This window comes from Salmo salar, chromosome ssa04 (assembly GCF_905237065.1).
Source record: "Salmo salar chromosome ssa04, Ssal_v3.1, whole genome shotgun sequence".
Classification (NCBI taxonomy): Eukaryota; Metazoa; Chordata; class Actinopteri; order Salmoniformes; family Salmonidae; genus Salmo; species Salmo salar.
This window is the reverse complement of record NC_059445.1, coordinates 81,014,388-81,158,566: the sequence shown is the minus strand read 5'-3', so window position 1 is coordinate 81,158,566 and position 144,179 is coordinate 81,014,388. Positions and strand designations below refer to the sequence as shown.

The window sequence follows — 144,179 nt, the reverse complement described above, 5'->3', positions numbered from 1 at the left end:
TCTTCTTTTATTAAACGGACAAAGAAGGTCAACCAAAATAAATACGTACACAAAAAACACAACGACAAATAACAGGCCGGTAAGGCACAGCACAATCTCCCACAAAACACTAAAACAAACACATACCTATATATAGGACCCTCAATCAGAGGCAACTAGAAAACACCTGCCTCCAATTGAGAGTCCAATCCCCAATTAACTAAACATAGAAATACAAAGAACTAGACTAAACATAGAAATACTTTAACATAGACCAGTGCCCAAAACCCAGAATAATAAATCAAACACCCTACTAAACACACAACCACCCCGAACCACATAAAACAAATACCCCTGCCACGTCCTGACCAAACTACAATAACAAATAACCCCTTCTACTGGTCAGGACGTGACACCTTCGTTCTTATAGATGTTGACAATGTTTGCATCCCGCCACTGTTGGGGGACGATCTCCTGGTCTCAAACCTCTGTGATGTGCTGGTGGAGTGTTCTGGTACAGAAGTAACCTCCCTTCTTATGTAGCTTTGCCGGGATGCTGTCAGCGCCAGGAGTCTTTGTTGTTCTTGAGGGAACTGATAACACCTCTTGGAAGGTTGGAGAATGGTTGAGGTCTTGGAATGGGTGGACGGACAGGCAGTTCTTCCAGGATGGAGTGGTCTCTAGGAGAATGCTGATTGAGTAGTGTTTCAAAGTGGAGAGCCCACCTCATAAGGATCTGGTTTAGGACATTCAAAAGAGTTAGACCATCATAAGTTTTCAAATTGTACATGTCAATTTCCTGTGCCTTATTCGTCCACCATTCATTCTGCAGAGCACACAAGGTTGTTTGCACTTCCTTGTTCGATGCACGCCATTGCTGACGTAGGGTAGCAGATGTGCGGCTGTTGAGAGTAGCCCTGTGCGCTTTGTGCATATTGTCCAGTAAGGTTGTGAATGTGTAAGAGTTCTCATCGAACCAGTCGTGATGTTTCCTACCTCTGTAGCCAATGGAGTGGGCAGCTGCCTGATAGAGCACTGAGCTAATAGATGTCCACTTCTGGTCCATGAGGTCCTCTGCGCTCAGAAGAGGCTCAGGCTCCCTCAGCCTTTCAGCTCAGAAGAGGCTCAGTCTCCCTCAGCCTTTCAGCTCAGAAGAGGCTCAGTCTCCCTCAGCCTTTCAGCTCAGAAGAGGCTCAGTCTCCCTCAGCCTTTCAGCTCAGAAGAGGCTCAGTCTCCCTCAGTCTTTCAGCTCAGAAGAGGCTCAGACTCTCTCAGCCTTTCAGCTCAGAAGAAGCTCAGTCTCCCTCAGCCTTTCAGCTCAGAAGAAGCTCAGTCGCCTTCAGCCTTTCAGCGAGAGAGCGACGGAACTCGTCCCTTACTGCAGCCTTCCCAAGCCGGGTACAGTGCAGACGTCTCTTGAGTAAAGGGTTTTGCAGTAACAGTTATGTTTGAGTAGGCTTTTATCCTGAGCTTGGGAGAGGATGACAGACTTTTTTACTTATGTGCTGCTGAGTCGTTTATGCAAGTAGTGGTGGAGAAACCAATGTCCAATATATGAGATCTAAATCTGGATGAGAACTGATCTGGCCGTGATATTATACTAAACACTTAAACGTTTGTTTTGATTGAACACAAAAAGAGATCTCAAACTACATGTGGGACATTTTGAGGTGGAGAAATACAAAATTCAGAAACACTGCAAAGCCAATCCCAGTCTCAGATCAGATTACAGTACACCAGGTTCTTTGTTAGCAGAGAGAACAGGGCTGAGGGCTGAGGTGGTGCAACTAGTCATTGAGTTGTAGGAGGTCTCTGTTGTCACCTCTATAAGGGTTGTGCGGTGAGGCTGTGAATCCCAAAGGACTGCAGCCCACGGTAGAACCTTTAAATAAAGCACTGGCCTGATTACAGACACACACACACACACACCAACACACACACACAGGAACACACACACACACACACACACACACACACACACACACACACACACACACACACACACACACAGACACACACACAGGAACACACAGGAACACACAGACACACACACACACACACACACACACACACACACACACACACACACACACACACACACACACACACAGGAACACACACACAGGAACACACACACAGGAACACACACACACACACACACACACACACACACACACACACACACACACACACACACAGGAACACATGCGCGACAGACAGGCTGGCCTGAATCCACTACAGCCCAGCAAACCACAGGTGCTGTAGCTAGCACAACGAGGAGCGGGAGACAGGGGGAAGAGGCTAATGGAGAGGAGAGTGGTGAGGTTATGGAGGTGGTAATGGTTGTTCATCGGGGGTTGGGGGTTGTAGTGGGAGAAGGGTATGTAGTATTGTTATAAACATGTTATAATCAGGATAAGAAGCATCACCTCATTGAAATGACACTCTATATCAACAGGTGACCTTCCTATCACCTTGCTTGGAGGTGGTAGTTAAAAACAACAACACCGCTCCCCATTGGCTCTTGACTCCCATCACCTGGACAACCAACCTATGAGAATGAGCGCAAAGGGTGAATCATCATTCTAGAGCAGATTGATTGACTGACTGACTGACTGACTGACTTACTGACTGGGTCCCAGGGGATGAGGGGAAGGTTGACTGGTTAGATTGACGCATAATATTTGCCTGGCAAAAAAAGTCAGACTGAGAGGGCCATGCAAAAGTCAGACTGAGAGGGCCATGCAAAAGTCAGACTGAGAGGGCCATTCAAAAGTCAGACTGAGAGGGCCATGCAAAAGTCACACTGAGAGGGCCATGCAAAAGTCAGACTGAGAGGGCCATGCAAAAGTCAGACTGAGAGGGCCATGCAAAAGTCAGACTGAGAGGGCCATGCAAAAGTCAGACTGAGAGGGCCATGCAAAAGTCAGACTGAGAGGGCCATGCAAAAGTCAGACTGAGAGGGCATTTTTGTTGTCTCAATACAGAAAAGAACAAGTCTCATTGAGAGTAAGATTATATGACTTCCTGGAGAGCAATGACCAATTCTTACTGAGTGGACTATCCTAGTTGAATAAACACAATGAAAAGGCTATCTGTCTTGTACTCAAGAGAATGGCCAAGTTTATGTACTAATTGCTCTGATTATGTGACTAGCACTCAATTTAAGGTAGAGGTATTGATGTTTGGCTTCTTACTATTGTCCGTCCAAGAGATCTTCTTGGCAACATTCTTCTTGGCAACAAACCACTAAGTTTAGAGCAGGTACTTTTATCTTAGCTCTCTCTATAGAGTCCATGTTAGGAATTCTGTTGGTGCAGGGAGGGAAAGGATTCAGAGCTCTGTGTGTGTGTGTGTGTGTATGTATGTATGTATGTATGTATGTATGTATGTATGTATGTATGTATGTATGTATGTATGTATGTGTGTGTGTGTGTGTGTGTGTGTGTGTGTGTGTGTGTGTGTGTGTGTGTGTGTGTGTGTGTGTGTGTGTGTGTGTGTGTGTGTGTGTGTGTGTGTGTGTGTGTGTGTGTGTGTGTGTGCAGGTGCGTGGGACAGCAGACCCTTGAGCAGAAGAACACACCAGCTGCCTGGGACAGAGAGCAGAAGGACAGAGCAGCTGCCTGGGACAGAGAGCAGAGGGACAGACCAGCTGCCTGGGACAGAGAGCAGAGGGACAGACCAGCTGCCTGGGACAGAGAGCAGAGGGTAGGAAGCCCCTTCCCCTCGACTGGACTCGTCTTGTTTGGTGTTCTTTACACACACACACACACACACACACACACACACACACACACACACACACACACACACACACACACACACACACACACGTCGGTAGAGAGTACACGCTCAAGTTAACACAATTATAGACAGGGTCATTAAGTATTAGCCAGCTGCTGCTTTGTCTCCCAGAGGCATTCCCTAATGAACGAAAGCAGCAGTGTCTGTGGTGTCTGGAACTACAGAACAGACATAGACCCACAGGTTGACATCTGATAGAGTTACACTATGTGTCTAAAATTGCACCATATTCACTATATAGTGCACTAGTTTTGACCATGGCCAATACACCATATTCACTATATAGTGCACTAGTTTTGACCAGGGCCTATACACCCTATTCCCTATAATGGACTACAGGGCACAATAGGTCTCTGGTCAAAAGTAGTATACCAGTGGAAGCTCCTCAGAGGTGGAAGGGGATGACCATCCTCCTCGGTGAATTTCATAAAAATAAAAATAGATAAAACTATAATCAATATATATTTATATGTCACCAAATAATTGATTTAAATACACTGTTTTGCAATGAAGGTCTACAGTAGCCTCAACAGCACTCTGTAGGGTAGTACCATGGTGTAGCCGTAGGACAGCTAGCTTCCGTCCTCCTCTGGTTGCATTGACTTCAATACAAAACCTAGGAGACTCGTAGGCCTCACCTCCTTCCATAGACATACATGGTAATTATGACCACTTCCGGAAAACGTCCTCCAACCAATCAAAGCGTTTGCAGTATGAACTGACATGTTGTCCATTCAATAATAGAATTAGGATCAGAGAATGAACCTAGTGAGTTAAATTGGGATGGTGCCTCAGAGCAATTATGGGGGTTCTACGTATGTGTTGAGAGGCTTGTTGACATTGTTGGATAGAGATTATGAGTGAAGAGTGATAGTTGAGCATTTTTGGGACATTGTTCAATTCAAATTCGTTTTTTTTTTTCAAGTTGCAGGAGATGGAGGAGGTATATTATATATGTTTTCTTGCTTCTAGAACTTTGTTTTTGTGTCCAATTAGTGCAATTTATAAAAAATGGCCTTACTAACTTCAGTAGCTAGCTACGTAGCTACCAGCACCAGTGTGCAGTTTTCTCTGCCAGAATGGTAGAATGGCCAACGCTGCCAAAAATGTTGAGGTCTTCTTGTTGAAGAACCCCCTTTCATTCTCTGGGGTACATGGAAAAGGTGTCGAATTAAAAGCAAGGGTCGACCTCTGCCTGAGATCAGTTTCATGAAGAAGGATGAAAAGGTGAGGCCGCTCAATAATAATTGGTATCAAAAGTATAGCTGGTTAACAGGGAGCCTTTCATCAAGCCGCCTGTACAGTATTGCTGGCCTTGCCTGCTTTTAGGAAAGTCTGAGCCTTGGTTGAAAGGTGGGTACAGTGACCTGAAGAACATCGATCGTTAAGCTAAACGAATAAACAAAAGCAGGGCATGAGAGAATGTGCTTTTAGTGGACACGACGAGAGGGAAAGTTCCTCCAACAAGGGCAACTGCAAGCAGCTTCCAGAGGTAATTGCACGTTACGATGCTTTTCTGGGATGTGGAAAACAATTCTGAATGATTTGATAGCTTCCATCGCATCATCCATTAAATGTTAGATTAAAGAGAGAGGTTGACGCAGCGCATTTTTTTTCGTGTGCGCTCAGGTCGGCTTTCCACTTTCCTCCAGTATTTATTTAGCAAAGACGATAACACAATCACTCCGGACAGACACAAGCAAAAATGAATTACATAAATGTTGCAACAACCTAGGCTACACCTAAACATTAGAAATCTGACATGTTGTATCGGATGAAAACGAGACAATTTTTCAGTCTGATCAACTGTTAAAAATGTCTCTATCGCTCTGGGATCACCACCAGTCTGCTTGCAGTTGCCAGTTATCGTCAGGAATGTGGATGATCAGGGCTTTATTCAGGAACGTTTCTTGGGATACTTTGATGTGACAAGATGGCGCCGGAGGGTAGGTCTGTCGTCTTATTGGCTATTAACCAACCATGCTATTTTGTTATTTTTTTGTTGTTGCGTTGTTTGTAACTTGTTTTGTACATAATGTTGCTGCTACCGTCTCTTATGACCGAAAAGAGCTTCTGGATATCAGAACTGGGATTAACTCACCTGAAATTGGACGAGGAGTTCTTCTTCAATGAGTCGGACATGAGGGAAATACTACAGACACCCGACCAGGCCCAGATCCCTGTGATTCGCTGGTAAAGGAAACGTAGGTTTCGCGGAAAGAGATCAGGATGTCTTTTGATGATCAGGCGACGAGTGGCTAATCTGCCCTTGCCTTCCGTTCTGCTAGCTAACGTTCAATCACTGGAAAATAAATGGGATGAACTGAAAGCACTTATATCCTACCAACGGGACATTGAAAACTGTAATATCTTATGTTTCACTGAGTCGTGTCTGAATGACGACATTAAGAACATATACCTGGCGGGTTTTACACTCTACAGGCAGGACAGAACAGCAGCCTCTGGTAAGAGACGGGGTGGGAGCCTGGTGCATGATATCTCTGGAAGTCTCAGGGTTTTGCTCACCTGAGCTAGAGTATCTCATGATAAGCTGTAGACCACACTATCTACCTAGAGAGTTTTTCGTAGCTGTCTACATACCACCACAGACCCAGGCTGGCACTACAACCGCACTTTGTGAGCTGTATTCCGCCGTAAGCAAACAGGAAAATGCTCATCCAGAGGCGGCACTTCTAGTGGCCAGGGACTTTAATGCAGGGAAACTTCAATCAGTTTTACCTAATTTCTATCAGCATGTTAAATGTGCAACCAGAGGGGAATAATTCTAGACCACCTTTACACCACACACAGAAACGCGTACAAAGCTCTCCCACGCTCTCCATTTGGCAAATCTGACCATAACTCTATCCTCCTGATTCCTGCTTACAAGCAAAAACTAAAGCAGGAAGCACCAGTGACTCGGTCTATAAAAAAGTGGTCAGATGAAGCAGATGCTAAACTACAGGACTGTTTTGATAGCACAGACTGGAATATGTTCCGGGATTCTTCCGATGGCATTGAAGAGTACATCACATCAGTCACTGGCTTTATCAATAAGTGCATCGAGGACGTCACCCCACAGTGACTGTACGTACATACCCCAACCAGAAGCCATGGATTACAGGCAACATCTGCACTGAGCTAAAGGCTAGAGCTGTCGCTTTCAAGGAGTGGGACTCTAACCTTGAAGCTTATAAGAAATCCAGCTATGCCCTCCGACCAACCATCAAACAGGCAAAGCTTCAATACAGGACTAAGATTGAATCGTACAACACCGGCTCCGATGCTTGTCGGATGTGGCAGGGCTTGCTAACTATTACAGGCTACAAAGGGAAGCACAGCCGACAGCTGCCCAGTGACACGAGCCTACCAGACGAGCTAAATAACTTCTATGCTCGCTTCGAGGCAAGTAACACTGAAACATGCATGAGAGCATCAGCTGTTCCGGACAACTGTGTAATCATGCACTCCGCAGCCCATGTGAGTAAGACCTTTAAACAGGGCAACATTCACAAGGCCGCAGGGCCAGACTGATTACCAGGATGTGTACTCTGAGCATACGCGGACCAACTGGCAAGTGTCTTCACTGACATTTTCAACCTCTCCCTGTCTGAGTCTATAATACCAACATGTTTCAAGCAGACCACCATAGTCCCTGTGCCCAAGACCAACCTGCTTAAATGACTGTCGCCCCGTAGCACTCACATCTGTAGCCAGGAAATGCTTTGAAAGGCTGGTCATGGCCCACATCAACACCATTATCCCAGAAACCCTAGACCCACTCCAATTTGCATACCGCACCAAAAGATCCACAGATGATGTAATCTCTGTGCCCGATCTCACACTGCCCTTTCCCACCTGGACAAAAGGAACACCTATGTGAGAAGGCTGTTCATTGACTACAGCTCAGCATTCATCACCATAGTGCCCTCAAAGCTCATCACTAAGCTAAGGACCCTGGGACTAAACACTGCAACTGGATCCTGGACTTCCGCATGGGTAGGTAACAACACATCCGCCATGCTGATCCTCAACACGGGGGCCCCTCAGGGGTTCGTGGTTAGTCCCCTCCTGTACTTCCTGTTCACCCACAACTGCGTGGCCAAGCACGACTCCAACACCATCATTAAGTTTGTCGATGACACAACAGCCTGATCACTGACAACAATGAGACAGCCTATAGGGAGGAGGTCAGAGACCTGGCAGTGTGGTGCCAGAATAACAACCTCTCCCTCAATGTGAGCAAGACAAAGGAGCTGATTGTGGACTACAGTGGAGCAGGTTGAGAGTTTCAAGTTCCTTGGTGTCCACATTACCAACTAACTATCCAAACACACCAAGACTGTTGTGAAGAGGGCACGACAACACCTTTTCCCCCTCAGTAGACTGAAAATAAATTGGATTTGATTTTAGATTTGTGTCAAGTGGGCGAGATTAACTTTGAGATGTCTGAGTTTAAGTTCATAGAGAAACTCGTTGTCCAAACCTGCGGTGGCGTAGCTGTAATGGAATGTATCTGCTATTTGTATGTACAGCTAAGTCCCCTCCTGTTCCCTGATTAAGAGGTGATGACCACTCCACTACCATGTGCCCTCTCATCCACTGGCACATTGAATGTTTCCCCTCCAAGCACTTATCAATTTTCTCTCATTACTGTATGTAGAGTCAATCACAAACACAAACACATCATTTCACATCAATGATGTTACTATTTACTTTGGACTAACTCATTCTTAGCTCCTTTGTCTACTGTGTAGTGTGTTGTCTTATAGTTTTTGTTGTCTTCCCAGTCAAATCCTGTCCTGCACTGAAGTCAAGCCTCTGAACACATCAGCTCATGCCTCCTACCCTCATTCAATCACTGCTGTGATCCCTTTCCAACACGGTGTAAGTAGCCCTCTCATTCCCATTGCCCATAATTTTGTACTATAAATGTCTATATTAAATGCTTTCGGTTAAAATAATTCGTCTTTGACGATTTTTTAAACAAACTTGTCGTCTGTGGGGTATCCATCCTCCTCATTTTTTCAAGTCACCAGCCTCCACTGTAGTGCGCACTATATATGGAGTAGGGTGCCATGTGATGGTGTCACACAGTGTCTCATGATGACGCGGCCAATAACTAGCTACGTACCTCCATGATAAAGTAATGTACACCAACGCTGCTCTGCAGCACGTTTCTGTTCTGCTCAGCCAAGTGTGACCTAAATCCAGGGAGGGTATGTAGAACAAGTGGGAAGGGAGATTAGAAAGTAAGGGGAGGAGAAAAAAAAACCCTTTCAGCAGTTTGGGCTTTGTAGTCACGTTTTCTGGAATGACGATTGCAACACTTTTGTTAATATATTTGGTTGAGGTTTATTTTCTTTTATGACAAAACAGTATTTTCTATCGAGATAATAACACTGCGATATGGACGTCTATCTGTATACCTGAAGGGGAAAAACAAAAAGTTGTTATTTTATCAAGGCAGATTCCTAGAAGGAGTCTGTCAGTACAGTCACAATGCTGATATCAGATGGGAGGAAACTTCAATAATGTGCCCTTAAATGGAGTAAAGTGGAGTCAGTAACAGCAGTCGTTTGTCAGCTTCAAATGGTGATTCCCCTTCAGTACAGCTCTTGGCTGTATTCCTCGTCACACAGACCGCACACACACACACACACACACACACACACACACACACACACACACACACACACACACACACACACACACACACACACACACACACATACACCACACAGTCTGTGGAATGCATGACGACAGCACAGAGCCGAGACACAGCCAAGGTCAGGGCTGCCACCACGCACAAACAATTACCCTAATCAGATTCATGACTATGAGCTACACATCCTAATATACCAGGAAATAATTACAACTTTCTCAAAAGAAAAAGGTTAATAAAATGTTGCATCTTTCTCTCTGCCTGTCTGTCCGTTCTCCCACCTTTGTCCCTCTCTTTGTCCCTCTCTACTCCCGCTCTCCCCCTACTCCCTTTCTTCCACTACTCCCTCTTCCCCCTACTCCCTCTCTCCCCCTACTCCCTCTCTCCCCCTACTCCCCCTCTTCCCCTACTCCCCCTCTTCCCCTACTCCCTCTCTTCCTCTACTCCCTCTCTCCCCCTACTCCCTCTCTCCCCTACTCCCTCTTCCCCCTACTCCCTCTCTCCCCCCTACTCCCTCTTCCCCCTACTCCCTCTTCCCCCTACTCCCTCTCTCCCCCTACTCCCTCTCTCCCCCTACTCCCTTTCTTCCCTACTCCCTCTTCCCCCTACTCCCTCTCTCCCCTACTCCCGCTCTCCCCCTACTCCCTTTCTTCCACTACTCCCTCTCTCCCCCTACTCCCTCTCCCCCTCTTCCCCTACTCCCCCTCTTCCCCTACTCCCTCTCTTCCTCTACTCCCTCTCTCCCCCTACTCCCTCTCTCCCCTACTCCCTCGATCCTTCTCTCCCCCTACTCCCCTACTCCCTCTCTTCCCCTACTCCCTCTCTTCCTCTACTCCCTCTCTCCCCCTACTCCTTCTGTCCTTCTCTCCCCCTACTCCCCTACTCCCTCTCTCCCCCTACTCCCTCTCTCCTTCTCTAACCCCTACTCCCTACTCCCTCTCTTCCTCTACTCCCTCTCTCCCCCTACTCCTTCTCTCCTTCTCTCCCCCTACTCCCCTACTCCCTCTCTCCCCCTACTCCTTCTCTCCTTCTCTCCCCCTACTCCCCTACTCCCTCTCTCCCCCTACTCCCTCTCTCCTTCTCTCCCCCTACTCCCTACTCCCTCTCTCCCTCTACTCCCTCTCTCCCTCTACTCCCTCTCTCCCCCTCTCCCCCTACTCCCTCTCTCCCTCTCTCCTCCTACTCCCTCTCTCCTCCTACTCCCTCTTCCCCCTACTCCCTCTCTCCCCCTACTCCCTCTCTCCCCCTACTCCCCCTCTTCCCCCTCTCTCCCTCTACTCCCTCTCTCCCCCTACTCCCTCTCTCCCCCTCTCCCCCTACTCCCTCTCTCCCTCTCTCCTCCTACTCCCTCTCTCCTCCTACTCCCTCTTCCCCCTACTCCCTCTCTCCCCCTACTCCCTCTCTCCCCTACTCCCCCTCTTCCCCTACTCCCTCTCTTCCTCTACTCCCTCTCTCCCTCTACTCCCTCTCTCCCCCTACTCCCTCTCTCCCCCTCTCCCCTACTCCCTCTCTCCCTCTCTCCTCCTACTCCCTCTCTCCTCCTACTCCCTCTCTGCCCCTCTCCCCTACTCTACTCCCTCTCCCCTACTCTCCTACTCCTCTCTCCCTCTCTCCTCCTACTCCCTCTCCTCCTACTCCCTCTCCCCCTCTCCCCTACTCTCCTACTCCCTCTCTCCCCCTACTCCCTCTCTTCCCCTACTCCCCCTCTCCCCTACTCCCTCTCCCTCTCTCCCCCTCTCCCCTACTCCCCTACTCCCCCTCTTCCTCTACTCCCCCTCTCCCCCTACTCCCTCTTCCCCTACTCCCCCTCTCCCCCTACTCCCTCTCCCTCTCGCCCCCTCTCCCCTACTCCCCTACTCCCTCTCTTCCTCTACTCCCCCTCTCCCCCTACTCCCTCTCCCCCTACTCCCTCTTCCCCTACTCCCCTACTCCCTCTCTTCCCTTACTCCCTCACTCCCTCTCTCTCCCTACTCCCTCTCCCTGAACTACCTCTCTTCCCCTACTCCCTCTACTCCCTCTCTTTCTCTACTCCCTCTCTCCTCCTACTCCCTCTTCTCCTACTCCCTCTCTTCCTCTACTCCCTCTCTCCCCCTACTCCCCCTCTCCCCCTACTCCCCCTCTCCCCCCTACTCCCTCTTCCCCTACTCCCCTACTCCCTCTCTTCCCTTACTCCCTCACTCCCTCTCTCTCCCTACTCCCTCTCCCTGAACTACCTCTCTTCCCCTACTCCCTCTACTCCCTCTCGTTCTCTACTCCCTCTCTCCTCCTACTCCCTCTTCTCCTACTCCCTCTCTTCCTCTACTCCCTCTCTCCTCCTACTCCCTCTCTTCCTCTACTCCCTCTCTCCCCCTACTCCCCCTCTCCCCCTACTCCCGCGAATTGTGCAGAGCAACAGACAGTTAGATAGTTAGTTAGTCAACTGACAGTCCAACAACTGACAGTCCAACACAACATTGTTGCCCAAAGACCCATAAAAGAATGTACAACTCATCGTACCTTGACATGAATGAGGTACGGCAGCTGACGACCTTACAGAGTTACACTTCTTTCAGTAAAAACACTGCCTGCTCTGATTAATCCTGATGCCTGCTGTTTCACGCTGATGGGAGGACTAGGGTATGGAGAAAACCACGAGTACCTGTATCCATCATGCCGTGTGTCAACATTGCAGGCTGGTGGTGCTGGTGTGATGGTGTGGGCTGGTGGTGGTGTGATGGTGTGGGCTGGTGGTGGTGGTGTGATGGTGTGGGCTGGTGGTGGTGGTGGGATGGTGTGGGCTGGTGGTGGTGGTGTGATGGTGTGGGCTGGGTGATGGTGTGGGCTGGTGGTGGTGTGATGGTGTGGGCTGGTGGTGGTGTGATGGTGTGGGCTGGTGCTGGTGGTGTGATGGTGTGGGCTGGTGGTGGTGGTGTGTTGGTGTGGGCTGGTGGTGGTGGTGTGATGGTGTGGGCTGGTGGTGGTGGTGTGATGTGTGGGCTGGTGGTGGTGGTGTGATGGTGTGGGCTGGTGGTGGTGGGATGGTGTGGGCTGGTGGTGGTGGTAGTGTGATGGTGTGGGCTGGTGGTGGTAGTGTGATGGTGTGGGCTGTGTTTTCATGCCACACATTGGGCCTCTTGATAAAAGTGGAGCAAAGTTTGAATGCTACAGGATATCTGAACATAATTGCCAATCCGGTGCATCCCTTCATGGCAGCTCTGTATCCATCAACAATTTTTTATTTTTTTGCAGGATAATGCCACATGCCACAAAAAGCTTATTTATCTCAAATGGTGAGCACACATTTGTTTACATCCCTCCTGTTAGTGAGCATTTCTCCTTTGCCAAGATAATCCATCCACCTGACAGGTGTGGCATATCAATAAGCTGATTAAACAGCATGATCATTACACAGGTGCACCTTGTGCTGGGGACAATAAAAGGTCACTAAAATGTGCAGTTTTGTCACAGAACACAATGCCACAAGTTTTGAGGGAGCATGCATATGGCATGCTGACTGCAGAAATGTCCACCAGACAGAGAATGTGATGTTAATTTCTCTACCATAACAATGTCGTTTTAGAGAATTTGGCATTACGTCCAAATGGCCTCACATCCACAGACCACGTGTAACCACACCAGCCCAGGACCTCCACATCCGGCTTATTCACCTGCAGGATCAGCTGAGGCCAGCCACCCGGACAGCTGATGAAACCGAGGAGTATTTCTGTCTGTAATAAATCCCTTTTGTGGGGACAAACACATTCTGATTGGCTGGGCCTGGCTCCTAAGTGGGTGGGCCTATGCCCTCCCAGGCCCACTCATATGGCTGCCCCTGCCCAGTCACGTGACATCCACAGATTAGGACCAAACAAATTTATTTAAAATGACTAATTTCCTTATGAAGTTTAACTCAGTAAAATCTTTGAAATTGCTGCATGTTGAGTTCATATTTTGGTTAGGTAAGTTAGGGGGTTACTGCCATTGAGAGCTTTAAAGTTGTGATTTTTTAAGTAATAGGAAGATGGTTCCTTTCCCTGCAAGTAACCTTGAGCCAGGAGAAACAAATCCATGTTAGGGATTTTTTTTATGGGAGAAAATGCAGTGAAAGATGAACTAAAATCACCTCCAATCAACAGAGACTTGGTTTAACATTATCTGGAATGACACTTCTAATTTGTGGTTTAAATACATCTGAAGCATGGATTCTAGTTTCTTCTGGCCAGTAGACTCAGCCAGGTCACCCCATGATACAAATCAGTATTCTACGTCCATCCTTGTCTGAGGACGTCAGGATATGATGTGGAAAAAGGCCACTAGCGGCAACACAAGTGCTGTTACCTTCAAGTAGGTTTCAGGTTTGCTGGGTGTTGGGGATGGCAGATGGGAGTTGGGGATGGCAGATGGGCGTTGGGGATGGCAGATGGGCGTTGGGGATGGCAGATGGGCGTTGGGGATGGCAGATGGGTGTTGGGGATGGGCGTTGGGGATGGCAGATGGGAGTTGGGGATGGCAGATGGGTGTTGGGGATGGGCGTTGGGGATGGCAGATGGGTGTTGGGGATGGCAGATGGGTGTTGGGGATGGCAGATGGGCGTTGGGGATGGCAGATGGGTGTTGGGGATGGCAGATGGGCGTTGGGGATGGCAGATGGGTGTTGGGGATGGCAGATGGGCGTTGGGGATGGCAGATGGGTGTTGGGGATGGGCGTTGGGGATGGCAGATGGGAGTTGGGGATGGCAGATGGGTGTTGGGGATGGCAGATGGGCGTTGGGGATGGCAGATGGGCGTTGGGGATGGCAGATGGGTGTTGGGGATGGCAGATGGGTGTTGGGGATGGCAGATGGGTGTTGGGGATGGCAGATGGGTGTTGGGGATGGCAGATGGGTGTTGGGGATGGGCGTTGGGGATGGCAGATGGGTGTTGGGGATGGGCGTTGGGGATGGCAGATGGGCGTTGGGGATGGCAGATGGGCGTTGGGGATGGCAGATGGGTGTTGGGGATGGCAGATGGGAGTTGGGGATGGCAGATGGGCGTTGGGGATGGCAGATGGGCGTTGGGGATGGCAGATGGGTGTTGGGGATGGCAGATGGGCGTTGGGGATGGCAGATGGGAGTTGGGGATGGCAGATGGGCGTTGGGGATGGCAGATGGGCGTAATCATCTGCCTATAATTCCAAAGGTTGCAAATTCAAATGCAGAAATGTAAAGTTGTTTTTTGTTTAAGCCTATCCCAAACCTTAACCCTTACCTTAACCATTCGGAGTTAATGCCTGACCTTAAGACTACCTTTTTTGCCATTTCTGAAAGTGTTATTCAATGCTACACTATGCATACTGTGCTATGTGGTATACCATGGGCTATTGTAGTAAAGGCCGAATTCTATATTTTATCAAATATTATTTTATTTTTTTTGGGGGGGGGGGGAATACCTAAAGGGGTCATAAAATTCGAAATCAACGGCTTAGACATTTAAGAATTATTCTCAACCAGGTCCTGTTTATTCTATCGGGCCAGTCAGGTGTTGTCAGTGCATTCTGAAGTGACAGAGAGAGACCGAAAGAAAGAGAAGAGAGAGAGAGACCGAGAGAGAGAGAAGAGAGAGAGACCGAGAGAGAGAGAGAGAGAGAGAGAGAGAGAGACCGAAAGAAAGAGAAGAGAGAGAGAGACCGAGAGAGAGAGAAGAGAGAGAGACGAGAGAGAGAGAGAGAGAGAGAGAGAGAGAGAGAGAGAGAGAGAGAACCAGGTGCTGTCAGTGCCCAGTGCTGCCTGACCTCCACGTCTGCCTGGTCAAGACACAAACACCCAAAACACCCAGGGTCATATTTCAACAGCCAACGGGGCAAGCCCTGGCAGCCTCAACTCTGCTCAACCCCACTGCCATCAGAGAGACAGGCAAGACATAAACATGGCAGACCATAGAGACCCATAGTCACCCCTTTGTCACTCAGAGCCCTGAGTAGCTACCCATCATCACTATGCCTCCCCCCGTTCTCATGTTGCCACACCCACACAAGTCTCATCACTTGGCTGTGTGGAGGAAGCCTGGAATCGAGGCTAGCCTCCCCTGATACCACAGGTGGGTCCTGCTGGGCTGGCAGAAAAGTCTCTAGCCTAGAATGAAATGAGAGAAGGGAATTTACATCAAAAACATTGCCTGTTTCTCTCCCCATGCAATCAGAGACAATAGCTGGTGCGGTGTGATGTGAAGTAGCAGCTAAATATGGGTGGAGGGATATCTCTATGGGTTGAGTTCAATCAGTGTGTCTTCTTCCTGCCGGGTTATTTAAACTACTCAATTACCCAGGATCCTCGTGGGATGTGACCCACCACTGCCCTTCCTGTCTCCAGTTGGCACCAAGAAGTAGGTCTCATTATAACGAGCAATCAGGCTGCCTGGGAACAGATGGAGAGGTAGTGGAGACAAAGACATCGGGCTTGACCATGTGCTGGTTATACACTACCGGTTAACAAAAGTTTTACAACACCTACTAATTCAAGGGTTTCTCTTTATTTTTACTATTTTCTACATTGTAGAATAATAGTGAAGACATCAAAACTATGAAGTAACACACATGGAATCATGTAGTAACCAAAACAAAAAGTGTTAAACAAATCTAAATATATTTTATTTGAGATTCTTTAAGTAGTCACCCTGTGTCGTACATAAGAACAGCCCTTAGCCGTGGTATATTGGCCATATACCACACCCCCTCGGACCTTGTTTAAATATCACTCTGCATAGTTTGAGAATAGCAAGAGAGAAGGAGATGAATGCAGCTTTGATGATGCCAATTTACTGGCCTTTAGAAATTGAGTCAGTTTTATCTAATAGAGAGCCAGACTAAAAAAACACGGCATGTGACACAAAGAATGTTGTGATGGGGGTTTGAGGAGACAGGGACATGGGTGGGAGTGTGACAGTGGCGTACTTCCAGTGACGTCACTGAAGGAGCATCCAATCTTCAGCATAATAACAGTTTGGACAGGATTGCTCATAACTCTGACTTCTGTGTATTTAATACGATGCTATTAGCTGTCCTGTGAGCAGAAGCTAAAGAGAGGCATAGAGAGAGACGATTGTCGTAAGGAGTAGACCAAGGTGCAGCGTGCTCATGATAAATATTTATTTTTAACTCGAGTCACTATACAAAACAATAAACAAAGAAACACGACCGTCACATTCTGCATGCTTCACTGAGCAATACAAAAACAAGATCCCACAACACCAGGTGGAAAACCCCCTACTTAAGTATGATCTCCAATTAGAGACAACGAGGACCAGCTGCCTCTAATTGGAGATCATCCCAAACAAGACCAACATAGAAATACAAAACTAGAACATGAACATAGAAATACAAAACATAAGAAAACACCCCCTGTCACGCCCTGACCTACTCTACCATAGAAAATAACATCTTACTATGGTCAGGACGTGACAGAGAGAGAGAGAGAGAGAGAGAGAGGAAGATGGAAGTACTGAACTAGGTAATTACCTTTTCCCTTCACGTCACAGGCTAAGAAATGGGTTGAATTAATGTTGGACAGCTGCATGTCCTGCCAAGACACAAAGCAAAAGAAAGAACAGCAGATTGATAGAAATGGATTGGCAAGATGGGGCTCCAGATTCCAGAAACAATGGAGGGGTAGGAATGAAGGTAATACAATTCAATAGGAAGGTTTATTTGGATTCATAAATAATAACTTGGTGGGCACATCAACCGGTTTTTCGGCTTGTGGCCTAGTGGATTCAAACTTGCAATCTGCCGCCCATATGTTGTTTGAGTACCCTGGTCCCAGATCGTTTGTGCTGTACGGTATATGCCAAATTGCTTGACAATGACCCTAGGAGTTGGCTAGACAGCACAGACAGATCTGGGACAAGGCTTGTGCTTGAACAGTAGGTTTCCACGGTGACCCTGGTCCTTGGGGTAAAGCCATAGTGTTCACCACTTTTCACAGTCTAAAGGTGCAAAACAACACAATATTACTGTTACATACTCAAGTAAACTCAAAACACTTTTTTTCCTCTTTACTGTACAACGAGGTGGGGGTTGAGCAAGAAAAGCACCAGTATTACGCAGTAGCCCGATGCAGCATCCAACCTGACGGACCCTGGTTTGAACTGCCTCCATCACATCTTACCCCAAAATACTATTCATCCCAATGTATCAGTCAGTATTCAACTGTTAAGCACATATTATTATATTTTATTAGTCCTTATTGTTGTTGCATTGGCGAGAAGGAACCTGCAAGTGAGCATTTCATTGGACGATGTATACTATGTGTATCCCGTACATACAACTAATACAACTTGAAACTTGTTAAGCACATTTTGGGTGACTACTTTTTTTTAATGTTTTAATAAAGCTTTTCTCTTATCTACTTTTTATCTTGAATGTTTTATATTGAATATTTGTAGTAGGCCTATATCCTAGCCTACTAATATATCTTGTTGTATGACATATTTGGGTTCCCGAGTGGCCCAGCGGTCTAAGGCACTGCATCTCATCTACAGGCTATATCACAACCGGCCATGATTGGGAGTCCCATAGGGCGGCGCACGATTGGCTGGGGTAGGCCGTCATTGTAAATAAGAATTTGTTCTTCATAAGTATCCGTCCCATTTTCTTTCAATTTTTGCCTAAAATGACAAACCCAAATCTAACTGCCTGTAGCTCAGGACCTGAAGCAAGGATATGCATATTCTTGATACCATTTGAAAGGAAACACTTTGAAGAATATAACACATTATATCTGGTAAAAGATAATACAAAGAAAAAAACGTGTATTTAAAAAAGAAATTGTACCATCATCTTTGAAATGCAATAGAAAGGCCATAATGTATTATGATTTTGGCCACTAGATGGCAGCAGTGTATGTGCAAAGTTTTAGACTGATCCAATGAACCATTGCATTTATGTTAAAAAAAATTGTATCAAGTTTGCCCAAATGTGCCTAATTGGTTTATTAATACATTTTCAAGTTCATAACTATGCACTTTCCTCAAACAATAGCGTGGTATTCTTTCACTGTAATAGCTACTGTAAATTGGATTGTGCAGTTAGATTAACAATAATTTAAGCATTCTGCCCATATCAGATATGTCTATGTCCTGGGAAATGTTCTTGTTACTTACAACCTCATGCTAATCACATTATCCTATGTTAGCTCAACCGTCCCGCGGGGGACCCACCGATTCTGTAGAGGTTTTTTTAACTGACTTGCCTAGTTATGTAAATGTGATGTTTCATTTGTTTTTAATATACATTTGTAAAAATGTCTAAAAACCTGTTTTTGCTTTGTAATTATGGGGTATCGTGTGTAGATTGATGAGGGGAAAAAACGATTTCATCAATTTCAGGGAAACACCGCTCCCTCTTTCATTGGGTCTAGCTTTTGAACTTGGGTCTAGCTTTTGAACTTGGGTCTAGCTTTTGAACTTGGGTCTAGCTTTTGAACCATTTTGAGAAAACGCACAGAATAATTGATGTTTTGAATTAAAAAAAGTGATTGTCAATTATTCTTTATGCAAGCAGTCCCCAGAGGAAGAAGGCCATGTCCTGGCACAAACAAAGTTTGAGAAACAATGTTATAGAGGACACACAGTACCATGATTGCAAGTGAAATATAGACAACCACTATTTTAAAGTTTTGTCATTTTGTCCCACAAAAATGGAATGCATTTTAAGTTCCATTGACACAAAGGCTGCGATAATTTAATGGCTGTGGAGCCTGACTTGTTTTTGAAAATATTTCAAAGTTTGGTTTCACAATAAAGTCCCTAATGAGCAGGCCCATCTAAAAGACAGAAGAAAGAAAGACAACAAAGAGACAAACGCATCAAAAGTGTGTTTTAATTCAAAACAATCCAACCCAAGCAGTGTCTGGTCTACAGATGCCAATGCAATATATTACAATTCTTCTTTGTAATGGGCTTTCCTCTTTTACATATTTATATATTTATTTATTTATATTTATATCACACAACTTTGTACATTCAAACCTAACCCAAATCTAAGCCAGCTAACCATCTCCAACCTGTCCTCAATAACAGTACAGGACCTCCCAAATAAAAATGACATTTGATAGTTTAACTTCCTTTCCCCTATTTCCACAGAGTATAGCTCTTGTTGGAAGAGATACAGTGTCATGTCAGACACATTTCATATCTTGACAAAGAGAGTATTCTTTGACATGCATAATTAGAGCAGTAAAAATAAATGCTTTGTCATACCCGTGGTATACAGTCTGATATACCACGGCTGTCAGCCAATCAGCATTCAGGGCTCGAACCACAAAGTTTATAATAAACTGATATGGGTGTGTGTGTGTGTGTGTGTGTGTGTGTGTGTGTGTGTGTGTGTGTGTGTGCTGTACAATAACCTTAACCCCAACATTTCTCCAACATCATTTATTTATTTAATGCGATTAATGATTCATTTATGTCTGTCCCTCATTTTAAGGTCAACCCTGTTACGTGAACTTAAATCTCATTTTAATATGGTAAAAGTATTTATTTTTCTATATTTTTTCCAAAAGAAACATTAAACATAGTGTAAAAGCAGGTGAGTTGGTTTTACTCTTTTTGGCCATTTTCTGGCGTTTTGTGGTGGATAACTGAGTGGGTCGAGCATAACAAGTCAACCCTATTACACATGTTTTTTGTGAAGCTTGCATTCAAATGCCACTACCTGTTGCACACAACAAGCTTCCATTCCCCCTGTCACAAGGGGATTTATGGCTGATTTAAGATCAGAAGTGTCAACCCTGTTACTTTATTTGGCACTTAATAGCACTTACTATGGTATTTTTTATACCGTTGAACATGTGCTCTTTATGACAGAATTTTAAAATGGGTTTAAATCCCCCCCCCCCCAATTTTTTTTACCAAGTTACAATCTGAATATACTGAAATCCAATACCTAGATCACAACTTCTCCCATACTGTTGTCGAGTGAATATGAAACTAGGAGTTATGACAACATGAGAGTGTTTCCAGGGTAACACTCTAAGTGAGGGCTCTACTGTAATACAGACAGACTACACTGGGGACAAAAACAGGGTTCCTCCATGTTCCCAAAAAGGAGGACGCTGCGGAGAAAATTCAGCTGAGATGTTAGGTCTCTCTCTCTTGCTCTCCAAATGAGAGGCTCCAAAGAAATGTTCTGTCCTGTTCAGGGCTGTATTTTTAGTTCTGCTCTAGATTGTTCAGAGACAAACAGGGATTTGGGGAACTAGGCAAGGTGACCTGCTTTCAACATGATCGATCGATTGTCTAAAACCAAGGTGAATAAAGAAGTCTCCACAGAAAAGTGGCAAGTTTGTAACACTTGATTCTGCTTTAGTGCAGGGACTGCTGCAGCATCTTCAAGTAAAACAGACAAAAGGACAACAGGGGATAGTGAGAGGATAACAGGGGAATAGACAGAGGACAACAGGGGATAGTGAGAGGATAACAGGGGGATATAGAGAGGATAACAGGGGGATAGAGAGAGGATAACAGGGGGATAGAGAGAGGATAACAGGGGGATAGAGAGAGGATAACAGGGCGATAGAGAGACATTTACTTTATTTACTTTTTATTCATTGACATTTACTGACACTGGTCATATTCAACGGGTGTTGTGCGTTTGCAAATTCATCAGTTATTCTGCGCTCTGGCACACTTAGACGAGAGTGCTCTGAAATCGGAGTAGATGACTAGAGTGAATTTACAAACGCACCCTTATTAAAACTCTCGTATTAGATTAAAAAATAATAATAATCCAATTTGAACCCAGGCTGGTGTTACTGTTATTTAACCGTGGAGAAGCAGGAGAGTTCTAGAACATCGAGACTTAAGAGTCTAAATGAGCCGTGACTTCACTATGACTGGCCAAATGAAGCTTTTATGGTGTAGCTAGCAGGAGAGGGAGACACAATCCAGACCCTCGCACCTCCATCGCTCAGTCTCTCAGGCTGCGTACCAAATGGCACCCTATTCCCTATTTAGTGCATTACTTTTGACCAGGGCCCTTAAGGGTCCCCTGTGGCTAAGTTGGGAACCCGGACCCAAATCTCCCATGATGTACGCTCGCCAGCTTTGTGGCGAGAGAAAGAGTACATCAAACAGCCCTTTCATGGGAGAAAGACTACATGAAACAGCTCTCGTTCACGGGAGAGAGAGACTATATGAAACAGCTCTCGTTCACGGGAGAGAGAGACCATATGAAACAGCTCTCGTTCATGGGAGAGAGAGACCATATGAAACAGCTCTCGTTCACGGGAGAGAGAGACTATATGAAACAGCTCTCGTTCATGGGAGAGAGAGAACATATGAAACAGCTCTCGTTCACGGGAGAGAGAGACCATATGAAACAGCTCTCGTTCACGGGAGAGAGAGACCATATGAAACAGCTCTCGTTCACGGGAGAGAGAGACCATATGAAACAGCTCTCGTTCACGGGAGAGAGAGACCATATGAAACAGCTCTCGTTCACGGGAGAGAGAGACCATATGAAAAAGCTCTCGTTCACGGGGAGAGAGACCATATGAAACAGCTCTCGTTCACGGGAGAGAGAGACCATATGAAACAGCTCTCGTTCACGGGAGAGAGAGACTATATGAAACAGCTCTCGTTCACGGGAGAGAGAGACTATATGAAACAGCTCTCGTTCACGGGAGAGAGAGACTATATGAAACAGCTCTCGTTCACGGGAGAGAGAGACTATATGAAACAGCTCTCGTTCACGGGAGAGAGAGACCATATGAAACAGCTCTCGTTCACGGGAGAGAGAGACTATATGAAACAGCTCTCGTTCACGGGAGAGAGAGACCATATGAAACAGCTCTCGTTCACGGGAGAGAGAGACCATATGAAACAGCCTCGTTCACGGGAGAGAGAGACCATATGAAACAGCTCTCGTTCACGGGAGAGAGAGACCATATGAAACAGCTCTCGTTCACGGGAGAGAGAGACTATATGAAACAGCTCTCGTTCACGGGAGAGAGAGACCATATGAAACAGCTCTCGTTCACGGGAGAGAGAGACTATATGAAACAGCTCTCGTTCACGGGAGAGAGAGACCATATGAAACAGCTCTGTCACGAGAGATAGAGACAACAGTGAGGCCTTGGCACTGAGAGAGAGCGAGAGAGAGAGAGAGAGAGAGAGAGAGAGAGAGAGAGAGAAAGAGAGAGTACATAAAACAGTGTTTGGGAATCAGCAAAGTGACTGTAGATTAACCAGTGAGGCCTTGGCAGCTCCTACAGTATGTCTACTGGTGCTGTGTGATGGAGTCCTGCACCAGATAGAGACAGGCTACAGCTGACAACTAGCCTGCCAGCTTGCTTTATCTGGCACAATAACAGACACTAGCGGGCGGTAAATCATTGGATATTAATCATTTGATCCAATGCAATTCCCTCCTGCAAATCAAAAATGTGTTTATTTGTTCAGATTTTTGGTCTCTGGATATACCAATATTCTCTACTCCGGAATATATATATATTTTTTAATCAGTGGGATCATGGCACTTGCAAGTTCTGATGTTGTGAAAGGCCTACCCTGAACCCATTTTATCCATATATAGGCCTATTAAAAACAGTATAGGTGTAGCCGTGGGAAGGCCTGTGGAAGATGTTTAGTTGGGGGTGCTGGGGGTAGTTGACAGCCTTCTCTTTTCAGCAGCAGTATGTTTTCCCCGCGATTGTATTTTAAAATATTGCGAAAGGCCAGGAAAAAGTTAAATAAAGGTTCAATTAAAAACGTAAAAAGGCCAGGCAACTCAACACTCAGCTATAATGGCACAAAAATAAAGATGAGCCCTCTATCTATCTCTGTGGTTGGGCCACACTAAGGCTAAAATAACTACTGTTGTTGGCTGCTTTGTCTGAGGTGCTGGAGAGGCAACCTGTGCCAGCCATGTTGTGGTTCTGGCAAGGCCAAGACAGCCTGACATCACAGTCCAGCAGAGCAAGCGTTCCTTTAGCTCTTTCAAAGCATACCGTAACATAACATAAGCTACATCCCAAATTGTACCCTAATAGTGCTTTGGTCAGAAGTGATACTCTACATAGGGAAAGGTATGCCATTTTAGGATGGTGAGATATATGTGAGACAAGACTCCTCTGGTGTGCCCCTCCTCCTCTGTTCATTCCCAGAACACTTCACTTCACTGCCCACCATTTCAGAGATGGATGGTGAGTCAGCATTAGATAGGCTGGGTTGAAAACAAACACGTAGGTGTTTGTAAGAGAGTTTGTAAAAACGAAACTAGTTATTTTCTGTGGGATGATGATACATGGATGGATGGACAGACTCTTATTCACCTCAAAGAAATGTGTGTACGTGTGTGTGGGTGTGTGTCTGTGTGTGTGTGTGTATTAACAGTGTGCAGTCTGCGGTGTGTGTGTGTGTGTGTGTGTGTGTGTGTGTGTGTGTGTGTGTGTGTGTGTGTGTGTGTGTGTGTGTGTGTGTGTGTGTGTGTGTGTGTGTGTGTGTGTGTGTGTGTGTCAAATCTAAGTTTTGGAGATGTTATCGACGTTGCAGCGAAATTATTGTGTTTCTAGCTACAACAAGGCAGTAATGCTTGTGTTTCTAGCTTCCCTGTGGCTCAGTTGGTAGAGCATGGTGTTTGCAACGCCAGCATGGTGTGTGCAACGCCAGGTTTGTGGGTTCGATTCCCACGGGGGGCCAGTACAAAAAAATAAAAATAATAATATGATATGATATGTATGCATTCACTACAGTAAGTCGCTCTGGATAAGAGCTTCTGCTAAATGACTGTAATGTAAATGTGTATCTAGTTCCAACAGAGCAGTAATGCTGGTGTTTCTAGCTCCAACAGTGCAGTAATGCTGGTGTTTCTAGCTCCAACAGAGCAGTAATGCTGGTGTTTCTAGCTCCAACAGAGCAGTACTGCTGGTGTTTCTATCTCCAACAGAGCAGTAATGCTGGTGTTTCTAGCTCCAACAGAGCAGTACTGCTGGTGTTTCTATCTCCAACAGGGCAGTAATGCTGGTGTTTCTAGCTCCAACAGGGCAGTAATGCTGGTGTTTCTAGCTCCAACAGAGCAGTAATGCTGGTGTTTCTAGCTCCAACAGAGCAGTAATGCTGGTGTTTCTAGCTCCAACAGAGCAGTAATGCTGGTGTTTCTAGCTCCAACAGAGCAGTAATGCTGGTGTTTCTAGCTCCAACAGGGCAGTAATGCTGGTGTTTCTAGCTCCAACAGAGCAGTAATGCTGGTGTTTCTAGCTCCAACAGAACAGTAATGCTGGTGTTTCTAGCTCCAACAGAGCAGTAATGCTGGTGTTTCTAGCTCCAACAGGGCAGTAATGCTGGTGTTTCTAGCTCCAACAGTGCAGTAATGCTGGTGTTTCTAGCTCCAACATGGCAGTAATGCTGGTGTTTCTAGCTCCAACAGAGCAGTAATGCTGGTGTTTGTAGCTCCAACAGGGCAGTAATGCCGGTGTTTCTAGCTCCAACAGGGCAGTAATGCTGGTGTTTCTAGCTCCAACAGGGCAGTAATGCTGGTGTTTGTAGCTCCAACAGGGCAGTAATGCCGGTGTTTCTAGCTCCAACAGGGCAGTAATGCTGGTGTTTCTAGCTCCAACAGGGCAGTAATGCCGGTGTTTCTAGCTCCAACAGAGCAGTAATGCTGGTGTTTCTAGCTCCAACAGGGCAGTAATGCTGGTGTTTCTAGCTCCAACATGGCAGTAATGCTGGTGTTTCTAGCTCCAACATGGCAGTAATGCTGGTGTTTCTAGCTCCAACAGAGCAGTAATGCTGGTGTTTCTAGCTCCAACAGAGCAGTAATGCTGGTGTTTCTAGCTCCAACAGAGCAGTAATGCTGGTGTTTCTAGCTCCAACAGAGCAGTAATGCTGGTGTTTCTAGCTCCAACAGAGCAGTAATGCTGGTGTTTGTAGCTCCAACAGGGCAGTAATGCCGGTGTTTCTAGCTCCAACAGAGCAGTAATGCTGGTGTTTCTAGCTCCAACAGGGCAGTAATGCCGGTGTTTCTAGCTCCAACAGAGCAGTAATGCTGGTGTTTCTAGCTCCAACAGGGCAGTAATGCCGGTGTTTCTAGCTCCAACAGAGCAGTAATGCTGGTGTTTCTAGCTCCAACAGGGCAGTAATGCTGGTGTTTCTAGCTCCAACATGGCAGTAATGCTGGTGTTTCTAGCTCCAACATGGCAGTAATGCTGGTGTTTCTAGCTCCAACAGAGCAGTAATGCTGGTGTTTCTAGCTCCAACAGAGCAGTAATGCTGGTGTTTCTAGCTCCAACATGGCAGTAATGCTGGTGTTTCTAGCTCCAACAGGGCAGTAATGCTGGTGTTTCTAGCTCCAACAGAGCAGCAATGCTGGTGTTTCTAGCTCCAACAGAGCAGTAATGTTTTTGTTTCTACCTCCAACAGAGCAGTAATGCTGGTGTTTCTAGCTCCAACAGAGCAGTAATGCTGGTGTTTCTAGCTCCAACAGGGCAGTAATGCTGGTGATTCTAGCTCCAACAGGGCAGTAATGCTGGTGTTTCTATCTCCAACAGAGCAGTAATACTGGTGTTTCTAGCTCCACAGAGCGGTAATGCTGGTGTTTCTAGCTCCAACAGGGCAATAATGCTGGTGATTCTAGCTACAACAGGGCAGTAGTGCTGGTGTTTCTACCTCCAACAGAGCAGTAATGCTGGTGTTTCTAGCTCCAACATGGCAGTAATGTTTGTGTTTCTAGCTCCAACAGGGCAGTAATGCTGGTGTTTCTAGCTCCAACAGAGCAGTAATGCTGGTGTTTCTAGCTCCAACAGGGCAGTAATGCTGGTGTTTCTAGCTCCAACATGGCAGTAATGTTTGTGTTTCTAGCTCCAACAGAGCAGTAATGCTGGTGTTTCTAGCTCCAACAGTCCAATAATGCTGGTGTTTCTAGCTCCAACAGAGCAGTAATGCTGGTGTTTCTAGCTCCAACAGAGCAGCAATGCTGGTGTTTCTAGCTCCAACAGAGCAGTAATGTTTTTGTTTCTACCTCCAACAGAGCAGTAATGCTGGTGTTTCTAGCTCCAACAGAGCAGTAATGCTGGTGTTTCTTGCTCCAACAGGGCAATAATGCTGGTGATTCTAGCTCCAACAGGGCAGTAATGCTGGTGTTTCTATCTCCAACAGAGCAGTAATGCTGGTGTTTCTAGCTCCAACAGATTAGTAATGCTTGTGTTTCTAGCTCCAACAGAGCAGTAATGCTGGTGTTTCTAGCTCCAACATGGCAGTAATGCTTGTGATTCTAGTTACAACAGGGCAGTAATGCTGGTGTTTCTAGCTCCAACAGAGCAGTAATGCTGGTGTTTCTAGCTCCAGCATGGCGGTAATGCTGGTGTTTCTAGCTCCAACAGGGCAGTAATGCTGGTGTTTCTAGCTACAGCATGGCAGTAGTGTTGGTGTTTCTAGCTCCAACAGGGCAGTAATGCTGGTGTTTCTAGCTCCAACATGGCAGTAATGTTTGTGTTTCTTGCTCCAACAGGGCAGTAATGCTGGTGTTTCTAGCTCCAACAGAGCAGTAGTGCTGGTGTTTCTAGCTCCAACAGGGCAGTAATGCTGGTGTTTCTAGCTCCAACAGAGCAGTAATGTTTGTGTTTCTAGCTCCAACAGAGCAGTAATGCTGGTGTTTCTAGCTCCAACAGGGCAGTAATGCTGGTGTTTCTAGCTCCAACATGGCAGTAATGCTGGTGTTTCTAGCTCCAACAGGGCAGTAATGCTGGTGTTTCTAGCTCCAACAGGGCAGTAATGCTGGTGTTTCTAGCTCCAACAGAGCAGTAATGCTGGTGTTTCTAGCTCCAACAGAGCAGTAATGCTGGTGTTTCTAGCTCCAACAGAGCAGTAATGCTGGTGTTTCTAGCTCCAACAGGGCAGTAATGCTGGTGTTTCTAGCTCCAACAGGGCAGTAATGCTGGTGTTTCTAGCTCCAACAGAACAGTAATGCTTGTGTTTCTAACTCCAACAGAGCAGTAATGCTGGTGTTTCTAGCTCCAATAGAGCAGTAATACTGGTGTTTCTAGCTCCACAGAGCGGTAATGCTGGTGTTTCTAGCTCCAACAGGGCAATAATGCTGGTGATTCTAGCTACAACAGGGCAGTAGTGCTGGTGTTTCTACCTCCAACAGAGCAGTAATGCTGGTGTTTCTAGCTCCAACATGGCAGTAATGTTTGTGTTTCTAGCTCCAACAGGGCAGTAATGCTGGTGTTTCTAGCTCCAACAGAGCAGTAATGCTGGTGTTTCTAGCTCCAACAGGGCAGTAATGCTGGTGTTTCTAGCTCCAACATGGCAGTAATGTTTGTGTTTCTAGCTCCAACAGAGCAGTAATGCTGGTGTTTCTAGCTCCAACAGAGCAGTAATGCTGGTGTTTCTAGCTCCAACAGAGCAGTAATGCTGGTGTTTCTAGCTCCAACAGAGCAGCAATGCTGGTGTTTCTAGCTCCAACAGAGCAGTAATGTTTTTGTTTCTACCTCCAACAGAGCAGTAATGCTGGTGTTTCTAGCTCCAACAGAGCAGTAATGCTGGTGTTTCTTGCTCCAACAGGGCAATAATGCTGGTGATTCTAGCTCCAACAGGGCAGTAATGCTGGTGTTTCTATCTCCAACAGAGCAGTAATGCTGGTGTTTCTAGCTCCAACAGATTAGTAATGCTTGTGTTTCTAGCTCCAACAGAGCAGTAATGCTGGTGTTTCTAGCTCCAACATGGCAGTAATGCTTGTGTTTCTAGTTCCAACAGGGCAGTAATGCTGGTGTTTCTAGCTCCAACAGAGCAGTAATGCTGGTGTTTCTAGCTCCAGCATGGCAGTAATGCTGGTGTTTCTAGCTCCAACAGAGCAGTAATGCTGGTGTTTCTAGCTCCAGCATGGCAGTAATGTTTGTGTTTCTAGCTCCAACAGGGCAGTAATGCTGGTGTTTCTAGCTCCAACATGGCAGTAATGTTTGTGTTTCTTGCTCCAACAGGGCAGTAATGCTGGTGTTTCTAGCTCCAACAGAGCAGTAGTGCTGGTGTTTCTAGCTCCAACAGAGCAGTAATGCTGGTGTTTCTAGCTCCAACAGAGCAGTAATGTTTGTGTTTCTAGCTCCAACAGAGCAGTAATGCTGGTGTTTCTAGCTCCAACAGAGCAGTAATGCTGGTGTTTCTAGCTCCAACATGGCAGTAATGCTGGTGTTTCTAGCTCCAACATGGCAGTAATGCTGGTGTTTCTAGCTCCAACAGGGCAGTAATGCTGGTGTTTCTAGCTCCAACAGAGCAGTAATGCTGGTGTTTCTAGCTCCAACAGAGCAGTAATGCTGGTGTTTCTAGCTCCAACAGGGCAGTAATGCTGGTGTTTCTAGCTCCAACAGGGCAGTAATGCTGGTGTTTCTAGCTCCAACAGAGCAGTAATGCTGGTGTTTCTAGCTCCAACAGAGCAGTAATGCTTGTGTTTCTAACTCCAACAGAGCAGTAATGCTGGTGTTTCTAGCTCCAATAGGGCAGTAATGCTGGTGTTTCTAGCTCCAACAGGGCAGTAATGCTGGTGTTTCTAGCTCCAACAGAACAGTAATGCTTGTGTTTCTAACTCCAACAGAGCAGTAATGCTGGTGTTTCTAGCTCCAACAGAGCAGTAATGCTGGTGTTTCTAACTCCAACAGAGCAGTAATGCTGGTGTTTCTAGCTCCAACAGGGCAGTAATGCTGGTGTTTCTAGCTCCAACAGAACAGTAATGCTGGTGTTTCTAGCTCCAATAGGGCAGTAATGCTGGTGTTTCTAGCTCCAATAGAGCAGTAATACCTAGCAATACAAATAAACAATACACACATAAACCAGAAAGTAAAAAGAAATATCAGAACAAGCAATGAGCCGGAATAGATATACACAGTACCAGTCAAAAGTTGACACAACTCCTCATTCCAGGGTTTTTTCTTTATTTTTACTAAGTTATACATTGTAGAATAACATTGAATACCTCAAAACTATGAAATAACACAAATGGAATCATGCAGTAACCAAAAAAGTGTTAAACAATTGAAAGTATATTTGAGATTTGAGATTCTTCAAAGTAACCACCCTTTGCCTTTAGGACAGTTTTTCAAGAACTGCAACACTTCTGGGTTTTTCACGCTCAAAAAGTTTCCCGTGTGTATCAAGAATGGTCCACCACCCAAAGGACATCAAGCCAACTTGACACAACTGTGGGAAACATTGGAGTCAACATGGGCCAGCATCCCTGTGGAACGCTTTGGAAGCCTTGTAGAGTCCATGTCCTGATGAATTGAGGCTGATCTGAGGGCAAAAGGGGGTGCAACTCAATATTAGGAAGATGTTCTTAATGTTTGGTATACTCAGTATATATATATATATATATATATATATATATATATATATATATATATATATATATATATATTTACAGTTGAAGTCGGAAGTTTACATACACCTTAGCCAAATACATTTAAACTCAGTTTTTCACAATTCCTGACATTTAATCCTAGTAAAAATTCCCTGTCTTAGGTCAGTTAGGATCACCACTTTATTTCAAGAATTTGAAATGTCAGAATAATAGTAGAGAGAATGATTTATTTCAGCTTTTATTTCTTTCATCACATTCCCAGTGGGTCAGAAGTTTACATACACTCAATTAGTATTTGGTAGCATTGCCTTTAAATTGTTTAACTTGGTTCAAACGTTTGGGTAGCCTTCCACAAGCTTCCCACAATAAGTTGGGTGAATTTTGTCCCATTCCTCCTGACAGAGCTGGTGTAACTGAGTCAGATTTTTAGGCCTCCTTGCTCGCACACGCTTTTCAGTTCTGCCCACACATTTTCAGTATATGAATAGAAAAGGTGTGTATAGCAGCAGTTATATAGGATGAGCCATGACTAGAATACAGTACACAGTGCATTCGGAAACTATTCAGACCCCTTCACTTTTTCACTTCACATTTTGTTACGTTACAGCCTTATTCTAAAATGGATGAAACAGTTTTTTCTCCTCATCAATCTACACACAATACCCCATAATGACATAGCAAAAACAGGTTTTTAGAAATGTTTGCACATTTATAAAAATTAAAATCTGAAATATCACATTTACATAAGTATTCAGACGCTTTACTCAGTACTTTGTTGAAGCACCTTTGGCAGCGATTACAGCCTCGAGTCTTCTTGGATATGACGCTACAAGCTTGGCACACCTGTATTTGGGGAGTTTCTCCCATTCTTCTCTGTAGATCCTCTCAAGCTCTGTCAGGTTGGATGGGGAGCGTCGCTGCACAGCTATTGTCAGGTCTCTCCAGAGATGTTTGATCGGATTCAAGTCCGGGTTCTTGCTGGGCCACTCAAGGACATTCAGAGACTTGTCCAGAAGCCACTCCTGTGTTGTCTTGGCTGTGTGCTGAGGGTCCTTGGAAGGTGAACCTTTGCCCCAGTCTGAGGTCCAGAGCGGTCTGGAGCAGGTTTTCATCAAGGATCTCTCTGTACTTTGCTCCGTTTATCTTTCCCTCGATCCTGACTAGTCTCCCAGTCCCTGCCGCTGAAAAACATCCCAAAAGGGGTCTGAATACTTTCCAAATGCACTGTATAGATATGAAGTGGGTAAAATAGTGTGCAAACATTTTTAAAGTGACCAGTGTTCAATGACTATGTACACAAAACAAACATATAAACGCAACATGTAAAGTGTTGGTCGCATGTTTCATGAGCTGAAATAAAAGATCACAGAAATGTCCCATAAGCATAAAAACCATATTTCTCTCACATTTTGTACACAAATGTGTTTACATCCCTGTTGGTGAGCATTTCTCCTTTGCCGAGTTAATCCCTCCACCTGACAGGTGTGGCATATCAAGATACTGATTAAACAGCATGATCATTACACAAGTGCACCTTGTGCTAGGGACAGAAAAAGGACACTCTAAAATGTGCAGTTTTGTCAGACAGCACAATGCCACAGATGTCTCAAGTTTTGAGGGAGCGTGCAAATAGCATGCTGCTGCAGGAATGTCCACCAGAGCTGTTGCCAGATAATTTTATGTTAATGTCTCTACCATAAGCCACCAATGTCGTTTTAGAGTATTTGGCAGTACGTCCAACCGGCCTCACAACCGCAGACCATGTGTATGGCGTCGTGTGGGCGAGCGGTTTGCTGATGTGAACATTGTGAACAGAGTGTCCCATGATGGCGGTGGGGTTATGGTATGGGCAGGAATAAGCTACAGACAACGAACACAATTGCATTTTATCAATGGCAATTTTAATGTACAGAGATACCTTTACAAGATCCTGAGGCCCATTGTCGTGCCATTCATCTGCCGCCATCACCTCATGTTTTAGTATGATAATGCACAGCAGCCATGTTGAAAGGATCAGTAGACAATTCCTGGAAGCTGAAAATGTCCCAGTTCTTCCATGGCCTGCATACTCACCAAACATGTCACCCATTGAGCATGTTTGGGATTCTCTGAATCGATGTGTACATTTCTATTTTAGTCATTTAGCAGACGCGATTTATCCAGAGCGATTTACAGGAGCATTTAATTTTAAGTGCTTTGCTTAAGGGAACATCGACAGATTTTTTCAACTAGTCGGCTCAGGGATTCGAACCAGATACCTTTCGATTTCTGGCCCAAAGCTCTTAACTGCTAGACCAACTGCAGCCCACACTGGAACATGACAGTGTTTTCCAGTTCCCGCCAATATCCAGAAACTTCCCACAGCCATTGAAGAGGACTGGGACAACATTCCACAGGCTACAATCAACAGCCTGATCAAGGAGTTGTGTTGCACAGCATGAGGCAAATGGTGGTCACAGTAGATACTGACTGGCTATCTGATCCACGCCCCTACCTATTTTATTTAAGGTATCTGTCATGTGAAATCCATAGATTAGGGCCTAATGTATTTATTTAAATGTACTGATTTCCTTATATGAACTTTAACTCAGTAAAATCTTTGAAATTGTTGCATGTTCCGTTTATATTTCTGTTCAGTATACATAGGGCAGCACTCTTTAAGGTTCAGGGTACAGTAGAGGGTGGTAGCCGGCTAGTAACAGTGACTAAGGTTCAGGGTAGGCCAGCTAGTTGTGACTATTTAACAGTCTGATGGCATTGAGATAGAAGCTGTTTTTCAGTCTCTCGTTTCCAGCTTTGATGCCCCTGTACTGTCTCTGCCTTCTAGATGGAAGTGGGGTGAACAGGCCTTGGCTCAGGTGACTCTGAGGACGCGGCTTGAAATGCCGTCTGGGCCGGCAACCTTGAGAGGGTTAACAAGCTTACATAACTTACTCACGTCAGCCACGGAGAACGAAAGCATACAGCCTTTGTTTCCTCGAAGCCGGCGAAGAAGGTGTTTAGCTTGTCCGGGAGCGAGGCGTCGGTGTCCACGACGTGGCTGGCTTTGCTTTTATAATTCGTGATTGTCTGGTGTCCCTGCCTCACATCGTGTGTTTTAGCCATTGAATTGTGACTCCATTTTGTCCCTGTTTTTTTGGTTATGCCTGTTTGATTGCGTTATGAAGTTCATAGCTAGTCTGTTTGTACATGTCAATGTTCCCAGTCACCTTGCCATGGTTAAAGGCGCTGGTTCACGCTTTCATTTTACTGCCATCTATCCACAGTTGTTGGTTTGGATAAGTTGTAATCGTCACAGTGGGAACAACATCCTCTATGCACTTCCTGATAAATTCAGTCACCGAGTCAGTGTATACGTTGATATTGTTCTCAGAGGCGACCCGGAAAATGCCCCAACCTTGAAGCACAGATTCGATTGGTCAGACCAATACTGAACAGTCCTTACCACGGATGCTTCCTGTTTATGTTTCTGCCTAGAGGTGGGGAGGTTACAGAATGGAGGTGTGATTTGATTTGCCAGAGGGAGGGCGGGGGAGGGCCTTGTAGCTGTGCTCCAGAGTAGCAATGTAATTTTGCTATGAGACTTGAAATTGAGCTCCGGTGCATCCTGTTTCCATTGGTCATCTTTGAGATGTTTCTACAACTTGATTGGAGTCCACCTGTGGTAAATTTAATTGATTGGACATGATTTGGAAAGGCACACACTTGTCTATATAAGGCCCCACAGTTGACAGTGCATGTCAGTGCAAAAATCAAGCCATGAGATCAAAGGAATTGCCCCTAGAGCTCCGAGACAGGATTTTGTCGAGGCACAGATCTGGGAAAGGGTACCAAAACATTTCTGCAGCATTGAAGGTCCAAGAACACAGTGGCCTCCTAGCCAAACTGAGAAATCGGTTTGGCCAAGAATCCGATGGTCACTCTGAATGAGCGCCAGAGTTCCTCTGTGGAGATGGGAGAACCTTCCAGGTCCCCAAGAACACAGTGGCCTCCATCAGACTTGAACCCGATTGAACATCTCTGGAGAGACCTGAAAATAGCTGTGCAGCTACGCTCCCCATCCAACCTGACTGAGCTTGAGGATCTGCAGAGAAGAATGGGAGAAATTCCACAAATACAGGTGTGCCAAGCTTTTAGCATCATACCCAAGAAGACTCAAGGCTGTAATCGCTGCCAAAGGTGATTCAACAAAGTACTGAGTAAAGGGTCTGAATGTAAATTCGATATTTAAGTGTTTTATTTTTTTATACATTGCAAACATTTCTAAAAACCAGTTTTTGCTTTGTCATTATGGGTTAGTGTGTGTAGATTGAGCGGATGATGCAACTGAATCCATTTTAGAATAAGGCTGTAACGTAACAACATGTGGAAAAAGTCAAGGAGTCTGAATATTTTCCGAATGCACTGTATACTGCAAAGTTGGCTAGGAGCTAGAAAGAGGGTGGCCGGGTCTGTTGGCATCATCTTGTCTTTGTGTGTGTGCTGATGACATCTCAGGACATCACTATGATACACAGTGTGACTGCGTGTGTGCTAGTGAGAAGTACTACTGCCCCCTGCTGCTAGAATAATACTGCTGCCCCCTGCTGCTAGAATAATACTGCTGCCCCCCTGCTGCTAGGATAATACTGCTGCCCCCTGCTGCTAGAATAATACTGCTGCCCCCTGCTGCTAGAATAATACTGCTGCCCCCCTGCTGCTAGAATAATACTGCTGCCCCCTGCTGCTAGAATAATACTGCTCCCCCCGCTGCTAGAATAAACTGCTGCCCCCCTGCTGCTAGAATAATACTGCTGCCCCCCTGCTGCTAGAATAATACTGCTGCCCCCCTGCTGCTAGAATAATACTGCTGCCCCCTGCTGCTAGAATAATACTGCTGCCCCCTGCTGCTAGAATAATACGCTGCCCCTGCTGCTAGAATAATACTGCTGCCCCCCTGCTGCTAGAATAATACTTCTGCCCCTGCTAGAATATACGCTGCTAGAATATACTGCTGCCCCCCTGCTGCTAGAATAATACTGCTGCCCCCTGCTGCTAGGATAATACTGCTGCCCCCCTGCTGCTAGAATAATACTGCTGCCCCCTGCTGCTAGAATAATACTGCTGCCCCCCTGCTGCTAGAATAATACTGCTGCCCCCTGCTGCTAGAATAATACTGCTGCCCCCCTGCTGCTAGAATAATACTGCTGCCCCCCTGCTGCTAGAATAATACTGCTGCCCCCTGCTGCTAGAATAATACTGCTGCCCCCTGCTACTAGAATAATACTGCTGCCCCCCTGCTGCTAGAATAATACTGCTGCCCCCTGCTGCTAGAATAATACTGCTGCTAGAATAATACTGCTGCCCCCCTGCTGCTAGAATAATACTGCTGCCCCCCTGCTGCTAGAATAATACTGCTGCGCCCCTGCTGCTAGAATAATACTGCTGCCCCCCTGCTGCTAGAATAATACTGCTGCCCCCCGCTGCTAGAATAATACTGCTGCCCCCCTGCTGCTAGAATAATACTGCTGCCCCCTGCTGCTAGAATAATACTGCTGCCCCCTGCTGCTAGAATAATACTGCTGCCCCCCTGCTGCTAGAATAATACTGCTGCCCCCTGCTGCTAGGATAACACTCCCAGAGTCTCACTACCACCTCAGGAAAACAACAACACATCCACATTAGTTATAACCCCCCCCCCCCACACACACACACACACACACACAGTTATTAGTCCAGACCAGACACCCAGACAGACTCATTTCCCCTCATCTCCCCTGCAGCCAGCAGTGGAGATCCATCTTTGTGACAAGCCCACAGATGTAATTTCAATGTTTGATTGGCAGCCTGAGGCCCATTCATTCAGTGGGGAGAAGAGAGGGAGCTGGTCTAATCTGGAGCATTTATAGTCAGTCAGGTTGCTCAGGTTAAATAAGTGAATGTGATATTTTGTCTCACGCCAGATAGCGTGACGGTTCTTGTTAAAATGATTATCTTTGTACTACAGCTATATCATGAATATTTTTATTTTATTGTTACCATCAACTATTTTTGTCTATATGCATCTACTGTAGCTCATCTAAGCAATCCTTAATTTATTATTGGGCCAAGAATGTAATGAGTTAGCCATGACTGATTGGTCAAAGCCAATGATGTATTTAAACCCTGGATTGCTGATGCCATGTATTGGCCAGTTCTTGTGCACTACATCCAGTGGCGGTTCTAGACCATTTCAACTGGGAGACCAAGCTGGGGTCAGTTGTACTGTTAGAGGGGCCAGTTACATTAATAACGTATGTATAAAAAATAAAAAATTAACGATAGCAAAAATGAGTTATGTAAAAATGATTTCATACTCCACATTTAGGGGGGCCACAAGGGGGTCCAAAATTGTTGTCACAGGGGCACTGCCCCCCCCCCCCTCCCCCAGAACCACTAGTGACTAGTACATCATCACGCACAGATTTTTATCTGCAACAAGTCAGTTTGGTGGAAACAGCACGGGTGCGAAAATGCAAATAACAATGGAAGTGGTTGAAGTGTTTCTATTACCCATGTAGGCAAATTGCACATAACAATGTTGGCGACAGCCTGTATGCCTTCCCATCCATCTGTTTCATCTATCTGTAGCCCGTGAAAGACACCATGGATAGAATGCAATAATTGACTCTATTTACTCGATTACATATTTGCCACGTTGTAATAGTTCTCATGTGCCAACGTAGCGCCATGTTCAGTGCCATGGTGAAACTTACACTTCTGGAGATCTGTAATAATTGGATGATGAAACTTCCCAGCCAACCAGAAAAGCCGGGCGAAGCAATTCAGGCATTCTTGAAAGTCAGGAAAGACCTTGTTCAGCAAAGAAACATTAATTTTGAGAGTGAACGGTCAGGTGGAGAATATCAAACCTCTCTGAAATGAAAATGGATGGCCTTCCCCTTCAGCAAAATAAACCTAAACCCTCCCTGAACGCTTGAAAAAAAATGGTGACCCTCCCCTATACCCCAAATAATAATTAAAACATAAAAAGTGTATAGCAGAGAACATGTCTACCATTTACCCTCACTTCTTGGACAGATCCGAGCCTTAGATATATAGTTTTTGAAAGTGTTCTTCGTCCTGTAAGCATTAGCTTCTATGGCAACGCTGGAGTTTGGAAGGCACAAAGGGCTGTGGGTTCGCAGACCGTCGTGGACGAGAGTAGGGGTGGAAACACCTTCTTTATAGAAAAGGCATTGCGCTTTTATACATCACTTTATATAATCAGATCAGTTTTATTTTATTTAAAATCTTAAGGTAACAAGGGCCTGTTCTTCTTTCCATTTCTTTAATAAAGAAGTAGGCATGTGGCATACCCTCTCAATTGGAGTCTTGGTTTGAATTTAACAGCCCTTCACTGACACAGCCACATGTTAATCTTATATAGGGTGACAGGACCAGACGAACACAATTTTCCTCTAATTTAATTGTGGTGGACTTTTTTAATTTAACCAGGCAAGAACATTTTAATTTACAATGATGCAGCCTGGATTTGAACACGGTACTGCAAAGACACACTCCCTGTACTAAGATGCAGTGTCTAAGACCACCACGCCACTTGGGAGCCCAACCTTTTCCTGCTGAAAGTGAGCCGCTGCTGTTGGAAAGTAAAAACTGTCCAACTCTTTGGAGCAGCTCGCGTTGCTCATCAGCCACTTTGTCCTCAAGAAGGCTCCATCTTGAGGCCTGTTTTGGAGAAAGAATCTCCTCTCGGCGGGCACACTGGAAACAAAGATAATCAACACAATCTTCTCCAGTGTTGCCCAGTCGGGGTACACTTAGCTGAAGTCCCTGATGAGGACATGCCGTTTTTTTTTGCGTGAGTAACAATAAAAACACCCCCAACACTAATCTCCAAGAAACTCGAGGATTTATTATCCAATGAAGAATATTTGCCTTTGAAGTTGGAGCACATCAACTGGTATTTACATCAATAAAACAAGAAGCAGATTTTGCCATGGATTTTTTTCTTCTTCTCCTTGGTTCAATTTGGAAGGCAACAATTTGATTTATCAGCTATTTATTATATTTTTTTTTTTGGGGGGGGGGTAAACTCTGATGTGTGCTCTCATAAAAGCTCACACACACACATACATGTACTCATGCACACACACAGACGTGGCCCCCGAGTGTCTTCTTAATGGGGTGGGTCTCCCATAGATACCAATGCAATAGGATCTGGGTCTGGTCTACTAAGTTCATTGACGATCACTGAACCAGAATAAAAGAGCGAATGGGGTGTCTCCCTTTTCCATCTACAGTGCATCTGGAAAGTATTCAGACACCTTCACTTTTTCCACATTTTCTTACGTTACAGACTTATTCTTAAATAATCCTCATCAATCTACACACAATACCCCATAATGAAGAAGAAAATGTATTACAATTAAAAAAATGAAATACCTTATTTACATAAATATTCAGACCCTTTGCTATGAGACTTGAAATTGAGCTCAGGTGCATCCTGTTTCCATTGATTATATCCCACAGTTGACAGTGCATGTCAGAGCAAAAACCAAGCCATGAGGTCAAAGGAATTGTCCATAGAGCTCCGAGACAGGATTGTATCGAGGCACAGATCTGGGGAAGGGTACAAAAAAAATGCCTGCAGCATTGAAGGTCCCCAAGAACACAGTGGCCTCCATCATTCTTAAATGGAAGAAGTTTGGAACCACCAAGACTCTTCCTAGAGCTGGCCGCCCGGCCAAATTGAGTAATCTGGGGAGAAGGGCCTTGGTCAGGGAGGTGACCAAAAACCCGATGATGACTCTGACAGAGCTCCAGAGTTCCTCTGCGACGATGGGAGAACCTTCCAGAAGGACAACCATCTCTGCAGCACTCCACCAATCAGGACTTTATGGTAGATTGGCCAGACGGAAGCCACTCCTCAGTAAAATGCACATGACAGCCCGCTTGGAGTTTGTCAAAAAAGCACCTCAAGACTCCCAGACCATGAGAAACAAGATTCTCTGGTCTGATGAAACCAAGATTGAACTCTTTGGCCTGAATGCCAAGCATCACATCTGGAGGAAACCTGGCACCATGCCTACTGTGAAGCATGGTGGTGGCAGCATCATGCTGTGGGGATGATTTTCAGCGGCAGGGACTGGGAGACTAGTCCAGATCGAGGGAAAGATGAATGGCGCAAAGTACAGAGAGATCCTTGATGAAAACCTGCTCCTGAATGCTCAGGACCTCAGACTCAGGCGAAGGTTCACCTTCCAACAGGACAACGACCCTAAGCACACAGCCAAGACAACACAGGAGTGGCTTCTGGACAAGTCTCTGAATGTCCTTGAGTGGCCCAGCCAGAACCCGGACTTGAACCCGATCAAACATATCTGGAGAGACCTGAAAATAGCTGTGCAGCGACGTTCCCCATCCAACCTGACAGAGCTTGAGAGGATCTGCAGAGAGGAATGGGAGAAACTTCCCAAATACAGGTGTGCCAAGCTGGTAGCGTCATACCCAAGAAGACTTAAAACTGTAATTGCTACCAAAGGTGCTTCAACGAAGACCTGAGTAAAGGGTCTTTATACATATGTAAATGTGCTATTTCAGTTTATTTATTTTTATACATTTGTAAAAACAAATCTAAAAACCTGTTTTTGTTTTGTCATTATGGGCTATTGTGTGTAGATTGAGGGGGAGAAAACAATTGAATCTATTTTAGAAAAATGCAATGTGGGAAAAAGTCAGTTGGTCTGAATATTTTCCGAATGCACTGTATGTCCAAACCTCTGAGCTACAAAACCACTAAACAGATGGGTTGTAAATCTGTGGCGAGCGTGGTGTAACAGAAGAGTCACCATCTGTCCTTTGATTCTGAGTCTTTACCTGACTTAGTAATGTAATGATATATCAGTTATCCCGTAAGAGCTTTTGTTCCAAACCCACTACAGTGTTTCAGGTGACAAGCGTATGTTTATTTTGCATCTGTGTGTAGGAAGAAGATTCTTAGATGTGATAGGTGTGCAGGAGACAAAGGTAATGTGTAGCTTCAGCAATTTTTTTTACCCTTTTAACTAGGCAAGTCATTTTAGAACAAATTCTTATTTTCAATGACAGCCTAGGAACAGTGGGTTAACTGCCTTGTTCAGGGGAAGAACAACAGCTTTTTACCTTGTCAGCTCAGGGATTCGATCTTTTAACCTTCCAGTTACTAGTCCAACGCTCTAACCACTAGGCTACCTGCCACCCCAAATATGTTTTCTGAGTTAACTATAGAGGTGCCTATGTTGCTGAGGATCAGAAGTATAAATAGTAGGCTTACAAATGAAATATGCTTCAGTAAGGATGGGCTTTTTAGCGTTCATTGCCATGGTTATCATCTGTACCGCAGAAATGGAATGTAAACCACAGAAAATAGGTGATGTGGTGGCAGCTGCAGAGAAGTACTTGGGTTTACAAGATTTTACTGCAGAGGAGTTACAGGGAGTGTTGAATGGTAGAGTCCCGTCCTCCCAGGCTGTTGGCCTGGTGTAGAGGGTCAAAGTTGTGGAATGAGGTGGTGGGTTTAATTTTGTATTGTATTTTTTTAATAAGTGAAGGGTTATTTGGCAGGTTAATTTGATTTACACTCCAGTCCGGTTGGTGGCGGTAATGCACCTTTTGGTTGCCAACCGCCATCTTAAAAAAAATACAGAAGAAGAAGTGTGTATATCTGCGCTGATGTGAGCGTGTGCCGTGGATGAAATGCATACCCGGAAAAACAAAACAACAGAATCGGTGATACACTTTGTCAATGACTGAACATTGGTCAAAGAGTAACGGCAAATAACAAGGAATAGCCGTAGACATAATGTTAGGGTTTATCATTTCGTTTATTTTTGTATTTGTGGCAATACTAGTAATGCGTCAGGACTGGGCCCACATTACTGGCGATGCACCTCCTCAATCGACAGTTCCACCTGCGCGTCTCATAATCAAAGATGAGTTATCACTGTACAGCGGAGAGGAGGACAGCAAGGGCCTTTATCTGGCCATATTAGGACAGGTGTTCGATGTAGAAAAGGGGATGAAGCACTATGGTCCCGGTGGTGGTTATCACTTCTTTGCAGGTGATTTATTTATGTATCTACGTGCCAGGGTCCTTAATTAACAGCGGGTCTCTTAATTGTGAACATGCCTGTAGATTAATTTAAAATTCCATACACTTCAAAATAAGAGACACAGATTTTGTCAGACATGTGAATACATTTTATGCTGCTTTCCATTCCCCCTGTTTATTAAGGTAAAGACGCTTCTCTGGCCTTTGTCACTGGGGACTTCACAGATACTGGTCTGACAGATGACGTGTCTAGTCTGTCCCCTGCTCAGGTGGTGTCCCTGTATGACTGGCTGGCCTTCTATCACAAGGACTACAAGCCAGTAGGTGCGTATCATACAATGAGTGTGTTCGAGCGGATCACTTTTGTCAAGCCTTCCAAAGTGTACCTTCCCCGACTTCACTCCCTCTACATTCGGCTACTTTTGCTTTACCACTCAAATGAGCCCAATGACTGTATGCCAGGCCAGGGTGTCTTTATGTGAGGGTCCGTGGTCCATTTGATCAATGAACATTTGTCACACGGTTGATATTATTGCACCCAGTACCTGTTCAATACATTATACAAGTGAAAATACATTATACATTTTTTGGGGTATAAATTCCCTTGCAGACTAAACTTTTAAATACATCATTTCTCAGAATGGGGAAACTATCCATGCCTGTGGTATGGTTTAGTCTACAAGGGACTTCATTAAAAAAAATGTGTAATGTATTTTCACTTAGACATTATGTTAGTCCACAGGGCAGGCATATACAGAGAATCCATTGACCGTATAATGAAGGTAAATCCATTAGTGTGAGATTAAAGTCTCCTATGCTACAGGCAGACTGGTGGGACGGTTCTACAGTGAGAGTGGAGAGCCCACCGAGGCCCTGCTACAGGTGGAGGCAGCCCTGGAGCAGGGCCAGAGACTCAACGACCAAGCCCAGGCTGAGAAGCAACACCTCCCAGCCTGCAACTCAGAGTGGAGCGCTGCCAGGGGCGGACGGGTCTGGTGCTCCACCAAGAGGTACTGACATCATGGTACACAGAGAAACATTAGGCTTGTTCGATATTGCAGCCGACTCTACGAATCACCTTGCATCATGAGTAACTACTCATTTATTATTTGTAGATCAGTCACAATTCACCACGGATTTGATGCGCTCGAACACGGCCATTGTATTTACTAGCCTATGTGGTGGTGGAGTAACGTGTGCAGGTCCAAACGTTCCCACGCTGAAAGATATCATATAGTTGGGGGCGCTAACATATAAATATGTGTTGCCTGCTATCAGACAGACTGGATAGAATATTCACAGCCATTATAGCAGCGTTTCCCACGTTTAGTTTTATGCCCTAGCACTACAGCTGATTCAAATAATCAAGCTTTGATCATTTTAATCAGCTGTGTAGTTAGGGCTAAAAACTAAACGTGCACTGAGTTTGGGGAAGGCTGCATTACAGAGATTGTCTCGAAATATTATTAGGGAATTAACTGTGTTTTTAAGCATGAACCTCTGATTTGACTTATTTTCTCCTTAGTGGTGGAGTGCAGAGAGACTGGGTCGGTGTACCTAGGAAGATGTTCTCTCCTGGCTCGGGCCGTTCTCGCTGTGTTTGTGTCCAGAATTCCTCCACACTGGAAAACCCTAACATTCAGGAGTACGAGGACTGCCCCCCTCACGCCGACTCATGTCCTGTCAGAGAGTAGAGGGCTCTGGGATGGCTGAGCCTCTCAAAAGGACTATAGAATGGCTTATATACTGTTATTTAAAACTCAGGGACTTCCCAAGGTGTCCTAATCAGAATGACTGGGTATTTGATTTATGCCAGTTTGAAAATAACCTAAGTTGATTTGTTTGTTTCGTTCTTTATGCATGTACATTTTTAAGTTCTGTGTAATTAATGTGCAGTATGCCAACTAATTGCAAGTGGCCAAATACTGGACACTCTAATAACTAGGAATAGAAGGGAAATGTTTACTATATCTGTACATAGACTAGAACAATTAAATTGATGTTTCATACGTGTTTTGGTAATTGTCAGATGGGATATGAAGTTGGGGTGAAGACAATGACAGACGTGTACCAAGAAGTTGTACTGAAACATCATCTTGGAAATACGTTTTTTTTTATATGAAAAGTAGAGTGAAAAACAAGATTCTGTGTTTATTTTTGATTAACTTTATGAAAAGTCGTCCTCCCTTTTCTCTAAAAGGACATGGAAGGAAGAGACGGGCTAGATATCTGAGCATAGAGAGAACACAACGTTCAGAAAAGATTAAGAGGCAAACATTTCAGTTTTGTCACAATGACAAAAGAAAAAGCACAAACTGCATTAAGTACAAAACAGTTGTAGTGGTCAAAAATATTATACATTTCTGTACAATTTAACAATGCTTATAGTGGACCAATGGCCACCACCAACTCCTCTCACATTCTCTCCCCTTATGTCAGAAATGTCATGTGATCTTTGATAAAGTGCACCTGTTAGGTTTTGAAATCCAGACGCATTAAAACATACAGGCTGGTTTCCTGGACACAGATTATTAAACCTATTTCTGGACTAAAGGCCTGAACATTTTCATTGAAAGTGTTTTTTTTTTCTTGTCCTGGACTCATCTTAATCTGGGTCTGGGAAACTAGCCTGGCAGGTCAAGACAACACTTGAGGCAATAGCAATTGGAGCATTTTACATATAACAATGCCCCCCCCCCCAACAACAAGACCTTACTAAAGACCCAGATTACAAGGAATTGGAATGTACACTTTGGTGGTCTGGGAAACAGACACAATTCACAATGATTATAAGATAATACAAAATTATCGGCTACAAATTAAATGACATGCATAAGTATAATAGGTATTTTATCATAAGTAAAATTTCAAAGCAAGAACTATTTTGCATTTGGGACTAACAAATCCTCAATTGTAAAGATAGTTGAGTGCCTAGTCCCACTTACTGATGCTCTAAATCTTTACCCCGTGGTCTAGAAACACTTATGGAGGTTATTTTATGCCGTTACATTTCAAATCATGTGAATATAATCTCACATACATTTTTTTTTTTAAAGCAGAGATCACTTCTTTAAGTATTGAGAGTTAATTCAGCAATATATTTAACCCAATTAGCGTTTTATGAACATTTTAATCATTAAATCCATCATTGAATCATCAATTCAAATAGATGTCTTTTTTTGTATATGAAAAATAGTCTCAACTCCATTCCCTTAAAATCCAACCAACCCATCTAGTTCATATTGAACCAGCCACATCGCCAACAGTAAAGAGAAAATACAGCACATTAACATTTCTTATAACAGTCCTTTTCTTTTAAATCCATGAAGGGAAGTGAACTAGTGCACATTTCGGGACAAAGGTCAGCTGATTGTAACACAGGGCAGGTCTTAGAGGGCAGCAAGCTCAGCTGCTGTTTCCTGTCTCACCAGCACAGTGCAGTGATGGATTCAGTTGATGATTAGGCCAGTGAGGCTGCTGCTGCACACAAGCTGTCGGTCTGTTCCGCTCTCAGCCGAGACCAGGGTTAGGGCTCTGACACCATCACATGTTCCAATCTGACACCATCACATGTTCATCACTGATTCTGACACCATTACACATTCATCACTGACTCAATCTGACACCATTACACATTCATCACTGACTCAATCTGACACCATTACACGTTCATCACTGATTCAATCTGACACAGTCACAAGTTCATCACTGATTCTCATGATTCCTTCAAACACCTGATGAACGATATCAGGTCAAATCATGACAATATGATTAGCATCTCCCTCTCCCCAACCAGCCCAGTCCAGGAGTCATTGAGCCAAGCAAGCTACTTTCATTTTATCCAATTTTCACTACGTGATTCATTTGATAAAAAAAAAAAAAACATGTATAATGTTTTTATATTCTACTTCTTAAGTCCTGTTGGAACATTAGCGAACATGTTTTGATAGACTGGAATGAATAGTACAGAGGTTGTGGTCTGTCTGTAACTCTAGCCCTGGCTGCCACTGCCGTGTCGCCCGATCTCCTGTTGTTGCCCAGCCTATGGTGTCAGGGTGGTGGGAAGATGGAGGAGCAGGCTGTCCACTGCATTAGGACACCCCACCCAGAGTCAGCACGTCGAAGCAGACATCACAGACCCTCACAGGCTTGTTCAGGTCAAACTTAATGATGGGGATCTCCTTTATAGAACACTTATGGCAGAGCAAGCGGCCGCAGTGACGGCTGGGGTAAGAAGAGGGAGGAGGACCAGAGGGGGCCAGGGAGAACGAGGGAGGAGGACCAGAGGGGGCCAGGGAGAACGAGGGAGGAGGACAAGAGGGGGCCAGGGAGAACGAGGGAGAAGGGCGAGAGGGGGCCAGGGAGAACGAGGGAGGAGGACGAGAGGGGGCCAGGGAGAACGAGGGAGAGGGGCGAGAGGGGGCCAGGGAGAACGAGGGAGGAGGACGAGAGGGGGCCAGGGAGAACGAGGGAGGAGGGACAAGAGGGGGCCAGGGAGAACGAGGGAGGAGGGACCAGAGGGGGCCAGGGAGAACGAGGGAGAAGGACAAGAGGGGGCCAGGGAGAACGAGGGAGAAGGGCGAGAGGGGGCCAGGGAGAACGAGAGAGAAGGGCGAGAGGGGGCCAGGGAGAACGAGGGAGGAGGAACAAGAGGGGGCCAGGGAGAACGAGGGAGGAGGACAAGAGGGGGCCAGGGAGAACGAGGGAGAAGGGCGAGAGGGGGCCAGGGAGAACGAGGGAGGAGGACAAGAGGGGGCCAGGAAGAACGAGGGAGGAGGACAAGAGGGGGCCAGGAAGAACGAGGGAGGAGGGCAAGAGGGGGCCAGGGAGAACAAGAGAGAAGGGCGAGAGGGGGCCAGGGAGAACGAGGGAGAAGGACAAGAGGGGGCCAGGGAGAACGAGGGAGGAGGACAAGAGGGGGCCAGGGAGAACGAGGGAGAAGGGCGAGAGGGGGCCAGGGAGAACGAGGGAGAAGGACAAGAGGGGGCCAGGGAGAACGAGGGAGAAGGGCGAGAGGGGGCCAGGGAGAACGAGGGAGAAGGACAAGAGGGGGCCAGGGAGAACGAGGGAGGAGTACAAGAGGGGGCCAGGGAGAACGAGGGAGGAGGACAAGAGGGGGCCAGGGAGAACGAGGGAGAAGGGCGAGAGGGGGCCAGGGAGAACGAGGGAGAAGGCCGAGAGGGGGCCAGGGAGAACGAGGGAGAAGGCCAAGAGGGGGCCAGGGAGAACGAGGGAGGAGGACAAGAGGGGGCCAGGGAGAACGAGGGAGAAGGACAAGAGGGGGCCAGGGAGAACGAGGGAGAAGGACAAGAGGGGGCCAGGAAGAACGAGGGAGAAGGACAAGAGGGGGCCAGGGAGAACGAGGGAGGAGGGACAAGAGGGGGCCAGGGAGAACGAGGGAGAAGGACAAGAGGGGGCCAGGGAGAACGAGGGAGAAGGACAAGAGGGGGCCAGGGAGAACGAGGGAGGAGGACAAGAGGGGGCCAGGGAGAACGAGGGAGGAGGACAAGAGGGGGCCAGGGAGAACGAGGGAGAAGGACAAGAGGGGGCCAGGGAGAACGAGGGAGGAGGACAAGAGGGGGCCAGGGAGAACGAGGGAGGAGGACAAGAGGGGGCCAGGGAGAACGAGGGAGAAGGGCGAGAAAGACGAGCAGATAGTTTGGTGAGTAAGGTCTGATATAATAACTTGTCAGAAAAACAACAGGACTTGGAACTAACAATTTGACTTCACTCGAAAGACTAAAGCAGTCTTTATTAAGAAACTGTTTTTCAGGTACTTACCAGTGATGTTTCCTTGTGGTGACTCCAAACTTGGCAGCACATTCATAACAGTTTGATCCATCACACCACGGGGGCTCTTTGGACAACATATCTAAAAACACACAAAAAACATAAGTGAGAATGGCCCCACCTTCCTCTTAAAAAAACCTATTCAAAATGTACTGACCGAGCGAAAATAAAATCAGGATTATTCCAAGGATCTAATGTAAACTCTTCTCTATACCTAACTGATATGTCAAAGCAGGTGACCTAATGTGAACTATGTACTGTAGGACCTCTACACTGAACATAACATCAACAGCAGATCTACTCCAGGTGTGAACTATGTACTGAACTACTGTAGGTAACATCAACAGCAGATCTACTCCAGGTGTGTACACGGACTGAGCGTCTCACCTAGAAGGCGGAAGAGCAGCTGCTTGGTGGCTACTTGGTAGTTGAAGATGTTGATTCCCTGGTTGTTGTTGAGGCCCATACGTGCACCAGACCTCACGATGGCACGACACAGGTTAGCATTGCCCTTCATGTAGGCCAGCAACAGAACTGAGGAACAAAAAAAATGGATTGATGTTATTCTCTAGAACATATTCCTCTTGGTTCCTTTCATTTACTATATTCGCTATTGTAAGAGAATGTGCTCCCAAATAATTTACCTGGTTAGATAAAAAGAATAAATAAATATCATTATAATGGCTTATACGAGTCAAACATTTGAGACTAACAAAGCAAGTTGTTAGTCAGGACAGAAACATTCAACCCAAAGGGGGCCTTAATCCAATCAGTCAGATAGAGATAGAAGCAGAACCCTGCTCTCCTTCCTACCGGTGTTCCCTTCATTGTCCACTTTGTCCAGAGGGTACTCAGGCATACACTCCAAGAAAAGCTCAAAGATGGCTGCTGCATTCTCTTTCCCATATTGCCCCAGGACGTGCATCGGTGATTGGCCCCTACAAAAACAGACAAGTGTTCAGTGAATAAAAACACAATAAACCTTCTGTGTAATGGCCATTAAGAGCAGCACCATGGCTGAAGTTATGAACCGGTGAGAACAGGAGCGTACCGGAGATTGAAGGCCTCAGCGTCGATGTTGGACTCTGTGAGAAGGGCTCGCACATTATTAAGCCGACCCTGCATTACGGCCAGGTGTAGAGCTGAGGACGGACAGAACAAGAGAAAACAAAACCGTGAGAAAAACAGGGAAAAGGAGTTTTAAAAAAAGTCAGTAAGTAAGCCAGAACAGCCCAAAGGGGCAGAAGCCCATCACATCTCCTGTTTTTGTAGCGCGAGACAACTTGATGTACGCTAGAGTTAAAAAGGCTCTTATTTGTCAGGCAAGTATCATAAACAACAGATTACAGGTGCTGAACAGATAAATAAGGAATAGTTTTTTCAGCGTGGGTAACAGTGCAGCAGGGTTGAGGACAGTTAAGTAGTAAAGAATCATTGTAAGGAGGGTAGTTCTGTGGCTTGAAACAGCCCCTTACGGCTCAGGGCCTGGTTACCCGATAGTGATGGAACTTATTTTAACAATGCATGTTTCCTACAACGCTCCTACAACATTAATAACGAGGGTTTTGGGAAACAGCTCTGAGATGTAACGATGCTCCTTCAAAAACGTTCTAACGATGAACTTAGCCATAAGAAGATTTTGGGAAACCGGGCCCTGTACCGTTGTTGCCATTCTCGTCCACAGCGGTGAAGTCCACTCCGTTTTCCAGCAGCACAGAGCAGATAGTAGCCAGGTCCTGCTGGGCTGCCAGGTGTAGAGCGGTCTGTCTGTGTTTGGTCAGCTCATTCACTTTGGCCCCGGCCAGCAGCTGCAGTGGACATAGAAGAGTCAGACACCAGTCTCACATTCACTCACTCACATTGCGTTCCAGGTTGTCATGTTAAACGCTTCACCATTTCACCATCTGCACACCGCAGCTACAATTAAGATGAAAGTCCCAGACAGACGTGTGGCTCTAAGACATTGGAGTTAACGGCAATGCAACGACCGTCAAAAACACACAACTTGAGACCACTACACGCCGTATTAAGCCATGGAGCACGTTGATTGACCAGCGAGTGGTCAAGCCCTCGTTACACCTACAGCTTATTAAAAAAAATTAAAAATCTGAACAGCCCTTTCACGCCACCACCAGCTATTTCACCCATTATTCCCGCTGTGATAATAGCAAAAATATTTCTGTCACTCATGGAGCTATAGCGTCACGTGAGAGCAGGTAAGGAGTAGGCTACGGTACTTGGCTATTTAGCTAAAGAATCCCTGTGTCATGCGGGCACGTGGGAGACCAGGGTTCAATTCCCCGATGGGGAGGAAGGAGTATGCTGTCCTTGTAAATAAGAATTTGTTCTTAACTGACTTGCCTAGTTAAATAAAGGTTATACTAAGAGCATTCTAGAAGAAAAAGAAATGCACACCTATTTAGGCGAGGTGCTAGCTAGTGGAGTAGAAAACTTGAAAATAAAGGAGAGCCGCACACTCTAGGAGCTCAGATGCAAAAATGTAATATCCAACGTTTGGACAGCCAAGCTGTCTTCATCAGGGTATGATCACACTAAGAGCATAACATTTCTACACCCTAATTGTAGTCTAACCAATAACCAAAAGAAGATTAGGTGAAAATAAAAATCGAATTGATTTATCAAGACCAGTCCCCATGCTTGTCTCAGAGCAGCACAGAACGGTGCTAAAATAGTTGTAGGCTATTGCTTCTAACTTCAATGTGGTCTTTAAATAAATAAGACCTACACCACTTTTAACAGCACATTACTCAACACTAGTGAGACTCATGTCGCCTATGGTATATTGAATAATATGATGTGACTCTCCTCCAATAATTACACATAGAGGACTGGAGGATTCTAAATTAGAACCAAAAGCCGCCTCATGGGTCTCCCGGTGGCGGCCGGCACGGGTATCAAACCTGCATCTGTAGCAACGCATTGAGCTGACTTAGACAGCTGCGCCACTGGGGAGGCCCCATCCACAAAGTATCAAAATACAGAGAGGTGTTGGTAAAGGTATATTGTCTTGCTAATAGCCCATAATGGGATATTATAATACTGTACATGGAGTCCAGGTCAGGATAACCAAAACCTTTCTTTATTAAAGACTATCAGAAAGAATGTTGGTACTTATTTATTTTGATCCAAAGCCATGAATGAGTGAGTCACTCAGTCTTATGTAGGTGCCGGTCTATATGACTGTGCCATCAACTTAATATATAACTATTTTTTTGTAACAATATATAACAATATTTTTAATATATAAAGATATTTTGGAGGTCATTTCGTTTGCAAAAAAATGAAAGTGAGCGATTGTAATCTGAATAAAGTCCAAAACATTTATTTCTGTTTTTAGAGGGAGAGATACACTGGGCCAATTGTGCACCGCCCTGTGGGACTCCCAATCACAGTCGGATGTGATACATAATATTTTGTTGTATTATTTGTTTTTTTCTTTTCTGGTGGATTAAACTGAAATTGCAACCAATCACAGGCGGTTGTGATACAGCCAATTTAACTAAAAAATACATTTGACAATAGAATTCTCCCCCTACCCTCCTTCTAGGCAAGTCTATTGTCCAGCTACCTGCTAATAGCCATAATGGCGCTGTACAACGTGACCGTGTGTGTTTGAAAGAGTTTTTTCCATTAAGCAACAATTTGTTTACCTTCATTAGACAAATTTGTTCCAATATTTCTGTAATTCAGTGATATTTATTCCCATAGTAATTCGTTATGGATCCTTAACTAAATAAACATTGGCATTTTGAAAGAGTATGTTTATCATTAAACCCAAACAAACAAATAAATTAACTCCAAATCTCCGACCACTACCTTGTATCCTTTTCCCTCTTGCTCTCATCCAACACTTCTCACTCTGCCCCTACTCGGATGGTATTGCGCCGTCCCAACCTTCGCTCTCTCTCTCTCTCCCGCTACTCTATCCTCTTCCATCCTATCATCTCTTCCCTCTGCTCAAACCTTCTACAACCTATCTTCTGATTCTGCCTCCTCAACCCTCCTCTCCTCCCTTTCTGCATCCTTTGATTTTCTCTGTCCCCTATCCTCCAGGCCGGCTCGGTCCTCCCCTCCTGCTCCGTGGCTCGACGACTCACTACGAGCTCACAGAACAGGGCTCCGGGCAGCCGAGCGGAAATGGAGGAAAACTCGCCTCCCTGCGGACCTGGCATCCTTTCACTCACTCCTCTCTACATTCTCCTCTTCTGTCTCTGCTGCTAAAGCCACTTTCTACCACTCTAAATTCCAAGCATCTGCCTCTAACCCTAGGAAGCTCTTTGCTACCTTCTCCTCCCTCCTGAATCCTCCTCCCCCTCCGTGGATGACTTCGTCAACCATTTTGAAAAGAAGGTTGACGATATCCGATCCTCGTTTGCTAAGTCAAACGACACCGCTGGTCCTGCTCACACTGCCCTACCCTGTGCTTTGACCTCTTTCTCCCCTCTCTCTCCAGATGAAATCTCGCGTCTTGTGACGGCCGGCCGCCCAACAACCTGCCCACTTGACCCTATCCCCTCCTCTCTTCTCCAGACCATTTCCGGAGACCTTCTCCCCTTCCTCACCTCGCTCATCAACTCATCCTTGACCGCTGGCTACGTCCCTTCCGTCTTCAAGAGAGCGAGAGTTGCACCCCTTCTGAAAAAACCTACACTCGATCCCTCCGATGTCAACAACTACAGACCAGTATCCCTTCTTTCTTTTCTCTCCAAAACTCTTGAACGTGCCGTCCTTGGCCAGCTCTCCTGCTATCTCTCTCAGAATGACCTTCTTGATCCTAATCAGTCAGGTTTCAAGACTGGGCATTCAACTGAGACTGCTCTTCTCTGTGTCACGGAGGCTCTCCGCACTGCTAAAGCTAACTCTCTCTCCTCTCATCCTTCTAGACCTATCTGCTGCCTTTGATACTGTGAACCATCAGATCCTCCTCTCCACCCTCTCCGAGTTGGGCATCTCCGGCGCGGCCCACGCTTGGATTGCGTCCTACCTGACAGGTCGCTCCTACCAGGTGGCGTGGCGAGAATCTGTCTCCGCACCATGCGCTCTCACCACTGGTGTACCCCAGGGCTCTGTTCTAGGCCCTCTCCTATTCTCGCTATACACCAAGTCACTTGGCTCTGTCATATCCTCACATGGTCTCTCCTATCATTGCTATGCAGACACACAATTAATCTTCTCCTTTCCCCCTTCTGATAACCAGGCGGCGAATCGCATCTCTGCATGTCTGTCAGACATATCAGTGTGGATGACGGATCACCACCTCAAGCTGAACCTCGGCAAGACGGAGCTGCTCTTCCTCCCGGGGAAGGACTGCCCGTTCCATGATCTCGCCATCACGGTTGACAACTCCCTTGTGTCCTCCTCCCAGAGTGCTAAGAACCTTGGCGTGATCCTGGACAACACCCTGTCGTTCTCCACTAACATCAAGGCGGTGACCCGATCCTGTAGGTTCATGCTCTACAACATTCGCAGAGTACGACCCTGCCTCACACAGGAAGCGGCGCAGGTCCTAATCCAGGCACTTGTCATCTCCCGTCTGGATTACTGCAACTCGCTGTTGGCTGGGCTCCCTGCCTGTGCCATTAAACCCCTACAACTCATCCAGAACGCCGCAGCCCGTCTGGTGTTCAACCTTCCCAAGTTCTCTCACGTCACCCCGCTCTCTCCACTGGCTTCCAGTTGAAGCTCGCATCCGCTACAAGACCATGGTGATTGCCTACGGGGCTGTGAAGGGAACGGCACCTCCATACCTTCAGGCTCTGATCAGGCCCTACACCCAAACAAGGGCACTGCGTTCATCCACCGCTGGCCTGCTGGCCCCCCTACCTCCGAGGAAGCACAGTTCCCGCTCAGCCCAGTCAAAACTGTTCGCTGCTCTGGCACCCCAATGGTGGAACAAGCTCCCTCACGACGCCAGGACAGCGGAGTCAATCACCACCTTCCGGAGACACCTGAAACCCCACCTCTAAGGAATACCTAGGATAGGATAAAGTAATCCTTCTAACCCCCCCCCTTAAAAGATTTAGATGCACTATTGTAAAGTGGTTGTTCCACTGGATATCATAAGGTGAATGCACCAATTTGTAAGTCGCTCTGGATAAGAGCGTCTGCTAAATGACTTAAATGTAATGTAAATGTAAATGTCATTATTTTATTAACAAAAGCATAAAGATGCCATTATTAGTTACATTGTTTTAATTTGAATGTCCAGACTGGCACTAAGAACAGCGGGAACGTTTCCCTAGTCAGCGCCATTATTAGTGCAACACCCCTTAAAGTGTTGCTCTGTGCTACCCAGTGTGGCGGGGTGGGGGTCCCCTCCCCTCCTCCTCCCTTCCCCATGGGCTAGGTAAGTCTTCTGTGCGTTGCTCTGCGGCCCATCCCGTGCCCCCTGCCCTCGTGCCTTAAACCTCGCGCGCTTTCAGTGGATACAGCTGGAGAACTGCAAGGCAATCCCATTGTGCTCCACTCGGGAGCCATGACCAATATATATTGTCCTGCTAATACCAGGATTAATAATATATCTGTGAGAATGTCCAAGGGGCTTTTATACAATTGTAAATGAATAATAATCACTTTGTTTAAAAAAATAACAATATTTTGGAGATTATTTTGTTTTCAAATAACGTAAAATGAGGGAGAAAAAGCCATTCTTGAACATGGGGTGAGACATTGTTACTAATTTGTAAATAAAACCAGTTTGTTATTTAGAATGATTTATTTCTGTTTTTAGAGGGAGAGAAACCAAACACCTACAGTCATCTCATAGGTCTCCCAGTCGAGGCCGGCACGGGTATTAAACCAGCATCTGTAGCAACACAGTGTCTTAGACCGTTGCTCCACTCAGGCGCTGTACAACGTGAACGGTCAGGAGTGGCCTACAGTACTACAGTAAGAGCAAAATAAACCTAACAAAATAAAATAATAAAACCTTAGTGTAACAACAGTTTTAGTAAGTAATACTGAAGTCGTGCACAATTATCAGTTTCTATTTGGGTTTATGTCTCCCATTCATTGTCAGTTAGAGACACAGTAGGACCCAAAAGCATAGTCAGTGCTCTAACTCCCCCTTGTGGTGGTCTGGAACAATGAAGTAGTGACGCAGGGTACCGTACTAAACCACAAATTCCCGCAGCATAATCACAAAACTTTTAGTGGAGCAACCACTGTACAACTACTACAGTGTTACTTAGTGATGGGTAAAAAATCAATAGTTACATATCGCAATATTATATCGATACTTTTAAATACAATTATCTTTTTTTTGCTGTGTAGCGTTAGCTATCGCCAGTCTGCTGCACCAAAACCCCAGTATTTTTCATCCTATAGCTTGTTCTCCATCTTTTTAAACACTGAGCCAACATATTTTCAGTACTTTTATTTAAATTACTGATCAAAACTAAATTTTCTCAAAGCTCTCTCTTCTCTCTGCAGCAGATATATAGTGAGCAATATGTTTGAAACATCAAATCGCAATACATATAGAATGGTGAGAATCACAATACATATCGTATCGGCCTCTGCGTATCACGATACGCAGGGGCCGATACGATAGTATCACGATACGTAGGGGCCAATACGATGGTATCGTGATACTATCATATCGCGAGGTCCCTAGCAACTCCCAGCACTAATGTTACCCAGTCACTGGTGAGAAACACATTCAGCTCCAGATGAGGAAGCAGGGTGTCATTACCAGGTTACGGACGATCATTTCAGAGCCAGCATGAACAGCTAGATGTAGAGGGGTCTGCTTGGCAGCGTCCTGCACCCGGGAGTTCACGTTGGCCTGGACACTGATCAGGAACAGAACACTCTCGATGTCAGAATTCTGCACCGCCACGTGCAGGAAGTTACGCCCTTTGTTGTCCACCTGAGTGGAGAAAAAGGGAGTGAAAGATTTGGGAGAAGTTTTGGTTCATATAAACAGTGTCAGATGGAGAACACTGTAGTAGATGGGCCAAAAGAGGAAGCAGTGTGTGTGTGTGTGTGTCGCTCTCACCTGTTCGGCAGCCCCAGGCTCTCTCTTGAGGATGGCCTCTGCAGCCTTGTTGTTCTTGTGGGTCATGGCGCAGGCGAAGGGGGTCATGCCCTGGCGGTCACGTAGGTTCAGACGGATGTCCGGGTGGGAGATGAGCAGCTGAATGATGACGCTGTGCTGGTTGCTAATGGCAACGTGGATTGAAGCTCGGCCCTCTGCATCCTGGGTTACACAGCTCATATTAGCCACAAGGAACGGGCTCGGATAGGAGACACGAGATGCTCCTCACTCAACTATTAATCATGCTTTTAAATCACAACTCTAAGTGGAGGAATCTATCACAGGGGTGACCGTGTGAGATGACTGTGCTTAGAGGAGTGACTGCCTGGTGAAACTGACCCGTGGAGTGACAGTCAGTGAGACTGGATATGTTGAAAAGCTGTTGGCCCAGGAGGAGTAATGTCCAGGAGTAAAAGTCCTAAGTAAGCGAGCGAGACGTACCTGTGTGTTGACGTTGGCTCCAAACTCCAGAAGGCACTGTACCACCTCCTCCAGCCCCCAGCTGCCTGCCAGGTGGAGGGGTGACTGTCCGTCCCTGGCCTCCTCACCCCCCTCCCCGTCAGGGCCTGGACGCCGCGGGCTGTTCACATCACAACCACTACAGACACACACAGGGTTAGACTAGACCCACATATCAGCACTATGCCAAGAGGTTACAGCAGAGGAACTATGATATAGCATATTACTTGACTAGAACCTAAATCATTACTGAAAACACTGTAGATCACTATTTTATATAGATCTGACAATAAAACACAATTTCAAAGCGCTAAGCGTCGTTAGCCTTTCATTCCTCTGTTAGAAAGACCCAGTCAACCCTGATCTAGTTGAATGATACAGTGGCTCTGTTGACAACACTGAGATCACCTAAGGTAACTACTGAGCTACAGCTGTGGGCGGGCGGGCCCGGGACAGCTGTGGGCGGGCGGGCCCGGGACAGCTGTGGGCGGGCGGGCTGGGACAGCTGTGGGCGGGCTGGGACAGCTTCTATTGGTTCTGTTTATACCACGTGTCAAACTCATTCCACGGAGGGCCGAGGGTCTGTGGGTTTTCGCTCCTCCCTTCGACTTGATTAATAATTAAGGTCACTAATTAGTAAGGAACTCCCTTCACCTGGTTGTCCAGGTCTTAATTGAAAGGAAGAAAAAACCAACCTGAGAACACTCGGCCCTCCACGGAATGAGTCTGACACCCTGGTTTACAGTCATCAGGCAGGGATCACACTGACTAACCATGAAACTACTTCCATTTACATTGTAGTCATTTAGCAGACGCTCTTATCCAGAGTGCTTACATTTACGTACTTTCCCCGTTTTTATTTTTTACTTTTTGTACAGCGGGAATCGAACCCACAACCCTGGCGTTGCAAGCGCCATGCTCTACCAACTGAGCTACATGGGACAACCTTCCTCTTGCAGACTCTTTCCCGAAACAAGATGGCTTCCTGAACTAGATTAAACCAAGATGGATTCCTGAACTAGATTAAACCAAGATGGATTCCTGAACTAGATTAAATCAAGATGGATTCCTGAACTAGATGGATTCCTGAACTAGATTAAACCAAGATGGATTCCTGAACTAGATTAAACCAAGATGGATTCCTGAACTAGATGGATTCCTGAACTAGATTAAACCAAGATGGATTCCTGAACTAGATTAAACCAAGATGGATTCCTGAACTAGATTAAACCAAGATGGACTCCTGAACTAGATGGATTCCTGAACTAGATTAAACAAAGATGGACTCCTGAACTAGATGGATTCCTGAACTAGATTAGTGGAAAATGTTGGCCAAACTCTATAGATGACAGTGAAAGTAAAGAAACTGTTTGAATTAGCAGCAAAACGACAACGTCTGAGCTTGATTACCAACCAGACCCGAGCTCTGCTAAACAGCCAAACAAACACTGACTTAGTACATATTTAACTCAATATGCTGCTGCCAAAGGTAGTTTCAGCACAGGGAAAACAGCATGTCATAAAAGAGCTGTGCGGATGATGATCAGTGAGATGTTAGCCCAGAGAGCATCAGAAGGGGAGGCTGTCGCGACTCTCACTTTTTAAGGCTGTCTATTAAATTTGCTATAAAGAGGGATGAGTGTCATTTGCAGTGAGTCCATGGTAAGGGATGAGTGTCATTTGCAGTGAGTCCATGGTATAGAGACGGATGAGTTTAATTTGCAGTGAGTCCATGGTAAGGGATGAGTGCGTTAGAAAGTGAGGCGCATTGGCGACACTGTCCATTATAAAAAATATGTTAATCTGATAAAGGAGGGTTGAGTGTGATCAGACGGACCTGCGGATGAGGAAGCAGGCGGTGACCTCGTTGTTCTCATCCACGGCCCTGTGGAGGAGGGTCTGCTGACAGCCTGAGGGACCAGAGCTCCAACTGGTGGCGTCACAGCCGTGTCGGACCTACAGTAGCAGGGACAAGCAGACGACATATTCAACGTGTGGAACAGATCCCAGTCAAACCCGACCTGACTCCTGACTAGCTGAGTCGAAGGCTCTCGCATACATCTACCCTAGCATTCCACGGTCACTTATTTACATTCATCTGTGGGCTCCCATTACCACAACTCTTCCTCTACCGTCCCTTCTTCTTCCCCCTCCTCTCCTCAGGTCTCACCAGTGTGGAGGCGATGTCCTCTAGACCATTCTCCAGGGCCAGCCACAGAGGGGGGTGTCCCCTCTTGTCCACCACGGACATGTCCGCCCCCCGCGTGCAGATGGCGTCCACCACCAGGGGAAGTTGATTACTGATGGCCAGCTGCAGCGCCGTCTCTCCCTCCTGGGTCCTGCAGGGAGCGTGACGTGGCGGTTATATACACCTCCTGCTTACTTAAACTCACAGGGATATTTATCCAAGGTGCAACACGACAGGGTATATCAGGTCATATCCCCTATGACTTCTGCTACCGCAAGGTTTTTTCTGGACAAAAAAATAGGCTTAAGTGGTGGACGTGACAATGGTGGACAGTTGGCCCGTCAGTGTGGCTACATAAATATTTTTTTATTCATTTTTTATTTTACCTTTATTTAACCAGGTAGGCTAGTTGAGAACAAGTTCTCACATTTACATCTGTGACCTGGCCAAGATAAAGCAAAGGAGTGCAACACAAACAACAGAGTTACACATGGAATAAACAAACATATAGTCAATAACAAAATAAAGAAAGTCTATATACAGTGTGTGCAAATGAGGTAAAACAAGGGAGTTAAAGGCAATAAATAGGCCATAGTGACGAAATAATAACAATTTAGCAATTGAACACTAGAGTGATAGATGTGCAGAAGATGGATGTGCAAGTAGAGATACTGGGGTGCAAAGGAGCAAAAATAACAGTATGGGGATGAGGTAGTTGGATGGGCTATTTACAGATGGCCTATGTACAGGTGCAGTCATCTGTGAGCTGCTCTGACAGCTGGTGCTTAAAGTAAGTGAGGGAGATATGAGAGTCTCCAGCTTCAGTGATTTTTGCAATTCGTCCCAGTCATTGGCAGCAGAGAACTGGAAGGAAAGGTGGCCAAAGGAGGAATTGGTTTTGGGGATGACCAGTGAAATATACCTGCTGGAGTGCGTGCTGCTATGGTGACCAGTGAGCTGAGATAAGGTGGAGCTTTACTTAGCAAAGACATAGATAACCTGGAGCCAGTGGGTTTGGCGACGAACATGAAGCGAGGGCCAACCAACGAGAGTGTACAGGTCGCAGTGGTGGGTAGTATATGGGGCTTTGGTGACAAAACGGATAGCACTGTGATAGACTACATCCAGTTTGCTGAGTAGAGTGTTGGGGGCTATTTTGTAGATGACGTCGCCGAAGTCGAGGATTGGTAGGATAGTCAGTTTTACGAGAGTATGTTTGGCAGCATGAGTGAAGGATGCTTTGTTGCGAAATAGGAAGCCGATTCTAGATTTAATTTTTGATTGGAGATGCTTAATGTGAGTCTGGAAGGAGAGCTTACAGTCTAACCAGACACCTAGGTATTTGTAGTTGTCCACATATTGTAAGTCAGAACCGTCCAGAGTAGTGATGCTGGACGGGCGGGCAGGTGCAGGCAGCGATCGGTTGAAGAGCATGCATTTAGTTTTACTTGTATTTAAGAGCAGTTGGAGGCCACGGAAGGAGAGTTGTATGGCATTGAAGCTCGTCTGGAGGTTGGTTAACACTAATAAATAATCTACACATTTTTGCAATGCAGCTGAGAGTAAATGTTGCAGTTTTAAAGGCATTTTGCCATGTCTAACGCTGTGTTCTTTTGCTCAAACATACTGCTAAATTCATTGTTTTTGGAATTTTCAATTTCCTGACTGTCCAGCTTTTATTTTGGTGATTGTTAGTTGTCAAAGATTATTTCAAAAAAATAGATATAGGTCCATTATCTTTTCTACATACTTCATATCTCGTTTTAGTCATTTAAGTTAGTTTTTTCTACTGTATCATTGATTGTATGTTGTTTTACTCCATGTGTAACTCTGTGTTTTTGTATATTGTCGAACTGCTTTGCTTTATCTTGGCCAGGTCGCAATTGTAAATGAGAACTTGTTCTCAACTTGCCTACCTGGTTAAATAAAGGTGAATAAATAAATAAATAAATAAAAAGTTCACACTGAAAGCGTTTTTTCCAATCCGAAAAATTATGTCCGAAAAAAAGTTTTGATTTTGGCAACCTGAATTAACGCTTAGGTGGCCCCCCCCCCCAAGGATTACAATGTCAGAAAAATCCCTGCTACTGTATATCTTCGCATTATTGTATAATTCAGAGACTACACTGTTGTTTAAATCCCCCTCTAGGGAAAATAAAGAATTGAGAAATGCATCTGCTGGTTTATGAGGCTCCTGATCTGTGACTTATTTACCTGACGTTGATGTCAGCCTGGTGTTCCAGGAGAAACAGAGCACTCTTGCTGTCCTGTCTGTGGATGGCCATGTGGAGCAGGGTCTGACCGTTGGACATGGTGTTGTTGATGGATGCCCCAGAACCCAGGAGCTGGGCTGCTATGGTGTGCATACCTGAGGGACAGATGGGAGACAAACAGGCAGACTGTAAACGCTGTGGATTCAGTGAGACCAAATTACACTTTTAAAATCCAGATGCTTGAACTTCTCTACTGTTGTTGTGTATCAGGATCTATCCAAGAGGAGCAGAGTCCAAGAGGAGCAGGTTTGAGGGCAAAGCACAGGCAAAGCTTGGAAGGGGAGCTTCTGCTAGAATTCAGCATGGACTACGTCTATAGACTGTTTAAGGTTGGACCAGAGCCATATATTTATATTCATACTAAATACATGGCTCCGAGTTGGACTATCATGACGAGAAAACCTTTGGCTGCACATAGTCAGCCAAACAGAGGTGGCATCTCATCAACGGGGCTTCAAGTTCCTTGGTGTCCACATCACCAACAAGCTAACATGGTCCAAGCACACGAAGACAGTCGTGAAGAGGGCACAACAAAACCCATTCCCCCTCAGGAGACTGAAAAGATTTGGCATGGGTCCTCAGAATCTCAAAAGGTTCTACAGCTGCACCATCGAGAGCATCCTGACTGGTTGTATGACTACCTGATATGGCAACTGCTTGGCCTCCGACCGCAAGGCACAACAGAGGGTAACGCGTACGGCCCAGTACATCACTGGGGCCAAGCTGCCTGCCATCCAGGACCTCTATACTAGGCTGTGTCAGAGGAAGGCCCTAAAAAACTTCAAAGACTCCAGCCACCCTAGTCATAGACTGTTCTCTCTGCTACCGCACGGCAAGCGGTACCGGAGCACTAAGTCTAGGTCCAAGAGGCTTCTAAACAGCTTCTACCCCCAAGCCATAAGACTCCTGAACAGCTAATCAAATGGCCACCCAGACTATTTGCATTGACACTCCCCCCCCCTTTACACTGCTGCTACTCTTTTTATTATATACACTATGCATAGTCACTTTAATAACTCTACTTACTAGATGTCGAAAGATTGATTTTTCGATACCGATAAACGGAGGACCAAAAAAATCTGATACCGTTTAAAAATCGGACGATTGTTATATATAGAGTTGAAGTCGGAAGTTTACATACACTTAGGTTGGAGTCATTAAAACTTGTTTTTCAACCACTCCACAAATGTCTTGTTAAACTATAGTTTTGGCAAGTCAGTTAGGACAACTACTTTGTGCATGACAAGTAATTTTTCCAACAATTGTTTACAGACAGTTGTTGTTTATTTCACTGTATCATAATTCCAGTGGGTCAGAAGTTTACATACACTAAGTTGACTGTGCCTTTAAACAGCTTGGAAAATTCCAGAAAATGATGTCATGGCTTTAGGAGCTTCTGATAGGCTAATTGACATCATTTGAGTGAATTGGAGGTGTACCTGTGGATGTATTTCAAGGCCTACCTTCAAACTCAGTGCCTCTTTGCTTGACATCATGGGAAAAATCAAAAGAAATTAGACAAGACCTCAGAAAGAAATTGTAGACTTCCACAAGTCTGGTTCATCCTTGGGAGCAATTTCCAAACGCCTGAAGGTACCACGTTCATCTGTACAAACAATAGTACGCAAGTATAAACACCGTGGGACCACGCAGCCGTCATACCGCTCAGGAAGGAGACGCATTCTGTCTCCTAGAGATGAGCAAATCAATCCCAGAACAACAGCAAAGGACCTTGTGAAGATGCTGGAGGAAACGGGTACAAAAGTATCTATATCCACAGTAAAACGAGTCCTATATAACCTAAAAGGCCGCTCAACAATGAAGAAGCGACTGCTCCAAAACCGCCATAGAAAAAGCCAGACTACGGTTTGCAACTGCACATGGGGACAAAGAACGTACTTTTTGGAGAAATGTCCTCTGGTCTGATGAAACAAAAATAGGACTGTTTGGCCATAATGACCATCGTTATGTTTGGAGGAAAAAGCGGGAGCTTGCAAGCCAAAAAACACCATCCCAACTGTGAAGCACGGGGGTGACAGCATCATGTTGTGGGGGTGCTTTGCTGCAGGATGGACTGGTGAACTTCACAAAATAGATGCAATCATAAGGAAGGAAAATTATGTGGATATATTGAAGCAACAGCTCAAGACATCAGTCAGGAAGTTAAAGCTTGGTCGCAAATGGGTCTTCCAAATGGACAATGACCCCAAGCATACTTCCAAAGTTGTGGAAAAATGGCTTAAGGGCAACAATGTCAAGGTATTGGAATGGCCATCACAAAGCCCTGACCTCAATCCTGTAGAAAATTTGTGGACAGAACTGAAAAAGCGTGTGCGAGCAAGGAGGCCTACAAACCAGACTCAGTTACACCAGCTCTGTCAGGAGGAATGGGCCATAATTCACCCAACTTATTGTGGGAAGCTTGTGGAAGTCTACCCGAAACGTTTGACCCAAGTTAAACAATTTAAAGGCAACGCTACCAAATACTAATTGAGTGTATGTAAACTTCTGACCCACTGGGAATGTGATGAAAGAAATAAAAGCTGAAATAATTCTCTCTACTATTATTCTGACATTTCACATTCTTAAAATAAAGTGGTGATCCTAACTGACCTAAGTCAGGCAATTTTTATTATGATTAAATGTCAGGAATTGTGAAAAACTGAGTTTAAATGTATTTGGCTAAGGTGTACGCAAACGTCCAACTTCAACTGTGTGTGTGTGTGTGTGTGTGTGTGTGTGTGTGTGTGTGTGTGTGTGTGTGTGTGTGTGTGTGTATATATATATATAATAATGACAATTACAACAATAATGAATGAACAATGAACACTTATTTTAACTTTAAATAGGTTTTATTACATATATGTAACCTATTTGTCTCAAATATGAAACATGCTCAATTTGGTTTAAAAAATAAAGTGAAAGTGCAATATGTGCCATGTAAAAAAGCTAACATTTAAGTTCCTTGCTCAGAACATGAGAATATATGAAAGCTGGTGGTTTAATATTCCCAGTTAAGAAGTTTTAGGTTGTAGTTATTATAGGAATTATGACGCGTCGACTATTTCTCTCTATACCATTTGTATCTCATGTACCTTTGACTATTGGATGTTCTAATATGCACTATAGTATTGCCAGCCTAATCTCAGGAGTTGATAGGCTTCAAGTCATAAACAACGCTGTGATTCAAGCATTGCTAAGAGCTGCTGGCAAACTCAGTTAAGTTTGAATGAATGCTTATGAGCCTGCTGCCGCCTACCACCGCTCAGTCAGACTGCTCTATCAAATCAGACTTAATTATAATAAACACAGAAATATGAGCCTTTGGTCATTAATATGGTCAAATCTGGAAACTATCAAACAAAACATTTATTCTTTCAGTGAAATACGGAACCGTTCCGTATTTTATCTAACGGGTGGCATCCCTAAGTCTAAATATTCCTGTTACATTGCACAAACTTCAATATTATGTCATAATTATGTAAAATTCTGGCAAATTAGTTCGCAACGAGCCAGGCAGCCCAAACTGTTGCATATACCCTGACTGCGTGCAATGAACGCAAGAGAAGTGTCACAATTTCACCTGGTTAATATTGCCTGCTAACATGAATTTATTTTAACTAAATATGCAGGTTTAAAAATATATACTTCTGTGTATTGATTTTAAGAAAGGCATTGATGTTTATGGTTAGGTACATTCGTGCAACGATTGTGTTTTTTTCGCGAATGCGCTTTTGTTAAAACATCACCCATTTGGCGAAGTAGGCTGTGATTCAATGATAAATTAACAGGCACCGCATTGATTATTTGCAACGCAGGACAAGCTAGTTAAACTAGTAATATCATCAACCATGTGTAGTTAACTAGTGATTATGTGAAGATTGATTGTTTTTTATAAGATAAGTTTAATGCTAGCTAGCAACTTACCTTGGCTCCTTGCTGCACTTGCGTAACAGGTGGTCAGCCTGCCACGCAGTCTCCTCGTGGAGCGCAATGTAATCGGCGTCCAAAAATGGCAATTACCGATTGTTAGGAATACTTGAAATCGGCCCTAATTAAATCGGCCATGCCGATTAAATCGGTCTACCTCTGCTAACTACATATTACCTCAATTACCTCAACTAACCGGTGCCCCCTGTATATAGCCTCGCTATTGTTATTTTACTGCCGCGCTTTAATTATTTGTTACTTTTTTTAATGAGTTCTTAAAAGTGCATTGTTGGGCTTGTAAGGATTTCACTGTAAGGTCCACACCTGTTGTATTCGGCGCATGTGACAAATACAATTTGATATCCATGGCATGCCAGACTGGAGGAAAAGGAAGAGGTGGTGTACGTGCCCTTCATTACAAGGCATGTTTTAAAGCATGTCAAGTATAAGAGCACCGGCCAGATCTTCCACACTGACGTACCTAGTAGCTACCTATCTGATATGAGTGTAATGTTGCTGTTAATGTTAATGAAGCCTACCTGTCCAGAGGGCTAGGCCCAACACCGTCTGGTCCATGGAGTCTAGGAGGCTGAAATCTGGGATGATCTGCAGGTTGTTGGTGGCATGAAGAGCATTGGCTGGAAACACCAGGAAATTACATTGTCAGTATGCAGGAAACAAATCCAACTTCCCTCCGGGGATAAATGATGTTTATTCATCCATCCATCCATCCCCTGGTCTTATTAACATGGAGATGCTGTCCACTAACCAACCCACCTTTCTGCTCCAGGATGACTGACACCACGTCAGGGTGGTTGTGTACAATGGCCATGTGGAGGGGGCTCTGTAGAGACACCCCCTGGGCGTCATCGGGGAGGGCCTTCTGGGTCTGCAGGTTAGGGTTAGCTCCCTGTTGGAGCAGCTCTGCCGTCAGGCCCGCCAGACCACAGCGACACGCCGTGTGGAGAGGGGTTTCACCCTGTGGGGGAGGAGAGGAGAGAGAGGAGTTAGAGAAGGGGGGGTAGAAAGAGATATACAGAGGAGAGAGAGACATCGATACAGAGAGAGAGAGACAGAGGGGGGTTACAGCTTGTATGAAGCAGTAGTTTGTGATGCAGTAAAGTTTGAAGCAGTAGACTTTATGATTCACAATTGCACTGTAGTGTCTGAAGTAGTCATTTGTGATCAACTAGCAGAGCTGTGCTGCACCAAGTGATATTGCAGGACAACGTAACATACCCATTTGTTGGCATGGTTGACCTTTGCCCCATGTGTGGCCAGGAAGAGGGCGGCAGCCTCACTGCCTGCACCTGCTGCCCTCTGCAGTAGACAGTTTTCTGAGGAGGGATGGAGAAAAGGAAGGAGACACAGAAAGAGAGAGCAAGAATAACAAAGATAGTAAATATAGTAGTGCACTGGTCTCCCTATTGTTTATACATTTATTTATTTATTTAACTAGGAAAGTCAGTTAAGAACACATTCTTATTTACAATGACTGTCTACACCAGCCAAACAAAAGGTTTTTATTTTTCCAAGCTATACGGAGGGTGCTCGAGCCAACAAACAGCAGAGAGCTGAGGACACCATTCCAACCTGGAACTGAGCCAGATATAAATTCAAGTAGAACTAAAAGGTGTGAAGTAAAAGGCCTTTGGGCCCATGTGGCAGGAGTCTTTGAAGCGTCCTCTGAAGCCCCCTCCTGCTGATCAAAGACCATTCACTGGCATTTTCTACAAGAAATCTGCCTCCAGAAATAAAAGCTTCTCCCAAGTGGGTGTGACACCTACTCCCACTGCCTGCTGCACTGCTGCTTGGATTCCACCTGGAGATCTGTTCACCGTCTGCCCTGGCCTGTCTCCCCAAGGACTGGTACATGTACCTCCACCACACTCATCCCTCTCTGTTCACTGTCTGCCCTGGCATGTCTCCCCAAGGACTGGTACATGTACCTCCACCACACTCACCCCTCTCTGTTCACCGTCTGCCCTGGCCTGTCTCCCCCTGTCTGGTACATGTACCTCCACCACACTCATCCCTCTCTGTTCACTGTCTGCCCTGGCCTGTCTCCCCCTGTCTGGTACATGTACCTCCACCACACTCAACCCTCTCTGTTCACTGTCTGCCCTGGCCTGTCTGGTACATGTACCTCCACCACACTCATCCCTCTCTGTTCACCGTCTTCCCTGGCCTGTCTGGTACATGTACCTCCACCACACTCATCCCTCTCTGTTCACCGTCTTCCCTGGCCTGTCTCCCCCTGTCTGGTACATGTACCTCCACCACACTCACCCCTCTCTGTTCACTGTCTGCCCTGGCCTGTCTCCCCAAGGACTGGTACATGTACCTCCACCACACTCACCCCTCTCTGTTCACCGTCTGCCCTGGCCTGTCTGGTACATGTACCTCCACCACACTCATCCCTCTCTGTTCACCGTCTTCCCTGGCCTGTCTCCCCCTGTCTGGTACATGTACCTCCACCACACTCACCCCTCTCTGTTCACCGTCTGCCCTGGCATGTCTCCCCACGGTCTGGTACATGTACCTCCACCACACTCATCCCTCTCTGTTCATTGTCTGCCCTGGCCTGTCTCCCCCTGTCTGGTACATGTACCTCCACCACACTCATCCCTCTCTGTTCACCGTCTGCCCTGGCATGTCTGGTACATGTACCTCCACCACACTCATCCCTCTCTGTTCACTGTCTGCCCTGGCCTGTCTCCCCCTGTCTGCATGTAACACCTATCTTGTTCACGTCTGCCCTGGCCTGTCTGGTACATGTACCTCCACCACACTCATCCCTCTCTGTTCACTGTCTGCCCTGGCCTGTCTCCCCAAGGACTGGTACATGTACCTCCACCACACTCACCCCTCTCTGTTCATCCTCTGCCCTGGCCTGTCTCCCCCTGTCTGGTACATGTACCTCCACCACACTCATCCCTCTCTGTTCACCGTCTGCCCTGGCATGTCTCCCCAAGGACTGGTACATGTACCTCCACCACACTCATCCCTCTCTGTTCACTGTCTGCCCTGGCCTGTCTCCCCCTGTCTGGTACATGTACCTCCACCACACTCACCCCTCTCTGTTCACCGTCTGCCCTGGCCTGTCTCCCCCTGTCTGGTACATGTACCTCCACCACACTCACCCCTCTCTGTTCACCGTCTGCCCTGGCCTGTCTCCCCCTGTCTGGTACATGTACCTCCACCACACTCAACCCTCTCTCCTCTCTCCAGAGCTTACAAATCATTAAAATCCAGACGGAAAATATTTACACAAGAAGCAACCTAATATCACACAGTCAAACTCTCAGTCATTTAGTAAGTTCACCATTCTGCCATTCTCACTGTTAAACATCGCAGTGTTCAACACAACGGCTCTTTATGTCAATCCCTCCAGCACACGCACACTGTTGGGGCGAGTGACTCTGAACTTACAACGGCTAGCCCCAAGTCGTTATATATATTTTAGTTTTTTCTTGTGCAATTTGCAACTTGCCTCATGACTCCTGTATACTTTGTTGACTACAAACTTTCTTTACCCAGCCGTGGGACCGACTGTTTGTTCCCACACTGACTCTCTATTGGTTACACAGACTGTTGGCCTCCCATCCTATTCTAACCACCTCACGCTGGCTTTGTATTCATGTTACCTGATGAAAGTTACCTGATGAAATTGCTTTACAATATTATCTTGTTGCCATCTGATGCACATTCAGATGTCATAAATCAGCAGTGCAGAGCTCTCCCTGTCCTCTGCCGTGCCCTGATTGTATTACTGCTGATGACATCTGGAAATGTGCATGTACACCCTGGCCCATCTACTGTTGCTAGCCCCAATGTTGACTTGTGTTCTGATATCTGCTTCACTGATTTCTGTTCTCATAAAAGCCTGGGTTTTCTGCACGTTAACACTGGAAGCTTATTACCTAAAATGGATCAATTGAAAGTGTGGGTTCACTGCTCCAATCCAGATGTGTTGGTCATCACCGTGACGTGGTAAAGGAAGAGTGTTTTGAATACTGATGTTAACCTTTCTGGTTATAATCTTTTTCAGCAAGACAGATCTTCCAAAGGTGGGGGAGTGGCAATCTTTACAGTCTCTCTTTATGTAGTGTTGTGATGTGTATTTTGTCCTATATTTATATTGTATTTATTAAAAAAATAAAAAATCCCAGGCCCCCGTCCCAGCAGGAGACCTTCTGCCTTTTCCTAGGCCATCATTGTAAATAAGAATTTGTTCTTAACTGCCTTGCCTAGTTAAATAAAACTTTTTTTTTTTAAACTCAGTTTTGGAACAGTACCTGTGGCGGTGTCTGGTGCGTCTGCGTTACTGCCTCTCTGGATGAGCTGGGCTGCAAAGCTGTTTTCATCAAACGATGTTCCGTTCTCCACCACCAGAGCATCGTCCTCGAATGGGTTAACATTGGGGTCAGAGGACACGGTGATGTACTGCAGGGCCAGCCACAACGCTGTACTACCCTCATGGTCCTTCAGCTCCAGGTCCAGCCTGAGGAGAGAGGCACAAGAGGGTGTTTTTTTAAATCAGGTCAATGGTTTAGTGTTTAGTAAAGGGTTTCCTGTTTTAACTCACTGTTTGCACTGTAGGAGCTGGGTGAACACAGGCTCGTTCCCCGACACCACCGCTTCATGCAAAGGAGTTCTGGGACAAAAACAATCAAGAAATATATAATCGCCACAGTATTGGGACAATTACAAGAAGAAACAACCTCAGGTAACTCATACATAAACAGATCAAAGCATTCAGCAGGGGTTAAAGCAGACTAACTACCATGACTGAAACGTAAGTCGATCTCAGATCCATTGTCTGGGGCAAAGTTCACTTCTCATGTCAGAAGTTCTGACCATCATGCTTTTAGGGAAAAGGGGATTTATTTTGTATATGTATTAAACTGCGAGTTCGACCAATTCCAGTCCTTTTCAATATTGGAAATAAAAGAATCCATATGACGGAAGAGAACTTTAACCCCTGTGGAAGCAATGGCAGATTCTCTATAAAGATTAGAGGCCGATTTCAAGTGAAAGAACAATCAATTAATCATAAACATAAAGTGATTTTAATAGACTTTTGTTATATATCACACCAGATGAGGTCATTGATTCAGGATGACTACCCACCTTCCCTTGCTGTTCTGCATGTTGGGGTTGGCCCCTGTCTTGAGCAGAACCTCTGCGATGTGGGCCATGCCACTCATCACGTCCCCAGAGTGCTTCCTGGGACTGAAGGAGCACACCAGGTGCAGGGGGGTCTCCACCGCTCCAACCGTGGCCGCGTTCACCTGGGCCGAGTGTCGGATCAGGAAAGTGGAGGCAAACTCATCACCTGTGGGGGCGGAGGGAGAGAAGAAAGGGATGAGTGGAGGGGGAAACATGGATCTACGTCTTTCATTCTCCACGCTTTTCCATTCAATGACTGGTTATGTACAGGTCACAGGAGGCTGGTGAGGGAAGGATGACTCATAAGACTGGAATGAAGTGAATGGTATCAAAACACAAGGAAACCATGTGTTTAATACTATTCCACTCCAGCCACTACCATGAGCTCGTCCTCCACAATTAAGGTTCCACCAGCCGCCTGTGGCGCAGGTGCTGTAGTGCACACGTGTGGAGAATCAGAATACACACTGGGGTGTGCCTTACCCTCAACACGCTTTATCTCTAGCCCAGCGTTGAGCGTTGATAGGGAGGGTTGTGTTATTGTCTCTAGCCCAGCGTTGATAGGGAGGGTTGTGTTATTATCTCTAGCCCAGCGTTGAGCGTTGATAGGGAGGGTTGTGTTATTGTCTCTAGCCCAGCGTTGACAGGGAGGGTTGTTTTATTATCTCTAGCCCAGCGTTGAGCGTTGATAGGGAGGGTTGTGTTATTATCTCTAGCCCAGCGTTGACAGGGAGGGTTGTGTTATTATCTCTAGCCCAGCGTTGACAGGGAGGGTTGTGTTATTATCTCTAGCCCAGCGTTGACAGGGAGGGTTGTGTTATTATCTCTAGCCCAGCGTTGATAGGGAGGGTTGTGTTATTATCTCTAGCCCAGCGTTGATAGGGAGGGTTGTGTTATTATCTCCAGCCCAGCGTTGAGCGTTGATAGGGAGGGTTGTGTTATCGTCTCTAGCCCAGCGTTGATAGGGAGGGTTGTGTTATTATCTCCAGCCCAGCGTTGAGCGTTGATAGGGAGGGTTGTGTTATTATCTCTAGCCCAGCGTTGAGCGTTGATAGGGAGGGTTGTGTTATTATCTCTAGCCCAGCGTTGATAGGGAGGGTTGTGTTATTATCTCTAGCCCAGCGTTGACAGGGAGGGTTGTGTTATTATCTCTAGCCCAGCGTTGATAGGGAGGGTTGTGTTATTGTCTCCAGCCCAGCGTTGAGCGTTGATAGGGAGGGTTGTGTTATCGTCTCTAGCCCAGCGTTGATAGGGAGGGTTGTGTTATTATCTCTAGCCCAGCGTTGACAGGGAGGTTGTGTTATTATCTCCAGCCCAGCGTTGATAGGGAGGGTTGTGTTATTATCTCTAGCCCAGCGTTGACAGGGAGGGTTGTGTTATTATCTCTAGCCCAGCGTTGATAGGGAGGGTTGTGTTATTATCTCTAGCCCAGCGTTGAGCGTTGATAGGGAGGGTTGTGTTATTATCTCCAGCCCAGCGTTGATAGGGAGGGTTGTGTTATTATCTCCAGCCCAGCGTTGAGCGTTGATAGGGAGGGTTGTGTTATCGTCTCTAGCCCAGCGTTGATAGGGAGGGTTGTGTTATTATCTCTAGCCCAGCGTTGATAGGGAGGGTTGTGTTATTATCTCTAGCCCAGCGTTGATAGGGAGGGTTGTGTCATTATCTCCAGCCCAGCGTTGATAGGGAGGGTTGTGTTATTGTCTCTAGCCCAGCGTTGAGCGTTGATAGGGAGGGTTGTGTTATTATCTCTAGCCCAGCGTTGATAGGGAGGGTTGTGTTATTGTCTCCAGCCCAGCGTTGATAGGGAGGGTTGTGTTATCGTCTCTAGCCCAGCGTTGATAGGGAGGGTTGTGTTATCGTCTCTAGCCCAGCGTTGATAGGGAGGGTTGTGTTATTATCTCCAGCCCAGCGTTGATAGGGAGGGTTGTGTTATTATCTCTAGCCCAGCGTTGATAGGGAGGGTTGTGTTATCGTCTCTAGCCCAGCGTTGAGCGTTGATAGGGAGGGTTGTGTTATTGTCTCTAGCCCAGCGTTGAGCGTTGATAGGGAGGGTTGTGTTATTGTCTCTAGCCCAGCGTTGAGCGTTGATAGGGAGGGTTGTGTTATCGTCTCTAGCCCAGCGTTGAGCGTTGATAGGGAGGGTTGTGTTATTGTCTCTAGCCCAGCGTTGAGCGTTGATATGGAGGGTTGTGTTATCGTCTCTAGCCCAGCGTTGAGCGTTGATAGGGAGGGTTGTGTTATTATCTCTAGCCCAGCGTTGACAGGGAGGGTTGTGTTATCGTCTCTAGCCCAGCGTTGATAGGGAGGGTTGTGTTATCGTCTCTAGCCCAGCGTTGATAGGGAGGGTTGTGTTATTATCTCCAGCCCAGCGTTGAGCGTTGATAGGGAGGGTTGTTTTATTATCTCTAGCCCAGCGTTGATAGGGAGGGTTGTGTTATTATCTCCAGCCCAGCGTTGATAGGGAGGGTTGTGTTATTATCTCTAGCCCAGCGTTGACAGGGAGGGTTGTGTTATTATCTCTAGCCCAGCGTTGACAGGGAGGGTTGTGTTATCGTCTCCAGCCAAGCGTTGTTATGGAGGGTTGTGTTATTGTCTCTAGCCCAGCGTTGATAGGGAGCGTTGTGTTATTGTCTCTAGCCCAGCGTTGAGCGTTGACAGGGAGGGTTGTGTTATCGTCTCTAGCCCAGCGTTGATAGGGAGGGTTGTGTTATTGTCTCTAGCCCAGCGTTGATAGGGAGGGTTGTGTTATTATCTCTAGCCCAGCGTTGATAGGGAGGGTTGTGTTATTGTCTCTAGCCCAGCGTTGATAGGGAGGGTTGTGTTATTGTCTCTAGCCCAGCGTTGATAGGGAGGGTTGTGTTATTGTCTCTAGCCCAGCGTTGATAGGGAGGGTTGTTTTATTATCTCTAGCCCAGCGTTGATAGGGAGGGTTGTGTTATTATCTCTAGCCCAGCGTTGATAGGGAGGGTTGTTTTATTATCTCTAGCCCAGCGTTGAGCGTTGATAGGGAGGGTTGTGTTATTATCTCCAGCCCAGCGTTGACAGGGAGGGTTGTGTTATTATCTCCAGCCCAGCGTTGATAGGGAGGGTTGTGTTATCGTCTCTAGCCCAGCGATGATAGGGAGGGTTGTGTTATTGTCTCTAGCCCAGCGTTGAGCGTTGATAGGGAGGGTTGTGTTATTATCTCTAGCCCAGCGTTGATAGGGAGGGTTGTTTTATTATCTCTAGCCCAGCGTTGATAGGGAGGGTTGTGTTATTATCTCTAGCCCAGCTTTGAGCGTTGATAGGGAGGGTTGTGTTATTATCTCCAGCCCAGCGTTGACAGGGAGGGTTGTGTTATTATCTCCAGCCAAGCGTTGATAGGGAGGGTTGTTTTATTATCTCTAGCCCAGCGTTGATAGGGAGGGTTGTGTTATTGTCTCCAGCCCAGCGTTGAGCGTTGATAGGGAGGGTTGTGTTATCGTCTCTAGCCCAGCGTTGATAGGGAGGGTTGTGTTATTATCTCTAGCCCAGCGTTGAGCGTTGACAGGGAGGGTTGTGTTATTGTCTCTAGCCCAGCGTTGACAGGGAGGGTTGTGTTATTATCTCTAGCCCAGCGTTGATAGGGAGGGTTGTGTTATTGTCTCTAGCCCAGCGTTGATAGGGAGGGTTGTGTTATTGTCTCTAGCCCAGCGTTGATAGGGAGGGTTGTGTTATTATCTCTAGCCCAGCGTTGATAGGGAGGGTTGTGTTATTATCTCCAGCCCAAGCGTTGATAGGGAGGGTTGTGTTATTATCTCTAGCCCAGCGTTGATAGGGAGGGTTGTGTTATTATCTCCAGCCCAGCGTTGATAGGGAGGGTTGTGTTATTATCTCTAGCCCAGCGTTGATAGGGAGGGTTGTGTTATTATCTCTAGCCCAGCGTTGATAGGGAGGGTTGTGTTATTATCTCTAGCCCAGCGTTGATAGGGAGGGTTGTGTTATTATCTCCAGCCCAGCGTTGATAGGGAGGGTTGTGTTATCGTCTCTAGTCCAGCGTTGAGCGTTGACAGGGAGGGTTGTGTTATTATTTCTAGCCCAGCGTTGATAGGGAGGGTTGTGTTATTATCTCTAGCCCAGCGTTGAGCGTTGATAGGGAGGGTTGTGTTATTATCTCTAGCCCAGCGTTGACAGGGAGGGTTGTGTTATTATCTCTAGCCCAGCGTTGACAGGGAGGGTTGTGTTATCGTCTCCAGCCAAGCGTTGTTATGGAGGGTTGTGTTATTGTCTCTAGCCCAGCGTTGATAGGGAGCGTTGTGTTATTGTCTCTAGCCCAGCGTTGAGCGTTGACAGGGAGGGTTGTGTTATCGTCTCTAGCCCAGCGTTGATAGGGAGGGTTGTGTTATTGTCTCTAGCCCAGCGTTGATAGGGAGGGTTGTGTTATTATCTCCAGCCCAGCGTTGACAGGGAGGGTTGTGTTATTATCTCCAGCCCAGCGTTGATAGGGAGGGTTGTTTTATTATCTCTAGCCCAGCGTTGATAGGGAGGGTTGTGTTATTATCTCCAGCCCAGCGTTGACAGGGAGGGTTGTGTTATTATCTCTAGCCCAGCGTTGATAGGGAGGGTTGTGTTATTATCTCTAGCCCAGCGTTGATAGGGAGGGTTGTGTTATTGTCTCTAGCCCAGCGTTGAGCGTTGATAGGGAGGGTTGTGTTATTATCTCTAGCCCAGCGTTGATAGGGAGGGTTGTGTTATTATCTCCAGCCCAGCGTTGATAGGGAGGGTTGTGTTATTATCTCCAGCCCAGCGTTGATAGGGAGGGTTGTGTTATCGTCTCTAGTCCAGCGTTGAGCGTTGACAGGGAGGGTTGTGTTATTATTTCTAGCCCAGCGTTGATAGGGAGGGTTGTGTTATTATCTCTAGCCCAGCGTTGATAGGGAGGGTTGTGTTATTATCTCTAGCCCAGCGTTGACAGGGAGGGTTGTGTTATTATCTCTAGCCCAGCGTTGACAGGGAGGGTTGTGTTATCGTCTCCAGCCAAGCGTTGTTATGGAGGGTTGTGTTATTGTCTCTAGCCCAGCGTTGAGCGTTGACAGGGAGGGTTGTGTTATCGTCTCTAGCCCAGCGTTGATAGGGAGGGTTGTGTTATTGTCTCCAGCCCAGCGTTGAGCGTTGATAGGGAGGGTTGTGTTATCGTCTCTAGCCCAGCGTTGATAGGGAGGGTTGTGTTATTATCTCTAGCCCAGCGTTGATAGGGAGGGTTGTGTTATTATCTCTAGCCCAGCGTTGATAGGGAGGGTTGTGTTATTATCTCTAGCCCAGCGTTGATAGGGAGGGTTGTGTTATTATCTCCAGCCCAGCGTTGATAGGGAGGGTTGTGTTATTATCTCCAGCCCAGCGTTGATAGGGAGGGTTGTGTTATCGTCTCTAGCCCAGCGTTGATAGGGAGGGTTGTGTTATTATCTCTAGCCCAGCGTTGATAGGGAGGGTTGTGTTATTGTCTCTAGCCCAGCGTTGAGCGTTGATAGGGAGGGTTGTGTTATCGTCTCTAGCCCAGCGTTGATAGGGAGGGTTGTGTTATTGTCTCTAGCCCAGCGTTGATAGGGAGGGTTGTGTTATTGTCTCTAGCCCAGCGTTGATAGGGAGGGTTGTGTTATTATCTCTAGCCCAGCGTTGATAGGGAGGGTTGTGTTATTGTCTCTAGCCCAGCGTTGATATGGAGGGTTGTGTTATTATCTCTAGCCCAGCGTTGATAGGGAGGGTTGTGTTATTATCTCCAGCCCAGCGTTGATAGGGAGGGTTGTGTTATCGTCTCCAGCCCAGCGTTGATAGGGAGGGTTGTGTTATTATCTCTAGCCCAGCGTTGATAGGGAGGGTTGTGTTATTATCTCTAGCCCAGCGTTGATATGGAGGGTTGTGTTATTATCTCTAGCCCAGCGTTGATAGGGAGGGTTGTGTTATTATCTCTAGCCCAGCGTTGATAGGGAGGGTTGTGTTATTATCTCTAGCCCAGCGTTAGCGTTGATAGGGAGGGTTGTGTTATTGTCTCTAGCCCAGCGTTGACAGGGAGGGTTGTGTTATTATCTCTAGCCCAGCGTTGACAGGGAGGGTTGTGTTATTATCTCTAGCCCAGCGTTGATAGGGAGGGTTGTGTTATTATCTCTAGCCCAGCGTTGACAGGGAGGGTTGTGTTATTATCTCTAGCCCAGCGTTGAGCGTTGATAGGGAGGGTTGTGTTATTATCTCTAGCCCAGCGTTGAGCGTTGATAGGGAGGGTTGTGTTATTATCTCTAGCCCAGCGTTGACAGGGAGGGTTGTGTTATTATCTCTAGCCCAGCGTTGACAGGGAGGGTTGTGTTATCGTCTCCAGCCCCGTGAGCGTTGATAGGGAGGGTTGTGTTATTGTCTCTAGCCCAGCGTTGACAGGGAGGGTTGTGTTATTGTCTCTAGCCCAGCGTTGAGCGTTGACAGGGAGGGTTGTGTTATCGTCTCCAGCCCAGCGTTGATATGGAGGGTTGTGTTATTGTCTCTAGCCCAGCGTTGATAGGGAGCGTTGTGTTATTGTCTCTAGCCCAGCGTTGAGCGTTGACAGGGAGGGTTGTGTTATCGTCTCTAGCCCAGCGTTGATAGGGAGGGTTGTGTTATTATCTCTAGCCCGGCGTTGAGCGTTGATAGGGAGCGTTGTGTTATTATCTCTAGCCCAGCGTTGACAGGGAGGGTTGTGTTATTATCTCTAGCCCAGCGTTGACAGGGAGGGTTGTGTTATCGTCTCCAGCCCAGCGTTGATATGGAGGGTTGTGTTATTGTCTCTAGCCCAGCGTTGATAGGGAGCGTTGTGTTATTGTCTCTAGCCCAGCGTTGAGCGTTGACAGGGAGGGTTGTGTTATCGTCTCTAGCCCAGCGTTGATAGGGAGGGTTGTGTTATTGTCTCTAGCCCAGCGTTGATAGGGAGCGTTGTGTTATTGTCTCTAGCCCAGCGTTGAGCGTTGACAGGGAGGGTTGTGTTATCGTCTCTAGCCCAGCGTTGATAGGGAGGGTTGTGTTATTATCTCTAGCCCAGCGTTGAGCGTTGATAGGGAGCGTTGTGTTATTGTCTCTAGCCCAGCGTTGACGGGAGGGTTGTGTTATTGTCTCTAGCCCAGCGTTGACAGGGAGGGTTGTGTTATTATCTCTAGCCCAGCGTTGATAGGGAGGGTTGTGTTATCGTCTCTAGCCCAGCGTTGACAGGGAGGGTTGTGTTATTATCTCTAGCCCAGCGTTGATAGGGAGGGTTGTGTTATTATCTCTAGCCCAGCGTTGAGCGTTGATAGGGAGGGTTGTGTTATTGTCTCTAGCCCAGCGTTGACAGGGAGGGTTGTGTTATTATCTCTAGCCCAGCGTTGACAGGGAGGGTTGTGTTATCGTCTCCAGCCCAGCGTTGATATGGAGGGTTGTGTTATTGTCTCTAGCCCAGCGTTGATAGGGAGCGTTGTGTTATTGTCTCTAGCCCAGCGTTGATAGGGAGGGTTGTGTTATTATCTCTAGCCCAGCGTTGATATGGAGGGTTGTGTTATTATCTCCAGCCCAGCGTTGATAGGGAGGGTTGTGTTATTGTCTCTAGCCCAGCGTTGATAGGGAGGGTTGTGTTATTATCTCTAGCCCAGCGTTGATAGGGAGGGTTGTGTTATTATCTCTAGCCCAGCGTTGATAGGGAGGGTTGTGTTATTGTCTCTAGCCCAGCGTTGAGCCTGAAGCAGTATAGTACATGACATACTGTAGAGAATGTGCGGCGCCCCCTACCTCTTTGGATGGCTTTGTGCAGAAGGCTCCAACCACTCTGGTCCACCATGTCCACATCTGCCTTGTTGTTGACCAGCGTTGTGGCGATACTCTCCAGTTTACCAGACAGAGCCAGGTCCATAGCCAAGTCCCCATTGTTGTCCAGTTCATTCAGCTTCCCAGGCAACTAGGGATGTGGAGAATAGAAGAACATGTATTGTACTCTACACTGAAAAAAAATATCAACTCAACATGTAAAGTGTTGGTCCCATGTTTCATGAACGGAAATGAAAGATCCCAGAAATGTTCCATACGCACAAAAAGCTTATTTCGCTCAAATTTTGAGCACAAATTTGTTTACATCCCTGTTAGTGAGCATTTCTCCTTTGCCAATATAATCAATCCACCTGACAGGTGTGACATATCAATTAGCTGATTAAACAGCATGATCATTACACAAGTGCACCTTGTGCTGGGGACAATAAAAGGCCACTCTAAAATGTGCAGCTGTGTCACACAACGCCGGAGATTTCTCAAGTTGAGGGTGTGTGCAATTGGCATACTGACTGAAGCAATGTCCACTAGAACTGTTGCCAGAGAATTTAATGTTCATCCCTCTACCATAAGCCGCCTTCAGCATCGTTTGAGAATTTGGCAGTACGTCCAACCGGCGTCACAACCGCAGGCCACGTGTAACTACGCCAACCCAGGACCGCCACATCCGGCTTCTTCACCTACGGGATCGTTTGCGACCAGATGACGAAACTGTTGGTTCGAACAACCAAAAGATATTCTGCCCAAACTGTCAGAAACCGTGTCAGAGAAGCTCATATGATTGCTTGTCGTCCTCACCAGGGTCTTGACCTGACAATGGCACTTTGAATGCACAGAGTAACGTGACAAGATCCTGAGGCCCATTGTCGTGCCATTCATTCGTTGCCATCACTTCATGTTTCAGCATGATAATGCACTGCCCCATGTCGCAAGGATATGTAAATTCCTGGAAGCTGAAGATGTCCCAGTTCTTCCATGGCCAGCATACATGTCATGTCATCCATTGAGCATGTTTGGGATGCTCTGGATCGACGTGTTCCAGTTCCCACCAACTTTACACAGCCATTGAAGAGGAGTGGGAGAACATTCCACAATCAACAGCCTGATCAACTCTATGCGAAGGGGACGTGTCACGCTGCATGAGGCAAATGGTGGTCACACCAGATACTGACTGGTTTTCAGATCCACGCCCCTACTTTTTTTTTAAGGTATCTGTGACCAACAGAAACATATCTGTATTCCCAGTCATGTGAAAGCCATAGATTAGGGCCTAATTCATTTATTTCAAGTAACTGATTTCCTTATATGAACTGTAATTGTTGCATGTAATATTTTTTGTTCAGTGTAGATAGAAAGACATGTAAAGAGAAGGCAGTCTAGTTGGCTTCTCAACACTGATCTGTCATCAGCACCCAACAGACTCTGAATACAGGCCCTGCTCCAGATGAGATAACAGGATATTGGTCTTCAGTGAAACCTGTTACACTGAACATACTTAAGGTTGCCTCCGAGGCAAACGTGTGTAGGCGTCACTCACCTGCGAGTCCATCTCAATGAGGTAGAGGAAGACCACGTCTTCCCTCTCAACCTTGATGGCTTTGTGAAGTGGGAACTCCGTTTTAGACTTTATCATCTTGTAGAGCAGAGGAGCACTCATAGTGCTGAAGTCCTCTTTCCTCAGGTCATCCTGTCGAGACAAAAATGTTTTTAAATGCTCTGTCATCTAGGTTATAGAAATATAATTTCTAGAACAGACATTCCCATTAAAAAAGGTGGTCTTAAGGAGGGATCTTGTCCCATCTAGTACTTCTAGATGGTGATACATTAAGACAGGTAGATGTGGGTTTTGTTTCAATACTTCATTTCTTTATATTTTCCTTTGGGGCTGGGCGAAATGGACTAAATTCCATATCTAGATTTTTTTCAAACTTATAGGTGATTCACGAGATATATACACACCTCAATTTTTATATAAAAGATCTCTAAATTGGCTTCGTTGAACAATTTAAAAAAAGGTCAATACACTGCATTTCAAACAGTCTGGAATAATATAATTATTTCAGGGCTTGTAAAATTATACCTAGGTTAAAACATAAGCCTCCAACTCTAAGACCCACTAATAATTAAATTATTTTATCGAAATAGTTTAACCTGCTTTTTTGCAATAATCACTGATCTTGGCTTTCAAGACGGTGAAAATGCAGTTTTTGATACAAATGTAACCAGAACCATGAATAATGAACATTCACTAATAACGACTAAGTTCTTGTAGCAGGCCTTATAGAAAATATACATACAGTGAGGGAAAAAAGTATTTGATCCCCTGCTGATTTTGTACGTTTGCCCACTGACAAAGAAATTATCAGTCTATAATTTTAATGGTAGGTTTATTTGAACAGTGAGAGACAGAATAACAACAAAAATATCCAGAAAAACGCATGTCAAAAATGTTATAAATTGATTTCCATTTTATTGAGGGAAATAAGTATTTGACCCCCTCTCAATCAGAACGATTTCTGGCTCCCAGGTGTCTTTTATACAGGTAACGAGCTGAGATTAGGAGCACACTCTTAAAAGGAGTGCTCCTAATCTCAGCTTGTTACCAGTATAAAAGACACCTGTCCACAGAAGCAATCAATCAGATTCCAAACTCTCCACCATGCCCAAGACCAAAGAGCTCTCCAAGGATGTCAGGGACAAGATTGTAGACCTACACAAGGCTGGAATGGGCTACAAGACCATCGCCAAGCAGCTTGGTGAGAAGGTGACAACAGTTGGTGCGATTATTCGCAAATGGAAGAAACACAAAAGAACTGTCAATATCCCTCGGCCTGGGGCTCCATGCAAGATCTCACCTCGTGGATTTGCAATGATCATGAGAACGGTGCGGAATCAGCCCAGTACTACACGGGAGGATCTTGTCAATGATCTCAAGGCAGCTGGGACCATAGTCACCAAGAAAACAATTCGTAACACACTACGCTGTGTAGGACTGAAATCCTGCCACGCCCGCAAGGTCCCCCTGCTCAAGAAAGCACATATACATGCCCGTCTGAAGTTTGCCAATGAACATCTGAATGATTCAGAGGACAACTGGGTGAAAGTGTTGTGGTCAGATGAGACCAAAATGGAGCTCTTTGGCATCAACTCAACTCACCGTGTTTGGAGGAGGAGGAATGCTGCCTATGACCCCAAGAACACCATCCCCACCGTCAAACATGGAGGTGGAAACATTATGCTTTGGGGGTGTTTTTCTGCTAAGGGGACAGGACAACTTCACCGCATCAAAGGGACGATGGACGGGGCCATGTACCGTCAAATCTTGGGTGAGAACCTCCTTCCCTCAGCCAGGGCATTGAAAATGGGTCGTGGATGGGTATTCCAGCATGACAATGACCCAAAACACACGGCCAAGGCAACAAAGGAGTGGCTCAAGAAGAAGCACATTAAGGTCCTGGAGTGGCCTAGCCAGTCTCCAGACCTTAAATCCCATAGAAAATCTGTGGAGGGAGCTGAAGGTTTGAGTTGCCAAACGTCAGCCTCGAAACCTTAATGACTTGGAGAAGATCTGCAAAGAGGAGTGGGACAAAATCCCTCCTGAGATGTGTGCAAACCTGGTGGTCAACTACAAGAAACGTCTGACCTCTGTGATTGCCAACAAGGGTTTTGCCACCAAGTACTAAGTCATGTTTTGCAGCGGGGTCAAATACTTATTTCCCTCATTAAAATGCAAATCATTTTATAACATTTGACATGCTTTTTTCTGTATTTCTTTGTTGTTATTCTGTCTCTCACTGTTCAAATAAACCTACCATTAAAATTATAGACTGATCATTTCTTTGTCAGTGGGCAAACGTACAAAATCAGCAGGGGATCAAATACTTTTTTCCCTCACTGTAGGTCTCAAACAATTTCTCAAGCACAAGCCCACGTGCTAGTGAGTTGCCAGCTAATCTTTATATCTCAAGTTCAGCCAACTATCTATTTTCTAGCTAACAAACTAGAACTGTTATGAATACACCCTCCTCTCCAACTGTTTGCACAAAAACAACTTTGTTTTTAGATGTTGAAATCAAGTGGCCTACCTGGATAAATTGCTTATTTCTCAGAATGAGAACGAGTTGTCAGTTCCTTATTAGAAATGTATTGTTATGCTCATTGAACATTTATAAAAACACAGACTAGACAACTAGAACACAACGGTGTTTGTCTAAAATGCTGCTAGCGCTACGTGGTACCTCAATGCCGCGCGCAACAGAAACGGAGCATAAATATTCACAATCATGTTCACTAATACCGCCGTTTTAGTAGGGTCGGCTCTGTTGTAAATTTTGGGAATTTAGACCCAAAAAAAGGGTATCATTATAAAGTACTACTCTATTATAGTAAAATAACATCTCAATGTGTTTCGGTGCACATGTGAGTGATTATGATGGACCAACCCTCAAGTGCAAATAGCAAGTTGAAACTACTTATTGTCAGAGAGGAAGAGATTATATTTGGTCTTTGTTGTTGTGAACGGCAGGGGGAGGGGCTTGGTGTTGGTGTGGGAATATGCACAGGGCACACAGCATGGAAGGAGGGGCTTGGTGTGAGAAGGTGCACAGGGCACACAGCATGGAAGGAGGGGCTTGGTGTTGGTGTGGGAATATGCACAGGGCACACAGCATGGAAGGAGGGGCTTGGTGTTGGTGTGGGAATATGCACAGGGAACACAGCATGGAAGGAGGGGCTTGGTGTTGGTGTGGGAATATGCACAGGGCACACAGCATGGAAGGAGGGGCTTGGTGTTGGTGTGGGAATATGCACAGGGCACACAGCATGGAAGGAGGGGCTTGGTGTTGGTGTGGGAATATGCACAGGGAACACAGCATGGAAGGAGGGGCTTGGTGTGAGAAGGTGCACAGGGCACACAGCATGGAAGGAGAGGCTTGGTGTTGGTGTGAGAATGTGCACAGGGCACACAGCATGGAAGGAGGGGCTTGGTGTTGGTGTGGGAATATGCACAGGGCACACAGCATGGAAGGAGGGGCTTGGTGTTGGTGTGGGAATATGCACAGGGAACACAGCATGGAAGGAGGGGCTTGGTGTTGGTGTGGGAATATGCACAGGGCACACAGCATGGAAGGAGGGGCTTGGTGTTGGTGTGGGAATATGCACAGGGAACACAGCATGGAAGGAGGGGCTTGGTGTGAGAAGGTGCACAGGGCACACAGCATGGAAGGAGGGGCTTGGTGTTGGTGTGAGAATGTGCACAGGGCACACAGCATGGAAGGAGAGGCTTGGTGTTGGTGTGGGAAGGTGCACAGGTCACACAGCATGGAAGGAGGGGCTTGGTGTGAGAATGTGCACAGGGCACACAGCATGGAAGGAGGGGCTTGGTGTTGGTGTGGGAATATGCACAGGGCACACAGCATGGAAGGAGGGGCTTGGTGTTGGTGTGGGAATATGCACAGGGCACACAGCATGGAAGGAGGGGCTTGGTGTTGGTGTGGGAATATGCACAGGGCACACAGCATGGAAGGAGAGGCTTGGTGTTGGTGTGGGAATATGCACAGGGCACACAGCATGGAAGGAGGGGCTTGGTGTTGGTGTGGGAATATGCACAGGGCACACAGCATGGAAGGAGGGGCTTGTTGTTGGTGTGGGAATATGCACAGGGCACACAGCATGGAAGGAGGGGCTTGGTGTGAGAAGGTGCACAGGGCACACAGCATGGAAGGAGAGGCTTGGTGTTGGTGTGAGAATGTGCACAGGGCACACAGCATGGAAGGAGGGGCTTGGTGTTGGTGTGGGAATGTGCACAGGTCACACAGCATGGAAGGAGAGGCTTGGTGTTGGTGTGAGAATGTGCACAGGGCACACAGCACAAGAGGGGCTTGGTGTCACAGCACAGAAGGAGCGAAGGAGACGAGACCAAAACACTTACAAAAAATAGAAAAAACTAGATTTTTGCGATACAGGCATTTGGAACATTGCACTAATACATACATTCCAATTAATTTGATATATAACCCAGCCCTAGTTGTCTGTCTTTAATGAAAACACTTCCAAGGTGTCAAATTGTATTCCTATTGAAATGAGATCCATCTCCTCCTCACTCCAAACCTCTAAATCAAAGTCTATGCCAGAGTAATAGAGGTAGAATGACAACAGATTGAGCAGAAGCACTAAAAGCAGTCAGTCAGTCAGGTGGCTGAAGATGACCAGTCATTTCCTGAGTCCTAGTCATAAACATAACCTTGAGGATCACAGGGAAGTCGAGCGAAGGGATTTACGAGGTTATAAAACGATGGGTTTTCTTGACACGCAGGGCGAGAGATAATTCCAGTCTGAGCTCAGGACTAAAAGACACGGTATATTACCCCCAGAGACTGGACAAATGGATACAGAACAGATGACTTGTTTCCATGGGGAATGTAGCGATACCTTCCAGAGATTCAGCTGTTGGGTACATCTGCTAGATTATTGAATGCAATCAATTCCATTGAAGGCGTTTTAAAATATATTTATCTTTAGACGAGGTAAAGGACAGTTAAGGTGACAGTATAATCCTGTCAACAGTTGGGACAGTCAGTGTAGTGTTTATCCTATAGTCATTTAGCAGCAGTGGCCCAAAATATGATGTCATTTTTATATAGATATATACACAGTGAACTAAACATTATGAACACCTGCTCTTTCCATGACATAGACCAGGTGAAAGTAGGGCTGGGCGAAATGGCCAAAATATTATATCACAGTATTTATTAAAAAAAAAAAAATTAAATGGACGGTATTTGACAGAATTTTTCGTTTTTGAATAATAAAAGTTCTACATTTTCTTTGCGAGCAGCGAGTGATCCCAGGGTGCTTTGCGAGCAGCGAGTGATCCCAGGGTGCTTTGCGAGCAGCGAGTGATCCCAGGGTGCTTTATGAGTAGTGAGTGATCCTAGGGTGCTTTATGAGTAGTGAGTGATCCCAGGGTGCTTTATGAGTAGTGAGTGATCCCAGGGTGTTTTATGAGTAGTGAGTGATCCCAGGGTGCTTTATGAGTAGTGAGTGATCCCAGGGTGCTTTATGAGTAGTGAGTGATCCCAGGGTGCTTTATGAGCAGTGAGTGATCCCAGGGTGCTTTATGAGCAGTGAGTGATCCCAGGGTGCTTTATGAGCAGTGAGTGATCCCAGGGTGCTTTATGAGCAGTGAGTGATCCCAGGGTGTTTTATGAGTAGTGAGTGATCCTAGGGTGGCAACACATACATTCTAAGCGGTTTCAATGAGTCTTTCTCCATTCTGATTGAACAGTATAAAACAATTCACCTTCAACCAAAACAAATTTCAGCACTTTTATCATTTCTGCATTTCCTGCACTCAATTGCAGTGGTGGAAAAAGTATCCAATTGCCATACTTGAGTAAAAGTAAAAATACGTTAATAGAAAATTACTCAAGTAAAAGTCACCCAGTAAAATACTACTTGAGTAAATGAATATACTTAAGTATCAAAAGTAAATGTAATTGATAAAATGTACTTCAGTATCAAAAGTATAAATAATATCAAATTCCTTATATTAAGCAAACCAGACGGCACCATTTTCTTTACGGATATCCAGGGTCACACTCCAACACTCAGACATAATTTACAAACAAAGCGTGTGTGTTTAGTGAGTCCTCCAGATCAGAGGCAGTAGATGACCAGGGATGTTCTCTTGATAAGAGTGTAAATTGGACCATTTTCCTGTCCTGCTAAGCATTTAAAATGTAACGAGTACTTTTAGGTGTCAGGGAAAATGGAGTAAAAAGTACAGTATTTTCTTTAGGAATGCAGTGAAGTAAAAGTATAAGTTGTCAAAAATAATAGTAAAGTACAGATACCAAAAAAAAAATAACTTAAGTAGGACTTTAAAGTATTTTTACTTCAGTACTTTACACCACTGCTCAATTGAGAATTTCCACACTGCCACGTAGGGCTGCACGATATAGGCAAATAATCTAGGACTTATTTTTAACCAAATGTTGCAATTGTGATTTGACTTGCGAATTAGAGCTAAACTGTTGGAATCATGGAAATAGAATGACTATTCTAATGATATAGTTGGAACATAATAGTGGCCACTATGAATACAGTGTTTGAGATGACCACGTATTAAAATGCCAGGGACGAGTTAATGTGACAGGGTAGGAACTAAAGTGTTGATAAGTGTTTCCTAGGGGACCCTATAAGCTTTGGCTACATTGCATGTTCTCTTAGCTACTTCATTCATGTAGCTAACATATTCTTGCTTTGCATATTCTTCTTTGATTTGGAAGGTACTGTTGCACAAACAACATGCTGATTTAGGTCTCCACCATCACTGGTATTATCAGGCTGTATTAGCTAGCTACGTTTGCTTTTACTCAGTACATTTATTAGCTAGCTAGCTAATAACAGTGAACAGTCAGTTGGACGGTCAGTTGGACAGCGGAGACTCACCCAGTGGCTGGCGATGATCTCTCCACAGTAGTTCATGAGGGTTGTGGCGTCCAGCTCCTCAGCCGTTTGGTAAAACCGGATACAATTTCTCACGTTCACCGATGACATCACCCCTTTCTCACACCTTTTCCAAGAGAACAAAAGCAATATTTAAGGTCATTGATGTCAATGGGAAATATTGTACAACGCATTCATAGCCTAGAGGATAGGAAAACACAAAGAGCCTAAGAGGTACTGTGAGTTTTAGATGACAGTCGGTAACAGTGCAGTCACCAACTAATCTACAAACCGTAACTAGTAGTCATCTACGAGGTAAGGTCATCAGCAACTGAGCAGAACTGATTCTCTCAGACGCGGACAGTGTGTGTCAGGCAGCCCCTGCCTACCTCTCTCGAAGCAGCTGCAGTTGGAAGCGGTTGGCCAGCTTCATCAGGTCGATGAGGAAGGCATCGTCCTCGCTGAGCTCCAAGTTGTCTGTATAGGCCCAGCGCAACATTGCCATGGCAACCTCTGGTTTGGCATCTGGAACACCCAGCATGGTCGAAGACAGTGTTAACGACCCAGAGTGGAATGAAATATAACTTTACTTAACTATAGCTACACTATCAATAAACTGCTTTTAATGCAGTTGTTGGAAGACAGTTTGTAGCACATTTTCCAAAAACAGTGAAAACAGTGGACTCGTCTTTCTTCTTGAGGTACATGCTCAACTCACCAGACAGGTCCAGTTCTGAGGTGGAGGCCAGGTTGGCCAGGCTCCAGGCATCACTGCGAGCAGCCAGGACAAACTTGTGAGCGTTGAGCGTCATCTCTCCAACCGTCACCTTCAGATCACTACAAACATGGCAACAGTCAACATAAGTGAGAAAGAATATAGCCCATGTCCATAACTACAGTAACTAGGTATTGCATATATTTTCCCAGGATTTCTGTAGAAAGCTGTGAATCATAGAATCTTAGACCTTGGTATAACCACTGGAAATAATTGATCATTGGGGTGTCATTGAACAATGAATATGACATCAATTAATAAAACAATGAATTTCACATCAAGTGCACTTTTTCCTTTCCTTGGCTTTTCCACATCAAGAAAAAGGAGCAACAACATTTTTTAAAACAGCAGGTCCTCTTTCTGACTGTAACCATGGCAACAGCACGTTGCTGCATACATTATATCACACCTCTCCCCTCCTGTTCCCCTCACCTGTACTGGTCCTGCTGGTAGAGCTGGGCCACGATGTCCAGCAGACGGCTGATGAAGGTGTCTCCTGCCCCAGTTCCGAAGGTGTTGGTGGAGCCCTGGCCGGAGGTTTGAGCAGCCAGCACGGCACATCGCCTCTCTGTGTCAGCCAGCTTCTGCTGCATCTTCACATACTCCTGCCTCAGCAGGGCTAGGTGCTTCTGCAGCTTGGCCACCTCCTCTGTCACAGAGAGAGGGAAGAGACGGAGTGAGGGGAGAGGTAGCGAGGCAAATGGAGGAGGTGAAGAGAACAGGAAAGCTAGTAAAGAGCTAGGCCTTATGCTGGATTAGGGTTGCATTAAGCACATTCTGGCTCACAATGCTTTGTGTTGTTAGTCCAGATTATGAAATTAACAAAAATAGACGTTGTACAGCCAAACAGTAAAAACAACCCGTCTAATTTTCTCTCGCTATAGTAACACAAATCACGGCTGTATTGTTTCAAGGATGCCTAGTATTTCTCAAGGCAGGTTCCTGTCTAGATATAAGCTAGGGAGGTTTCTCTTGAAGGCTTATGTGTCAGAGCCCACTCAACCCAGGACTGCACGTAACTTCCCGCTCCCATTTCCTTCCCATTTCTGCTTACATTTGAGTGAAGACTGAATGCTGAGGCAGCACATAACTTTGCCCTCCCACGGGTCAGAGGGTTAACTAGCTGACTGGCTATAGCTTCATATACAGTCATTGGGCTATTGTCATGGGGAAGGGACGGCTGCCAGTACCACCTGATCAACGGCCACAGGAAAGGATCACTGCTGCAACAGCAAGATAGGCTGAGCTGTTTAACGAAAAACAGTTTCAGAGTCACATATATTACCACAGTGCAACTTATTGTCACACTTCATTCACAATGTTCCATTCATTTTGAAAAGGGAGGATTTGATTGCCAATGTTGTGCATGTTATAAGCTTCTTACCTTCAACTCAGCACTTTTAGACATCTTTAAAATAAACTTTATAGGACCAATAAAAATATAGCTTTCTCAAAGTGTCCAAAGCACTTGGGACCACAATGGAAGAGTGACAAGCTTACGCAATCTAGCTAGTGAGAAATGATTGACTGACTTAAAAAATAATTGGGAAATACTAAACGAAATCAATGTATGCAACAGTTAAAAGGCAGCGCACACACCAACTGGTATATCATTATAATTTATACCAAGTAGCAAGCTAGTACTGTAGGCCTACTCTACATTCACACACCACACACAGCTGAATGTAAAAATGTTTAAACTGGCTGTAGTCACATCTAAACAACACATAATCGAGGCACTGACAGTGCTGTCAAAGCAAGCAAATTAGTTGCCGAGTAACCAATTCATCTTGACTGAAGCCAAATTGCTATATCACACTCGTCAAATACCCAAACATTTTCGCTAGTTACAATAAAAATACGTGCTCAATAACACAACAGCAATGTTACATTTGGTTACAATGTTTAATTTAACTATCTAGCATGGTACTGTAGCCAAAGTTAGCTAGCGAGCTGGCTGGCTAGCTAACTTAACGGTACATTGTAACGTAATGCTCATCATAAAAATGAACCTGTCCTCGGTCGATTTGCTAAGTTATAAAAATCAACAAATACTAACGTTAGCTAATATCAAATGATCGCGTGTAATAATCACCTTCCTTATGCATTCTGCGTTAGCAAATTCTGCTTTCTTTAGTTACCAATCCCGTTCATTGAGTCCAACCACCCGGCGAATTAAGTGGCTAGCCTGCTAAACTAGCCAACGTTAGTTGCCTTCTCCGCCCAACCCAACAACATACCACCCGACCAGATATAGTAAAACCCGACTAGCTAGTTAGTTGCAAGGGAAAATTAGCAAATAACTGTACAAGACGAAGGGGAGACAGTCGTTTATGTTTTATAACTACCCAATTAAAAAAAATACAGTATAGCCATTCAAATAATGCATTTAACTCGAGACTAATAAAGAAAGGGCGTAAAAATGTTCAACAAATCAGCCACATACCTTCAGCCATGATGGTTCCGTGGCTTTTGGTTTGCTATCGCGAGATCACAAAGCCGAAAGTGGGCGGTGACAGTAAATTCTCTATTCGACAGGTATATCAGCATCTTTCCAAAGTTGCCTTGAAAAGTAACTGGCATCTTTGACTGATATGCATTGTGAAATAATACACTGAGAAGTTTCCAAATTTGCATTGACTGCGTACATCTACCTTGCATATCGTTTCAAATCAATTCAACTTGTTCAGATTTATGGGAATGCATGCATTAGGTACTTGTGTTTAGCTATACCTACATGTTATTATGAATGATCTTCATAATAATTTGTGATTGGTTGAAAAGCGTGAGACATTTTCTGGGCATAAGGTTAAGTGGTACTTGCATTGTCTAGACTGGAGCATGTTCTTGGCACAGATCCCTGAAACGTGCTTTTCTGAAATCACTGCCTGGCCAGCAGTTCATGTGGGGAAAGGGAATAAGTCTGTGGCAATCACTTTACCTCTCATGGTGTAAAAGTAATACTTGGTTTTCTTCTGAATATGAGAAACTACTAACACACACACTATTCACACCTTTGTGCCAAGTGACAGTATTCAATTGTTAATGGATATCAATGAGTCACAGATACTTGCTAAATCTAGCTTAATGTGTTGTGTGACAACTACATGATACACTATATATACAAAAATATGTAGACACCCCTTACTGGATTCGGCTATTTCAGCCACACCTGTTGCTGACAGGTGTATAAAATTGAGCACACAGCCATGCAATCTCCATAGACAAACATTGGCAGTAGAATGGCCTCACTGAGGAGCTGTGACTTTCAACGTGGCACCATCATAGTCAGTTCGTCAAATGTTTGCCCTGCTAGAGCTGCCCTGGTCAACTGTAAGTGCTGTTATTGTGAAGTGGAAACGTCTAGGAGCAACCACGGCTCAGCTGCGAAGTGGTAGGCCACACAAGCTCACAGAACGGGACCGCCGAATGCTGAAGCTCGTAAAAATCATCTGTCCTCGGTTGCAAAACTCACTATGTTGGAGGCAATGTCAGCACAAGAACTGTTAATATGGAGCTTCATGAATTGGGTTTCCATGGCTGAGCAGCCACACAGAAGCCTAAAATCACCATGCGCAATGCCAAGCGTCGGCTGGAGTGGTGTAAAGCTCGCCACCATTGGACTCTGGAACAGTAGAAACGCATTCTCTGGAGTGATAAATCACACTTCACCATCTGGCAGTCCGACAAACAAATCTGGGTTTGGAAGAGGAGAACACTACCTACCTAAATACATAGTGCCAACTGTAAAGTTTGGTGGAGGAGGAATAATGGTTTGGACCTGTTTTTCATTGTTTGGGCTAGGCCCCTTAGTTCAAGTGAAGGAAGATCTTAACATTCTAAATGATTCTGTGCTTCCAACTTTGTGGCAACAGTTTGGGGAAGGTCCTTTTGCTATTTAAGCATAACAATGCCCCCATCAACAAAGCGAGGTCCATACAGAAATGGGTTGTGGAGATTGACGTAGAAGAACTTGACTGGCCTACACAGAGCCCTGACCTCAACTCCATCAAACACACCTTTGGGATGAATTGGAGTTTCCGAATGCGAGGCAGGCCTAATCGCCCAACATCAGTGCCCGACTTCACTAATGCTCTTGTAGCTGAATGGTAGCAAGTCCTCGCAGCAATTTTCCAACGTCTAGTGGAAAGCCTTCCCAGACGAGTGGATGGAGGCTGTTATAGCAGCAAATGGGGTGGACCCAACTCCATATTAATGCCCATGATTTTTGAATGAGATGTTTGTCAAGCAGGTGTCCACATACATTAGTCATGACTAGAGTATGTTTCACCTCAGGCAGGGTTTCCCAAACTCTGTCCTGAATCAGCTGTGTAGAACTGGCGGGGGGGGACGACGACCAAGTTTGGGATACCCTGACCTAGGGATTCAGACACCACATGATACAGATACACATGAAAACATGCTAGGAAGTAAGATCATGTGTGTAACAAAGAACATTGTACATATAATTTTCATTAAAAGAAAAACACCCCAACAATTATTGGAGGGGGAATCATATTTTAAAATAACTCACTACACAAGGTGACAATTTTCATTACATGAAAAATATACATCAGTATTTTGTCTTTGTACATTAGGCAAGTAAACTGCAATAGTCCATCAGAGCCAGAATAAAATAATACACCAGGGGAAATCCAGGATCAAGGGGAAGAGGAAGGGAAAATAAAACATGGCACAAACATACATTTTAAATCAAAACCTAGACACTACCAGCATGGAAACCTAATGTTAAAGCATGCATAACAAATCCTACCTAGGACACCACACAAAGGAAATCAAGCATTGTAAATTCATCTGCTTCATCAAGGTGAATCTAGGAGAAATAGCTCCCTACGGCACCCTAAAATCGCATCAGAATATTAAAACAAATATAAGACCGTACACCACACACCTGGGGAAGGTTATTGCTACACCAAATGGTTACCAATATTTTTTGATTATACATTGTACTGGTGTGAAGGGTTATAAAATAACACTTAAGCAGTTCATTTCTCTGACTTCTCTAAAACTAACTCTGGTTCAATACAGGGTGCAATTGCCAAGCAATTTAATAGGAGGCACTTTTGAAAAATGTATAATTAAAAACCTAACTATGAGCTCAATTTGTGAATGCATGACTTGTAATGGCCATGTTCATCTCCAAAGAAACACACCAGAACTTGACAAATGGGGTATGTGATCAATTCGGGGTACATGTCCACCACGGTAGGGGGAGTTCATAACGGTGTTAAAATCCAAAATAAAGACTTGCCTCTATAACCTTATTCATATTTTAAAATGGTGACTTACAGCAAATTTTCCTGAAGTGCTAAGGTTGAAGGAACCCATCATGACAAGCATGCTACATAATGCGTCTATTCTAGTGCACCCTCTGCCATAAATGCCATTTTAGCCTGATACTCCGGTCATTCTTGAATCCCACTGTTCTCCACTAGTGGGATTCTACGACAGCATCGCATTCTTACCATTCTGCCTTCAAGGCTTCCTGTCCATCAAAGCAACCTGTAACATACCTATACGAATACACACTAGAGTGGATGTTGAATGGGGAAGAGGACTAAAAACTTCAATAACTTACAGGGCTCAAATTCTACCTACAGAAGCACTACTTATTTGGTACTATGTGTCTTGCTGGATGGGTAGGAACAGTTTATATATTATCCAGTTTTAGGTCTGTGCTATATACAGGTCTTTACAATCTCTTCCTGAAAAGTTCATAGACTTCAAAAAACGTGTTATTCATCTTCTGTTTTGTTGTTTTTGAGTTGGCACTTGCGTGGCGGTTTTCGGTCAGCATGTGGTAACAGCTGTTAAGTTCTATTGCAGCCTATTGTTGCCAGACGGTTTCTGCCAAATGCAATGAAGACGAGCCTGGCAATCGGGTGGTAGAGTGCAGGAGAACAGTGCCATGTTGTTTCTCAAATTGGAGACCTGTGGAAGATAAGAACTTGAAACTTAGAACATAGTGATATACTGTAATACACTTCCAGTATAGTGTCTTTCAGAAAATCCAACAGGTATGAACGAAGTGTGAACAGTTGGATAAGTGACTCAGAGATGCAGTATAATAGCATGGGGACCTCTTCAAAATTACAAGACATGGCTTGTAAAAGACCAAAGTGCACTATTCTTACCCTGAAAAAGTGAAGCTAGAAGCAGCTTGATAAAATTCACTCAAAGGCAGTCTCTTGGCTCTTTCTTACACAACGGGCCACTTTTCTTTTGAATTCCCCATGTCGGTCTTCCCTCCACTCTTTCTGCAGGGAGAATCAAAGGTGCAAAAACATTGAAGTTCAAAGATGACACAGTTCTGCTCTCCACAAAAAAGGCACATTTGATGTTTGAGAACCTGGAACATTGAGAATATATTCAGAATTCTGTGCACTAAAGAGACAGAATAGAAATCACCATTTACTCCTTTTGTCCCAAACAACAATCCACTGATTGTCTATGTATAAAGAACTAATCCGTGTGACCTTAAACCAGTGATTTGGCCCCTCAGGTGAAAATGAGACTCACTGCAGCGTCTACATTGGCAGGCGAGTCTCCGTTCGGGTCTGCCAACATAGAGATAACACTAATCATGATGGTTTCCACTGTGTGGATGGGTAGCCAACGCTCCTCAGGCTTCTCATAGCCGTACTTATCCTCACCAGGCTCGTGTAAAATAGATATACATACGTCACCGTTCTTGTCAACTGCAAACAGGACAAGAGACATGAAATTAGACTTGTTACATGAAAAGGTTTCAATAGAATACATCTATTCATTTATGTGTGTGTGTGTAAACAAGGATTTTGGTGCATTCCAAAAAAATCTTTACTTTACTGAGAAACACAACTGATCCTCCAGACGGATAGCTGACATTTCCCAAACAGTAAAAACAGACCCCCCCAAAAAAGGTACTAACACTTCCAAGAGGAAAAAAAACATACCCAGTACAATTGACCCCTACTTACCATTAGGGTGCCATATATCTGTGATAAATGTCATTTTAGGTGGCCTGAGAGGGTAGTCTTTGGGAAACGTGAGATGTGCTTTGAACACACCACCTTCACTGTGAACAGGAAGGCAGAGAGAAATGCCTGTCGTTATGGTCAAATAGCAGGGGTTGGTAAGATCCAGAAATTTTGACAGACAACTGTTGTACATGACAAATACATTAGTGGTGCTCGGGTTGACTCATAACCCGCAGTCCCCATGGTTATGGGGAGTTAAGCCTACTGCATTTTCTCCCTGGTCCCTAAACGTCTTTGCTTCGAGATTGAAGCAGAGATGACAGATGGGTTGTTAGCAATAGCTGAACCGCGCACCACTAAAATACATCCCCACATCCAAATACTCCCCAGCTGACTCATCAACCCATCCACACAGAAAAATCAGAGTAGAACTGGGCTGGCAGACTTACTAGCATGTGTCTGGTGGGCCGATTATTAAGACTTCCCATCTGTAGAGGTCGTTATCATCTATCAAACCTGCTGAGAATCCCTCCACTGGGTTCTTATTCAGCTCTGGGAAATCAAGAGAAAACATTAACAGTTTTCTCCATCCGAAATACACACAAAAAATAGTAGTGTCTCTACGGTGCTGTTCGACGGTGCTGTTCGACGGTGCTGTTCGACGGCGCTGTTCGACGGCGCTGTTCGACGGCGCTGTTCGACGGCGCTGTTTGACAGTGCTGTTCTACGGTGATGTTTGACAGTGCTGTTCTACGGTGATGTTTGACAGTGCTGTTCTACGGTGATGTTTGACAGTGCTGTTCTACGGTGATGTTTGACAGTGCTGTTCTACGGTGATGTTTGACAGTGCTGTTCTACGGTGATGTTTGACTTTTGAACTCTATCCAGTCAATAAAGTGAGACATCCATCTCACTAATCAGTATGTGGAAATGCTGGAGTCAGCCTTCTCAGACTGAAAATGCCCCTCTGTGAACATAAATATTTTATTCCACAAATCATCATTATCCCTAAAAAAAATTTACATTAAAAATGATATCCCTATAAAGTGCCCATTATACCAAATAAACAGCTTCCTAAGTAGCAGTTTAAACTGAACTCAGAAGTTCACTGTAGTTTAGATGTGCTGTTGCAGCCAGTCTCCTGCTGTGCTGAAACACCAGCACAGTCAAACAACTGTACCCATCTGTCACACCCTGGGCTCTGGTCCTAAAAGAATCAACTTGGTATGCGGATAACAACTATTTCATTTCCTCACGAAACAACCATCTCAAGTGAAGTCAACCTAAAGAGGGCATATTAAAATGGTTCCATAAACGCACCTCTTATTGTGTAAGTAGTCAAGCATTCTAAACACAGCAATTATTCATAAACACGAACTTGATCAGGGCTTGCTCAGCTCCACCTCAAAGCACAGAGCAGTAAACAGTGAGTACTGCTGTTACTGGGGGGTGAGTGACTACGACTACTGCTGTTAATGGGTGTGAGCGAGAAGTCAAAGGGAAACTGATGTAGTACCAATGATGTGTATAAACCCTGGACTGACAGGGGGCGCTGTATTGAAGCCAAAAGGGCATCCTGGCACTCAATTTAAAAATATATTTTTGAAACTATAGTAATGCATTTAACGTCTACACTCGTTTCTGCGACGTTTATTCTATCCCAGACACACCATACTTTAAAACAACAATATGTGAGCTAAATATTCAAATAAAAATATATAAAAACCTTTCTTTAAAGCCTTTTATTTTGAGAGTAGTAATGTTACTGTCTCCACAACAATAGAAAATATGTAATTGTGTCTGTGAAACATTTCATTGAAATACTGTAAAACTCAATTTGTAGAGGACTGCTCTCCTACTAAGGCGTACCAATATGGCCGACATGTGGCTTCAAAGCCAATCAACGGCCAATACATAGCATCAGCAATCCAGGGTGTATATACAGTACTAGTCAAAAGTTTGCAAACACCTACTCATTCAAGGGTTTATCTTTATTTTTACTATTTTCTACATTGTAGAATAATAGTGAAGACATCAAAACTATGAAATAACAGATATGGAATCATGTAGTAACCCAAAAAAGTGTTATATAAAATACATTTTGTATTTGAGATTCTTCAAAATAGCCACCCTTTGCCTTGATGACAGCTTTGCACACTCTTGGCATTCTCTCAACCAACTTCATGAGGTAGTCACCTGGAAAGCATTTCAATTAACAGGTGCCCTTTGTTCATTTGTGTAATTTATTCCCTTCTTAATGCGTTTGAGCCAATCAATTGTGTTGTGACAAGGTAGGGGTGGTATACAGGAGGCCTATTTGGTAACAGACCAAGTCCATATTATGGCAAGAACAGCTCAAATAAGCAAAGAGAAACAACAGTCCATCATTACTTTAAGACATGAAGGTCAGTCAATGCGAAACATTAAGAACTTTTAAAGTTTCTTCAAGTGAAGTCGCAAAAACCATCAAGCGCATGATGAAACTGACTCTCATGAGGACCGCCACAGGAAAGCGAACATACACCTGTCCACACACACCTGTCCAGAGTTACCTCTGCTGCAGGATAAGTTCATTAGAGTTAAATACACCTCAGATTGCAGCCCAAATAAATGCTTCAGAGTTCAAGTAAGACACATCAACTGTTCAGAGGAGACTGTGTGATTCAGGCCTTAAAGGTCAAATTGCTGAAAAAAAAAACGACTAAAAGGACAACAAAACGAGCGAAGAAACACAAGCAATGGATATTAGACCGGTGGAAATCTGTCCTTTGGTTTGATGAGTGCAAATTTGAGATTTTTGGTTCCAACCGCCATGTCTTTGTGAGTCGCAGAGTAGGTGAACGGATGATCTCCACATGTGTGGTTCCCACCATGAGACATGGAGGAGGTGTGATGGTGCTTTGCTGGTGACACTGTCTGTGATTTATTTAGAATTCAAGGCACACTTCACCAGCACGGCTACTACAGCATTCTGCAGTCATTCGCCATCCCACCTGGTTTGTGCTTAGAGGGACTATCATTTGTTTTTTCAACAGGACAATGACCCAACACACCTGCAGGCTGTGTAAGGGCTATTTGCCCAAGAAGAAAAGTGATGGAGTATAAGGGCTATTTGCCCAAGAAGGAGAGCTATATCAGATGACTTGACCTCCGCAATGACCCGATCTCAACCCAACTGAGATGGTTTGGGATGAGTTGGACCACAGAGTGAAGGAAAAGCAGCCAACAAGTGCTCAGCATATGTGGGAACTACTTCAAGACTGTTGGAAAAACATGGTTCAATGTTTTAATTCATTGTTTTTATGTCTTCACTATTATTTTACAATGTAGAAAATAGTCAAAACTAAAACCCTTGAATGAGTAGTTGTGTTCAAAGTTTTGACTGGTAGTGTAAGTTCTGAAATAGTACATCCCCATTGAACAGCAACCCTGGCGATCATGTTTAGGGCCAGCGAAGGCCTCTGGAACATAGCCACATAGGGCTTTAGACTGAGCTGTTCTCCCTCAGCTGAGAAACCTTGGCAAGGTGCAGCATAGCCAAGTAAAACTCAATAATATAGTGTACCTCAGACTACATCGAGTCACTCTCGGTCGATACGAGGAAACAGACGGTGGTTGTATTGTATTAACGTTTAATGAAAAGTATGGATTACAGCAAACAAATTAAGGCACACCGCTACGGAGTTCCAACATATGTACACGGTAAGGGTTTAAGTTTCGACCTTCGGCGACTCGATGTAGTCGGAGATACAGTCCACTCTTCTCCGCTCAACTTCGTTGAAGTCAAGTACGTCGTGGAGTTTAATTTTACTTGGCTATGAGCAGCAGTATGTTTGTTTATGCATGTCTGTCTAACTTTTACATGTGTATGAAAAAGGAAATAAGATAGCATGGTGAACTCATGAGCTATTGTACACAATTGATTTCCATATCCCCCTTCAACATGTAAAAAAATGTAATCGAACGATAACATGGTATCTATCACTCTGAATGGGTAATTGAAGTTTGACAGACAGTCATAGTAGGCTAGCTAGGTACATTTGAATGTACACCTGGCACCTCGGTTATTTGAGGTAGCCAGCGAGCTACGCACTGCCGCCAATCAAGGAAATCGTTGGTGTGCAGGGATTATGCCATGCCTAGTTGACTAGACATTATGCTGCCCTACAGGCAAGAGACAATTTGTTCTGCACGGAGGAAAAAAGAAAACGAGTGGTTCAGTTAAACTCCTGCACGGCCCTTAATTTAAAATCAAACTGACAGTTGTCCAATGACCAACTGGCAGTTGAGGTGTGTGTGCTAACGTTAGCTAGCAACCGACATCACGTTCAAAACAAAGGGGTAGTATATTACACGTTACGTTTAGCTTGTTATCTAGTTAGCTAGCTAAAGTTGAAGCATTTCGCGTCCACAATAACACTTTTTTTAAAATAACGTGTACGTTACCCCCAACTTGGTGGAAAGATAGAAAATATTGTAGCAATGCTAGCCAAATTACTGCCAATTGTAACGTTAGTTCGCTGCCACTGGTTAGCTAACGTTAGATGATTTAGCTTGTTGGCTAGTAGCGTTGGCACAACATTGGACTTAGACCACATTTTATGACTCGCTATATTCAACTATCAAAATATAGTAAGCCAAGATGTGACATTTCACACCATATACACGATAGTAGCTAGATAGATAAAGTAAAAGCCGAAACAAAGATTACGTGTACCGTAAATGGGCCAAATGAGATGGATTAGCTAACGTTAGCTAGCATAGCAACCCGACAAGCGAAAAATAACGCTTATAACTAGGTAACGTTAAATTAGTTGACGTTAGCCACCAGTTTATAAATTACCTGCCAGCTGTCTCCTGAGTAACAGTGCTGCCTGAGGCTCCGTCATGTTTTTACAACTTGGATTACAAAATGACAAATGTTAATATTGCTTGGTGAGAGAATTAGCTAGCTATCTATTTTCAATAAATAACGACAGCGCCGGTGCAGTTCTTCTTCTTCGATATAACAGCAGTCCGCAAACAAACGTTAAAGGTGCATGCCACCACCTACTGTGCTGGAGTGTGTGATCAATCACGGTTTACAATTCTTCTTCTTCATCTTCTTTGATTAGGTTTAACGGCGGTTGGCATCCAATAAATGTTACATTACCGCCACCTACTTTAGCTCCCTTACACTCTGCTTGAAAATAATAACAATAATTTATAAATCCTCCTACATAATTTAGTACTTATAAAAAAAGTAATAAAGAGCCCTACTAACTTGTAATAGACCCTCCCCATCCCAAAAAACCCTTCCATTTCCGTCCAACCTCAATGATCCTACACTTTCCCTCTCTTCAACATACTGTAACGAGACAATACTTACAACAATATAGCAACACATGCTCCACCGTTTCATCGACCATAAACTCCAGACACAAACCATTCACATGCTGCCAACCAGATCAAATTCAGGAATGTAAATGCCTGCTCCATATCTGCACGTCAAATTCAGGAATGTAAACACCTGCTCCTTTGAGCAGAATCTCAATATGACACCCAGTCTCTCAATTCTCCATAATAACATTAATACCTCCAATAGTAGGTCACTCCTATTATATTTACCAGATGATAAACTATTTAATCCAGATAGAGAATCTGCGCAAACTATAATTCTCACTGGTTGTACGCCCTCCACCCACTGGAGAGCAACTACTATGGCCAACAGTTTAACTGAGTATACTGACAGTTCATCTGTTAGTCTTCTGCATATCTGCACATCAAATTCAGGAATGTAAACGCCTACTCCATATCTGCGCGTCAAATTCAGGAATGTAAACGCCTACTCCATATCTGCACGTCAAATTCAGGAATGTAAATGCCTGTGCCTGGGTTCTCGGGTCCATCTGGGGCCTTTGGATCTATCTGTGAAAAGCGGTAAAAAAGCATAACTCTGCCAATGTAATAGTCAACCAGTTTTCCTATATCAATGACTTCGGACCAATCTTTATTTTTCTCTACCAAGGTTAGATGGACAACAGGATCTGGGAGTAACCATGGAGGAACATCCCCTATCACCACAGAAGGGCCAACCTCAAACTCCCCCAAACCACTCTCATAAGCAAGCCTTCCAACTGTCCAACCAAAACCACTGCCTTGTCTACTAGTATATTCCCAACAGTCATCTAGAACAGTAGCAGTGGGATGCTCAACCTCACAGCATTCGACCTAACCCTATAAGCAAATGACAATTTTTTTGTGCCGTATTTTCCATCTACGGACTGAATATACTCTCCTGCAACCTGCCTCACCCAATGTGGTACGGATCTGCTATTTTAATATTTTAGAACCGGAACCCCCATCAGAAGCTAGCCAGCTAACTAGCTACTAGCTAATAGTCAGTTAGCCACTGCTAGCGGTCTTCACCATTAACTCGGACTCCAGCCAGCCTCAGCTTGGTCAATACCTGCCAATCTGCACAGCGCGATATCAACCCAGAGCATATCGGACTGCTTTTTCTCTACCACATCTCCGGATTCCTACTGCAAGCTCTGAACCTTTACACCGGATCATCGCAGCTAGCTAGCTGCAATCCGAATGGCGAACGTCTCTGTCCCAAAGCAAGCACCAGTTAACCTTGAGCTAGCCTCGAGCTAGGCCCATCTCCCGGCTAGCCGAAGAGGTCCACCAGCTAATTCTTGGGCTACAATACCTCTTTTGCCAATTGGCCTGGACCCTTTACTGCTTTACTGCCGACACAGAGCCCCGCCAATCCATCACGACGTGTCTGCCGACGTAATCGCCCGAGGTGGTTTCAACAGGCTCTTCCATTGCGACATTGCCGAAGGCCCATCTGCTAGCCCCGGCCCACTAGCTGTCTGAATCGCCGTGTCTCTAGCTCACCTAGCATAGTAGCGACTACTGAATCGGCTCCCCGACTCACCTATTGCTACTCATTGGACCCTATGATCACTCGGCTACACATGCTTCTCCCTAATGTCAATATGCCTTGTCTATTGCTGTTTTGGTTAGTGATTATTGTCTTATTTAACTGTAGAGCCCCCTGCCAAATATGCCTTACATAGCCCTTTTGTCCCACCCCCCCACACATCCGGGGGCCTCACCTGGCTTAACTGGTGCCTCTAGAGACAAAACCTCTCATCGTCACTCAAAGCCTAGGTTTACCTCCACTGTACTCACATCCTACCATAACCTTGTCTGTACATTATGCCTTGAATCTACTCTTCCGCGCCCAGAAACCTGCTCCTTTTACTCTCTGTTCAGAATGCACCAGACGACCAGTTCTTTTAGCCTTTAGCCATACTCTTATCCTACTCCTCCTTTGTTCCTCTGGTGATGTGGAGGTTAACCCAGGCCCTGCAGCCCCCAGCATCACTCCCACTCCTCAGGCGCTCTCATTTGTTGACTTCTGTAACCGTAAAAGCATTGGTTTCATGCATCTTAACATTAGAAGCCTCCTCCCTAAGTTTGTCTTATTCACTGCTTTAGCACACTCCGCCAACCCGGATGTCCTAGCCGTGTCTGAATCCTGGCTTAGGAAGACCACCAAAGTACTGAAATTTCCATCCCTAACTACAACATTTTCTGACAAGATAGAACTGCCAAAGGGGGCAGAGTTGCAATCTACTGCAGAGATAGCCTGCAGAGTTCTGTCATACTATCCCGATCTGTGCCCAAACAATTCGAGCTTCTACTTTTTAAAAATCCACCTTTCCAGAAACAAGTCTCTCACCGTTGCCGCTTGTTATTGACCCCCCTCGGCCCCCAGTTGTGCCCTGGACACTTCTTCAGAGTTTGTTCTGTTAGGTGACCTAAACTGGGACATGTTTAACACCCCGGCTGTCCTACAATCTAAGCTAGATGACCTCAATCTCACACAAATTATCAAGTAACCTACCAGGTACAACCCAAAATCTAAAACCATGGGCACCCTCTTAGATATCATCCTGACCAACTTGCCCTCTAAATGCACCTCTGCCGTCTTCAACCAGGATCTCAGCGATCACTGCCTCATTGCCTGCGTCCGTAATGGGTCCGCGGTCAAACGACCACCCCTCATCACTGTCAAATGCTCACTAAAACACTTCAGCGAGTAGGCCTTTCTAATCGACCTGGCCCGGGTATCCTGGAAGGATATTTACCTCATCCTGTCAGTAGAGGATACCTGGTTGCTCTTTAAAAGGGCTTTCCTCACCATCTTAAATAAGCATGCCCCATTCAAAAAATGTAAACTAAGAACAGATATAGCCCTTGGTTCAGCCCAAATTTGACTGCCCTTGACCAGCACAAAAACATCCGGTGGCGTTCTGCATTCGCATCGAATAGCCCCCGCGATATGCAACTTTTCAGGGAAGTCAGGAACCAATATACACAATCAGTTAGGAAAGCTATGGCTAGCTTTTTCAAACAGAAATTTGCATCCTGTTGCACTAATTCCAAAAATGTTGGGACACTGTAAAGTCCATGGAGAATAAGAGCACCTCCTCCCAGCTGCCCACTGCACTGAGGCTAGGAAACACTGTCACCACCGATTTATCTACGATAATCGATAATTTCAGTAAGCATTTTTCTACGGCTGGCCATGCTTTCCACCTGGCTACCCCTACCCCGGCCAACAGCTCTGCACCCCCTGCAGCAACTTGCCCAAGCCCCCCCCGCTTCTCCTTCACCCAAATCCAGACAGCTGATGTTCTGAAAGAGGTGCAAAATCTGGATCCCTACAAATCAGCTGGGCTAGACAATCTGGACCCTCTCTTTCTAAAATTACTCACTGAAATTGTTGCAACCCCTATTACTAGCCTGTTATACCTCTCTTTCGTATCGTCTGAGATCCCCAAAGATTGGAAAGCTGCCGCGGTCATCCCCCTCTTCAAAGGGGGAGACACTCTAGACCCAAACGTTTATAGACCTATATCCATCCTGCCCTGCATTTCTAAAATCTTCGAAAGTCAAGTTAACAAACAGATCACTGACCATTTCGAATCCCACCGTACCTTCTCCACTATGCAATCTGCTTTCTGAGCTGGTCATGGGTGCACCTCAGCCACGCTCAAGATCCTAAACGATATCATAACTGCCATCGATAAAAGACAGTACTGTGCAGCCATCCTCATTGACCTGGCCAAGGCTTTCGACTCTGTCAATCACCGCATTCTTATCGGCAGACTCAATAGCCTTGGTTTCTCAAATGACTGCCTCGCCTGTTTCACCAACTACTTCTCAGATAGAGTTCAGTGTGTCACCCCCAACAAGTCAGTTTTTTCTTTATCAGATCCCGGACATTTTTTGACCCATAACCAAAACTGGAAGTCGAGCATCTTCCAGTGCTCTTCTTCAACATTTAGCATACATCACCCAGCTCAGTACCCTTGCTTATTGTAGAGCAGAACTGTCTCCATGCATTTCTCTTGACAGACTTAATGACCCTACGTACTAAAGCTCTCTTCCTTTGAAAATCAACTAGATTCTCAGGAGTCATATTTGCACGCAACACTCTGTAAACCCTATTTAGTTCTCGTATAGCCGCAGTGCACTCTTCAGTCCACCAAGGAACTACCTTCCTTTTCTCACCCACTTCACTCACTGGCACATATACATTCACAGCACTCAAAATCAGAGATCACAGAAGGCTGCACATACATCAACCCGGCCTCTCTAAAGACAAACTGTCCAACAGACTTTAAGTAATGATCACCAAACTTTTCCCAGTCTGCTTTATGAAATCACCATCTTCTGAATGGTACTCTATCTGGGGGCGGCAGGTAGCCTAGTGGTTAGAGTGTAGGGTTTGAGTGTAGCGGCGACAGGTAGCCTAGTGGTTAGAGCGTTGGTCTAGTAACCGAAAGGTTGCTAGATCGAATCCCCGAGCTGACAAGGTAAAAATCTGTCGTTCTTCCCCTGAACAAGGCAGCTTACCCACTGTTCCTAGGCCATCATTTTAAATAAGAATTTGTTCTTAACTGACTAGCCTAGTTAAATAAAGGTTAAATAAAAATCTGGAATAGTAACATAAAAGTTCATGGTACACAAAATTGGGAAATGATCACTTCCAACAGTAGAATCATTCATTACATTACATTCACACATATATGCAATAGAGTTAGAAGCCAGTGTGAGCTCCAGGCAGGATGTAACCCATCTAATAACATCAACTCTTGTACCACATTCATCGTTAAGACATACAGTACATTCGGAAAGTATTCAGACCACTTGACTTTTTCCACATTTTGCAATGTTACAGCCTTATTCTAAAATTGTTTAAATAGTTTCCCCCCCCCCCCCTCATCAATATACACACAATACCCCATAATGACAAAGCAAAAACAGAAGACTAAAATATAACAAAACGTTTGATATAGAAACACCAGATGTTTTATTTTTTTTATGCTGATTAATTATGAAATTATGAAAAATATGAATAACATTCCACCCATGAGGCCACTAGAGGGCGATTTGGTCATGTGACTGCAGGAAAGGAATGGTGTGTTCGATACCACCCATGTACGTTTGCTTGACACCCCCTCATTATCATATTAGAGGAATAAATACATAAATAAATAAATGAAGAAATAATATAAATGAATGAAAATGGGATTTATTATTGAAATAATGAATGATATATTTATATGTGCATTTATTTATTCATGTATTTATGGGTGCATGTATTTATTTATAAATATGGCAGGTTTGATCCTCCATATATCAGGACCACAACCATGGATTCCATTCCAATGAGCACACTGATTAATCTGCAATAATAACTTTCAAATGTAAATATTAATGTCGTGTTTGACGGCTTTTAGGACTAAGCAGTTTATTGAGAGTGCCCTCCTAACACATTTTCAGCAACTTTTTTTAATATCAGTCAGCGACTATAGGCTCTGTGGAAACACTGTAGCACTTTAGAAAGTGACAACTAGGATATTTGTGTACAACATTTTACATTTGAGTCATTTTAGCAGACACTCTTATCCAGAGTGACTTACAGTAGTGAATGCATACATTTCATACATTTTTTATCCGTACTGGTCCCCCATGGGAATTGAACCCACAACCCTGGCATTGCAAACACCATACTCTACCAACTGAACCACACGGGACCAACAACTTAGTCAATATGTTTTACTGTAGGCCTAAACCTGTTTCAAACTAGTAAACCGGAATCATGTAATTAACTTTGGTCAGTTTTGATTATACTGTTTCTCTAAATGGGCATGTAGTAATTTTGGTTTATTTAGATGTTACACGTCTTTATTTCACCTTGATTATCAAGGATTTTAGGAATTTTGTAAGTGAGAATTCACTGTTTTACTTTTCAAGCCAATCAATCAAATGTATTTTATAGAGCCTTTTTTTTTTATATCAGCAGTTGTCACAAAGTGCTTTACAGATACCCAGCCTAAAACCCTAAAGAACAAACAATGCAGGAGCAATTGGCTAGGGAAAAACTCCAGAGAAGGAAAACCTAGAGAGGAACCATGCTCTGATGGCTGGCCAGTCCTCTTCATAAAGGTGCATTAATACAAGCATTTTCTTATCCCTCTTATGTATGTCTGTCCACAGAGCCCAGGATAGGAGTACTCAGAAATGTAATGCATCTATTTTCACCAGTAGATGGAGGAGAAGATGCAGGTCAGTGATCATATCTCCTAAACAAGCTTGGGTAAGTTCATGATACATTGTCACATTTGACTGTACTGTAGGTATGATTAGAAAAAGCCTCTTGAGGGGACATGATATACTGGTGTTAAACAGACAGCTACGTTCTCCAGAACAGATCATGTTTCTACTTTTTGTTTCTTTACTCCTCTACAGCCAAAAGTGTTAAGAAGACAGACAAATAATGAACAAGATTTTGTAGGTGGCAGAGACATGGGTGGTTCTAATAGTCTTTTTGGTAAGGTAATATATATCATTTTTTTATAGTAGAAGGCAATGAAGGATATTGTTTGAGTGCAAGACATTTAACTGACTGCCAAATGGAAATTTAGAGGAGGCATCACATATTATCCATGCTTATTGTTGTGAACAACATACAATATAATTTTGACAACTTCACGGTTGTGCCCAAAGGCTACAGACAAACAGCAGCACTGTCTCTCTGTGTTATTTCATTTCAAAGTTGCATAATGGCCTGTTATGTTGTCCTGGCAACTGCTTTGCAGGATATATAAAGTTAAATTAGTTAGGATATCTGGGCTGTGAAGAGGTATCCCAAATTCTGGTGTCACTTAGTGTTTGCTCCAAGTCCATTCTGTATTTTGAGGGCTTTGAAATCCTAACATTTTGAATGCACAACTAGTCCACTCGATTTATATTCTGAAGTAGCCTAAAGCATTATAAGCCAGTTGAATGACAACAGGCTTTTTTGTACTTCAAAATGACCTTGTATTTGGCTCATGGTAATAGATCATTTTTTGAGCTGTTGGATCCAAACATTTAGTATTGTATGTAGAGTGCAGTAAGAGATAGCAATGTGTTAGTTTCCAAAGTGGCCATTGGCTTATTTTCAACATTGCATCACAGTGAAGAACTGTGTGATTGCATATGCCCAACCCAGAGGGGGCTGGCCCCTCTGCTAACTGTTAACTTAATATCCCAGCAGCATATTACCATTTGAGCCTGAGGAGGATTTCCTGCATGCTCTATGTCTCTGTCTCAGCTTTGGAGACACACACTGTGACTTCCCATCATCACTAGAAACAACATGTTCAAGATTTCAAGACTTCATTAACCAAAATGTAAGATATATTTGATTTATTTTTAATTCAGTCTGTTCGTTTGGGTTAAAGTAGCCTACTGTTGACGTTGCCATTACACTGAGTTCTACAACTGCGTTTTTGACTTGTCATGTCAAGCAAACTCAAAAGTAAGTTATATTCTAACTACAGAACCCATGTCCGTGTGTGTAGGCTATATCATGTTTAAAAAAACATACCCAGTTGCAGTGGTGTAAAGTACTTAAGTAAAAATACTTTAAAGTACTACTTAAGTAGTTATTTAGGGTATTTGTAGTTTACTATTTATATTTTTCTACAACTTTTACTTTTACTTCACTATATTCCTAAAGAAAAATAATGTACTTTTTACTCCACACATTTTCACAGACGCCCAGTAGTAGTCGTTACATTTTGAATGCTTAGCAGGACAGGAAAATGGTCCAATTCATGCAGTTATCAAGAGAATATCCCTGGTCATCCTTACTTTCTCTGATCTGGTGGACTCACTAAACACAAATGCTACGTGTTGGAGTGTGCCACTGGCTATCCGTAAAAAACAAACACAAGAAAAGTGTGCCGTCTGGTTTGCTTATTAGTATAAGGAATTTGAAATGATTTATACTTGAAATGTTACTTTTGATATTTAAGTATATTGGAGCAATTACATTTACTGTTGATAATTAAGTATATTTAAAACAAAATACTTTTAGACTTTTACTCAAGTAGTATTTTAATGGGTGACATTCACTTTTACTTGAGTCATTTTCTATTAAGGTATCTTTACTTTTACTCAAGTATGACAATTGGATACAGTTGTTGGTGTGTTTATGTCTGAACAATGCCATTGTATTGTAGTATGTTGCTCTGGGAAGAAGAAGCTGCACACATAATTACTGTATTGTTGCGATTGACCTGACAGATTCTCTCAGACTTTACTGCTACTGTTGACGTAAACGACCACTGCAGCTATCATTTTAAAAAGCATAAAAATGTGTGATTACATTGCATATGTAACACACAGTAGGATATTAGTGAACTATGTCAATATTAGTAAAATGGCAATGTATTTCATTTGCAAATCGCTGAGGTGTTGAAATAGCTGATACGTCGAGGACAACAAGATTCAAATAATGATATCTTGCCCCAGATTATTTTGAGTACCATTTTTGATTGAATCGAGTTCTAAGTACATCCTACCATTAGGCCTAACAGAGCCTTCTCTTTACATGCTCTAAATCAATAGCTTGAAACACAGAGGACATCCCATCAATCAGATCTCCTACTATATTCAGAGGTTATCATCCTAGAAAAGTCTATAACAAACAGAGGAAAGTTAAACATAAACAGTTTTGAACTCTGGCCACCATTGTTACAACATAAATTGCCTGTTTAACAACACACCTTGTGTCCTGAATGACATAGTGATGCAATTATGGTTGCTTCTTTGCCAGAAAGCCAGGTTGCGGAGGCTGGTGTATCTGTAGAACCTTGAAGCAGCCAAATACTATTGTATGTTGAGACACACTGTAGACGATTGCTAAACTTTTCTTCCTTCCTCTTCATCTAACAACCACATTTATCCGGTTTACAGTGTTTTAAAATAAGTTCCCACTATTCTGATTGGTCTGTATCACAAGGGTGATTTGCAGTGTTTCCTCAAACAAGATGAACATATTTTGGCATTGACTAAAAGTGTCCAATGACGTTTTTTGGGGCGGTGAAACATTTTATTTGTCACATGAGCCAAATACAACGGGTCTAAGCCCTTCCTAACGATGCTGAGTTAAAAAAGAATAATAAAAATAAAAATAGTAACACAAGAGAAATAAAATATACAAGAATGGAGCAACACAGGGAGTACCAGTAGTAGATGGAAAATGTTGTGGAAAAAGTATCCAGCAAACAGGAAAGCGCTCACCCGGAGGTGGCACTCCTACTGACTGGGGACTTTAATGCAAGGAAACGTAAATCGGTCTTACCAAATTTCTATCAGCATGTTAAATGTGCAACCAGAGGGGAAAAAAACTCTGGACCATCTTTACTCCACAGACAGAGACGCATACAAACCTCTCCGTCGCCCTCCATTTGGCAAATCTGACCATAATTCTGTCCTCCTGATTCCTGCTTACAAGCGAAAATGAAAGCAGGAAGCACCAGTGACTCAATCAATAAAAAAGTGATCAGTTGAAGCAAATGGTAAGCTACAGGACTGTTTTGCTAGCACAGACTGGAATATGTTCGTCCGATGGCATTGAGGAGTACACCACATCAGTCATTGGCTTCATCAATAAGTGCATCGATGACGTCATCCCCATAGTGACCGTACGTACATACCCCAACCAGAAGCCATGGATTACAGGCAACATCCGCACTGAGCTAAAGGCTAGAGCTGCTGCTTTCAAGGAGCGGGACTCTAACCCGGAAGCTTATAAGAAATCCCGCTATGCCCGCCGACGAACCATCAAACAGGCAAAGCATCAATACAGGACTAAGATCGAGTCATACTACACCGGCTCTGACGCTCGTCGGATGTGGCAGGGCTTGCAAACCATTACAGACTACAAAGGGAAGCACAACTGAGAGCTGCCCAGTGACGCAAGCCTACCAGATGAGCTAAACTACTTCTATGCTCGCTTCGAGGCAAATAACACTGAAACATGCATGAGAGCACCAGCTGTTCTGGAAGACTGTGTGATCACGCTCTCCGCAGCCGATGTGGGTAAGACCTTTAAACAGGTCAACATTCACAAGGCCGCAGGGCCAGACAGATTACCAGGATGTGTACTCAGAGCATGCACTGACCAACTGGCAAGTCAAAATCAAATCAAATTTATTTTTATATAGCCCTTCGTACATCAGCTGATATTCTCAAAGTGCTGTACAGAAACCCAGCCTAAAACCCCAAACAGAAAGCAAAGCATGTGAAAGAAGCACGGTGGCTAGGAAAAACTCCCTAGGAAAAACTCCCTAGAAAGGCCAAAAACCTAGGAAGAAACCTAGAGAGGAACCAGGCTATGAGGGGTGGCCAGTCCTCTTCTGGCTGTGCAGGGTGGATATTATAACAGAACATAGTCAAGATGTTAAAATGTTCATAAATGACCAGCATGGTCAAATAATAATAATCATAGTAGTTGTCGATGGGTGCAACAAGCACGTCCGGTGAACAGGTCAGGGTTCCATAGCCGCAGGCAGAACAGTTGAAACTGGAGCAGCAGCACGGCCAGGTGGACTGGGGACAGCAAGGAGTCATCATACCAGGTAGTCCTGAGGCATGGTCCTAGGGCTCAGGTCCTCCGAGAGAAAGACAGAAAGAGAGAAAGAGAGAATTAGAGAGAGCATATTTAAATACACACAGGACACCGGATAAGACAAGAGAAATACTCCAGATGTAACAGACTGACCCTAGCCCCCCGACACATAAACTACTGCAGCATAAATACTGGAGGCTGAGACAGGAGGGATCAGAAGACACTGTGGCCCCATCCGATGATACCCCCGGACAGGGCCAAACAGGCAGGATATAACCCCACCCACTTTGCCAAAGCACAGCCCCCACACCACTAGAGGGATGTCTCCAACCAGCAACTTACCGTCCTAAGACAAGGCCGAGTATAGCCCACAACGATCTCCGCCATGGCACAACCCAAGGGGGGGGGGGCGCCAACCCAAGTGTCTTCACTGACATTTTCAACCTCTCTCGGTCCGAGTCTGTAATACCAACATGTTTTATTAAGTAGACCACCATAGTCCCTGTGCCCAAAAACACTAAGGTAACCTGCCTAAATGACTACCGACCCGTAGCACTCACATCTGTAGCCATGAAGTTCTTCGAAAGGAAGGTCATGACTACATCAACACCATTATCCCAGAAACCTTAGACCCACTCCAATTTGCATACTGCCCTAACAGATCTACAGATGATGCCATCTCTATTGCACTCCACACTGCCCTTTCCCACCTGGACAAAAGGAACACCTATGTGAGAATGCTATTCTTTGACTCCAGCTCAGCATTCAACACCATAGTGCCCTCAAAGCTCATCAATATGCTAAGGGCCTGGGACTAAACACCTCCCTCTGCAACTGGATCCTGGACTTCCTGACAGGCCGCCCCCCAGATGGTAAGGGTAGGTAACAACACATCCGCCATGCTGATCCTCAACACGGGCCCCTCAGGGGTGCGTGCTCAGTCCCCTCCTGTACTCCCTGTTCACTCATGACTGCACGGCCAGGCATGACTCCAACACCATCATTAAGTTTGCCGATGACACAACAGTGGTAGGCCTGATCACCGGCAATGATGAGACAGCCTACAGGGAAGAGGTCAGAGACCTGGCTGTGTGGTGCAAGGACAACAACCTCTCCCTCAACGTGATCAAGAGAAAGGAGATGATTGTGGACTACAAGAAAAAGAGGACCGAGCACACCCCCATTCTCATCAACGGGGCTGTAGTGGAGCAGGTTGAGAGCTTCAAGTTCCTTGGCGTCCACATCACCAACAAACTAACATGGTCCAAGAACACCAAGACAATCGTGAAGAGGGCATGACAAAACCTATTCCCCCTCAGGAGACTGAAAAGATTTGGCATGGGTCCTCAGATCCTCAAAAGGTTCTCCAGCTGCACCATCGAGAGCATCCTGGCTGGTTGCATCACTGCCTGGTGTGGCAACTGACCACAAGGCACGACATAGGGTAGTGCGTACCGCCCAGTACATCACTGGGGCAAAGTTTCCTGCCATCCAGGACCTCTATACCAGGCGATGTCAGTCATAGACTGTTCTCTCTGCTACTGCACGGCAAGCGGTACCGGAGCACCAAGTCTAGGTCCAAGAGGCTTCTAAACAGCTTCTACCCCCAAGCCATAAGACTTCTGAACATCTAATCAAATGGCTACCCAGACTATTTGCATTGCCCCCCCATCCCACCCCCCTCCCCTCTTTTACACCGCTGCTACTCTCTGTTTATTATCTATGCATAGTCACTTTAATAACTCTACCTACATGTACATATTACCTCGATTACCTCGACTAACCGGTGTCCCCGCACATTGACTCTGTACCGGTACCCTACTGTATATAGTCTCGCTATTGTTATTTTACTGCTGCTCTTTAATTAATTGTTACTTTAATTTCTTATTCGCATTTATTTATTTTATTCATTCATAAATTGCATTGTTGGTTAGGGGCTTGTAAGTAAGCATTTCACTGTAAGGTCTACAGCTGTTGTATTCGGCACATGTGACTAATAACAAGATGTATTTGAGGATGAAGGCAGGGTCAAGTGACTAGGCATCAGGATAGATAATATAATAAGGTATTTGAGGTAGATACTGCATGTACATGAAGGCAGGGTAAAGTGACTAGACATCAGGATAGATAAGGTATTAGAGGTAGATATGTACATGAAGGCAGGGTTAAGTGACTAGGCATCAGGATAAATAATAATAAGGTATTTGAGGTAGATATGTACATGAAGGCAGGGTAAAGTGTTTTTCTTGCTATACTTTATTTACTTTGCCACCATGGCATTTTTTTGTATTTACCTCCCTTATCTCACATCATTTGCTCACATTGTATATAGTCTTATTTATTTATTTTTTCTACTGCACCATTGATTGTATGTTGTTTTACTCCATGTGTAACTCTGTGTTTTTGTATGTTGTCGAACTGCTTTGCTTTATCTTGGCCAGGTCGCAATTGTAAATGAGAACTTGTTCTCAACTTGCCTAACTGGTTAAATAAAGGTGAAATAAATAAATAAAATAAAAAAAAGTGACTAGGCATCAGGATAAATAATAATAAGGTATTTGAGGTAGATATGTACACGAAGGCAGGGTAAAGTGACTAGACATCAGGATAGATAATAATAAGGTATTTGAGGTAGATATGTACATGAAGGCAGGGTAAAGTGACTAGACATCAGGATAGATAATAATAAGGTATTTGAGGTAGATATGTACTGTCCATGAAGGCAGGGTAAAGTGACTAGGCATCAGGATAGATAATAATAAGGTATTTGAGGTAGATATGTACATGAAGGCAGGGTAAAGTGACTAGGCATCAGGATAGATAATAATAAGGTATTTGAGGTAGATATGTACACGAAGGCAGGGTAAAGTGACTAGACATCAGGATAGATAATAATAAGGTATTTGAGGTAGATATGTACATGAAGGCAGGGTAAAGTGACTAGGCATCAGGATAGATAATAATAAGGTATTTGTGGTAGATATGTACATGAAGGCAGGGTAAAGTGACTAGGCATCAGGATAGATAATATAATAAGGTATTTGTGGTAGATATGTACATGAAGGCAGGGTAAAGTGACTAGGCATCAGGATAGATAATAATAAGGTATTTGTGGTAGATATGTACATGAAGGCAGGGTAAAGTGACTAGACATCAGGATAGATAATAATAAGGTATTTGAGGTAGATATGTACATGAAGGCAGGGTAAAGTGACTAGGCATCAGGATAGATAATAATAAGGTATTTGAGGTAGATATGTACATGAAGGCAGGGTAAAGTGACTAGACATCAGGATAGATAATAATAAGGTATTTGAGGTAGATATGTACATGAAGGCAGGGTAAAGTGACTAGGCATCAGGATAGATAATAATAAGGTATTTGTGGTAGATATGTACATGAAGGCAGGGTAAAGTATCTCATAGAAGAAAGCATCATAGCGAGCTAAACAGCGCCCCTCTTTCTCTCTACATGTAAGCCATCTATCTGATACTGTCTCTGCCAAACAAGTATGACATTGTTGCTGCCCGTAGCATTGAATACAAGGAAAGCCGGTGAGAATTTGGCTTCCCTTGGCAACAACAAAAAAAGTATAAAAATGTGCCAGTCAGCATTGAGCTGAACTGAGCTCACTCAACTGTAAATGGTCCTGGCGAAAATAAAAATATGTCAAGGGAAATCCGTTTTTATTTGGCGTCTCTCCTATCAAATCGCTTTCAGAGCATACGTCATTGACAGAAACAACTTGAATTGTTACATCTCGTTGTGTTGTTGTCCTCCGGTGGCTGGCTTGCTAAAATTGTCCCTTTCCTAAATTAGCCATGGGTGGAGATAGGGATTTGGACTTGTGGTTTTACTTCATTCTCCGTACTGGTTAGTGATTATAACATGATTCTGATCCAACCATTAATTCATACATTGTTGTGCCCCTGGCCTGAGAAGATATGTACAGAAGCTTGATGTAGAAAGCTTATGTTAACTAGCTAACATTGCCCATGAATGGAAGTTAGGCTAGCGAGCAAACATGCCAAGTAGCCTTGGACAACAAAGAATAAAAGCATGTACAGTATGACAGAGTGATAGACCGTTTTGTCAACATGAAAGAGAGGAGGATGGCATTGGCGTTTCTCTACAAGCAGGGTGAGTCAACTGGCTTCGCCAGAGCACATGCCTCTTTGTCCTTCCAGTCTCCAAAGTGCCCTTTTGGGTGGGTGGTGGTGGAATTTCCCCCCAAAAGTATATATTTTTTGCATACATTTTTTGTAATTGTTGTTTGGAACCCATTGCCCACAAGTCATTGTCAAGTTCGCCACCCCGTCCGTTGGTTGCACTGGTTGATCTGCCCTGTACAAGTCTGCCATGTATGGAGATTGCGCCGTTATCCAAACATGCATGGCTTGAGAGATGCGTTCACCGGTCGAGTGTGTGTAGCTAGCAACCTACTTTAAATATCAACAGTACTGCCACAACAGCATAACATTTGATTTCACTTGATTTACCATACATCTTCATCAATATACGGTCTGGTTGGCTGATATGCGCAGCAGAGAGATATAGAGCGTCTTTCATTTTGAGCACCTGCTCCCTGAAAGGTCTGTGCACTGCCCTCTTAAAGGCTGACCAGAGACTGCAGCCTGGTCTCATAGACTAGACGTAACATAGTAAACGTTCATGGAAGGTTACTTTAGGGTGGTTGGTTAGAGTGTATCAGACTGGTTCCATAGACTACACATAACATAGTAAACGTAATTCCGGTATACTCAAATTAGTATGATATGTTATGTATTATAAACTGGGTGGTACGAGCCCTGAATGCTGATTGGCTAAAAGCCGTGGTATATCAGGTATATTTTTACCCTTCGAATTACTTTGGTAAGTAGTTTATAATAGCAATAAGGTACCTCGGGGGTTTGTTTACATAAGGCCAATATACCACGGCTAAGGGCTGTATCCAGGCATTCCGCTTTGCATCATGCATAAGAACAGCCCTTAGCCGTGGTATATTTGTCATACACCACACCCACTTGGGCCTTATTGCTTAATTGTATGGTTACATAACACAGAAGGTTACTTAAGGAAAAAACTAAAAGTAGGGTGGTTGGTCAGACGAACATCTAGCAACCCAAAGCTGGCGAATTCGAATCTCATCACGGACATATTTAGCACTTTAGCTATTTAGCAATTTCACAGCTACTCAGTACTCACAACTTTTTAGCTACTTTGCAACTACTTAGCATGTTGGCTAACCCTTACCTTAACCCTTTAACCTAACTCCTAACCTTAACCCCTAACCCCTAGAGCTAGCTAACATTAGCGTTAGCAACCTAACTAACGTTAGCGACAACAAATTGCTATCGTAACATATTGTATGAATTGCAATTGATAACATATTGCATATCATACAAATTGTAAAGTAATCAGGGCATAATGAGAAGCCACGCCCCCCTGAATCAGTTTCCTAGATGTTGTTGTTTACTTTCTCACTCTATTTCCAGTAACTCAGTTATGACTGAGATTTCATCTTAAATGTATATTTGAGGGCCAGATTATGGTAGACTAATTCCTCGTGGACAGATCTACTTAAACATAACTGGTACCGTAGAATTTGTCAGGAAGGAATGGGATGTGTGTGCTAATGAGCAGCATTAGTTCCGCTGTTTGGGTTTTTCCTTCACTGGTTATTTGGACAAATCATGATTTCGCAGGTGTTAGCATCTTTCGTATTTTCAGAGGGGAGGGGACATTCGGCCTGGGTTAACTGAGATTAGCTAGACTCAAACCTGTAGACGTCACATACACACTCTTGATTTTTTACCAGTGGTATCTATGAATAAATGTCATAAAACAATAGCCTTTCTCATCACCGGAACTCTGAGGAGCATGTCACTCTTAGTCAGAGGCTGTATGTCAAACTTAAAGGTGCAATCTGCAATACATGTAGTTGTATCTATAGCTCCATATATGAATTTGGGAGTTGATACAGTTTGCCCCACCCCTCAGATTGTGTCACCCTCTTCATATGTTACCTTCCTTGTTCAGATCTCAGGGTTGGGAGCCATGGAGACGAATGGGTCAGTGATGTCTCTGCCGGATGGAGAGAAGACTCGTCTGAGTTCAGTTTCCAATGAAACTTCCACACGCTACGGTTCCATAGCTGACAGCCTTCCTACTGATGAACCATCCACAGTGGAGACAACAGTCCTCTCTCCACGACGCTCCTATATAACAGTAGCTGTGCTCTGTTATGTCAACTTAATCAATTACATGGACCGATACACAATCGCAGGTGAGAGTCTTTCAGCACTTCCCTTGAAAATAGCTAACACCTTCAGTCAAGCTTGCAAAATCCCCTTTTTGTGGTGGCACTGGCCACTTTTCAGTCAAGCGCTTGCACAACGGCACATCAGGGATTCGAGCCAGCAACCTTTCACTTACTGACCAAAACGCTCATAACTGCTAAGTTTCCTGCCACTAACCTACATCAAGCTTGTGACTCTATAAACTTGTTGGATGCATTTGCAGTTTGTTTTGTTTTAGATAATACATTGGCATTTCCAGTGGCGATTTTAGCATGTAAATCTTGGTGGGGCAAAAAAATGTAATAAAGTGGGATGCATGCCAGCAAAGCCACTACACAACACAACACAACACTGAACATTAATTGCACTACAATGGTGACAAACGGTGCCCACAAACTGTTAGGGCCTACATAAAGCTGTCCCAACAGCAGTCCCAACATCTTACTACTGCTACACCTGGCTGTCAGCGGAGCCTTGTCTGGCAGTGAAACAGTTAATTCAGCCTCATTTACTGCCTTTTAAAAAAACATAGCTGATATGGCTGAACAAATGTGGTTTCTAATGACAATTGAGATGTACAAACTCTGGCATAAGGGGACGACAAGCGGATAAGAGGCCATCTGTAATTTCGATTAAGACATTAATGAGCGAGCTAGGACAGACGTAGTCAATATAACTATTTGTTTAGTGCTTTTGAAATGTACAGCAACAGAATTCAGAAAATGGTCCGTTCTTACAGTGTTCTCCCTGTACACCAAGTCAGAACCGTAGGATAAATAAAGGGGGCTTATACGCAGACAATGAAAGCTCTTAAAAAATTAAATGATTACATTTCTCTAAAACAGGTTATAGGCTACATGTGCACCACCAAGTCAGAACAGTAGGTGAAATTAAGAGGGGTAAATAGACCAAATTATTAGAGAACATTACCAACACCTAAGCTCCTTATTTTCCGCTGGCTGCTCCACCATCACAAAAAGCACTGAGCTAGGCTGAAACACCTGCATTTTGGAGCTGCCTCACCCGACCTGAATGACGGGTCGCCACTGGGCATTTATGATGCTGATAAGTATTGGAGGGTCCCTTTTGTACTAACTAATGCAATACTGTTTCTCTTTTTTTCTCACAGGGGTCCTTCTCAGTATCCAGAAGTTCTTTGATATAACTGACAGCACATCTGGACTACTACAGACAGGTATATGATGATTCAAATTTACATTCACTTCACACCCTTTTCTGTTAATGTGTTTACAACCACAACCGCATTATGCTGAGGGTGCAGACTACAGATACCCTCACATTACAGGAAGACAGGAAGAAAATAGATCAACGATTACTTCACTTCCTGTGCAATATGCATTGATACCAACTCAGATTATCTGATTTTACAGTGCCTTCAGAAACTATTCACACGACTTGACTTTCTCCACATGTTGTTGTGTTACAACTTGAATTTAAAATGGATTACATTGAGATGTTTTGGTTACTGGCCTACACAAAATACCCTATCATATCAAAGTGTACATTTTTACAAATTAATTAAAAATGAAAAACTGAAATGTCTTGAGTCAATAAATATTCCACCCCTTTGTTATGGCAAGCATAAATAAGTTCTAGAGTAAAAATGTACGTAACAACTCACATAATAAGTTGCATGGACTCATAATACAGTGCCTTGCAAAAGTAATCATCCCCCTTTGCATTTTTTTGTTGTTGTTGCATTTCAACCTGTAATTTAAATTGATTTTTATTTGGACTTCATGTGGACATACACAAAATAGTCCAAATTGGTGATGTGAAATGGGAAGATTACTTACACACATTATCTTTCACATGATCTCAGTATATATACACCTGTTCTGAAAGGCCCCAGAGTCTGCAACACCACTAAGCAAGGGGCACCACCAAGCAGCGGCACCATGAAGACCAAGGAGCTCTCCAAACAGGTCAGGGACAAAGTTGTGGAGAAGTACAGATCTGGGTTGGGTTATAAAAAAATATCAGAAACTTTGAACATTAAATCTATTATTAAAAAATGGAAAGAATACGGAACCACAACAAACCTGCCAAGAGAGGGCCACCCACCAAAACTCACGGACCAGGCAAGGAGGACATGAATCAGAGAGTCAACAAAGAGACCAAAGATAACCCTGAAGGAGCTGCAAAGCTCCACAGCGGAGATTGGAGTATCTGTCCATAGGACCACCTTAAGCCGTACACTCCACAGAGCTGGGCTTTACGGAAGAGTGGCCAGAAAAAAATAAACAAACACGTGGTGTTTGCCAAAAGGCATGTGGGAGACTACCCAAACATATGGAAGAAAGTACTCTGGTCAGATGAGACTAAAATTGAGCTTATTGGCCATCAAGGAAAACACTATGTCTGGCGCAAACCCAACACCTCACATCACCCCAGGAACACCATCCCCACAGTGAAGCATGGTGGTGGCAGCATCCTGCTGTGGGGATGTTTTTCATCAGCAGGGACTGGGAAACTGGTCAGAATTGAAGGAATGATGGATGGCGCTAAAAACAGGGAAATTATTGAGGGAAACCTGTTTTAGTCTTCCAGAGATTTGAGAATGGAACGGAGGTTCACTTTCCAGCAGGACAATGACCCTAAGAATACTGCTGAAGCAACACTCGAGGGGTTTAAGGGGAAACATTTAAATGTCTTGGAATGGCCTAGTCAAAGCCCAGACCTCAATCCAATTGAGAATATGTGGTATGACTTAAAGATTGCTGTACACCAGCGGAACCCATCCAACTTGATGGAGCTGGAGCAGTTTTGCCTTGATGAATGGATTTTTTTTCCCCCAGGTGCTAGATGTGCCAAGCTTATAGAGACATACCCCAAGAGACTTGCAGCTGTAATTGCTGCAAAATGTGGCTCTACAAAGTTTTGAACTGGGGGGGGTGAATAGTTATGCACGCTCCAATTGTTCGTTTCACACAAAACATATATTTTGCATCTTCAAAGTGGTAGGCATGTTGTGTAAATTAAATGATACAAACCCCCCAAAAATCTATTTTTAATTCCAGGTTGTAAAGCAACAAAATAGGAAAAATTCCAAGGGGGGTGAATACATTCGCAAGCCACTGTAAGTGTGCAATAATAGTCTTTAACATGATTATTTTAATAACATAATTTCTGTACCCCAGACATACAATTATCAAGCGATGAATTTCAAACCCATATTTATCCACAAAGGCCAGGGAGGTTTTCCAATGCCTTGCAAAGTAGGGCACCTATTGGTAGATGGGTAAAAAAAAGAAGCAGACATTGTATATCCCTTTGAACATGGTGAAATTATTAATTACACTTTGGATGGTGTATCAATACACCCAGTCACTACAAAGATACAGGTGTCCTTCCTAACTCAGTTGCCAGGGAGAAAGGAAACCGCTCAGGGATTTTATCATGAGGCCAATGGTGACTTTAAAACAGTTACAGAGTTTAATGGCTGTGATGGGAGTAAACTGAGGATGGATCGACAACATTGTAGTTACTCCACAATATTAACCTAATTGACAGAGTGAAAAGAAGGAAGCCTGTGCAGAATAAAAATATTCCAAAAAAGAACATCCTATTTTCAACAAGGCACTAAAGTAAAACTTAAAAAATGTGGCAAAGCAATTAACTTTTTGACCTGAATACAAAGTGTTATGTTTGGGGCAAATCCAATACTCAAAAAATTACTGAGTACTACTCTCGCTATTTTCAAGCGTAGTGGTGGCTGCATCATGTTATGGGTATGCTTGTAATCGTAAAGGACTAGGGAGTTTTTCAGGATAACAAATATGCGGAATCCTAGAGGAAAACCTGGTTCAGTCTGCTTTCCACCAGACACTAGGAGATTAATTCATCTTTCATCTTTCAGCAGTACAATTACCTAAGGCCAAATCTACACTGGAGTTGCTTACCAAGAAGACCGTGAATGTTCCTGAGTGGCCGAGTTACAGTTTTGACTTCAATTAACTTGAAAATATATGGAAAGACCTGAAAATGGTTCTCTAGCAATGATAATTAACCAATTGGACAGAGCTTGAAGGGAGTTGTGTGATGTCTTTGGCTATGCCGGATTAAGTGATATGACATGCTATTCTATAAAATCCTTTCTCTATAATTAATATTACCTGATTGAGCTAATCATGTAAATGTAATTAACGAGAAAGTCGGGGCACCACCAAAGAGTGTTTATAGAGCTGTTATCTTCCGAATAAACTCTGAAAGACCTAGTAGTATTTTACATCAATAGCAGTCAATATTACTCGTCACCTTATTTCATTGTCATCTGAAAGTTGTAAATTCTTGGTTATCTTCACGAACCCTGGCTAACAAGTTGAATCAGCAATACAAACTTGGGTTTAATTATTTATTTACTAAATACCTAACTAATCACACAGAATTACATATACACAGAATGCAGATTATGTCATACAGAAAATGTCCCTGGTGGACGGAACCTGTATGATGGCTTGTTACACAAAGAGAGGGGGTTGGGCTTGAATGAAAGAGCGGGAAGACTGAGGAACAAAGGGAGAAGCTAAGGTTTCGTAAATACAGTATCTTATGCATTCTAAATTTCCACCCATTTGGAAAAGGAAAATGCAATAAATATTTACTCTGAGCTGCGCTTCGGTAGGTTGGTCGTAGATGTTGGCCAACAGAGATCTACCTGGCATCGGAAGAATGTCTCTGGTGGTAAATTGGATACGTTGTAGTATCTTTGTTGTGTGTTAGACTGGATACGTCGTCCGTCCTTTCCTAGCCCACGTTTACAGCTGTAGTTGCTAACTCAACGGCTAGGATGTCTCACTTCTTTAGTGAATAAGAGTTCAAAGTTCATACCATTCACAACCAAAGCTCAAGCTGAGGTTGGCTTAGTTCTGTAGTTGACATGTTAGTCCTTTTTAACGTATGGACCGTCGTCCTAACATCCTCGGAACAGGAGGTTACATTTTCGTCAAGGGCTTATATAGTGGAGGGAGAGAAGGGTGTGTTTCATAGTTTATATCCCATGTCTCTTCACAGGGGTGGACCACTGATTTGAGCAGGGCTCTAACCTTATGAAAACCCAATTCTCTCATTTGGAAGCTAAAATTACATTTAATCTTATCACAAATAGTTTCATATTCAAACATTTAATTTGCACTACAATTCCATGTGAATCTGATAACTAGAATGTGTAGACTTTCCCAGATACAGTTTATGTCGTCCTGTCATCAGTCATAATGACAACCGAAATGACATCATATTCATTAAGTACCAATGCATATTTTCAACTGGTTCTATAACCGAAATATGGTTCCTTTCCCCCCACTTGTTTGATGTTCCCAGACTCTCTATGTTTAACAAATGCTATTCAAGAGTCCTTCAGTAGAGTCAGCGAGAGAGGGAAGGGAGAAAGGTATTTATGGGGGGGTCATAAACCTTACCCACAGGCCAACGTCATGACAGTTGTGTTCGAATACTCGCACTAACTGTACTATTTTCTATGTAAATTGACTACGTAGTATGCTTATTGGTCATAGCATGGATATACAGTTGAAGTCGGAAGTTTACATACACTTAGGTTGGAGTCATTAAAACTAGTTTTGCAACCACTCCACAAATTTCTTGTTAACAAATTATAGTTTTGGTAAGTCGGTTAGGACATCTACTTTGTGCATGACACAAGTAATTTTTCCAACAATTGTTTACAGACGGTTTATTTCACTTATAATTCACTGTATCACAATTCCAGTGGGTCAGAAGTTTACATACACTAAGTTGACTGTGCCTTTAAACAGCTAGGAAAATTCCAGAAAATGATGTCATGGCTTTAGAAGCTTCTGATAGGCTAATTGACATAATTTGAGTCAATTGGAGGTGTACCTGTGGATGTATTTCAAGGCCTACCTTCAAACTCAGTACCTCTTTGCTTGACATCATTGGAAAATCAAAATGAATCAGCCAAGACCTCAGGAAAAAAATTGTAGACCTCCACAAGTCTGGTTCATCATTGGGAGCAATTTCCAAACGGCTGAAGGTACCACGTTCATCTACAGTCGTGGCCAAAAGTTTTGAGAATGACACAAATATTAACTTTCACAAAATCTGCTGCCTCAGTGTCTTTAGATATTTTTGTCAGATGTTACTATGGAATACTGAAGTATAATTACAAGCATTTCATAAGTGTCAAAGGCTTTTATTGACAATTACATGAAGTTGATGTAAAGAGTCAATATTTGCAGTGTTGACCTTTCTTTTTCAAGACCTCTGCAATCCGCCCTGGCATGCTGTCAATTAACTTCTGGGCCACATCCTGACTGATGGCAGCCCATTCTTGCATAATCAATGCTTGGAGTTTGTCAGAATTTGTGGGTTTTTGTTTGTCCACCCGCCTCGAGGATTGACCACAAGTTCTCAATGGGATTAAGGTTTGGGGAGTTTCCTGGCCATGGACCCAAAATATCGATGTTTTGTGCCCCGAGCCACTTAGTTATGACTTTTGCCTTATGGCAAGGTGCTCCATCATGCTGGAACAGGCATTGTTCGTCACCAAACTGTTCCTGGATGGTTGGGAGAAGTTGCTCTCGGAGGATGTGTTGGTACCATTCTTTATTCATGGCTGTGTTCTTAGGCAAAATTGTGAGTGAGCCCACTCCCTTGGCTGAGAAGCAACCCCACACATGAATGGTCTCAGGATGCTTTACTGTTGGCATGACACAGGACTGATGGTAGCGCTCACCTTGTCTTCTCCGGACAAGCTTTTTTCCGGATGCCCCAAACAATCGGAAAGGGGATTCATCAGAGAAAATTAGTTTACCCCAGTCCTCAGCAGTCCAATCTCTGTACCTTTTGCAGAATATCAGTCTGTTCCTGATTTTTTTCCTGGAGAGAAGTGGCTTCTTTGCTGCCCTTCTTGACACCAGCCACCCTCCAAAAGCCTTCGCCTCACTGTGCGTGCAGATGCACTCACACCTGCCTGCTGCCATTCCTGAGTAAGCTCTGTACTGGTGGTGCCCCGATCCTGCAGCTGAATCAACATTAGGAGACGGTCCTGGCGCTTGCTGGGTGCCCTGAAATCTTCTTCACAACAATTGAACCGCTCTCCTTGAAGTTCTTGATGATCCAATAAATGGTTGATTTAGGTGCAATCTTACTGGCAGCAATATCCTTGCCTGTGAAGCACTTTTTGTGCAAAGCAATGATGACGGCACATGTTTCCTTGCAGGTAACCATGGTTGACAGAGGAAGAACTATGATTCCAAGCACCACCCTCCTTTTGAAGCTTCCAGTCTGTTATTCGAACTCAATCAGCATGACAGAGTGATCTCCAGCCTTGTTCTCGTCAACACTCACACCTGTGTTAACGAGAGAATCACTGACATTGTCAGGATACTCAAAGCAGCAGGAGGGGTGAAGTCAGGCGCAGGAGACCAAGGTCCGTGAAAACACGTTTTTAATAAGCAACAGTCCAAGACTGCCAACAAAAAGGCAAGGCAGACATCATGACAGACATGATGTCAGCTCGTCCTTTTGTGGCAGGGCTGAAATGCAGTGGAAATGTTTTTTGGGGATTCAGTTAATTTGCATGGCAAAGAGGGGCTTTGCAGTTAATTGCAGTTCATCTGATCCCTCTTCATAACATTCTGGAGTATATGCAAATTGCCATCATACAAACTGAGGCAGCAGAGTTTGACACAAATATTAACTTTCACATTCTCAAAACTTTTGGCCACAACTGTATACAAACAATGGTACACAAGTATAAACACCATGGGACCACGGAGCTGGCATACCGCTCAGGAAGGAGATGTGTTCTGTCTCCTAGAGATTAATGTACTTTGGTGCAAAAAGTGCAAATCAATCTCAGAACAACAGCAAAGGACCTTATGAAGATGATGGAGGAAACGGGTACAAAAGCATCAATAGCCACAGTAAAATGAGTCCTATATAAACATAACCTGAAAGGCCGCTCGGCAAGGAAGAAGCCACTGCTCCAAAACCGTTTGCATCTGCACATGGGGACAAAGATCGTACTTTTTGGAGAAATGTCCTCTGGTCTGATGAAACAAAAATAGATCTGTTTGGCCATAATGACCATCATTATGTTTGGAGGAAAAAGGGGGAGGCTTGCAAGCCGAAGAACACCATCCCAACCGTGAAGCACGGGGGTGGCAGCATCATGTTGTGGGGGTGCTTCGCTGCAGGAGGGACTGGTGCACTTCACAAAATAGATGGCATCATGAGGCAGGAAAATTATGTGGATATATTGAAGCAACATCTCAAGACATCAGTTAGGAAGTTAAAGCTTGGTCGCAAATGGGTCTTCCAAATGGACAATGACCCCAAGCATACTTCTAAAGTTGTGGCAAAATGGTTTAAGGACAACAAAGTCAAGGTATTGGAGTGGCCATCACATGACCTCAATCCCGTAGAAAATTTGTGGGCAGAACTGAAAAAGCGTGTGCGAGCAAGGAGGCCTACAAACCTGACTCAGTTACACCAGCTCTGTCAGGAGGAATGGGCCAAAATTCATCCAACTTATTGTGGGAAGCTTGTGGAAGGCTACCCAAAACATGTTACCCAAGTTAAACAATTTAAAGGCAATGTTACCAAATACTAATTGAGTGTATGTAAACTTCTGACCCACTGGGAATGTGATGAAGGAAATAAAAGCTGAAATAAATCATTCTCTCTACTATTTTTCTGACATTTCTTAAAGTGGTGATCCTAACTGACCTAAGACAGGGAATTTTTACTGCGATTAAATGTCAAGAATTGTGAAAAACTGAGTTTAAATGTATTTGGCTAAGGTGTATGTAAACTTCCGACTTCAACTCTAGTTAGTATGCCAAAAGTTCCCAGATGTTGTACTTCATTTGCCAACATTTGAAATATACAAGCAGTGGACACTATTTCTGTGCTTTTAGGGCCCATAATGCAATTCTCCAGAAGATTGGCGTGGCTTCACAACTTTTTCAGATTTATAGAAAATGGCGGAAAATATGCAGTCGAAGTCCGACGAGAGTGGATACAAATGTATTGCTTTAACTAATTATGACAAATGTTAAGAAAATGTTGCGCAATGTAATAAAAAAGTAATGACTTTTCAAATATGTTACTGTACGTTCCATGTTACATTGGCTGACAATTTGTTAGCTATGCTAGCTTTATGAACTGCATAGTATATCATTACAGCAGTTGCTTGTATGTACTCTTATGTTAGCTAGATACCTATATGCTATACGCTAAACTACCCAACGTTTATTAACTTGATTTTTCATGTCTTTCTTTGCTTAGCTAAGTGGTATAGTCGTTGTGCGTTCTCAATGGACATTGTTAATGAAGTCATAAGATGTCTAGCTAGTAATTTGTTATGCTAACACGCTACCAAGAAGTTGCATAGCAACGACATCAACTTCCGTTAGAACGTTGAAGTGCTATACTAAAATGAACTAATAGTATGTAGTATACAGTATGTTAGTATGGGTATTCGAACATAGCTCAGGTGTTGGAAATCTCTTAGAGACTTACCCAAAAAGACTCACAGCTGTAAAGGTGCTTCTACAAATTATTGACTCAGGGGTGTGAATACTTATGTAAATTAGATATTTCTGTATTTAATTTTCAATAAATTAGCAATAATGTCTAAAAACATGTTTTCACTTTATGGTGTATTATGTGTAGATGGGTGATAGAAAGAAAATCTATTTAATCCATTTTGAATTCAGGCTGTAACACAACAAAATGTGGAATGAGTCATGGGGTGTGAATACGTTCTGAAGGGTCTGTACATGTGTGTTTTTACCATATCTCCTAATCCTGTCCATTTAGTTCTGGGTCTGTTTTACATGTAACATATTGTCCAGCGTTCTTCACTGAGATCAAGTATTTTGGCGATATTCATACTTTATCTGCTCCGACTGAATCCTAATGACCATCTGGTCCTGTGGACCAGGACGAGTGTCGGAAAACAGAGCACCTCTTACTCTAACACTGACTGGGCCATATAATGAAGGCATTGTGGAGATGCAGCACCGAGGTAGACTTAACCAAATACAAGCTGATTTAGGCAACAACATTAGACTATCTCAGAGACCCTTTTGTTTTCACCCCTAGGCTTCTCAGTCAGAAGCATAGTGCAGCAGTATTTGTCAAAGTTTTAACGGTGCTTTCCGGACCGTGGTGTATTGCATTATCAACATAAACATTTCCCTTGCATTGTGGCTGCAGTTATTGGTAAAAAAAAACTGCAGTGTCATGATGGCAGGTATTTTGTTTTGAATGACTTTATGAGGAGATAGTAGTATGCTTTACTACCCACTCAGTTCCTCACTCCAACAAAATGAATCATCCAGTCTCATGATGTTACATACTGTGATACATCATTTTAATAAAAAAATGTTTTAGGGGGTAGATAAACTGTAATATTGTGGCTTCTATCAATGTAGTAGTTGGGATCATTTTTTCTGTACATACAGTACAAGTCAAAAGTTTGGACATCTACTCATTCAAGGGTTTTTCTTTTTACTATTTTCTACATTGTAAAATAATTGTGAAGACATAAAAACTATGAATTAACACATTGAATCATGTAGTAACCAAAAAAGTGTTAAATCAAACTATATTTAATATTTGAGATTCTTCAAAGTAGCCACCCTTGGCCTTGATGACAGCTTTGCACACTCTTGGCATTCTTTCAACCAGCTTCACCTGGAATGCTTTTCAACAGTCTTGAAGGAGTTCCCACATATGCTGAGCACTAGTTGGCTGCTTTTCCTTCACTCTGCGGTCCAACTCATCCCAAACCATCTCAATTGGGTTGAGGTCGGGTGATTGCGGAGGCCAGGTCATCTGATGCAGCACTCCATCACTCTCCTTCTTGGTCAAATAGCCCTTACACAGCCTGGAGGGGTGTTGGGTCATTGTCCTGTTGAAAAACAAATGATAGTCCCACTAAGCGCCAACCAGGTGGGATGGTATATCGCTGCAGAATGTTGTGGTAGCCATGCTAGTTAAGTGTGCCTTGAATTCTAAATAAATCACAGACCGTGTCACCAGCAAAGCACCATCACACCGCCTCCTCCATGCCTCATGGTGGGAGCCACACATGTGGAGATCATCCGTTCACCTACTCTGCGTCTCACAAAGACACGGCGGTTGGAAACAAAAATCTCAAATTCAGACCAAAGGACAGATTTCTACCAGTCTAATGTCCATTGCTTGTGTTTCTTGGCCTAAGCAAGTCTCTTCTTCTTATTGGTGTCCTTTAGTAGTGGTTTCTTTGCAGCAATTTGACCATGAGGGCCTGATTCACACTATCTCCCCTGAACAGTTGATGTTTTATTTTTTATGTAACCTTTATTTAATTAGGCAAGTCAGTTAAGAACAAATTCTTATTTACAATGACGGCCTACCCCGGCCAAACCCTAAACCAGACGACACTGGGCCTATTGTGCGCCGCCCTATGGGACTCCCAATCACGGCCGGTTGTGATACAGCCTGGAATCGAACCAGGCTCTGTAGTGATGTCTCTAGCACTGAGATGCGGTGCCTTAGACCACTGCGCCACTTGGGAGCCCCATGTTGAGATGTGTCTGTTACTTGAACTCTGTTAAGCATTTATTTGGGCTGCAATTTCTGATGCTAGTAACTCTAATGAACTAATTATCTGCAGCAGAGGTAACTCTGGGTCTTCCTTTCCTGTGACGGTCCTCATGAGAGCCAGTTTCATCATAGCGCTTTATGTTTTTTGTGACTGCACTTTCAAAATTCTTGAAATGGTCCATATTGACTGACCTTCATGTCTTAAAGTAATGATGGACTGTCGTTTCTCTTTGCTTATTTGAGCTGTTCTTGCCATAATATGGACTTGGTATTTTACCAAATAGGGCTATCTTCTGTATACCACCCCTACCTTGTCACAACACAACTGATTGGCTCAAACGCATTAAGAAGGAAAGAAATTCCACACATTTTTAAGAAGTCACACCTGTTAATTGAAATGCATTCCAGGTGATTACCTCATGAAGCTGGTTGAGAGAATGCCAAGAGTGTGCAAAGGGTGGCTACTTTGAAGAATTTCAAATATAAAAATGTTTTGACTTGTTTAACACTTCTTTGGTTACTACATGATTCCATATGTGTTATTTCATAGTTTTGATGTCTTCACTGTTATTCTACAATATAGAAAATAGTAAAACAAGAAAAACCCTTGAATGAGTAGGTGTGTCCAAACTTTTGACTAGTACTGTGTATTTTCCTTCTTTATTATTTCCCCCTTAACCCTAATTGGAGTAAACTAATGGACAACAATAAGGCTCCTACTTCCACCAATACTTAGGTTTCTATTTCTCACTCAGACAAAATGAATAATCCTGTCTCATGATATTGCAAACTGTAAACACACTTAAATTGTTAATGCGTTTACAGTTTTCATCTGCAGTTTCATTATTTTGGCTCCAATCTTTGGGTACCTTGGCGACCGCTACAACAGGAAGTACATCATGATTGGCGGGCTGAGTGTGTGGGTGGTGATGACCCTGAGCAGCTCTTTTGTTACAAAATCAGTAAGTAAAACATTGGCCATGTTCGAGAGCATCAAAATCGTGGTGTATCATGGGTAAATTGTGACTGAATGATCTACAAATAATATTCAGTAGTTATTTATGATGCAAGGTGATTTGTAGATCAGTCAGGCTCAACATGCAATCTGTGATTGCTACCTAACTTTTTTGACTTTTTAATTCATGATATACAGTTGAAGTCGGAAGTTTACATACACCTTAGCCAAAAACATTTCAACTCTGTTTTTCACAATTCCTGACATTTAATCCTAGTAAAAATTCCCTGTCTTAGGTCAGTTAGGATCACCACTTTATTTTAAGAATGTGAAATGTCAGAGTAATAGTAGAGAGAATGACTTTTTTCAGCTTTTATTTCTTTCATCACATTCCCAGTGGGTCAGAAGTTTACATACACTCAACTTTTTGGTATTTGGTAGCATTGCCTTTAAATTGTTTAACTTGGATCAAACGTTTCGGGTAGCCTTCCACAAGCTTCCCACAATAAGTTGGATGAATTTTAGCCCATTCCTCCTGACAGAGCTGGTGTAACTGAGTCAGGTTTGTAGGCCTCCTTGCTCGCACACGCTTTTTCAGTTCTGCCCACAAATTTTCTATAGAATTGAGGTAAGGGCTTTGCCACTCCAATACCTTGACTTTGTTGTCCTTAAGCCATTTTGCCACAACTTTGGAAGTACGCTTGGGGTCATTGTCCATTTGGAAGACCCATTTGCGACCAAGCTTTAACTTCCTGACTGATGTCTTGAGATGTTGCTTCAAAATATCCACATAATTTTCCTGCCTCATGATGCCATCTATTTTTTGAAGTGCACCAGTCCCTCATGCAGCGAAGTACCCCCACAACATGATGCTGCCACCCCCGTGCTTCACGGTTGGGATGGAGTTCTTCGGCTTGCAAGCCTCCCCCTTTTTCCTCCAAACATAACGATGGTCATTATGGCCAAACAGTTGTATTTTTGTTTCATCAGACCAGAGGACATTTCTCAAAAAAGTAAGATTTTTGTCCCCATGTGCAGATGCAAACCGTAGTCTGGCTTTTTTATGGTGGTTTTGGAGCAGTGGCTTCTTTCTTGCTGAGCAGCCTTTCAGGTTATGTCAATATAGGCCTTGTTTTACTGTGGATATAGATGCTTTTGTACCCGTTTCCTCCAGCATCTTCACAAGGTCCTCTGCTGTTGTTCTGGGATTGATTTGCACTTTTCGCACCAAAGTACGTTCATCTCTAGGAGACAGAACGCATCTCCTTCCTGAGCGGTATGCCAGCTGCGTGGTCCCATGGTGTTTATACTTGCGTACTATTGTTTGTACAGATGAATGTGGTACCTTCAGGCGTTTGGAAATTGTTCCCAAGGATGAACCAGACTTGTGGAGGTCTACAATTTTTTACTGAGGTCTTGGCTGATTTCTTTTGATTTTCCAATGACAGTCAACTTAGTGTATGTAAACTTCTGACCCAGTGGTATTGTGATACAGTGAATTATAAGTGAAATAATCTGTCTGTAAACAACTGTTGGCAAAATTACTTGTGTCATGCACAAAGTAGATGTCCTAACCAACTTTGTTTTGTGGAGTGGTTGAAAAAACGAGTTTTAATGACTCCAACCAAAGTGTCTGTAAACTTCCAACTTCAACTGTATAGCCATTGATTCTTAAAGAATATAATGTATAAATGCCTCATGAGGTTTGTTCAACTGTCTAACCCCATCAGAACCCCAAATATAGGCTTGTTTTACTCTTTTGTTTGTAACATGCGCAGTTAGAGCTAGTCCAAGATGTGACTTTGCTGGCTAGCTCAGTTCTGCTCCCTCTCATTGTGGATCTCAAAGTTGATGGCCGACCGGGATACTGCAGGCTGCTTATATGATCGTTATAACTTCTTCTGCGTACGATTTTAAAATGATCGGTGCAAGGACTCACAGTTGGGTTTGAAATGATTGATACGCTTGATAAAGATTAGTAATAATGACTATAAAATTAGCTATTTTATACAGTCATTATTTGCTCATCTTTATCAAGGGTGTAAATCATTTCAGACCCGTCTTTACATCTGGTGTAGTAGAAGCAAGTATTGGCACCATGAAAAAATATATTTACAGAAATATTACCCACCAAGATTACCATTTTCCCATTCACTATAATGGGGGATCCTGCATTCTGAAAAACAGTGCGCAGAACCCCGGTCGGTCTTTTCATTTCATGGCTTCACTGAGAGGGGGCGGTCATTCTCCCCTGGACTGGTAAAGTTTCAATGTTGTTGCATTGTCAGTATTTCTGGTTGCTGGTGCTGTTGAGAGCCCTGGTGGGGACAGGAGAGGCCAGCTACTCCACCATCGCCCCTACCATCATAGGAGACCTGTTCTCTGGAGCCAAGAGGACCGTCATGATCTCTGCCTTCTACATCTTCATCCCTGTTGGAAGGTCAGATTCCACACCGTAGCTTAATAATCCTCACGGTGTCCTCAACACACTACTAATGGTGTGTGGCTGAAATGGCACCCTATTCCCTATTTAGTGCACTACTATAGCACCCTATTCCCTATATAGTGCACTACTATAGCACCCTATTCCCTATTTAGTGCACTACTATAGCACCCTATTCCCTATATAGTACACTAGTACAGCACCCTATTCCCTATTTAGTGCACTACTATAGCATCCTATTCCCTATATAGTGCACTACTATAGCACCCTATTCCTATTTAGTGCACTACAACTTTTGACCAGATCCACGTGGAATAGGGGAGCATTTAGACTCATGCATGTGAAGTGTGCACTGTATCTTGCTCTAGTGGTTTTTGCAAAATAGCAGAAATCTCGTAATCAAGTCACAGGCAAGGGGAATCACACTGGAGAAAGAAAGCAAACCAAGTCTAAAATAAGTCTCTCTGCAACCAAACAGAACGTTGGGTACGAGCATTCCTTTTGGCCATTAGGCTAGTTCACATTCCAATGTCAATGTCTTCCTGTTTGTGTTTTTCAGTGGTCTGGGATACATAATAGGATCCTCTGTTGCCAGTGCCACTGGAGACTGGCGTTGGGCCTTACGGGTAAGTCCCAGAAACACAACCTATTCTATTGAAATGAAGCAGCACACCTCCAGTCCCCATGTTGTGACACACATCTTTACAACACACCTCTAATCCACACACACTGTGGCACATTATCTTCTCAGTATTTCATCAGGTGTCTATTCATTCCGAAAACCATTTACCGTGTTAGAACCAAATGGAATGAAACGGGGCGGGATCAACAAATACCTTAATTTGTCCAATAAAAACTTTTGTTTGCGTTTTCCATTTGGAGTGAACGGTTTCTGTTGCAAGACGTTTTGTAACAGACAAAACTTTTTGCCACAGAATCAGCATAATGTTTAGACCCCTGATGTGTTCTTGCAGCTTCCTGTTCACAAGCAGGGTCTGTCATGAAATAATGTCATTTGAGATCGGACAGTAGTAGTTCTATCTGAAGAAGCAGATGAAATCATGTCATCCCTCCTGAGTCCTGTTGCCTGGCGACAGAGAGCAAGAGCAGTAGATATTCTCTCTGGTTTGATGACTCATATTTGTCTGCCGTTCTCCCTGTCTGTCTGTTGGTATCTCTGTCTGTCCATCTGTCTGTCTCAGCTCAATCCCATCCTGGGTTCCCTGGGTCTGCTCCTGCTGGCTGTGTTGTGCCCCAACCCCCCACGAGGGGCCTCTGACGCCCATGGAGGAAGTACCATAGAGCACACCTCGTACCTGGAGGACGTCAAGTACCTTCTGAAGAAGTGGGACAAAATGAGAACACATAATGCATCTTGTCTCCTTGATTGAATACTGTGTCTCCGACTCAGGGCCGGTAGTAGCCTTTTCGGGGCCTACCCACCTCGTGGGCCAAACATTTATTGACCCCTCTCTTGGTGGTGGAGAGAGAAAATAGCAATTTTACAGCTACACTATATATACAAAAGTTTGTGGACACCCCTTCAAATTAGTGGATTCAGCTATTTCAGCCACACCCGTTGCTGACAGGTGTATAAAATCGAGCACACAGTTATGCAATCTTCATAGACAAATATTGGCAGCAGAATGGCCTTACTGAGCTCTGTGATTTCAACTTTGTACCTTTTATAGGATGCCACCTTTCCAACAAGTCAGTTCGTAAAATTTCTGCCCAGCTAGAGCTGCCCTGGTCAACTGTTAGTGCTGTTATTGTGAAGTGGAAATGTCTAGGAGAAACAACGGCTTAGCCGCAAAGTGGTAGGCCAAACAAGCTCACAGAACGGGACCGCTGAAGCGTGTTGCGTGTAAAAATAGTCCGTCCTCGGTTGCAACACTCACTATCGAGTTTCAAACGGCCTCTGGATGCAGCATCAACACAAGAACTGTTCGTTGGGAGCTTCATTTAAATGGTTTGTATTTTTTATTAACTAGGCAAGTCAGTTAAGAACAAATTCTTATTTACAATGATAGCCTACCCCGGCCAAACCCTAACCCGGATGACAATGGGCCAATTGTGGGTTTCCATGGCCGAGCAGCCACACACAAGCCTAAGATCACCATGCACAATGCCAAGCTACGGCTGGAGGGATATAAAGCTCGCAACGATTGGACTCTGGAGCAGTGGAAATGCGTTCGCTGGTGTGATGAATCATGCTTCACCATCTGGCATTCTGACGGGTGAATCTATGTTTGGCGGATGCCAAGAGAATGCTATTTGCCCGAATACATAGTGCCAACTGTAAAGTTCGGTGGAGGAGGAATAATGGTCTGGGGCTGTTTTTCATGGTTCGGGTTAAGCCCCTTAGTTCCAGTGGAGGGAAATCTTAATGCTACAGCATACAATGACATTCTAGACAATTCTGTACTTCCAACTTTGTGGCAACAGTTTGAGCAAGGCCCTTTCCTGTTTCAGCATGACAATGCACCCGTGCATAAAACGAGGTACATACAGAAATGGTTTGTTGAGATCGGTGTGGAAGAACTTGACTGGCCTGCACAGAGCCCTGACCTCAACCCCATCTAACACATTTGGGATGAATTGGAATGCCGACTGCAAGTCAGGCCTAAACGCCTAACATCAGTGCCCGACCTCACTAATGCTTTTGTGGCTGAATGGAATCAAGTCTCTGCAGAAAGCCTTCCCAGAAGAGTGGAGGCTGTTATAGCAGCAAAGGGGGAACCAACTCCATATTAATGCCCATGATTTTGGAATGAGATGTTTGACAAGCAGGTGTCCACATACTTTTAGTTGTGTAGTGTATTTTCACATTTTGCAGTTTTAAGATTATTTCCTGCAATAATACACATTTTGCCATGATTTATGCCATGTTAATATGATGAGAGGGACTAACAAAATCAATTGGGGGCCCTCAGGAGGTCCGGGGCCTGCCTGCCCAGTCGGTAATTCAGCCAGGATTACTACCAGGTTTAGATAGCTGGCTAGACTAACTTGCCTCGCAATCTAAAACATTTTAGCTGACATGGGCTAATTGAGTGACTGTCAGTGACTGACACAACAAGAGGAAAAACTGCTGATGCACTACCACATTTCAAAATTGCACCTTTGTCTAACTAAGTTAAGACCCCGACTGAGTTCTTTTATATAAAAACAAAAAAGTGGGTGGGAGGCCCCTAGCCCCATGCAGTAGGGTTACAAGGGAAGGGTATATTACTGGTAATTTTCAAAGTTTACCAGTAAACTACTGGAATTTTGGTAACTTTCAGGATTTTATGGAATTGTCATAACATGTCAAATATATAAAATTATTTTTTAATAAAAAAATAGAATGACAAAGCTGTGAAACATTCTTCAAAATATAACTCACCAACTTAGTGAATGCTGTTTGTTTAATATATCTGTTTATTTCTCCATGCAGTAAGAGTTTTGTGTGGTCGTCTCTGGGAGTTACTGCCATGGCTTTTCTGACTGGAGCTCTGGCCTTCTGGACACCCACCTTCCTGAGCCGAGCTCGGGTCACTCAGGGCATCCAGCCACCCTGCAACACTGAACCCTGTGACACCTCCGACAGGTATGAACAAAGAAATTAATGAACAAATTAATGAAAGCCTTTTTTTTGTTTTTTTGCCTGAACTCTGACCTTTTCATTCTCTTTGCTTGAATTCCTTAAAACAATAACACTTTAGTTACATGTTTCAACTGTTTTTTTTAAAAAATCTTTCTGTCCAGTTACATCTTTGGGGTGGTGACGGTGGTGACGGGTATTTTGGGTGTTTCGTTGGGCAGCACCATCTCCAGGAGACTGAGGGACAGGGTGCCCAACGCAGACCCCCTCATCTGTGCTGTGGGCATGCTCAGCTCCGCCCCCTGCTTCTTCTTCGCCATCGTACTGGCGTCTACAAGCATCCCTGCCACTTATGTATGACATCAGCTCTTTAGCTTTTTCTGCTTACTCTTTGGGGTTGCCAGGTTACTGTAAAAATCCCTTTGTGACAAGTGCTGATGGACAAAATACTTTAGAAATTAATTTGATTGAGGTCCTGCTCTCACTAGGAGCTGCTAAAATGCTTTTGAACAAATGTTACGCTGACCAGATGTTGTTTTGGATACCTGTAAATGTCTCATTCTGCTCAGGTGTTCATCGGCATTGGGGAGACTCTATTGTCACTGAACTGGGCCGTTCTAGCTGATATCCTACTGGTGAGTTTGATTCACTGATATCTTTTGACTCTTCAGATGGCAAATCGCATTAACCAAACAGTTTCAGTGGGTTAGGCATATTTTCCTGTGTGACAAAGTCTTTATAACTTTCCAACCCTGCATCCAAAGAATGGACTTGAGCAAGCTAGTTCCTGATTCTACTTATGTGACAAAGCCATATATATATATATATAAATGTTGTGACACACACATCTTTATAACACACCTCTAATCCACACACCGTGCAGTGTATTTATAAGTCAATGAGTTCAATGAGTTCACCTGGATGTATTCCTTCTCTTCTCAGTATGTGGTGGTGCCAACCAGGAGAGCTACAGCTGAAGCTCTGCAAATCATGGTCTGTCATCTCCTAGGAGATGCCGGAAGCCCTTACCTGCTAGGAGCTGTAAGACTGTCATTCATGGTTGAATCCAAACTCTTAGGCCTACAGTATGGTGTGTATGTCGCAGATTGACATTTATTGGGATAGGTCTTGTCCTTGAGGCAGAACTGAGCGATTTTTGCGAGATGGGCCAGCTGCAAAGTCAAAATTGGCTATATTGTAAGAAATCATGAAAACAAAAATGAGCTTTTTGGTCTTAATTTAAGGTAAGGGTTAGTCAGTAGGGTTAGCAGTGTGGTTAGGGTTAGGTCTAAAATCAGATTTGATGACTTTGTGGCTATGCCAGCTAGTGACCACTCAGGAGGTCTGCCTCCAGAACAACATTCATGACAAAAAACGCTAACCTGCGTGCGTCAGTAACCAGTGACCATCAAGGTTGAGGTCAATTTCAATTTAAAAAAAATGTTCTCATTAAATTATCATTGATTTGACAAAATTTAATATGGAATTGAGTCAGACCCCAGTGACGACTGCCTCTTTTCTTGCCCCTATCGGTCTGTAGATCTCAGACGCTCTGCGTACATACCAGCCTGACTCTCATACGTGGAGTTTCCGTAGTCTGGAGTACAGTTTCCTGCTGTGCCCTTTCGTTGGGGTCCTGGGTGGGCTCTTCTTCCTCATGACAGCCCTCTACGTCACAAAGGACAGGAAGAACGCAGAGCTACTCACTGCAGGTACTATAGTAACGTATGGTTTCATATGGGTATATGGTTGACGTATGGTTTCATATGGGTATATGGTTGATGTATGGTTTCATATGGGTATATGGTTGACGTATGGTTTCATATGGGTATATGGTTGACGTATGGTTTCATATGGGTATATGGTTGATGTATGGTTTCATATGGGTATATGGTTGATGTATGGTTTCATATGGGTATATGGTTGATGTATGGTTTCATATGGGTATATGGTTGATGTATGGTTTCATATGGGTATATGGTTGATGTATGGTTTCATATGGGTATATGGTTGATGTATGGTTTCATATGGGTATATGGTTGACGTATGGTTTCATATGGGTATATGGTTGACGTATGGTTTCATATGGGTATATGGTTGATGTATGGTTTCATATGGGTATATGGTTGATGTATGGTTTCATATGGGTATATGGTTGATGTATGGTTTCATATGGGTATATGGTTGATGTATGGTTTCATATGGGTATATGGTTGATGTATGGTTTCATATGGGTATATGGTTGATGTATGGTTTCATATGGGTATATGGTTGATGTATGGTTTCATATGGGCATATGGTTGACATATGGTTTCATATGGGTATATGGTTGACGTATGGTTTCATATGGGTATATGGTTGATGTATGGTTTCATATGGGTATATGGTTGACGTATGGTTTCATATGGGTATATGGTTGACGTATGGTTTCATATGGGTATATGGTTGATGTATGGTTTCATATGGGTATATGGTTGATGTATGGTTTCATATGGGTATATGGTTGACGTATGGTTTCATATGGGTATATGGTTGATGTATGGTTTCATATGGGTATATGGTTGATGTATGGTTTCATATGGGCATATGGTTGACATATGGTTTCATATGGGTATATGGTTGATGTATGTTCTGCTTGTATGTTTTTCGACTAAACATGCCAGAACTGTGAGGGTTAGGTTTGAGTTAGTCTCTTGTGATACGATTAAATAAATGTCTTGTTACTGGCACGTGAGATTTGATTCTTGGCGCCAAGGTTAGATTTGATACTATTTGGGTTGTTATATGCCATACAGTTCTACATCCTACCTTTTTAATGTTCTAGAAGTATGATGCAAAGCCAAATAAGTGTGTGCGTGTGTGTACGTGTGCATTCTTGTGCACATGCGGGTTTAAGGCTGGCAGTGGACTAAGAGCTCTTGGAGTGTGTTTGGTCGTTGTGTTCGCTAGCGTTGGTGCCGAACAGAGTCATGACACATGATCGTGATGCTTACACAAGGCCATGCTAGGACAGAGGCTCTCTTTGTCCCCTTCATAACTCCTCTGAACCATCCCAACACGCTTCCTCTCAGAAACTGCTCTTCCTCACACCCGGATAGACAACACACACGCACACACACAATCAGTACAGGTCCTTGATTAGGTTAAAAGGGAAACAGACAGTGAGAGGGCAAGGCTCCCTCCACATACAAAGACAACATTGTGTTTTAAGTTTACTATCTTGTAAGTGTAGTATCTCAGATACCTCACAATCCTCTTCAGTCTGTGGGCCTGTGTTTATGAGTCGTGATAGAAGACCCACCACCTCAGGAGATAAGAGTTGGTTCCTTCCTTCCTGATAAGCTTTTCTGTCATCTCTCTCTCTCTCTAATTTCCGACCTGTATTACTCACATCAGTCATCTGCAAAGCAATTGTTTCACATGCATGAAACCGTCTAGTAGTTGCCTTTGTGTTCCAGGCAGAAAACTTTTTCATGTCTAATACTGTTTCCCTGGGTCTCTATCTTACTGTACCTCTCTCTGTGTGTTTCAGGGGTGTGTGATCCAGTAGATCCTCCTACTCAGTTTAGTGCCATAGCAGGCTCCACAGATTGCTGAGGTGAAACTGGGATCCTTGGAGGACACTCGGGCCAGAGGAAGATATGTTAGATTAGATGTTGTTTGGTATGTGACCAAACTGAGAGTTGGGGTGACTGTCTGTAGTACCCCAGACCACTCTATATGAGAAAATAATGGAACTGGTCAAAAAAAAGTTCATATAGAAAGATTCCAAAGCTGCACACTGATCCAAAGAAAATGAGTTGTGGTCCATCGTACACAGAACTGTTGTTAAATGATGTGCCTTTTATTACAAAAAATGTACACCATTTTATAATTACTGTCTTTTTGTCTGACCACATCAATGTTTTTATCTCACACAACCTTAATTGGGGGGGCAGTTTGCCTAGTGCTTAGAGCGTTGGGCCAGTTACTGAAATGTTGCTAGATTGAATCCCCGAGCTGACAAGGTAAAAAATTTGTTGTTCTGCCCCTTGAACAAGGCAGTTAACCCACTGTTCCTAGGCCGTCATTTTAAGTAAGAATTTGTTCTTAACTGACTTGCCTAGTTAAATAAAGGTTACTTTTTTTTTTATCTAAAAAATAATAATAGTCCTTGTAGTGTCCTAAACCATACCTGCCCCTGAACAACTGAATTTTCTGGGGAACAAACCAGCAACAATTGAAAAGAAACATTTAAGACCAGCGGATGAATCTGTCAACCTATCCATTTTGTTAGGACGTTCCAGATTGACCTCTCCACCTCCCCAGGCCCAAGCTTCCCTCTCCCACCCAGCAGCCAGCTGCTTCTTACTAATGAGGATGGTAGGGGGCCTGGGGCTGGGCTGTAGCAGGAGGTCCTTGGTTTGAGATGGAGGCTTCTCCACTCCACCTCACAGTGTGCAAGGGAATCCCCTGCCAATTCTCACTTTTTTCTAGCTTGGTCAATCCACCTATTAAAATAACTGCAAAATTATTAGAATAATGACCATGTGGCAAAGAAATGTGGAGTTTAGTTGCTGTTGAGTATATGTACACTGAACAAAAATAGAAAAGCAACATGCAACAATTGAAAATATTTTACTGAGTTACATATAAGGAAATCGGTAAATTGAAATAAATGAATTAGGCAGTAATCTATGCATTTCACATGACTGGGCAGGGGTGCAGCCATGGGTGGGCCTTGGAGGGCATAGGCCCACTCACTTGGAAGCTAGGCCCAGCCAATCAGAATTAGTTTTTCCCAACAAAAGGGCTTTATTACAGAGAGAAATACTCAGTTTTCCCCAACACAAGGTGCACCTGTGCAATGATCATTTCGTTTAATCAGCTTCTTGGTATGCCACACCTGTCAGGTGGATGGGTTATCTTGGCAAAGGAGAAATGCTCATTAACAGGGATGTAAACAAATGTGTGCACACAATTTGAGACAAATAAGCTTTTTGTGCATGTGGAAAATGTCATGGATTTTTTATTTCAGCTCATGAAACATGGGACCAACACTTTACATGTTGCAATTATATTTTTGTTAAGTGTAAATATGTGTGTTTTTAAAGTCTTGTCTTGCCCAGTGCTCTTTGAGCCCATGTTGCACACTTTCAGTCTAATCATATTCACTTGAAATGGCAATGTTTCATCAGGAAAACAATCAATGCAGTTATTCAGACAGCAACACATGGCTGCAGAACAGTTCAGTTGAAACTGAGCAGGAATTAAATACATTACAATAATTTGAGAGTTTAACAGAGAAACTTCTGAATATGCCTATTAATCTTGCAGGATGTGAATGTAGTCTACCATTAGGAAGGCTGCTTGTGTTCTGAGCAGATATTAGGTACATGTATTGTCTGTCCTGACAGTATGCTGGCATTACTGGCTGTGTGGAGACAATGGGGTTTTAATATCCCTGAGTTCTGGGCTCTAGCTATTAATGAGCTTGGTACCCTCCATCACCTGACTAATAAGCGGAGCTGTTAAGAGGTCATCTATTTCTACCAACATTCAAGACGCTGCTATCCCACCTGTTCCTCATAATGGTACTGTTCCACTCCTAACCAACCATAATGATATAAAAAAAAAACATTTTACTACCAGTACTTGAAGTTTAGGGTGGATTAAAACGATAAACTATTAAATGATGCCACCTGGTGCCCGGATAGCAACTTACAGTTGATCTCACAGGGGAAGAGCTGTCCACATACAGTTGAAATCAGAAGTTTACAAACACCTTAGCCAAATACATTTAAACTCAGTTTTTCACAATTCCTGACATTTAATCCTAGTAAACATTCCCTGTCTTAGGTCAGTTAGGATACCACTATTTTAAGAATGTGAAATGTCAATAATGGTAGAGAGAATGATTTATTTAATATTTTATTTATTTCATCACATTCCCAGTGGGTCAGAAGTTTACATACACTCAATTAGTATTTGGTAGCATTGCCTTTAAATGGTTTAACTTGGATCAAATGTTTCAGGTAGCCTTCCACTAGCTTCCCACAATAAGTTGGGTGAATTATGGCCCGTTCCTTCTGACAGAGCTGGTGTAACTGAGTCAGGTTTGTAGGGCTCCTTGCTCGCACACGCTTTTTCAGTTCTGCCCACAAAATTTCTATAGGATTGAGGTCAGGGCTTCGTACGGGCCACTCCAACACCTTGAATTTGTTGTCTGTAAGCTATTTTGCCACAACTTTGGAAGTATGCTTGGGGTCATTGTGCATTTGGAAGACCCATTTGCGACCAAGCTTTAACTTCCTGACTGATGTCTTGAGATGTTCAATATATCCACATAATTTTCCTGCCTCATGATGCCATCTATTTTGTGAAGTGCACCAGTCCCTCCTGCAGCAAAGCACCCCCACAACATGATGCTGTCACCCCCGTGCTTCACGGTTAGGATGGTGTTCTTTGGCTTGCAAGCCTCCCCCTTTTTCCTCCAAACATAACAATGGTCATTATGGCCAAACAGTTCTATTTTTGTTTCATCAGACCAGAGGAGATTTCTCCAAAAAAGTACAATCTTTGTCCCCAGGTGCAGTTGCAAACTGTAGTCTGGCTTTTTTATGGCAGTTTTGGAGCAGTGGCTTCTTCCTTGCTGAGCAGCCTTTCAGGTTATGTCGATATAGGACTTGTTTAACTGTGGATATAGATACTGTCGTACCTGATTCCTCCACTATCTTCACAGGGTCCTTTGCTGCTGTTCTGGGATTGATTTGCACTTTTCGCACCAAAGTACGTTCATCTCTAGGAGACAGAACGCGTCTCCTTCCTGAGCGGTATGACGGCTGCGTGGTCCCATGGTGTTTATACTTGCGAACTATTGTTTGTACAGATGAACGTGGTACCTTCAGGCGTTTGGAAATTGCTCCCAAAGATGAACCAGACTTGTGGAGGTCTACAATTTCTTTGCTGAGATCTTGGCTGATTTCTTTTGATTTTCCCATGATGTCAAGCAAAAAGGCACTGAGTTTGAAGGTAGGTCTTGAAATACATCTACAGGTACACCTCCAATTGACTCAAATGAAGTCAATTAGCCTATCAGAAGCTTCTAAAGCCATGACATCATTTTCTGGATTTTTTCCATGCTGTTTAAAGGCACAGTCAACTTAGTGTATGTAAACTTCTGACCCACTGGAATTGTGATACAGTGAATTATAAGTGAAATAATCTGTAAACAATTGTTGGAAAAATGACTTGTGTCATGCACAAAGTAGATGTCCTAACCGACTTTGTTTGTGAACAAGAAATTTGTGAAGTGGTTGTAAAATTGGTTTTAATAATTCCAACCTAAGTGTATGTAAACTTCCGACTTAAACTGTATGACACATCACAACCCACTCGGTGCCAGAGGGTTACAACACAGCATTGACAGTATAAATTCAAACATTTATTCAACAAATAAACAAATTCAAACATGTATTGTAAATCAACAGGGATAGGCTAAATCATGAATGTAAAAATAGCTACTAAATAGAGAAAATTATCTAGTAGTTCATTCAAGTAAATTAACTTTAAAAATGTATTTGATAATGTTACTTTGCTGGCTACAATGTTTCAATTTGCTGTTGCTAGGCCGTCATTGAAAATAAGAATTTGTTCTTAGCTGACTTGCCTAGTTAAATAAAGGAAAATACAAAATTAGGCAGCCAAACACAGATGTTTATTCATTACATTTAAATTAAATTTTCAACTTTCATTCAGAACCGAAAATTTACCTGATTTCATCGTCCGGAAAATACGTATATTTCAATATCTTTAATGCCTTTTCAACATCTGGAAAAATATGTCTTTTCACCTTTCATTCAGAACCTAAATTGGACCTAATTTCAACGTCTGGAAAATACGTCTTTTAGACGCCATTTCAACGTGATTTTGCTTACTGGAACTGTTCTACCTTTGCAGGGGCTGCATTTTTTGGTCTCGCCTAGGGAGGCAGAAAGGCAAGGACCGGCCCTGACCCCTTGCCTTGGAGGACATGGTAACTTTAGCAGGACAAAATGCAACTACACAGACAAAGTGGGAAGGGAAAGAGGAAGAAACAGTCCATCACCAGTATAACTGTAGTTTTTGTAATCCAATCTAATTTGTTAGCTAGTTTGTCAGTTTACATATAGCATTCATTGTATTTAGCTCGCTATCTGTCAGTCAATCGGAGCTGGCTGAATTTCTGCAGTATTGCGACGCAGCCGGTAACTGGCTACTTTGCCGCTTTGGATGCAGCAGGCAGACTGCCGGCCTAGATCAGCCATGCTTGCTTCTCCCTCAAGCAGGCTAGCTAGCGATATAAATCAACAGTCAACCCAGTAGGGTCTGGAAACTATAGTCAGCTTCGACTGGTCAATCTCAACGCGATGTCGCGGAGTAGTTCAATAAAATTCAGTTTATTCAAATTTTGGTCTTTAATTGAAAATGAATATGCTACCGCTGTTTTTATGGCCCCCAAAGTGCTATGTTGGATCTATTGTGAGCTTCTCCTTGGTCCCGTGTGGCTCAGTTGGTAGAGCATGGTGTTTGCAACGCTAGGGTTGTGGGTTCGATTCCCACTGGGGACCAGTACGGAAAAAAAGAATGTATGAAATGTATGCATTCACTACTGTAAGTCGCTCTGGATAAGAGACTAAAATGTTAATGTAATTCGGCTGTGGAAGCGTTGCTGAGAGACCATTTGCTACCGAAAGGTCAATGTTGTGGGTATTGAAGGATTGGGAGCTTCCCGGAAGAAATATTTCGGTTTACTGCCAGGAGGGAACATCTCGTGTGAGTTGCGGTTAGTAGGTGGCACCTTTTTTGTTGTTGTTGCAAAGAAGCCAATAGGAAAACACTTATCACGATGACAACGTTAGATACCCAATCTTGAATTACTTCTTACAGGGGCGCTCTCTTCCGGTAGTATAAAGATTGCCACGAGTTAGCTCGCCGAGTCGGAGAGTATCCATCTTGAAAAGCAGCCTCCGGGACTTTGCTACATTTTTAAACGGTAAACGCCATTTGTATTTGTTTACAGCTCACGTATTGAGTTAAGTGATTAAACGATTAATGTCGCCCGTCATCAAGCTAGCTAAATAATGTATTGTTACCTCAACGTTAGCTATTGCTAACTAGATTTGTCAAGTCAGGCACCACTGGCAGGCCGTGAACACTTAACAGAATAACCAACTAAGTTAGCTAGCTTTAATTGCTAGATAAATCTGTTAAGATGGATTTATTTATTTTGCTGGTGTTTGAATTGTTTTTGTACAGTTTGCATGAATGTGTATATGAAGTAATTCGAATACAAAATCCAACCGTTAGCTGAAAGTGGTTGTGCTAGCAACGGTACACGCTAACTAGCCAGAGAAGCCGGTTAGCTTTATGGCCTACAACAAATGTAATGCATGTTAGCCAACAGACAGCTAGCGTTTATTTTATCTCTGTGGTAGGTGATCACTATGTCTGACGACGCTGAACAACAATTTATGGAGACCTCCGAAAATGGAAACGAAGCCGAAGAACTGAATGGAGCAGAAGAATCCACATTACAGCCCGATGCGGAGGAACAAGAAAAACAGAGTTGTGAGGAAGAGGCTGCTGTGGAGGAAGTGGACGCTCAGAACGGAGCTGCAGAGGGGGGACAGATAAATGCAAGCAAAGGCGAGGATGACGCTGGGTAAGTTTTATTTATGGTTGGTTTTTACATAGCAACTAAAGTTGTTATAATACGACTAACGTTTTATCTTTTGTTTAGTCTTGGCGCCATGCCCAGCCTATTTGGGGGGGGGGGGATGGGCTTCAACTGGCTAGCGTTGTTACACTTATGCAATCGGTGTTTTGAGTTGCAGTGATACAACCGAAGTGTGAACTAGCAGTTTTATTGGCCTGTACAAGTTTGTAAGCCACAATGTGTGCGCCCCCCCCGAACTCGAATGAAATTTAAGTGGCTGCTCAGTTGTCAGTTCATGAGCTTTGTCCTCGATCCTTACTGATCTGTGTTTCTCTGCAGCAAAATGTTTGTTGGTGGACTTAGCTGGGACACTAGCAAAAAAGACCTGAAAGACTACTTCTCCAAATTTGGAGAGGTGACAGATTGTACCATCAAGATGGACTCAAACACAGGAAGGTCACGCGGGTTTGGGTTCATCTTGTTCCAAACAGCAGCAAGTGTAGACAAGGTGTGTGTTCCATGGGAAAGGTGACATGATTTTGATATCTTACATTGTGGAAGTTTGGCTTTGTAGACAATTATTTTATTTTTTTGGGGAACCTTGAAGGTTCTTGAGCAGAAAGAACACAGGCTAGATGGACGACAGATAGACCCAAAGAAGGCTATGGCAATGAAGAAGGAACCAGCCAAGAAGATCTTTGTTGGTGGTCTAAATCCAGAAGCCACAGAGGAGACCATCAGAGAATACTTTGGAACCTTTGGGGAGGTTTGTCACTTTCCTATCGTTCAATGATGACCTCTGCATGACCCTCCTGTGTTTTTAGTAGCTACGGATTTTCCCAGTGTTATTAATTTGTCTCTCTTTTTTTTCTCCAAACCTTTTTAGATTGAATCCATCGAACTCCCAGTGGACCCCAAATTCAAAAAAAGGAGGGGTTTTATCTTCATCACGTTCAAAGAAGAGTCCACTGTTAAAAAATGCCTTGAGAAA

General features: G+C 44.1%; 5 protein-coding genes across 9 annotated transcripts in view; 3 read left to right on the top strand and 2 right to left on the bottom strand.

Annotated features, from left to right (window-relative positions):
- The first annotated feature begins 40,418 nt into the window (after positions 1-40,418).
- Positions 40,419-42,829, top strand: LOC106603932 (neuferricin). Its single transcript, XM_014198186.2, has 4 exons — positions 40,419-40,830; positions 41,004-41,144; positions 41,644-41,830; positions 42,346-42,829. The coding sequence occupies exons 1-4, from the start codon at positions 40,572-40,574 to the stop codon at positions 42,512-42,514; spliced, it is 756 nt and encodes a 251-aa protein (XP_014053661.2). The 5' UTR covers positions 40,419-40,571; the 3' UTR covers positions 42,515-42,829.
- Positions 42,830-42,956: 127 nt separating this feature from the next.
- Positions 42,957-88,222, bottom strand: LOC106603930 (rabankyrin-5-like). 2 transcript variants are annotated; one of them, XM_014198184.2, is made up of 25 exons: positions 88,131-88,222; positions 86,117-86,333; positions 85,628-85,746; positions 85,299-85,434; positions 84,913-85,036; positions 77,999-78,148; positions 76,429-76,594; positions 68,653-68,857; positions 68,108-68,176; positions 67,818-68,023; positions 64,759-64,856; positions 64,297-64,498; positions 64,059-64,157; positions 59,531-59,684; positions 57,299-57,467; positions 56,966-57,084; positions 55,111-55,267; positions 54,631-54,831; positions 54,325-54,501; positions 48,271-48,418; positions 47,662-47,752; positions 47,424-47,548; positions 46,998-47,144; positions 46,602-46,692; positions 42,957-45,044 (listed from the first exon to the last, which is right to left on the bottom strand). In XM_014198184.2, the coding sequence occupies exons 1-25, from the start codon at positions 88,138-88,140 to the stop codon at positions 44,912-44,914; spliced, it is 3,513 nt and encodes a 1,170-aa protein (XP_014053659.2). In that variant the 5' UTR covers positions 88,141-88,222; the 3' UTR covers positions 42,957-44,911. The 2 variants fall into 2 exon arrangements, with proteins under 2 accessions (XP_014053659.2, XP_014053658.2); XM_014198183.2 differs by lacking the exon at positions 88,131-88,222 and adding an exon at positions 87,780-88,102.
- A 1,963-nt stretch (positions 88,223-90,185) lies between these two features.
- LOC106603929 (ubiquitin-conjugating enzyme E2 G1) lies at positions 90,186-97,747 on the bottom strand. The gene is made up of 6 exons (XM_014198182.2): positions 97,508-97,747; positions 93,114-93,216; positions 92,665-92,762; positions 92,225-92,403; positions 91,840-91,962; positions 90,186-91,636 (listed from the first exon to the last, which is right to left on the bottom strand). Exons 1-5 carry the CDS (start codon positions 97,551-97,553, stop codon positions 91,876-91,878), a joined length of 513 nt encoding a protein of 170 aa, XP_014053657.1. The 5' UTR covers positions 97,554-97,747; the 3' UTR covers positions 90,186-91,636; positions 91,840-91,875.
- Positions 97,748-105,271: 7,524 nt separating this feature from the next.
- On the top strand, positions 105,272-137,378 carry spns3 (SPNS lysolipid transporter 3, sphingosine-1-phosphate (putative)). 3 transcript variants are annotated; one of them, XM_014198181.2, is made up of 13 exons: positions 105,272-105,407; positions 114,674-114,920; positions 116,063-116,128; positions 127,357-127,493; positions 129,775-129,926; positions 130,489-130,555; positions 131,132-131,274; positions 133,366-133,518; positions 133,677-133,866; positions 134,082-134,147; positions 134,455-134,553; positions 135,053-135,224; positions 137,045-137,378. In XM_014198181.2, the coding sequence occupies exons 2-13, from the start codon at positions 114,692-114,694 to the stop codon at positions 137,107-137,109; spliced, it is 1,539 nt and encodes a 512-aa protein (XP_014053656.1). In that variant the 5' UTR covers positions 105,272-105,407; positions 114,674-114,691; the 3' UTR covers positions 137,110-137,378. The 3 variants fall into 3 exon arrangements, with proteins under 3 accessions (XP_014053656.1, XP_045573347.1, XP_045573348.1); XM_045717391.1 differs by lacking the exon at positions 105,272-105,407 and adding an exon at positions 105,517-105,535; XM_045717392.1 differs by lacking the exon at positions 105,272-105,407 and having other exon boundaries at positions 114,700-114,920; positions 127,370-127,493.
- A 5,022-nt stretch (positions 137,379-142,400) lies between these two features.
- Positions 142,401-144,179, top strand: part of LOC106603926 (heterogeneous nuclear ribonucleoprotein A/B) — a 5,888-nt gene continuing 4,109 nt past the window's right edge. For both annotated transcript variants that reach the window (XM_014198179.1, XM_014198178.2), the window contains exons 1-5: positions 142,401-142,525; positions 142,968-143,194; positions 143,528-143,696; positions 143,796-143,954; positions 144,075-144,179. The exon at positions 144,075-144,179 is cut by the window's right edge and continues 51 nt beyond it. In XM_014198179.1, coding sequence (XP_014053654.1) covers positions 142,977-143,194; positions 143,528-143,696; positions 143,796-143,954; positions 144,075-144,179 — 651 coding nt within the window. In that variant the 5' untranslated portion in view covers positions 142,401-142,525; positions 142,968-142,976. The remainder of the gene's footprint in view (positions 142,526-142,967; positions 143,195-143,527; positions 143,697-143,795; positions 143,955-144,074) is intronic.

Coding starts and splice junctions, on each gene's coding strand:
- LOC106603932 (XM_014198186.2), top strand. CDS start 40,572: ATGTTAGGGTTTATCATTTCGTTTATTTTTGTATTTGTGGCAATACTA. Junction 41,145..41,643: donor CAAGGACTACAAGCCAGTAG/GTGCGTATCATA, acceptor CCTATGCTACAG/GCAGACTGGTGGGACGGTTC. Junction 41,831..42,345: donor GTCTGGTGCTCCACCAAGAG/GTACTGACATCA, acceptor TTTTCTCCTTAG/TGGTGGAGTGCAGAGAGACT.
- LOC106603930 (XM_014198183.2), bottom strand. Junction 57,085..57,298: donor AGGACATCGCCTCCACACTG/GTGAGACCTGAG, acceptor CTGCTACTGTAG/GTCCGACACGGCTGTGACGC. Junction 46,693..46,997: donor GCTGCTCTTCCGCCTTCTAG/GTGAGACGCTCA, acceptor GTGTGTTTTTAG/ATATGTTGTCCAAAGAGCCC.
- LOC106603929 (XM_014198182.2), bottom strand. CDS start 97,553: ATGACGGAGCCTCAGGCAGCACTGTTACTCAGGAGACAGCTGGCAG. Junction 93,217..97,507: donor ACTCAGGAGACAGCTGGCAG/GTAATTTATAAA, acceptor TTGATTTCCCAG/AGCTGAATAAGAACCCAGTG. Junction 92,404..92,664: donor AGATATATGGCACCCTAATG/GTAAGTAGGGGT, acceptor TCCTGTTTGCAG/TTGACAAGAACGGTGACGTA.
- spns3 (XM_014198181.2), top strand. CDS start 114,692: ATGGAGACGAATGGGTCAGTGATGTCTCTGCCGGATGGAGAGAAGACT. Junction 130,556..131,131: donor ACTGGCGTTGGGCCTTACGG/GTAAGTCCCAGA, acceptor TGTCTGTCTCAG/CTCAATCCCATCCTGGGTTC. Junction 134,554..135,052: donor GCCCTTACCTGCTAGGAGCT/GTAAGACTGTCA, acceptor ATCGGTCTGTAG/ATCTCAGACGCTCTGCGTAC.